The sequence below is a fragment of the Sus scrofa genome, chromosome 1 (genome assembly GCF_054392235.1).
Source record: "Sus scrofa isolate SSC_HxYL_T2T_F1_AM1 chromosome 1, Sscrofa_HxYL_maternal_Yorkshire_Landrace_v2.0, whole genome shotgun sequence".
NCBI lineage: Eukaryota > Metazoa > Chordata > Mammalia > Artiodactyla > Suidae > Sus > Sus scrofa.
The window spans coordinates 193,330,022-193,470,323 of NC_139383.1; the positions used below are offsets into that span (position 1 = coordinate 193,330,022).

The 140,302-nt window shown below is 40.0% G+C and overlaps 1 protein-coding gene and 1 long non-coding RNA gene across 17 annotated transcripts; both read right to left on the reverse strand.

Moving 5' to 3' along the window:
* Positions 1–3,787: 3,787 nt before the first annotated feature.
* On the reverse strand, positions 3,788–90,143 carry FERMT2 (FERM domain containing kindlin 2). 16 transcript variants are annotated; one of them, XM_021102060.2, is made up of 18 exons: positions 90,021–90,143; positions 88,902–89,067; positions 61,371–61,604; positions 49,624–49,758; positions 29,947–29,979; positions 29,399–29,624; positions 28,925–29,027; positions 26,799–26,906; positions 22,631–22,765; positions 20,819–20,868; positions 19,424–19,548; positions 11,639–11,745; positions 11,286–11,507; positions 9,206–9,229; positions 8,645–8,665; positions 7,434–7,558; positions 6,683–6,824; positions 3,788–5,062 (listed from the first exon to the last, which is right to left on the reverse strand). In XM_021102060.2, the coding sequence occupies exons 2-18, from the start codon at positions 89,056–89,058 to the stop codon at positions 4,889–4,891; spliced, it is 2,121 nt and encodes a 706-aa protein (XP_020957719.1). In that variant the 5' UTR covers positions 89,059–89,067; positions 90,021–90,143; the 3' UTR covers positions 3,788–4,888. The 16 variants fall into 16 exon arrangements, 14 of the variants coding, with proteins under 14 accessions (XP_020957719.1, XP_020957769.1, XP_020957739.1 ...); XM_021102110.2 differs by lacking the exon at positions 90,021–90,143 and adding an exon at positions 89,475–89,618; XM_021102080.2 differs by lacking the exon at positions 29,947–29,979.
* A 16,883-nt stretch (positions 90,144–107,026) lies between these two features.
* On the reverse strand, positions 107,027–130,759 carry LOC106509109 (uncharacterized). Its single transcript, XR_001306376.3, has 3 exons — positions 130,577–130,759; positions 115,092–115,227; positions 107,027–110,662 (listed from the first exon to the last, which is right to left on the reverse strand). It is a non-coding gene; the product is annotated as an uncharacterized LOC106509109 (long non-coding RNA).
* Positions 130,760–140,302: the final 9,543 nt, after the last annotated feature.

The window sequence follows — 140,302 nt, forward strand, 5'->3', positions numbered from 1 at the left end:
ATCTGACAGTAAATATGTTTACTTGAATTATAAAAAGTTCATCTAGATTTGAGGAGTTCCCATTGTGGCTCAGCAGAAACAAATCTGACTAGTATCCATGAGGACGCAGGTTGGATCCCTGGCCTTGCTGAGTGGGTTAAGGATCTGGCGTTGCTGTGAGCTGTGGTGTAGTTTGCAGATGCAGCTTGGATCCCGAGTTGCTGTGGCTATTGTGTAGGCCGGCACCTGTAGCTCTGATTCGATCCCTAGCCTGGGAACTGCCATATGCCACAAGTGCGGCCCTGAAAAGACCAAAAAAAAAAAAAAAAAAAAAAAAAAAATTTAGATTTGAGATGAAAATTTATGCTCAGAAAAAGTGGGTTTTTAAATTGTGCAGTATCTACAAACCATATTAATACAGGTAAGTTAACCCTGTCTGGTTGATTTTGCTGTTTTTAATCACAAATTTAATTAACATTGAATTTGGACCACTTCCCTGAGCAGTAATACAGATAATGTGGGACCAGTGAAGCCACATGAAACTGTAATTAGATCTCATGAAATAATGGTCTCAAATTATTTTAAGTGCTTGTAATTTTTAGTAATATGCAGGCCTCTGCACAGATATCAGAAGGGAAACTCAACTAGGGGCGTGTGGGTGTGTGCTGATAACTATTTACTAAGGGAATAAATAGAGAATCTTAATGTACACATTCAGCCTGGGAAACTTTGTATTGTTTATTAACAGAGAAAGCAAGAGAGGAATCTGCACAGTGGGAAATAAGGTCACCAGATAAGGCTTTTTTTGCTACTGTTTCCTGTTCTGGGTGGCTCTGCCCTCCACTCCGAGTTCCATTCCTCCTGCCCAGATTGACAGTTTCCCATTTCCTGTCACTCTTTACCGACTCCCCCATTCTTGAGCTGCCAAACCAAAGCAGTTCAAACAGATAAAGACATAGTTAATTTGCTGAAGAGCACAGAGCTTTCAGTAAACAGTTTCTTCCTGGATCTTAACTGTGTAGAGACGATAGGAACCTTATCAGCAGAGTAAGAATTGGTTCAACTTATTGTCTATTAGGTTTACACCCAGATGGCAAGTCAGCTCATCCTTGCCTTTCTTTGCAGCTGTATAGCTACAAAAAGGGGGAATAGTTATAGCAGCCACAAAAACGCTTTGGGAGAGGGTGGCAGGAATTTTTGGAATCAGCATCTCCATTTTTAGAATAAAGCGGAGCATAGACGGCAGCTGTGCAGGATCATGCATGTAGGAGAGGCATGTAGGAAGTATCAGTGATGATACTTTGTCACAAAGGGATGGAATTCAGAAAGCCCTGCTCTTATTTTCTAAATTATCAAAGTGGTGAAGATGTTACCATGTTCTGATTGATAGTCTAAGAACAGCAACAGCCCTTGTCAAATTGAATTATGGGGGGAGAAATAATTATGAAAGGCATGGGGATAGGGTTGCCGTCCAGAAGCTTAAAAAAGTTTGCGTTGAAAAAAACCTAACAGTTGGAGTTCCCTTGTGGTTCATTGGGTGAACAAAACTATAGCATACAAAATGAAACAAGCAGTCTGCCACACTGCTGCTTCCTGGCCTGTGTAAGAGCAGGTCAAAACTGAAGTCTTCTTTCCACAAAGCTTGTGTCTCTGGGGTGATGGGTGTGTTAATTAACTAGATGGTGGGAGTCCTTTCATAGTGCGTACCTACATCACATCACTGCAGTGCACACTTTTAAGTACCTTACAGTTTTGTCAATCACACCTCAGTAATGCCAGGGGAAAAAAAAAATAAGTTCATGCCTCTGGGTCTTTGACTTTTGAAGTTCAAGGTTATGTAAAAAAATTGTCCCCAGTGAAAATTATTAATTAACTCCATCAAGGGCTTCCAACTGATCTCTAACCTGCTGACGTTAGAGTTGGAAGGGAGGTTGGTTGGTCTCCTCTGCCCTGTGCCTTCATGGCCCAAGCAGATGAAGATGAGTCACCAAGCAGAAACCAGAAACTGCATCTCTGGAGGCCCAGTCAGTGTTCATCACATTGGGCTTCATTTAGAAAATGAGGAGGTCGGATTGCATCAATCTTTAGAAGAGATAATGTGGAGTTCCTGTCATGGCTCAGCAGAAACAAATCCGACTAAGATCCATGAGGACGCAGGTTTTATCCCTGGCCGTGCTCAGTGGGCTAAGGATCCAGTGTTGCCATGAGCTGTGGTGTAGGTCTCAGATGCAGCTGGAATCTGGCGTTGCTGTGGCTGCGGCGTAGGCCAGGGGCAACAGCTCTGAACCCCTAGCCTGGGAACTTCCATATGCTGAGGGTGCAGCCCTAAAAAGACAAAAAGAAGACATAATGTATATGAAAGCATTTAGCATGCCTCTTAATGCATAGTTGGTGTGCAAAAAGGTTTCTGTCATGTTAAACTATGCTGAGGCTGAAAAATACAAAATTATAATTTGTATTTATTTCTTTATTTCCAAAATAACCATCATTATACTCAATAAATACATAGTTACTGATCCTAGGTAGAAACCATGAGGCTCAGATCTGGTCCTCAAAGATGTAATAATTTATTAGAGGCAATAGGATATACTCAATCCTAATAAGGATGATTGCTCTTAAGTTCCAAAAAGGACCAAATTTAGTGGCAGTTCAGAGGAGAAAAAGAAAATGGTTACAAGGAAACTTGGAAGTATTTATGGAAGAAAGAACACTTAAGTTCTAACATTTCTAAAATGTTAGAAAGCTGAGATTTGGACAGGGGGCATCTAGAAGATTTGAGGATGAAGAGATCCCAGGTTTGCGGAGTGACGTGGAGAAAGGCAAGTACAAAGTGTGTCTGGAGAATGGGAGCCCACAGTTTGAGTGAATTGCCAGAGACTTTGGGAGATAAGAACACACAAAAAAAAAGTGAGCTGGAAACAGACCACCAAAGATCTCTGAGCACTTGGCTGGGGCTTTCAGCTTTTATGCTGTGCAACCAGGTGTTATTAGAGCTGAAATACAGCCAGTGCTGTGCTGGGGCTAAATTAATGTCAGAATTTCTGGGAGGGCAGCACGGCACACCAGAGCTGGGAAATCAGCACAGAGGCTCTTCTCCTGTGTGGGGTTCAGGTATGCCAGAGACTATACGTTAAGGCTTTTAGCAAATGAATGTACAAGTTGGTGACCTGTACTTAAGATGAGGAAAGGAAACACATCACATTTTCTTTCTAATGGAAAGGAGCTCTTAAAAAAGTTTCAGAGCGAGGCCTATTATGACCTGGCCTCAGAGTACGAAGAAGAGCCATGGAGAATGTGACACAGACCAGAGACCTGATTCAGGTGATGGTGAGGGCAAAGACAAAAGAGACACTGGGCTGCAGGAGGGAAATATCAACAGGGCTTGGCCTGATTAAATGCAAGCAGTAAAAGATAAAGTCCAGAACTGAAGCTTTGAGTCTGAATAATGATATGATAGCAGCAAAAATAGGGAGTAAGTTCATAAAAAAATGTGTTTCTTAAAAACCAAGTCATTTTGCTGTTTAAACCCAGTTCTGCCCAAGTCAACAACATCTGTTCATCTGTCATATTTCTGATTATAGCTACATTTCTAGCATATAAATATTTTACAGTTCATTCTCAAGCAGTAGGAAAAATAAATTCTCAATTTAAGTGGAAGAATCCATCTTAGAGATTAAGTATGTCTCTCTGGTGACACTCCAGAATAAAGTTCTCACAAGCTGCAGGTAGTACATTTCCAAAAGGTAAATGTTCATTTGAACAAAGTTAACACCATGCAACAGTAAAAACAAGAAGTACGAAAGAAACATTAAATAAAAGATTTTGCTTTTATTTAAAATAAAATGCATTTATACAGTCTTTAAACCTTGGCTTATTGGACAATACTGGTAATCCACCCCTCCCTGGCACCCTTTTGGGCTACGTGAGCTAGGAATTTTCTGACTAGCACCAATGCAGATTGTAACAGCGCGACAGACTAGAACACAGCCAGTCCAGGCATTAGTTAAGGACACTGTGGCAAATCACAACTATGATGAAGTCACTCTTAATTTAGCAGATATTAAAACTGCACATTAATTATATTTTAAGGAGCATTTAATTAATGCAAAGATGCTACATCTAAGCCATTTGCTAGTTGTGAGTAATTTTTAAAAAAACTGTACAATTTTATAAAATTTGTGTTTGTACATTAGTTACACAAAATGCATACTTCATAGACCTTTACTTCATATTGTAATGCAAAAGTTGCATATTTTAGGCAGACAGTGAATATGCTGGTGAATACTAAGTGTCATAATACAATACGGTGTAAAAATAAAAACACAAGACAATATACATACATGCTTATTCAAGGACAAAAACCAGGTGTAACGACTAATAACATTTTTCCTTCAAAATCAAACAATGACATTATTAAATATCAGGCATCTTTTGAGGCCTAATTTATTTTGGGATAGGGAGGACGGATGACAAATGGCTACTAGAAGTAGAATGTTTTTAAAATATAAGGTCAAATTAAAACATACATTAAAACACATGCATTAAACATGACAAATAGACTTCATATAGTTTAAGCCCTGGATAGCTTTAAAGTAGATGGCTTGAATTTCTTAAGTGTTTGGCTAGCTTGAACCAGTGATGTTTTGTTCCTCACTTGCCCACTACTTCAGTTTTCAATTTCATGGCCCCAAGGAACGTGTGCCATATTAAGTCCGTATATTGTATCATGATAGCAGATTAATAGTCGTGCTTGTTAGTGCACATATTAACTGATTTGGTAAGGCAAAAAAGTTTTCATGATAAAATAATAAATTTCAAGCTTACTTTATTAAGCAGCATATAACAAACAACAGCTTTTAAAGTTAAATAACTGTTATGGCCGTGGAGTTTCATTACACAGCATTTCTATTCACACCCAACCACTGGTAAGTTTGTAGAACATCTCTTCATCTAAACTCTCATTTTGGTCTTTTGCACGTGTCGAGAGAAATATGTAGCCACCAATGAATTCATGAACCACTTTGCAATCTACTTCAGTACAGATGAAGGACAATCGTACTTCATCTGCAAACTCTACAGTGACCTGGAACAAAGACAGAGAACTATCAGTCCCAGCAAAACTCCAGATGCTGTGCTATTTAAGGCCTGTCCTTGTCACAAAAGCTCAAATATTTTTTTAATCCCAAACTAATAATGCATTCAAGTCCAAAAGAGTAAGTAGAGTTTACTAGCCCCTCCTCTCTTCCTTTTTAGTTTCCTTGTTCTGAAAAGGAAGACTGAATGCAAGGGGCTTAGGTCATTAAGTTCCCAAATGGTCTCTGGTGATTTAATTAATGAGAATCTCTCTCTTCAAATCCTGGGAGAAAACCTACTTCCTGTGTTTAATTCAATATCTGCTTTAGATATTTAACCTTTAGGTCTCATGTTTGAGTGTTTCAGAAATACAAGATTTTATACAGTAACTGAAATTGATACAACAAACCCAGTGACCCTAAAACAAATGACTTATTAGTGAAATATTGTTTCTTTTTAAATGATATTCATATATTCCAAGGCTGGAAGTAGCATGATATATAGATGTGCCAGGCTTTAGAGACGTAAGGATCCAAGTCTGAATCCTGATTCTGTTGCTGAGTGTGTGGGCATGGACAAAGACGGCCCTCAGTCCAAGTTTTAGTGTCTTCATTTGTAAAGCAATAGGATAATCCATCTACCTGAGAGGGCTGAGGTGAGGTTTAGAAATGGGGTACAATTGTAAAACATCTAGTATCATGCCTGGCACACAGTAGGCATGCAATAAAGAAAAGCTGTTCTTAGTGGAAAGGATTTATTCAGTATAGAAAGACAACTTCAGAGATCAGGCAATATTATAATTAGTATGTTCTTAGGATTTATACCAGTTTCACGGTGTCTTGATTACCACAGCTTCGTAATATTGCCTGAATTCTGGGAGAGTGATGCCTCCTGCTTGGCTTTTTGTTCCTCAGGGTTGCTTTGGCAATTCTGGGTCTTTTATGGTTCCATAGAAATTTTTAGATTGTTTGTTCTAGTTCTGTGAAAAATGTCATGGGTAATTTGATAGGGATTGCACTGAATTTGTAGACTGCTTTGGGTAGTATGGCCATTTTAATTATATGAATTCTTCTAATCCAGAAGCATGGAGTATCTTTCTATTTCTTCGAATCCATGTTTTATAGTTCTCAGCATATAAACCTTTCACCTCCTTGGTCAGGTTTATTCCTAGGTCTTTTAATTTTTTGGGATGCAATTTTCAAAACTATATTTTTATATATTCTTAGAATATCTGGGCTAGTTATGAAATAGGCAAGTTTAAGTGGGAAATGAACAGAATAACCAACCATGTGTTTTGTTTTGTTTTTGTCTTTTTGCCATTTCTTGGGCCGTTCCCGTGGCATATGGAGGTTCCCAGGCTAGGGGTCTAATCAGAGCCATAGCCACTAGCCTACACCAGAGCCACAGCAACACGGGATCCGAGCCGCATCTGCAACCTACACCACAGCTCACGGCAATGCCGGATAGTTACCCCGCTGAGCAAGGGCAGGGATTGAACCCGCAACCTCATGGTTCCCAGTTGGATTCGTTAACCACTGCGCCACGACAGGAACTCCTATAGGCCTTTTTAATTCATTCGTTTTTATTAGACGGCCTATCTATGTGTTCAAACAGCACAGCCAAAGCTTACCATTTTTATTTCCCAGTTTACATTCCACTGTTTCATGTTACTAAAACGCCACGTTTTCATAGCATCTCCTGTGCTGGCATCCATCCTAATCAATCTGTTGTACGCAATTCCAATAAGTTCTTCTTTTTTGCCCCCTTGGAACCTACAGCATTAAAAACATAAATAAATGTTTTAAAACATGTTAGGGGTGGTTAAGGGGACATTTCGGTCTATTTTTCTTCTAAGATATGTGCTTTTTAATTCTAAAAAAAATAGTGCTACTCTTAAACGACTAAAAACAAAAATGCAATCATTTTGAATTTTTGATGAGAAAAATTTAAGTATATAAAATAACATTCCAACATCTAAACTTTACTTGTAATAGGTTAATGGATCTCAGTAGGTAGGTAGCATTAAATGCTTAATTTCTTCCTTTTTTTTTTTTTTTTTTTGGTCTTTTTTAGGGCTGTACCCACAGCATGTGCAAGTTCCCAGGCTAAGGGTCAAATCAGAGCTGTAGCTGCCAGCCTATGCCACATCAGATCTGAGCCATGTCTGTGACCTATACTGCAGCTTACAGAAACACCAGATCCTTAACCCACTGAGTGAGGCCAGGGATTGAACCAGCAACCTCACAGATACTAGTTGGATTCATTACCACTGAGCCACAACGTGAACTCTGTTAAATGCTTAATTTCTAATTATATGAAGTAGACTAAGTAAAAAGGCACAGGTTAAGGTTTACATATAGGTGATTAGTAGAACCACTGACCTTGCGATAAAATGTGTGATGCCAAATTCTGGTAATGACTGCCAAGCTTGAATAAATCTCATCTTGGCTTCAATTAGACTCATCTGAGCTACATTCTGATGGGCCTCCAAGATTCTTGCTGTTATCTAAACATGATTAAACATCATCTTTACCATTACATATTATTCTTTCATGGTACAATAAAGACAAAAAAGATTTTTAAAAATTGAATTACATGCCCCACCCCAAAATTACATGTTACAAGAGTTGGAATCAGGAAATATTTGAAGCTACATTCAAGAATTTTAATAAAATAATGAATTTCCAAAATTTAAACTTCAATTTTTTTTTAATTTGTTTTCATATATCAAGAAACAGTAAGTACTATTAGGAGTGGATAAGTGGCATTTTTTGAGAATATTCATGTACACATATATATGATACTGTCCTATAAAACCACATTTCTAATCTTCATATATATGACGGGTTTAAAATTCAGCACCAAGGTACATAATCAGAATGAATACCTAGAACACAAGTTTCTTTTCTTTTTTTTTCTTTTTTTGTCTTTTTGCCTTTTCTAGGGCCGCTCCCGCGGCATATGGAGGTTCCCAGGCTAGGGGTCCAATTGGAGCTGTAGCCGCTGGCCTACACCAGAGACACAGCAATGCGGGATCCGGGATCCGAGCCGCGTCTGTGACCTACACCACAGCTCATGGCAACGCCGAATCCTTAACCCACTGAGCAAGGCCAGGGATCGAACCTGCAACCTCATGGTTCCTAGTCAGATTCGCTGACCACTAAACCACGACGGGAACTCCACAAGTTTCCAACAGGAATATAAACAGCTTTAAAGGACTTGGAAATCACCATAATAATTTAAAATTTTTTCAAAAGGAATCATTAGAAAGGTTATTATTATTATTTTTTGCTGCACACATGGCATGTGGAAGTTCCCAGGCCAGGGAGGGACTGAACCTGCACCCTAGCAGTGACCCAAGCCACTGCAGTGACAACTCCAGATCCTTAACCACAAAGGAACTCCTGGAAAGGTTAATTTTTAATTTAAATTACACTCATTTTGGGGTGATTATTCCCTCAAAGAATAGAAGGAAATTAATCCATGAGGGGGAGATTGTAGCTAGGGCTATAAACACTTAAAATTTATTTCTTTTTCTCTCTCTTTTTTCTTCTTCTTTTTTTTTTTTTTTTTTTTAATATGGAGAACTTACCAAATCTCTTATATAGCCTGGCTGTAGATGGCAATGCGAGGAAAAGGAAAAGGAAGCAGAAAGAAAAAAAAAGGCAATCAGAAAAAACGGCAATGAAGCAAAGAAAAAGTTGCGGTAACCTGCAAACCAAAATTCCAGCCAAAAACCATGCAAAAAAATTGCTTTAGGTAGAAACCAAGCAAAGTAAATAAATGCAAGTATGAAAATGAAAATGAGAAAGGAGTAATTACTTTCCATTTAGAATACTGAGAAACACTCCACATTATTTTAGATTGTTATGTGTTACTAAAATTAAGGGTAGAAATTTATAGGGAGAAAATAAAAAGAACAAATTTTAATCTTTCCCCCCTCATGTACCAGTTCTTACTGGTTAGGGTAAAGCTAATTATTATTTTAGTAGCAAAATAAATATTAATATTCCAAAGCTTTTAATACTGTCTCATATTGAGTCAGATAATACAATCCATGCACTTCTTTCCAGAAATAAGTTGAAGGCATAAAATAAGTGCAGTGACCATACTGTTTCTTTGTTTACACAAGAAAAGCAAAGCCCTCAATTACCATCTGTTTTTTGCATCCTTTTTCCTGGAAGGGAAGATAAAAATATGCCATACACTAGGAGCAGTGGCTATAAATGTATTATTCCATTTCAATTTGGATTAACATGCATACAATGTAGAACAACTCTTTTCTTTAAAAAGTAAAAGTCCAGTTTGGGGGTTATATTTATGTAAAAAGTATCTAGAGAAAGTTTAATATATAGTGTTGAGGAATTAAAGTAAACTACGTATAACAAAGACTTTTTTACTTGCTGGATGGACCCAAGGACTTTAATCCCTGGTGGTGCAGTTGAATGACCCCAAGGCCTGCACATCTTAGACTGACCTAACTTTTGAGTGCCACTGGATTACAGAGGTTAGCAAACAATTACTGAGCACTGTGTCCAGTGACTAGTACAGCACCTGACATAACGGCAACCAAACTCCTGCCTATTAGCACCGACTAGGTGTCAGGGCAATACCTGGTCTCCGCCTTCTAGGAACAACCTCCAAGTCTAGCTAAGGAAAGGAGAATTAAAAAAGAGTGTACATTTGATAAGATGCCAATGTGGCAGACAAGGCTAGAAAGATCCTTCACGTCAGATTGCATACATACTGCTATCCTGCCTGTTAAAGACAGTCACACGTCCTTTGTCCTCAAGAGAATTTTCAGCTAGCCATCTAGTCAAGAATCGAGAGAAAAGTATCTTTTCAAAGGGAAAATGATCACTTTAAAGGCTTCTGAGAAAACAATTCAATACTTGTCTGACAGCTAAACCAACATTTGGCAATCTTCACAATTATACTTTAAGACCTTTTTTTCCTGATGGCTGACAGGGAAAGGAAAAGACTACTAAGATTTGAAACTATTTACTGCCTTTGAAGGCAAATAAATCCACTTTTAGAAACAAGTCTCATTACGAATAAATTTTAAATGAATTAACTAAGAATAAAAAATGTTAGTACTCGATTCACTTTCCCTCTTTAATTTAAGATCTACATTCCACAAAGCTCCCCAGGGCAGCACTGCCTCCATTCCTTACTACTCCCACGTCATACGACTGTGGGAGAAACAATTTCCATGGAGCTTACACAGCTCTGAGACTTAAGACAAGTACTTGGTGATTAAAACTTCTGAATATTTCTAACTAAGCGATTTCAGACCTATATGATAAACTTCACATTTATTGCCAAGAAAAAGTATTCTGGGTATGTCAAGACTGGGCCTTTTTAGTACTGTTTTGAAATTATTCCTTAACGAAGATACAAACGAAACTAGATTAAAACGAAATATTTACTTTAAAGGTCTTCTTCATCCTTGTCCCAAACCGAAGCCCTTTCCTTTTATGGCATTATGCTGGGTGTAGGGACTACTGGGGGCTATCCCAAGTGAAACTCCCCTGCAAAGAACCTTTTATGTTGTACTAAAGAACCATTTTTCTAAACAGCGATCCTTTTATGGTACTAATTTCCAAGAAAGGAATTCTAAAGAGTGAACAAAAGTAGTGAATTTAAAAGAAAATATACCAAACTCTGTCACTTGACACAAACCTTACTAGGTTTGGACTGCAAGTATTAAGTAAAGACAAAGTTAAATGTGGACTACTTATATTAATAAACTCTTGTAAAGTTTACTTCCAAAGCTGGAAAAGTCAATTTCGATAGCAAGAAGAATCATCACAGGTTTGGTTGGGAGATGCTGGCTGTGCTCTGTATCAGGCTTATTTTATATAAGGAATAAGCTGCATGAAGTAAGAAACACAAAGCAGTAAGACCACATTCACTTCCCTGAAAGAACATCCTGTTAGCAGGATGATTTCCTCTGGTTGTTTAGAATAAATATGCTCCCAACTATTCCACCTCCTTATCTGTCCTATTAAAATAAGTGTTTTTTTTTTTTTTAAATGACCAACTTAAAGTGACTAAAAGCTATTTATTTCTTCTTTTACATTTTAACCACCTGACATGAAATTAAGACTACCAATTAGGACTAAGAAGTTGGGGAAAACGAAAGTATATATAGAAAATTGTACAACAAGTTGTATAACAAATAACAAACAAACCAGTAGAAAATAGTAGATGAAGTAAAGTGAATCAAATACCTGCTTGTTCTTGTACTTTTTTAGATAGCGAGGGGACACCAAACATTCAGGATTTATATCAGTTGTGATCTGCTCTGGTATTAACTGAGGATCTGGATTTAAGTGTTGCATCTTCAGAAAGGAAAGAATATTTTGAACTTCTACATTATAAGAACTGTCCGCCATAGTCTTGCCTTTGGAAGCCAGCCTGCAGGCTGCCATCCAGTGCGCATATTGTTTTTCCTGTGAAAAGAAGTATCAAGGCTTGAGACCTATCACAAGATGGGTCCTATGAGTATAAAATATAAGAATGAATGGTCAACTCACTAAGGAATCAAAAAAGATTGGAATTTACTTTTAATCAGAAAACTCACATTGTCACAACGAAGCCAGATTTCATTCATGCCCTCTGCAACAGGAATGAGGAGTTTAATGTTAAATTTTTGGCCTGAAATGTTCACGTCTGGGGTAACTTCACACCCTGTAATTAAAAAAATTATTAAAATGGTCAAACTTACTGTTAAGAAATCCCAAGCCAATACAGGCAGACTTCATTTTATGGCATCTCAACATGCTGAATTTGCTGTCATGGAATCTATAAATCAAGGAATAAATTCTTTACGCTCAGTGATTTTGTTTGTGGTAGAGCAAAGAATGAGATCTAATATATGAGAAGTTAACTGCACAGAGTTTGTGGCCCTCACAATTCAGAGAACTTGTGAAGAGTTGGAAGAGAAGGAAAGGATCCTATTAAAAGGATATTTTACCAACATCACTTACAATATGATGTATCCCACAAGTTTTATACTTGTAGTTTTAGTATCATTCAGTTCCTCCCAATCTCACGTTATCTGGGATTTTTAAAACTTTCAAATGTAAAGGCGTTTTTAAATATCCTTCTATAGTTACATTCTAATTTAATTGTGTTTTGGTCAGAAGAAATGACTATTATGACGCCTTATAAAAAAAAAAAAAGTCTATGTGGGGGGGGATAGCCAGTTTGAGCTGAAGTCCTATATGAGGGCCTCCTCAGGATCCCACTGTTCCTAATTCAACTGTTCTCCCCTCTTATTCCTGTGCAGAAGGAGAAAGCCTAATGGCACTGGGGAGGTGGGGTGGCAGAGGGGGGTCGGGTAGAGAAGCAAGGCTCTCCTGATTCAACTGAATGCTCCTGGGCACAGGCGTCCTTCCAAAATTCCAGGGTATTGGCATACTAAACTAATAGTTCAATTCAGAGGGTGACCATCTGAACAAAAATCGTTTCTTAAAGCCATTTCTTTGTAGATATGACTCAATCCATTGATCAACCGTATGCACAATATTTTAGGAGTCCATCTGGTATAGAAGGTAACATAAACTTACATACTTTGGAAGTCAGTATGAAAATAACTGGCATTCAGAATTTCCATTTACTGGCAAGTTTTCAGTAACACATACATTTATGGATAACAAAAATCCATGTACTCAACTCTGTTAACCATTACCTGGTGGCTTTACAGAGGAGAACACAGATTTACTGAATGTATAGTCCGTTAAGTAATGGGGCAATGGTCAGCATAAATTAGTAACCAGTGAGGAAGAGCTCTTAATCAGGGATTTGGGTCCCAGACCTTGCTCAACCACTCATATCCAACTGATTTATGCCCAAATTTCCTGACCTTAAACTCTACCTCACTGATGCTGCAAGGATCATTAAGATGATGTACATGTCAAAGCTCCCTAAAGGGTATTCCAATCATTTCTGCTTTTAGTTCATGTGTCCCTCAGTATGTCTCATCGCCATCCAGCAGGCTCTATGAGGAAGGACGTAAACAGTTAGCAAGGCCTGCCACTGCCCTTTTCTCTTTGTACTGAAGCAACTTCTCCCAGCAGAGAGAGTATAAGGAACAAGAATAATAAACCTCTGTGTATCTACCATATAGAAAAAATGTTTAAATTGTCACTTTTCCCCCTTTACATAAATGTTACAAGTATCAAATTAAAGAAACAGAACATTTTGGATAAGGGATAGATAGGTCTGTCTCCTCTCCAAAATTAACTCCAGTCATGATTTTGGTGGACTCCCCCCCGCCACCCTTTTACTTTCTTTTAAAAATATTTACTGCACATAAGTAGCTGCCATAGTTGACTCCTTCTACACAATTACTAGAAGTGACCAGGAGTTGTGTGGCAGTGTGTTTAACCTATGAAGTTAAAACAAAGATGACTGGAGATAGACCATCTTTTCCATAAATTTCATTAATCATTCAAGTAGATTTAAAGTACACAAAACCAGAGTTCCCATTGTAGCTCAGTGGTTAACGAACCCGACTAGCATCCATGAGGATACGGGTTCAATCCCTGGCCTTGCTCAGTGAGTTAAGGATCTGGCGTTGCTGTGAGCTGTGGTGTAGGTCACAGACACAGCTCAGACCCCGAGTTGTTGTGGCATAGGCCAGCAGCTACAGCTCCAATTCGGCCCCTAGCCTGGGAACCTCCATACGCCGCTGCTGCCAGTGAGACCCTAAAAAAAGACAAAAAGACAAAAAATAAAAATAAAATTAAAAAAAATACAGTACACAAAACCAAAATAATTAGGTTTCTTTGTAAAGTAAAATACCAAGACAATTAAAAAGAGAGACAAAGTGGTAACTCAGGCTCATGTAGGCACAGAGGCACTCAGTGGCTACGCCTCCTTGCTTTCTCAGCTACCTGCTTCGGTGGTAACGTGCTGGACAACACTATAACCCAGTTACCAGCCTCTGAAATGTTAAATGCAAACAGCCCACTGTGATCACAGTCTTCAATCCTATATCTCAAATTCTTTGAGAGACCCAATCCGGTGAGCGCACAGCTTTCTCCCCACCCACTATATGTTCCCACCTTCCTTCCCTGCAGTCCAAGCTAGACACCACTTCACCAGATGTCACCTCCAGCTCTCCAGACTCATGGTCTTTCCATCACATACACTTAGCAAAACCTTAACTCTGGCTCAACCCAATCATCTACCGTTTACTTGCTTATGTTCTGGCTGCTGAGCACTCTAGAAGCGGGGAGGGAGTCACAAAACTGAGCAGGTAAGTTTCACTAGAAATTCATCAGTTTTCAACTTCAACCTGACCCATGACATTTACAACCTGTCTTTAGGACATTCTCAACAATGTTTATTTCAAATCTTAGACCTCCTCTGCCACTTGCTCTTAGGGGACAATTTCATCTGTTATTTTTCCAAGAACATGAAAGCCATCAGAAATGAGGTCCCCCACCTTTCTGCCACCACAGCAGAAAAAAACCTAGCTGCCCTCATGTCCACACAGTGAAATGGGGTCTAAGCCCCTAAGGCCCTCCTGTCTGAGTGGGCTGAGCTTTCTACCACCACCAGGAACCTTGCTCCACCACAGAGACCCACTCCTCCCACTTTCCCTCCTTTCTCTGCAAGGTGATGTTTCCATCAGCATTTAACCTCCCGAAGTCCTTCTCATCTTAAACTATAAAATGCCTCTCTCTTCTACTTGATACCTGTCTCTTCTATTACTGCTCTCTTTCCTCTTTCCCTGTCACAGATAAGGTTCATCAAAAACTATCTTTATTTCCTATTTACTTCTCAAAGACTATACTTTGGCTACCATACCCAAAAATCCATTGAAACCTGCTGAATCTGTTATTTAAAAAAAATTTTTATTATACCTAACTTAAAAATGTTGTCAATTTCTGCTGTACAATATCAAGTAACCCAGCTACGCACATATATATGTTCTTTTTCTCCTATTATCTTCCATCATGTTACATCACATGTGATTAGATATAGTTCCCTGACTGTACAGCATTACAGTCCCATTACTTATCCACTCCAAATGCAATAGTTTGCATCTATTAACCCCAAACTCCCAGTCCATCCCACTCACTACCCCTGCTGAATCTATTCTAAATCAAGGCCACTAACCACCTCCATGTGGCTAAATCCAATGGAAGCTTAATCTTTATTTTACTTTCCTGTAGCATTTGACACTATTGACTACTCTGTCCTTTTTAAAACACCTTTTACCTTAACTTGTATCATCCCTCATTTCCACAGTCTTCCTATGCATTTTTTTTTTTTTTTTTTTTTTTTTTTGCTTTTTAGGCGTACCCACGGCATATGGAGGTTCCCAGGTTAGGGGTCTAATTGGAGCTATAGCTGCCAGCCTACACCACAGCCACGGCCACTTCAGATCCGAGCCTCGTCTGCAACCTACACCACTAACGCTGGATCCTTAAATACACTTAGCGAGGCCAGGATTGAACCCGGAACTTCATGGTTCCTAGTTGGATTTGTTTCCACTGAACCATGATGGGAATTCCTCCCTATGCATTTTTCATTTTTGTTTCCCTTTCAAGTTCCTCTCCTCCAGTCTGCCCTATACCTTAAATATGGGTGCCCTGCAGGGTTCTGTTCTCATTAGCCTTTTCGTATTATAGACAACTATTTCAATGGCCACATATATTTTTAATACTAACTGCTACAACATCATTATGTGCAGCATGCATCTCTCCCATCTCCAAATAGATATCCCACTGGCACCTTAAATTTAAAATAATCCAATTAAATTAAGTTTATTTTTCTCCCCAAACTCACTTACTCTCAATCTTAATCTCACCCTACCCACCCAACCATACAAGCTAGAATCAAGTCTCTCCCCTAGCCTCTCGCAGGTCTGTCGACTGAACTTCCTCAGTATCTCCTGAAGGTGCACCCTTTTCTCTATCCATATGATGAACCTAACCTGAATCACTACCACTGCTCTGAAATCTCCCCGTTTTACTATAGCCAATATAAATATGATGGATCCTATCATTTTCATGTTAGGGTCTCAGTGTTACTTCATCGCTCCTGATTTTTTCCTTAACATTTTTATCCTCTGACAGCATTACCTCCCATGTTAGCAAGATATGGATATGGATATTCAACAGCTATTAAGGAAGGAGTCACCACCCCTGCCCCCACACCTTCCATTCCACATTCTAGCAGCACAACCCCCGCTACAGTTGCTGATGCTTTATTCCAAGCATGTTTACACACCAGTCTCTTTTACCAACTCTTTTCTTCCACGGATCACAATTTTCTCTTTTGGATGTTCACTCCAACATAATTTCCCCCATAAAGTCTCTCCTAATTCCCTCCACCATCACGGAAGAGTAACTGATAGAGCACCCTTACCTCTTTGCTCCTTTGACTTGCTAATTACTTTTTAAGGTACTATTTATTGCCCAAGTTATAACTGTTTATCTCCTAACATACCCTAAATATCCTGAAGGATAAGATTAATCCGTGCTTGCTCACATCTCCAGTGCCTGGCACAGTTTGTGGCACAAGAGATCAATCAGCATCTGTTGAACTGCATTTTTTAGAACTTTGCATTTTAGGAATCTTAGGGGCCCTAGAGAGCATCTAGTCCACAACTCACTACTCAGAGGAAGATGCTGAGGTCCAGATAGGCTATTTTTCCCAAAATCATAGGGCTTGTTTAGTGGCAGAGCAGAATCTAGGCCATTTGATTCTTGGGCTAGTGTTACCTTCAACCAGTGTGATGTGCTTAAAAAGCACTCCTTTGGGAGGACGGGAGAAGTGAGACCAGGACACCCTGTAAACTGTTCTCCATACCAGGACCTGACTCCTCACTTATACAGAGAGAAGATTAGGGATGTAACAGGGACAGATAAGACAGAGGCCAGAAGACAGCCTTGAAGGGAAGCAATATGAAAGCTGTGATGGGGAGTTCCCGTCGTGGCGCAGTGGTTAACAAATCTGACTAGGAACCATGAGGTTTCGGGTTTGATCCCTGCCCTTGCTTAGTGGGTTAAGGACCCGGCATTGTCGTGAGCTGTGGTGTAGGTTGCAGATGCGGCTCAGATCCCGTGTTGCTGTGGCTCTGGCGTAGGCCGGTGGCTACAGCTCCGATTGGACCCCTAGCCTGGGAACCTCCATATGCCGCAGGAGCGGCCCTAGAAAAGGCAAAAAGACAAAAAAAAAAAAAAAAAAAAAAAAGCTGTGATGGATTCTGACAGTAACAGGGGACTTCCTGCTGTGGCACAGTGGGTTAAGAATCTGACTGCAGGAGCTTTGGTCACTGCAGAGGCGTGGGTTCGATCCCCAGCCCAGCATAGTGGGTTAAAGGATCTGGCATTGCCACAGCTGTGGTGCAGGTCACAGCTTCAGGAACTTACATATGCCATGGGTGTGGCCATAAAAAGAAAAAATGATAGAGACCGAAAAGTTAGACTCCTGACCTAGAAAGGCAGTGAGACTAACTAAAAGCTTTATGAAAATTACAGAATTGCAATGCATGGGCATAGCAATCTTCTACCCAGGGCAGAGGTTTTTCTATTTTTTAAAATGTGCGTAACTATAAAGCAATAGTTTGGCTGACTACCAGGAGAATAGAGACAGGGTAGAGATTTGGATATCTTGTTGAAATATACTAAAAATATTCCAATGTACCAAGCAAAATTAAGAATAAGATCTAGAGATTTAACTCCAGAGCCCAGAAGCACCTAACTCCTTTCTGAACTGCCTCTCCAACCCCTTGACTCAGTTGGGAATTCAAGTCTCACAAGAATGCATCTGATTGGAATCTAAATCTCGCTGGAAATGAGTCTGGAAAATGTATTTTAGTCTTCTAGCTTTTGCTATAAGGGAATTCACAGTAAAAGGAGTGTGGAATAGTGAGGAACTGATCTACTGCATCCTCTGCCAAGCATGCTGGCTACCAAGAGTGCAGTGAGTGCTTTGTGAGCTGGTGAGAGAGCAGTTCTCAGGGGTACATCTTCCCAGAGGAAGTGGTATCTAAACTGGAAGTGAGCTGGGCAGTTTTAAATAACATCACCACAAGTGATGAGAGAGGATCTTGGACAGTCTGCAAAACCAGCTAAAGGCCGTGCAGAGAAAGAGGTGGCAGGATGTGCTCCAGCTGCAAAAGAACCAGACCAACCTGGAGAGGAAACTTTCCTACCACCTGAACCAGGGCATCTAACACATGAAAGTGGTGAAGGAATGGTGTGAAGAACTAATACAAGTAACTAAAACCGCAATGAAGCTCTAACTCCACAGATCTGAATGGGGGAAAAAAAAGACCAAACCCAGTAGCTCTGAGCCTTGGCCAGGCTCAGTCCAGGCCACAGGAAACAAGCCTGCCACAGCTGCCACAAGAAAGCAGAAACAGGTCTAGCTACATGTGCCTCAAATGCCAGCCCCTGTTCTGAGACAGCTTTATATTTGAAGAGACAAGAGGAAACCAATGAGATTCAGGATGGCAGCTAGAAGAGACAAGAGGAAACCAATGAGATTCAGGATGGCAACGAGGTTATCCTGGGACTGTCCCAGAAGCCATGATGAAAACAGTGTTAAAGATGACACTTTAACAGGGAAGAAGTGTTGGCAATAAGGAAGAACCTTGCCAAACCCTGCTGGTGTCAGCTAACCCACTGGTGAGCCAGAAAATCAAAAGTCTGGGGATCTGAGCTGGACTAGCTTGTCATCAGTAAAGGTCAGGAAGAGGAGTAGGATGCTGATGAGGAAGAGAGAAACCAGCAAAAACTGGGAGGTGATGACTACAGCACAGATGAAAATTAAGCAGAATCTGAAACAGGTAAGCAGGCAACTCCTGCAGAATGAGGAAAAATTCAATGTCCTGATGCTGAAGAATAGGAAAGAGATACCATAAATTTTCTTAGGATAAAAGTAGAGGAAGTTCCCGTTGTGGCTCAGTGGTAAAGAACCCGACTAGTATCCATGAGGATGCAGGTTTGATCCCTCACTCAGTGGATCAAGGATCCAGTGGATCAAGGATCCAGCATTGCCGTGAGCTGTGGTGTAGGTTGCAGACATAGCTTGGATGTTGCATGGCTGTGGCTGTGGCATAGGCCAACAGCTGAAGCTCTGATTCAACTCCTAGCCTGGAAACTTCCATTTGCCACACATGTGTCCCTAAAAAGCAAAACAAACAAACAAAGAACAGTAGAATCCCATACTTCAAGTGAGGACTGCAGAGAGACTACAACAAAATATTCATGTGAAATTGAATACATACCTAAAGGAGTAAAGGAGCTGCTAAAAAATTTCTCCCCTTAGCAAAATGAAATTTATGAGTGTTAGCTAATAGATATTCCACCATCAATACTGGTCATTGCAAGGCTTCCCTTACCTCTTAGGTTCATCTGATGAGCTGGTGTGCCACTGGATTCTTCTTTGCTCTTATAGCAGGAAATAGATGTATCTTTAAAGGTGCACCAATATTGCTTGTAACCTTTTAGAGTCAGCTTTTTTGGCCTATGTGTCAAATAGAATTAGGAGGAAAACACTTTTGAAATAACTTTACCAATGCTATGTTTTAGCAGCAAAGTTTCACAATGTTAAAAGCCTGAGACCAAGCTTTACATATGCTGAATTCGATTCCCTTTTGGCCATTATATTCAAAGTTGCTATTATTGGATTTGCCCCTTCTTTTTCAATCAATCTTCTCAGGAAGATCTTACAGTGAGTAGGCAGAGAAAGAGAGCAAGACCAATATTCCAGTACTTCTGTCAGTTGTAGCCATCTATATCACTAGCGGGTCACATAGGAAGGGCAGGAAAATAAAGGTGAAGTAAATGTCAATAATTGGAAGGTTCCCAGGTCCTGTAATTAACCTCATGGTGCCCGTGCAACTGCCTCTTGTTTATCTAGCAAGACTAAAGGTGAGGGAAGTGCCTATCTCTCAGGGATGTATTTCAGTGGTGACTTTAACTTACCACTTATGTCAAACTTGAAGCATGAAGAAGAGAGGATAAGGAAAAATATAGGTCAATGCCAAAGGTGTTTATAGGGAGAACAAAGTGAGGTTAGGAAGTGGCATGTGACGTTGGGCTATCAGCTCAGATGTGCTCCATATATGGAGCTGGTATAACACTTAGCTACAGTAAATGGTTTATTTCACAATGGCTTATATTCCATATCACCTCTTTTCCTCTTCCTGCCTTAATGCCTTGCTCTCTTGATTCTGTGCAATATGACTGATCAGATCAATTTTTTTTAGAAGTCTGGATAAGATACACTAAAACCTTGTTATAAATGTCTCATGAACAAATGAATAGAATTCAAAGATTCTGGGGCTCTGAACAAAGAAATAACTACTGACAACAGCAGCTCATTATCTACTGCTTTTCCCCAGATGGGATGCTTTACACTGATAAGCCACTATGTGGGTCAGAATCTGCATGATGCAATCCACCTAGGTTTCACAATCCCGCTCCCTCTGCCCCTCCCACACACCCCTCCCCCTGCCCCTCCCACACACCCCTCCCCAGGCTTAAGAACAATGTTTATCACATAAAACAACTTAATAAAATTAAAAAAAAACCCACAACTTGAATGAGTATTGTAATTTTAATTTGGTAAAGAAGGTTATTTTCTCTCATTTCAATTTAGTGTTCATCTAATTGGTAAATGTTCTTATAGATGCATTTGACAGTCATTTAACGGTAAATTTAAAAGATGTGACCATTGCTATAAAACTGATTTATTTATTAATATTTGGAATCTCTCCCCTTTCTGTACTTACTTGAAAACTTTAATATAGTCAGCAAGTTCAGGAATGGAAGTGATGTCACCCTAGGAAAAGAAATCATTAAAAAAAATTTTTTTTTTAATTTGAAATTCTAATGTTTAGTATTGACATCAAGAACCAGCTTATTCAGGAGTTCCTGTTGTGGCACAGAGGAAACAAATCTGACTAGAAACAATGAGGTTGTGGGTTCGACCCCTGGCCTCACTCAGTGGGTCAAGAATCTGGCGTTGCCATGAGCTGTGGTGTAGTTTGCAGACACGGCTCAGATCCTGAGTTGCTGTGGCTGTGGTGTAGGCCAGAAGCTACAGCTACGATTCGACCCCTAGCCTGGGAACCTCCATATGCCATGGGTACAGCCCTAAAAAGACTAAATAAATAAATAAATAAATAAATAAATAAAAGAACCAGCTTATTCAATAAATAATCAAAATTACTTATAATAGATATTACAAAGATTTTAAAGGCCAATCAATATTATACGGCCATATAGTACAATGGTATTTTTTTTTTCTTTTTAGGGCCACACCTGTGGCATACGGAGGTTCCCAGGTTAGGGGGTGGAATCAGAGCTGTAGTCGCCAGCTACTCCACAGCCACAGCAACGCAGGATCCGAGCCTCATGTGTGACCTACACCACAGCTCACGGCCACACCAGATCCTTAGCCCACTAGTGAGGCCAGGGATTGAATCTGTGTCCTCATGGATGTTAGTCAGATTTGTTAACCACTGAGCCATGCTGGGAACTCCTGGTATTTTCAAATGACATAAAAAGCTATTAAAAATTTTATCTGGAGTTCCCGTCGTGGCGCAGTGGTTAACGAACCCGACTAGGAACCATGAGGTTGCGGGTTCATTCCCTGCCCTTGCTCAGCGGGTTAACGATCCGGCGTTGCCATGAGCTGTGGTGTAGGTTGCAGATGCGGCTTGGATCCAGCCTTGCTGTGGCTCTGGCGTAGGCTGGTGGCTACAGCTCTGATTCAACCCCTAGCCTGGGAACCTCCATATGCCGCGGGAGCGGCCCAAAGAATTAGCAAAAAGATGAAAAAAAAAAAATTTTATCAAAATACCAACTTATACAACCCACAGGAATATATCATTGATTTCTAATATAGCTAAAACTATCTGTAGCTCCATATAGAAATTTTGTAAAAAATAAAAACACTGAGATAAGTATTTCTTATGTAAAAACTAATTCCTAAGCACTTAAAAATTTTCCAGAGACCTATTTTTTTCTTCTTCTATAATACTTCAAATTTGGAGAACTCTAAATGGATTTGACCATGACTTGAGATTAACATCTCTGCAGAAGGGGGAGGGAGTGGGAGGGATTGGGAGCTTGGGCTTATCAGATACAACTTAGAATAGATTTACAAGGAGATCCTGCTGAATAGCATTGAGAACTTTGTCTAGATACTCATGTTGCAACAGAAGAAAGGGTTGGGGAAAAAATGTAATTGTAATGTATACATGTAAGGATAACCTGACCCCCTTGCTGTACAGTGGGAAAATAAAAAAAATTATTAAAAAAAAAACAAAAAACAAAAAACAAACATCTCTGCAGAAATGTCCCCCCACTACTTGTTAAGAGAATGTGTAGTGTCAGAAGATCTACCTTTACTGTGTTGGAAGTACTAGACACTAGAACATTATTAAGAATTTTCCTGAAAGTTTCCAGAAAACCAACGTCTGTATTCTCTAAAGCAAAGATATTTCTCTATATCCCCCAAACACTTCCCAAATCCTAGTTCCACAAAAAGGTATAAGCATCAATTAAAATTAAATGAGAAGGTAAAAGATTCACCCTACCAAAATTGTGGATGTTTTTCCCCCTTCCAAAGTAATCTCCAGGTCTGAAAGGGCGGCATCAACTTCATCAACTTCTTTGTCACTGTTGTTCAAATGATTCTCTGATGTCATGATTGACAGCTTATTGATATGATACTGAAACCAAAAGTGATATTTCGTTTAAATGACTGTTCTAACTAGGAACTTTAAAAAAATGAGATTCTATCTGTACCTATACTGAATGCTTTTTATCACCTAATCTGAAAAGCTAAAAAGTCTCCAAGAATTAGAAGGATAGGAAAATAGGCATGGCACCTGAAATCAATATCCTAAATCTACTAATATTTACTCAAAAAAAATAGCATCTTTGGACAAATACAATTAAATTTGGTTTGGGAGTCCCTAGATTTAGAGAGTTAACATATTCTCCACCAAGCTCTATATGAGGAGAGACTTTTAACTGTCTTTTTTTTTTTTTGCACTGCAGTATTGCATATCCAGAATGCAACCAGAAACCAAGAGATAATGAACAGAACAGAATATGCATAAGGTCTTCTGTAGAAATGGATTAACAGTGATTATATTAGTACTATTATGTTGAAAACTAAAGTTTCACTTTCCTTTCATCCTCAATTCAATGTTGGAAACATGATCAGAGGGAGATGGCATTCATATTATCTCTCACACATTAGAATAAGATAGATTACGTTTATATGTGAACACACACACAACCCCGACACACACACAAATACCCACATTTACATATGAGTGTATGTATAATGAGTAGTGGTAACTACTCCTATAGGTAGACAGAAAAATCTTTGGGTACAGAGCAGCTAATCATAATCTTAAATACATTTAGGTAAGTGACTTAGAACAAATATTAATGATTAGATTTTGATGCTAAACTTTACAGAGGTTTTATACAAAATTAACCAGAACTTTTAAATGACTTAATCAGTTACTTTTCAAAGCACTAAGTAGCAATCCACATTTTTGATGGGTTCATTCACTGAACACAATCTAGTCATCGGAACATTTAGTGAGATAATCCTGAAGCCAATTATCAACATTCCTCTGTATTTTAAGATTTAGTAAATTAGTAATGACTAGTCTCTGGCTGTAACTTCACTTGTGCTGAAATGAATCCTTACAGTGGTAGAAGCTTCCATATTCACAAATCATGGAGAAAGAGGTAGATTGAGGCCCTCAGGCAGTAGCCTAAAACATCAGGGTATATTAAGAAACATACGGAAAGGTGGTTAAAAATAGAGATTCTCAGCTTTACCCCAGAGATTTTGATTCAGTAAATCTGGGGTCCAGTCTGGAACTTGCAATTTGACTAAGTGCCTTACATGATTCTGATATAAAGGGTCCTTATGAGTTAAACTGGAAAAGTCCTGACTATGAACGGGAGTGGTCCTAAAATCCAGATTTGCCTTCAAAAGTCACGGGTATCGGGAGTTCCCATCGTGGTGGTGCAGCAGAAACGAATCCAACTAGGAATCATGAGGTTGTGGGTTCAATCCCTGGCCACGCCTCGCTCAGTGGATTAAGGATCTGGCGTTGCTGTGAGCTATGAGGTCACAGACACAGCTTGGATCTGTTTGCTGTGGATGTGGCATAGGCAACAGCTCCGATTAGACCCCTAGCCTGGGAACCTCCATATGCCACCAGTGTGGCCCTAAAACACAAGATGAAACAAAAAAGTCATGGGTATCTATTAGATATTACAGTACATCACTGGACCGAAATGCTTGAAACACAGGGTTACTAACTTATTTTCCTTAATCCACAGTTTCTTACTTTGAATTATTTTATTTCTTTGAACTAGAAGCTTTAAGGAAGGGACAGTTCAGAGTACAGCCTGTATCTAAAATAAAAAATACTAGGCATCTCCTTGCCATACTTTCAGAGTTTCCACCTTCTTGTACTGGATGGCTTCCAAGAGGCTTTGGGTCAGTCACTGGGAAGGCTTCTGACAACTCATGGTATTTTTAGTCCAAAATTCTCTCAATGAATCTAGATTCCCCCCACACACACACACCCATGGCATGTGTAAATTCCTGGGCCAGGAATTGAACCTGCAACATGGCAGTGACAACACTGGATCCTTAGCCTGCTACGCCACAGAAAACTCCCGAATTTAGATTTTTAAATGGTCCAGGAAAGCTATTTTGGAGCATTCAGTTTCCATGAATTAAAATCCGTGGTTCTGAGGTGTTTTCTACTGCATCAAAATGGAACATCTAATGTTAGGTGAGGATGGGGATTGGGGAAAGCTGCAAAATAATCCCATTTCTGTGACTACACAACTGTGTGTATAGTCATTCAACAGTTATTTTTTTTTGAACACCCACTGTGTGCCAGGCACAGTATAATATATCTGTTGGCTTTAAAAAAAACATTATTTTTATAATAAAAAGGTAAGAAATACTATACCAAAAAACCTGTGGTTCTTCTGATGTATATTTTATATGTCTTATTATTCTGTCACCAGCAAAATTTCACTTGAAAATTACGAGCCTATATTCTAAGTGAGAAAGATATAGAGAGAACACCATAACCAAGTGAGGTACTTAATTTAATTCAAGTAATTCTTCAGATAGTCTGAATCATCCAGAAACACAATAACAGAGTCTTAACTAGTTGATTAAGCAAGACTTTAGAAAATAACTAGTTAAACTAATTCATCTATCGTTAAAGATTATCCCTGCCTGAGCTTCATTTTAATTCCCTTCTTCCAGTAATATAAACTATGGATAAATGAGCTGTTCTTCCTCTGTGAAGGACAACCTTTTTTTTTTTTTTTTTTTTTTTTTTGCCTTTTCTAGGGCTGCTCCTGCGGCATATGGAGATTCCCAGGCTAGGAGTCTAATCAGAGCCGTAGCCACCAGATCCTTAACCCACTGAGTAAGGCCAGGGATCTAACCCGCAACCTCGTGGTTCCTAGTCGGATTTGTTAACCACTGCACCACGATGAGAACTGCAAGGACAACTTTTTGAGTCTTAACTGAGAAGGCTTTCTGGGTACATAGAAGTATTTGGAAGACTGAAAGCATGTTTGTGTTCCAAAGAAAATATTAAATCATTATTACAATTAAAAGCTTTTCATAACTGAATGTCAGCCTTGCTTCCAGTACTTAAAAAACATCAATTTTATCAGAACTCTAGGTGAAAACAGAATTCCACTATAATCCGAAAATACTCATCAAAGCCTCACTCAGAGGCTTTGAAATGTAAGAAATATTAATCTAGGGGTCGAGGAGACCTCAGTGTCTCCAAGAATGCTGCTCTGTGGATGCCACCCTAATATGATTTTACCAGAGGGAATAACAGTAATGAAGCGGACAATTAATTTTTTTAGTAAGCCCTACTGTAATTTTGAAACAGGTGGTATGCAAGAACCACATTTAGAAAAATACTGGTTTAATATTAGCTGTCTAGTTCTTAAGGATTCTCATTCTAAAAACTTAGTTATGTTTAGTTTCACTAGTCTCTTAAAATTTTATAATCTTGAAAGTTATTCATTTCTGCCATAGCCCATTTTACAAATATTATCATGCCCAGTTATTTATTAAATTATGCAAAAAAGCTTCATTTCAGCAATCTGATTTTTACTATAGATTTTATTTCCAGGGGGAAAACTGGATAGTTTGAAGCTAGTATACATCTGGGGGTGGGAGGATATTTTTCTCCTACAGGATAAAGAAAAGTAACTATTAAGTATACCACTAAATTCTTACATAAGAAAATACTACACTAAATTCACATTTATTTTGCCTTCTACGTGTCTATTCACTTTAAGATTTTATTTTTTCTGTTAGAGTTGATTTACAATGTTCTGTCAATTTCTGCTGTATAAAAAAGTGACCCAGTCATACATACGTATATACATACACACACACACATTCTTTTTCTTACATTATCCTCCATCACAAGTGACTAGACATAGTTCCCTGTGCTACATATATAGCAGGATCTCATTGCTTATCCACTCTAAATGCAACAGTTTACATTTACTAACCCCAAACTCCCCCCTCTCTCCCCCTCCCTTCTATTCCCTTTCTACATAGGAAAAAGTAAAATGCTATCAAAATGTTACTGGAATTACTATGCCATTTCACCATTTAAATAATCCCCTAGCCTTTTCCCCTGCAAACTCCCATTAACCCATATTCTCCACTACCTGCAGGGCTGCAAACATCATCATTTCTTCTTCGGTGCATTCAATTTCTTCCAAGAGGATAGCCCATTTGGCCTGCTCATAAAGCTGATTGATTCTGATTGCATCATACTGCAACAAAAGACACACAATTCTTTTGTAATATATCACCTTTAACATTAACAATAAAGACAAAAAGCTATCTATTCAATATACATATATATACACACACCTAACTGTTCATTAAAAATGGCATTAAAAGATGCCAAAAGATTTTTATGTATTTGGTATTAGAAGTAGCTTTTGTCTATTTTTTTCCAGGGAAATAACCATTAGGTATCATAGCCCTTAACAAAAGGAACTTAACTTGAAGACATTAAAGTGAGGTAGAACTAACTCCTTTTCAATATTATTGTTGCAACTTACCACACTAACATGTCATAACCAGAGAGTAAATCAGTCATTTCAAGGAATATTTGCTCACTGTGGAAAAGCACACCCAGACAAAGTGGCAGGTCCACGGAAACTAACCATTTTAAGAATCCAGCAGTTCCCATTGTAGCTCAGCAGTAACGGATGCAACTAGTATCCATGAGGATGCAGGTTTGATCCCTGGCATCACTCAGTGGGTTAAGGATCTGGCATTGCTGTGAGCTGTGGTGTAAGTTGCAGACATGGCTGGGATCTGGCGTTGCTATGACTGTGGCATAGGCTGGCAGCTCTGATTCAACCCCTAGCCTGGGAACTTCCACATGCCATAGGTGTGGCCTTAAAAAGCCAAAAAAAAAAAAAGAAGAATCCAAAATAGAAGGTGTGAGTATGTGCGCGCATGCGCGCGCACACACACACACAGGAAATATTTACTTATACTGAATTATCCATTTAGTTATGTTAATAAAAATAAACAGTAATATCTTCACAATACTATCTTAGGATGGTAACAGAATACACAGCCCCCTCCCACTCCCTGCAAATGTAACTATATTCCCAGAACAGCTTTGACTTTACTAAAATTAGGTATGATATAACCTAAAAAGGAATTTAAATGACTTTTAATAATTCTACTATATATGTTTTGCTGTTGTATAATTATTTAAACACATAATTTGAAATGATACACACACATATATATACATTAAAATCTAGACTATAACCTAGACACAAAGGGATGAGAATCAGTCAAGAGAGGCCCCCTCCACCCACAAAATTCAAAATACAAACAAATGAAAAGCAAAAGATCCAAATCTCTGTGCTGTGTGTTTTCTTGGGCAGGGGGCTGGGGAGCAGTGGGGTTGAGGGGAAACATTCCAGATCTCTATAGCAAATTAAAATCTTAACAGAAAAGCAGAGTACTTCAGTAGTACAGATGATGCCAACCATCTGATGGTAAAAACATATTACAGTGTTTGGCTATTAAATTGGAAGACATGCAGACTATAAAAAAAATTTTTTTGAAGCAACATCTTCTGAGATATATAATTAGAAATCTGAAAGTAACTGAATAGGCTATCTTTCAGAAAACTTTTCTTTTACCTAAAGTACAACTGAAGAGAGATGTTAAAAAAAAAAAAAAAAAAAAAAAAACATTAACTTTACCAATTCTGTAGTACCAAGTGCCTTTATTTTTTTTTATTTTTTTATTTTTTTTGTCATTTCTTGGGCCACTCCCGCGCGGCACATGGAGGTTCCCAGGCGAGGGGTCGAATCGGAGCTGTAGCTGCCAGCCTAGGATAGGCTAGAGCCACAGCAACGCAGGATCCGAGCCGCGTCTGCGACCTACACCACAGCTCAGGTCACGGCAACGCCGGATCTTTAACCCACTGAGCAAGGCCAGGGATTGAACCCGCAACCTCATGGTTCCTAGTTGGATTCGTTAACCACTGCGCCACGACGGGAACTCCTGCCAGGTGCCTTTAAAATACAAATCAACTAAAAACTCAATTATCTTAACAAAAAAGAAAAGCATTTAGTTACGCTCCCAACGTAATAAAACAATAGACTTATTTAAAATACAGGTGCCTTTCTCCAAAGCTCTGAGTTTTTAATATTATTCAAGACTTGCTATATACAGCCAAACAATTCCTCACCCCAACAACCTCCAAAAAAAGCAAACAAAAAGAACAAAAGAGATCCCTCTAAACCCTCGATACCTTTGGATTCAAATCAAAAAAGCTGTAATACTTGAATCGGAGCAGCAAGGCCTCATTTTCCTTCACATCTTGTTCCATGAGAGATCTTGAGGAATCAAGCCACCTGGGGAAATTAACAAGAGCAGTGGAACATAAGCAAGACAGAATTAATATTTCTACCTCTATGTGGATAAAGATATTTATTTATTTATTTATTTTGCTTTTTACGGCCATACCCTGGGCATATGGAAGTACCCAGGCTAGGGGTCGAATTGGAGCTACAGCTGCCGGCCTGTATCACAGCCACAGCAACACAGGATCCAAGCCACATCTGCAACCTACACCACAGCTCATAGCAACAATGGATCCCCAACCCACTGAGCAAGGCCAGGGATCAAACCCACATCCTCATGAACACTAGTCAGATTTGTTTCTGTTGTGCCACAACAGGAACGCCAAGAAATTTTAAAATTATGTCTATACTTTAAAACTTACCCTTGGTTGATTTTTGCTTTGTCAAGAAGGGCTTGAGGCTTGAACATTTTCGCCAAGATTTCTGGTGATGTTATTGGTTGACTGACGGCAAGTATACCGGGGTTGCCTTCTGACAAAGCACTGTCACCGAACCAAGCAGAAGTCGGTGACAAGGGGCTTCCATCATGAGCATCGTAAGTGGGGGTCATTGTTTTACTATAAAGTCCTGGGCTTGAATATATACTTCCTAATAAATAACATGAAAAATAGGTAGTTAAGTATGAAGCATGGTATATTAGTTTTCAGTAACACATGCTATAATGATATAAAGCATACTCTGAAACAAAAACTTCATTCTGGAATGGAAAGCCACAGTACATTATTTTACCTGCCTTAAAAACATGAAATTAACTCTTTGTATTAAAAACACATAATAACAGGCTCAAAAAATATAATTAAATTGGTGGAAATTCTAGGGAAAAAATCAGTTTGAGAGTTAGAATATAAGTTAAGGATATTGCTGAAGCAGACAGACCAACATTTTTGTTTTTAATTGTGCCAAGGCTCACCTTTCAGAGGGCCAATGTAAAGAACATCAGTGCCTATAGGAAAGGAAAGAAAGGAATTCAGAAGGTAAAGGAAAAGCAATAACAGAAGACAGAAACAAAGAATGAAAATGAAAAGAAGGGAAAGGAAAAAACAGATTTTTTTTCCTAATTGTGAATCATAAACTGAAGTAAATATTTCCAGTGGATTTAAGAGTAAAGAACCTTAGAAGCTATAACCTATTAAGTTTTTGTCCAATTCAAAACAATGAGGTTGTGCTCTAGTCACATGTTTAGTGACAAATATGTTTACATTTATCCCCCTCTAAAATCACCACAGTTTTAAGACAGCTCAATGTAACTGAATAAATTCACATAAATTAAGAGAATAATTTTATGTTGATGTTTTCTCAATGAATAGCTCAACCCATTCCAAAAGATTTACAAATAAAGTATTAAAGCAAAGGGATGGGTAAAATTTTGTCTAGAAAGAGGCTAACAAAGAAAGGTACATTTTATAATTAAACCCCTCAAGGTAGAGATACTGTCTTTTTAATCTTTCCTGCCTCAGTGTTAAAGGGGTAGGCATACAGTAAAGGCTACGTTTTTTTTAAAAAAGTTGAATTAGTCCACTGATCATCTATTCTCTGTCATTTAAACTACAAAAATTGGAGTTCCTATCATTGCTCAGTGGTTAACGAATCTGACTAGGAACCATGAGGTTATGGGTTCAATCCCTGGCCTTGCTCAGTGGGTTAAGGATCCAGCGTTGCCATGAACTGCGGTGTGGGTTGTAGACGTGGCTCAGATCCAGCGTTGCTGTGGCCCAGGTGTAGGCCAGTGGCTACAGCACCGATTAGACCCCTAGCCTGAGACTCTCTATATGCCACAGGTGTGGCCCTAGAAAAAGACCAAAAAAAAAAAAAAAACCTACAAAAATTAAGGCGATTATATTAAGACTTAAAAAAAAATTCAGAATGACACTAAGAGCACCTCCCTTTCAAAGTCCTAACTCTGTTAATTATATTTTGTCCTGTAGTCATAGTTTTTAAAAAGAAAATGTGTAAATGTGTGCCACATTATTAATGAATGATGTTATTAAATGGAATGGCTGTTTTCCTTACCTAGTTTAGGAATATGCTTAAGAATTTCTCTCCTCTCTAAGGATACACTACCCCCAAATACACAATGATAGAAACAATTACCTATTTAAAAAAGTGGTGGTAATACTAGAGATTTTTGAAGTTGTAAAGACAGTCTAAGAAGAGAACACAAAGTGAGAAAAAGGAAAACAAAAAACAAAAAAAAAAAACCCAGCCTCTTACTAGCCACAGGGTATCTGATTTGATGTCCCTAAAAATGTGTTCTCTCAATGAATACTAAAGCAACTTGCAGAATGTGAACACTGTTAAATAAGCAACAAAGACAGCTGTGAATGATCCTTTTTGGCGTTCAAGGAAGAACACTGGGATATTTCGTTGTACCTTTAGAAGCAAGAACCGTAACTCCAAGGGCATTTTGTGATAAGGTTACTTATTAAAAGGGCTGAAAACATTACTCCAGCTCAGCTCGGCAAAAAAGAATTCTGCTATAGAGAGTATACATGTAAATAAGGTGTGGAAAAACATTAACTTCTAGGCAGAATCTTCTCATGGTTTATTTCAAAGATCTAGCAAACAAATCTTTTAAGAAACAATTAGAATATTGCCAATTCACTCCTGGTATGATGAATTATAGTTACTATTCTGAACTGAGTAGAGTAAGAATTAACAATTTTCTTTATGAAGTTTCTAAAACAAAGAATGTAGGGGAATTCTTGCTATATGGCACAATGGGTTAAGAATCTGACTGTAATGGCTCAGATCGCTGCAGAGGTGTTGGGTTCGATCCCCTGGCCTGGTGCAGTGGATTAAAGGATCTGGCGTTTAGATTTAAGATTTAAAAATAAAAACAAAAGATTTAAAAATAAAAACAGAAAAAGTAGAAAATACAGTCCCTTAAATTACGCAACATTTAATAGAATCAGCCACCCAATCACTTCCCTTCCCTCTTTCTTATACTTTGTATAATTTCCATTTCATATTTAGTTACTTCATTTTTCCCATTTATTCTTTTTTTGTTAAGCAATCTATAGTAAGAACTCATTTAGTGCTCCCAACAACCCTATTCTCATTTTAAAGGAGCCAGCTGAGGAACAAAGAAGTTAACATACTTGTCTAATGTCAAAAGCTATTAAGTTGGAGAGCCAAGCTGTAAGTCAGAAGACTGAAGCTGAACACACTGCCTCCCAGGTACCATAACTTATTTAAGCCATTCTCAACTGGGGTGCATTTACTTATTTTATGAGTTTTATTACTGATGTCACCACTGCTACTGCAAGCAATGCCTTCCAATAAACACTTGTACTTATTTCCCAATTCTAGCAGCATTGCTAGGTCAGAGGGTACTGAAATTTAAATTCCTTTTAAGTCTCAGTTCAATGATAATCCCAACTAGTCTGTATTCCTGATTGCCCAATTTAAACCACATTTGAAGTAGAAAACTAATACAGGATAAGATGAAGCATCATATGTACTCAGCAACAAAACAGGAGTTTGCTAAACAACATTGAGCAATAACTTAAAAACCATAAGGAGAAATAAATACTTCAATAAGCTCTATAGTCTTGGGCCACCTACTGTAACTATTAAAAAGCCAATGTAACCTAATTGCTCCTCAGAGTATTCCTATATTTTAATACAGTAGAATCTGCCTCATAACTTGGTTATTATATATTCATATATATCTTAAAAATACTAGAGTACTTAATATACTTAAGAAACTTTTCCATCAAAATATCTAGCTCATACTAAGAAAACATTTACACTTAATTTAAAAAATCAATGTTGATATTACAGATAAATTAAAATACATAAGTATAAGTATGAAATAACTATAAAAGTATTAAGAGGACATAGAGAAGACTTTCTATAATATTTGTGAGGATTTTCTTAAGAGTGAAAATCTAGAACTATAAAGTAAATAAGAGATTTGACGACATAAAAATGTACAACTTTAGTATAGTAAAAAAGACTACAAACAAAGATTTTTAAAATGCTAGTATGGGTAAAATATTTCTCACATTAAAAGATTAATATCACTAAAACAAAAATATAGATAAAAGAAAATGGGCAAAGTCCATGATTAGAAAATTAATAGAAGAAATAGGAATGCCTAATAAATATATGAAATATTACTCAACTATCATTCCCATTATTCACCAGGAAAATTAAAGTAATTCTGAGATTATTGTCATACTGGCAAACATCTGTAAAGATCTGCAACATTTAGTATTGGGCAGAATGTAGCAAAGGGGCATTTACATATACTGTTGATAGGAATGTAAAGCCATCACCTTTATACTTTTTGGAGTATTGTCAACCCTTGAATGTCACAGGTTTGAACCAGGTGAGTCCACTTATACATGAATTTTCTTCAACAGTAAATACTATTGTACTACATGATCCATGGTTGCTTGAATCCATGTATGCAGAACCTTGGATATGGAAAGCCAACTACAAATTATACAAAGATTTTTTTTTCCTTCCTTTTTAGGGCCTCACTTGCAGCATATGGAGTTCCCAGGCCAGGGGTCAAATCAGAGCTGCAGTTGCCGCCCTACACCATAGCCACGGCAATACAAGATTCAAGCCGCATCTGTGACAACACCAGATTCTTAACCCACTGAGTGAGGCCAGGGATCAAACCCGCAAGCTCATGGATACTAGTCAGGTTCTTAACCTGCTGAGCCCCAATGGGAACTCCTATACAAAGTCTTTTGATTACAAGGAAGGTGGACCCTCAAGCCCCACACTGTCCAAGGGTCAACTGTATGTTTCAATTTCGGGGAAAATTTTTGAATTATCTAACATAAAAATTAGATTCTACCTAGCTAGAGAAACAGTTAAATGTAGTTTCTCTACATGGAAAAATCTGATCCTATATACAGAAAGATAGGTACACCTACTCTGACACAGAAAAATTACCAAAACATACTATTTAATGAAAAAAAAACTCACATTGCAGAACAATATATAATTATTAGTCTCTCATTAATGTTATAAAAAATAAAACTAGACATGCTAATAGATATAAAACACAGAAAAGATACTGGCAAGTTGTATTCCAAATATTTACAACATAGTTACACACAGCAATCAAGAAATGGCTACTTCCTGACAGGGTTTAGCAAGAGGTAAACTGAAGTCAAATTTTCACCTTTGGTTTAGTACATTTCTGTATTACAGTACTTCAATTTTTATGAGACTGTATTAATGAATAACTTTTGTACTTAAAAAAATGGTATGATGTCCCTTACTATGTATCATTGAGCGAAAAACACAAATTACAAATGTGTGTATAACTCAGTCCCAGTTTCATCATTTAAAAACAAATACAGGAGTTCAGGTCATGGCGCAGTGGTTAACGAATCCGACTAGGAACCATCAGGTTGCGGGTTCGATCCCTGGCCTTGCTCAGTGGGTTATAACGATCCAGCGTTGCCGTGAGCTGTGGTGTAGGTCGCAGACGCAGCTCGGATCCCGAGTTGCTGTGGCTCTGGTGCAGGCTGGCTGCTACAGCTCTGATTAGACCCCTAGCCTGGGAACCTCCAGATGCCGCGGGAGCGGCCCAAGAAATGGTAAAAAGACCAAAAAAAAAAATAAAAAAAATAAAAACAAATACAGGAGCTTCCAGGTTGATGAACGCCTGGCAGCTCCAAGAAGGCAGGGAAGTTCGCACTCCTTCCGGGAGCCTTGCCTAAGCATCTTTCATCATAAACTGCTTCCCACTGACCACAAAACTCAGCCCACATGTGAACACTGGGAGGAAGTTGGTGTCCATCTGCCATGATGCATCAACTTGACTCTTTGGCCACTTGTTCACGCAAAGTTACTGAGGGAAGAGACAAGACGGTGGAATAGAAGGACTCGAGCCCACTTCCTCTCATGAAAACACCAAAATCAAAACTAACTGCTGAACAACCATTGACAGAAAACACTGGAACCTACCAAAAAAGATATTCTATAACCAAAGACAAAGAAGAAGCCACAAGATGGTAGGAGGGGGGCTTTCACTATATAATCAAATCTCATACCTGCCAGGTGGGCAACTCATAACTGGAAAATAATTATATTGCAGAGTTTCTCCCACACGAGTAACCATTCTGAGCCCCGTGTCAAGCTCCCCTGCCTGGGGGCTCTGGCATCAGGAAGAAGAGCCTCCCCCCTGCCCACCGCCCCAAGCATTTGGTATTGAAGGCCAGTGGGGCTTGAGTGCAGGAGCTCCATAGAACTGGTGAAAACAGAGACTCTACTCTTGAAGTGAGCACACAAGGTTTCATGTGCAGTGGGACCCAGAGCAAAGCAGTGACTCCAAAGGAGCCTGGGCCAGAGCCTACCTGCAGGTCTTGGAAGGTCTCCTAGGGAGGCAGGGGTTGGCTGTGGCTCACTGTGGGGACAAGAATACCAGGGATGGAGGCACCAGGAAATATTTATCAACATGAGCTCTGTTGGAGGTCACCATTTTGGCATCAAGACCTGGCCCAACTCAATAGCCTGCAGGCTCCACTGCTGGGATGCCTCAGGCCAAATGACCGTCAGCAGAAAGGCTACCTAAAGTCACCCTGAGCCCATAGCCTGCTCTGAACATACCCCTTGACACAGCCTTGCCCACCAAAAGGACAAGACCCAGCTCCATCCATCAGTGGGCAGGCATCAGTACCTCTCATCAGAAAGCCTGCACAAGCCCCTGAACCAACCTTACCACAAATAAACCCAGTTAATCTATGACAAAGGAGGCAAGAATACACAATATAGAAAAGATAGTCTCTTCAATAGTGGTGCTGGGAAAACTGGATAGCTAACATGTAAAAGAATGAAATGAGAACATTCTTTAACACCATACATAAAAATAAACTCAAAATGGATTAAAGACCTAAATGTGATAATATAAAACTCTTAGAGGAAATCATCAGCTGAACACTCTGGCATAAACTGCAGCAATATCTTTTTGGATCTACTTCCTAGAGAAATGAAAATAAAAATATAAATAAACCAATGGGACCTAATTAAACTTGAAAGCTTTTGCACAGCAAAGGAAACCATAAACAGAACAAAAAGACAAACCAAAGAGTGGCAGAAAATATTTGCAAACAATCCCAACATGGGATTTCTCTCCAAAACACACAAACTGGGAGTTGCCTGGCAGTCTAGTGGTTAGTACCCACCGCTTTCACCACTGGTCTGAGAACTAAGACCCCACATCAAGCTGCTGAATACTGCAGCCAAAAAAGAGAAACAAACAAATAAAATATGCAAACAGCTGATGCAGCTCAATATAAAAAATATAAACAACCCAATCAAAAACAGGCAAAAGATGTAGACATTTCTCCAAAGACAGAGAGATGGCCAAAAAGCACATGAAAAGATGCTCAACATAACTAATTATTAGAGAAATGCAATCAAAATTACAATGACACAAAAATAAAAATAATACACTGTCTCCCATGAAAAGATGCTCAATAATTATTAATTATTAGAGAAAGCAAATCGAAGTACAATGCTGTTTGACCTCACACGGGTCATAACAACCATCATCAAAAAGACTACAAATAATAAATGCTGCAAAGGATATGGTGAAAAAGGAACCCTCCTACACTGTTACAATAGTGGTTGTAAACTGGTACAACCACTATTGAGAACAGTATGGTGGTTCCTTAAAAAACTAAATATAGAATTGCCGTACAATCCAGCAATCCTACTCCTGGGCATATATCCATAAAAAAAAACATTATTTGAAAAGATACAGGAGTTCCCGTCATGGCTCAGTGGTTAACAAACCTGACTAGGAACCATGAGGTTTCGGGTTTGATCCCTGGCCTTGCTCAGTGGGTTAGGAATCTAGCATTGCCATGAGCTGTGGTATAGATCACAGATGCAGCTCAGATCCCATGTGGCTGTGGCTGTGGCATAGGCCAGCAGCTACAGCTCCAATTAGACCCTTAGCCTGGGAATCTCCATATGCTGTGGCAGTGGCCCTAGAAAAGACAAACAAAACAACAATAATAAAATAAAATAGAAAAGATACACGCACCCCAATGCTCACTGCAGGACTATTTATAGCAGCCAAGACATGGAAGCAACCTATATGTCCATCAGAGGAATGAATAAAGAAGACGGGGTACATATAGACAGTGGAATATTACTCAGCCATAAAAAGGAATGAAATAATGCCATTTGCAGCAACATGTATGGACCTAGAGATCAACATACTAAGTGAACTAAGTCAGAGAGAGACCAAACATCCTATGATATCACTTATATGTAGAATCTTAAAAAGAAGTGATACAAATGAACTTGTTTACAAAACAGAAACAGATTCACAGACTTCAAATTTCTGGTTACCAAAGGGCAAAGGCGTAGGAGGGGCATAAATTAGTAGTTTGGGATTAACATATACACACCACACTACTATATATAAAGTAGATAATTAACAAGAACCTCCTGAATAGCACAAAGAACTCTATCCAATATTCTCTAATAACCTATATGGGAAAAAGAATATGAAAATGGATATATGCATATGCATAAATGAATCACTTGCTGTACACCTGAAACTAATACACTGTAAATCAACTTAATATAAAATAAAAAATTTTTAAAGTATAAAAAATATTTTTAAAAATCAAATACATATCTCTGTTGTAATATGTGAATTTTTGCTGTGAGCATGCATTATTTTTACAATTGAAGAATAGATTTAAAAAAAATGTTTGGATGTTTAAAATGACAAATTCCAACTGGAAAAATGGCATCCTATATGTTGATTTTCCTTACAATACCAAGTAACTGAATTATTGATTACTTTCTGTATTACCTTAGGACCCAGACATTTCCTTTGTCTGGCTGCTTTAAGATTTCTTACAAGTTTCTAACAAGGTAATTTTCTAGTTCTATTACACAATAAATCCCAAAATTAGTAATTTGTAAGTCAGCACTATACAGTAATTTTTTACTTGGAAAAACTGTTTCCCACAGACATGGGATCAAACCACTTCATCTGGTTCCCTACTCATAGGTTCTTAAAGATTAGATATTTACCCAGCTATGGCTAGTAAGCGTCAATATATTCTAGAGCATAGCCCATAAAAATAACAGAATTTTATAATTCTGATTAAGAATTTAACTAAAGTCTGAGAATCATTCATTCACTCATGATCCTTTACCTCTTAAAACATTACTTTTTTTAAAAAAGGCTTTTTTGACGTATAATTTATACACCAATATTTTATCTAACATTCCTGTTAGAATTCAAGATATATATATTTTTTAATGGCCACAACTGCGGCATGTGTAAGTTCCCAGGCTAGGGGGTCGAATGGGAGCTGCAGCTGAGGGCTCTACCACAAACACAGCAATACTGGATCTGAGCCACATTTCTGACCTATGCCACAACTTGTGGCAATGCTGGATCCTTAACCCACTGAGCAAGGCCAGGGATTGAACCTGTTTCCTTATGGACACAATGTTGCGAGTCTTAACCTGCTGAGCCACAATGGGAACTCCAGAATTCACAAAATATTTAAATATTGTACCTGGAGAGATGATACTATATAATGGTTAGAAACATGCATGCTAGAGCCAGACAAACCTGGTTTTGAATCCTAGCTGTGTCCTAATTAGCTCTGTGACCTTAGGCAAGTTAAAATTACTTAATCCTTTTAATGTTCTCGCCTTGTATGTAAAATGGGGATAATGCCACCAAAATCACTGGTGTTGAGAGAGGATCAAATAAAAGATTATGTATTAAGTTATCATTATTAAGTTATCATTTATTGAATATATATATGTGTGTGTATGTATATAAAATACATATAAAAGTGTTAACCATGCTCACACTGAGCATATATATAAAAGTGTTAACTATGATCACACTGAGAAGGTCACAATTCAAGAAGCACATGGGAACTGAACACTGAACCTGTTTCCTCCTCAGTAAAAATGAAGATTATGCCTACTCATTACCACAACCTGTAGTACAGGAACATTTGTGAAGCACTGAGCACAGTGTCTAACATCCCAAAGATGTCATAAATTGAGATATATGGACATTTTGCTAATAATTATGGACAAAACACACAACTGATCGCATTTCTCAGTAGTTGGTCGGTCTAAATAATTGACTAACATGACTCACAAATCATAAAAGCAGGCAAACCAGATTATTTAACATTTCTTTTAAAAATTAATCATGGGGAGTTCCCACTGTGGTGCAGCAGAAACAAATCTGACTAGTATCCATGAGGATGTGAATTTGATCCCTGGCCTCGCTCAGTGGGTTGGGGATCCAGCACTACCATGAACTGTGGTGTAGATCGCAGACGTGGCTCAGATCCCAGGTTGCTGTGGGTGTGGGGTAGGCCAGCAACTACAGCTCCAATTCTACCCCTAGCTTGGGAATGGCCCTAAAAAGCAAAAAATAAAAAATAAAAAATTAATCATGGGAGTTCTCATTGTGGCACAGTGGGTTAGGAATTCAGCTCCAATAGTTCAGGTCACTGTGAGGCAGCAGGTTCAATCCCTGGCTTGGTGGAGAGGGTTGAAGGATCTGGCATTACCCCAGCTGTGCTGTAGTCACAGCTGCAGCTCAGAGTCAATCACTAGCCTGGAGACTTCCTCATGTTGTGGGTGTGGCCATAAATTAATCACATGTTTATAGGATTAAGATGGTGGAACAGAAGGACTGGAGCTCACCTTCTCTCATAAAAAGCAACAAAATCACAAGCAACTGCTGAACAACCGTCAACCAAACAGACTACAAACTATTAAAGATATCCTAATCCAGAAGACAAAGAGGAGGCCACAATAAGATGGCAGAAGGGGCAATTACATGATAAAAGGAACCTCATACCACAGAATGGAAAGTAACCGTATCACAGACACTCACCTATGGGAGTAAGAGTTTTGAGCCTTATGTCAGGTCCCCACGCCTGGAGCTCTGGCATTGGGAGAAGGAGCCCCCGGAGCATTTGGCACTAAAGGTCAGTGATGATTGTGTGCAGGAGCTCCACGGAACTGGGGGAAATGGAGACCTATTCTTGTTTTTTTGTTTTGTTTTGGGTTTTTTTTTTTTTTGCTGTTTTAAGGCTGCACCTGCAGCATATGGAAGTTTCCAGGCTAGGGGGTCAAATCGGAGCTGTAGCTGCCAGCATACACCACAGCAACTCAGGATCCGAGCCACGTCTGTGACCTACACCACAGCTCACAGCAACGCCAGATCCTTAATCCACTGAGCAAGACCAGGGATCGAACCCACATACACATGGATACTAGTTGGGTTCAGTAACCACTAAGCCACGAAGGGAACTCCTTTTTTTTGGGTTGTTTTTGTGCTTTGTTTAGACTCTTTTCTTGAAAGATACACACAGACTTTCATGTGAACTGGGTCCCAGGGCAAAGCAGAGACTCCCTAAGAATCGGGATCAGGCCTGCCTACAGTTCTTGGAGGATTTCCTGGGAAAACATGGGGTGACTGTGGCTCATTGTGGGGGAAGGACATCGGAGGCAAAGGTCTCAGGAATAATCATCAGTGTGTTCCTCTTGAGGTGGCCATTTTGCAAAAATCTGGCCCCACCTGTCAGGGCTGAGAAGACCCAGGCCAAACAATAATCCAAGGGGATCTAAGCAAACAGACTGCCCAGGCTGGCTAAAGACTCCCCAGGCACACAGCAGCCTCTAATCCCACCCAGAGACAAAGCCTCACCCACCAGAAGGATAAGAATCAGCTCCACCTACCAGTGGGCAGGCACCAGTCCCTCCAATCAGAAAGCCTACAGCAAGCCCCCATACCAATTTCAGCCACAAGGGAGGTGGGCATCAGAAGCAAGAGAGGCTACAACTCTACTGTCTGCAAAACGGAGACCACACCAAAAATCTATACAAAATGAAAAGGCAGAGAATTATGACTCAGATAAGGAAACAAAAAAAAAAACCCAGAAAAACAGCTAAGTGATCTGGAGATTATCAACCTCCATGAAAAAGACTTTAGACAGTGAAGATGATTCAAGACATTAGAAATCAAAAAAAAAAAAAAGACATTAGAAATAAACTGGAGGCAAAGATTGATAAATTACAAGAAACACTGAGCCAAGAAATACAAGATGTAAGCATTAAGCAAGCAGAGATGCAAAATACAATAAATGAAATAAAAAATTCATTAGAAGCAACCAAAAGCAGAATACAGGAGGCAGAATGAATAAGCAAGGTGGAGGACGGACTAGTGGAAATCACTGACATGGAACAGAAAAGAGAAAAAAGACTGAAAAGAAATGAAGACAGTCTAAGAAAATTCTGGGACAATGTTAAAGGCACCAACATCCGTATTATAGGGGTGCCAGAAGGAACAGATAAAAAGAAAGGAACAGAGAAAATATCTGAGGAGATAAGAGCCGAAAATTTCCCTAACATGGGAAGGAATCACTCACTCAAATCCGGGAAGCACAACGAGTACCATAGAAAAGAAACCCAAGGAGGGACAACCAAAGACGTATATTAATCAAACTGACCAAAATTAAAGATAAAGAGAAAATACTGAAAGCAGCTAGGGAAAAGAAGCAAATAACATACAAGAGAACCCTGATAAAGTCATGGGCAGATTTTTCAGCAGAAACTCTGCAAGCCAGGAAGGAGCACAATATACCTCAAGTGATGAAAGGAAATAACACCGACCAAGATTACTCTAACACAGCAAGGCTCTCATTCAGATTTGAAGGAGAAATAAAAAGCTTTACAGACAAGCAAAAGCTAAGAGAATTCAGCACCACTAAACCAGCTCAACAACAAATACTAAAGGAACTTCTCTAGGTGGAAAAGAAAAGGCCACAACCAGAAACAAAAACATTACAAATGTCAAGGCTCACCAGTAAAGGCATATATATAGTAAAGGTAGGAAATCATCCACACACAAATGTGCTACCAAAATCAGAATTCGTGAGAAGAGGAGGGTACAAATGCAGGAAAATGGAGATGCAATTAAGAGACCAACAACTTAAAACAATATTGTGTGTGTGTGTGTGTATATAGACTCCTATATCAAAACTTCAGGGTAACTGCAAACCAAAAATCTATGATAGATACACTAACAAGAAAAACAACTCAAAATACAACACTAAAGATAGTCATCAAGCCACAGAGGAGAACAAGAAGGGAAGAAAAAAGCCCAACAAAAACAAATTCAAAACAGTTAATAAAATAGCAATGAGAACATACATCAATAATTACCTAAAACGTAAATGGACTAAATGCCAACCAAAAGACATAGACTGGCTGAATGGATACAAAAACAAGACCCATATATATGCTGTCTTCAAGAGACCCACACGAACTGAAAGTGAGAAGATGGAAGAAAATATTCCATGCAAACAGGAATCAAAAGAAAGCTGGAGTAGTAATACTCATATCAGACAAAATGGACCTTAAAGAATATTATAAGAGACAAAGAAGGATATTACATAATGATCAAAGGATCAATCCAGGAAGAAGATTTAACAATTGTAAGTATATATGCACAGGATCACCTCAACATATAATGCAACTGCTAACAACTTTAAAAGGAGAAGTTGACAGTAACACACCCCACTTACAGCAATGGACAGATAAACCAGAGAGAAGATCAACAAGGAAACACAAGCCCTAAAATGACACATTAGACCAGATGGACTTAATAGATATTTCGAGAACATTCCATCCAAAACAGCAGAATACACAATCTTCTCAAGTGCACACAGAACATTCTTTAGGACTGATCATATTCTGGGACACCAATCAAGCCTTGGTAACTTTAAGAAAATTAAATCATATCAAGCATCTTTTCCAAACACACTGCTATACAACTGGAAATCAACGACAAGAAAAAAACTGCAAAAAACACATGGAGACTAAACAATATACTACTAAACAAACAATGGATCACTGAAGAAATCAAAAAGGAAATTAAAAAATACCTAGAAGCAAATGACAACAAAGACACAATAATCAAAAACCTACAGGATGCAGCAAAAGCAGTTCTAAGAAGGAATTTTATACCAATACAAGCCTACTTCAGGAAACAAGAAAAAGCTCAAATAAACAAGCTAACTTTACATCTAAAGCAACTAAAGAGAGAAGAACAGACAAGGCCTAAAGTTAGCAAAAGGAAAGAAATCATAAATATCAGAGGAGAAATCAATGAAATAGAAATGAAGAAAACCACAGAAAAAGATCAATGAAACTAAAAGCTGGTTCTTTGAAAATATACACCTTAGATTCATCAAGAAAAAGAGTACTCAAATCAATAAAATTAGAAATGAAAAAGGAAAAGTTACAGTAGACTTCACGGAAATACAAAGGATCATAAGAGACTACTAAAAGCACCTATATGCCAATAAAACAGACAACCTAAGAGAAATGGACAAATTCTTAGAAAAGTACAATCTTCAAAGACTAAACCAAGACAAAATAGAAAAGATGAATGGATCAATCACAAGTATTGAAATTGAAACTGTGATTAAAAAACTTCCAACAAACAAAAGTCCAGGACCAGATGGTTTCACAGGCAGTCTATGAGACATTTCGACAAGTTAACACCTACCCTTCTGAAACTATTCCAAAAAATTGCAGAAAAAGGAATACTCCCAAACTCATTCCATGAGGCCACCATCACCTTGATACCAAAACCAGACAAAGATACCACAAAAAAAAAGAAAATTATAGGCCAATATCACTCATGAACATAGATGCAAAAACTCTCAACAAAATACTAGCAAACCAAATTCAGCAATACATTAAATGGATTGTACACCATGATCAAGCGGGATTTATCCCAGGGATGCAAGGACTCTTCAATATCCATAAATCAATCAGTGTGATACACACCATTAACAAAATGAGGAATAAAAACCATATGATCCTCTCGATGCATGCAAAAAAAGCTTTTGACAAAATCCAACACCAATTTCTGATAAAAAACCCTCCAGAAAGTTTTTTACCTACCACAACATGATAAAGGCCATCTTTGACAAACCCAGAGCTAACATCATTCTCAATAGTGAAAAGCTGAAAGAACTTCCACTGTGATCAGGAACAAAACAAGGATGTCCTCTCACCACTACTATTCAACATAATTTTGGAAGTCCTAGCAACAACAGTCAGAGAAGAAAAAGAAATAAAAGGAAACCAAATTGGAAAGGAAGAAGTAAAACTATCACTATTTGCAGATGACATGATACTATATACCTAGAAAATCCTAATGATGTTACCAGGAAACTGTTAAGAGCCCATTAATGAATTTGGTAAAGCTGAAGGATACACAGAAATTGTTAAACATACTAACAATGCAAAATCAGAAAGAGAAGTTAGAGAAACAAACCCATTTGCCAACGCATGAAAAAGAATAAAATACTTAGGACTAAAGCTACCTAGAGACAAAAAACGCTGATGAAAGAAATCAACGGCAACACAGACAGACAGAAAGACATACCATGCTCTTGGATTGGAAGAATTGACATGGTCAAAATGACTATACTACCCAAGGCAAACTAAGATTCAATGCAATCCCTATAAAATTACCAATGACATTTTTCAGAGAACTAGAACAAAATATTTTAAAGTTTGTTTGGAAGCACAAAAGACTCAGAATAGCCAAAGCCATCCTGAGAAAGAAAAAGAGCCGGAGGAATCAGGCTCCCTAGCTTTAGACTATACTACAAAGCTATAGTCATCAAAACTGTATGGTATTGGCACACACACACACACACACACACACACACACATACACACACACACACAAAACAAAAAAAAAACAGAAAGAGATCAGTGGAACAGGATAGAAAGCCCAGAATTAAGCCCATGCACCTACAGTCAAATAATCTATGACAAAGGAGGCAAGGCTATACAATGGAGAAAAGACAGCCCCTTCAATAAGTGTTGCTGGGAAAACTGGACAGCCACATGGAAAAGAATGAAATTAAAACACTTCCTAACACCATACACAAAAATAAACTCAAAATGGATTAAAGACCTAAATATACGAGCAGATACTATAAAACTCTTTTAAGAAGAAAACATGAGCCAAACAGTCTCTGACATAAACCACAGCAATATCTTCTCAGAGACACCTCCTAGAGTATTGACAATAAAAACAAACAAGTGGGACCTAATTAAACTTGAAAGTTTCTGCAAAGCAAAGGAAACCCTAAACAAATGAAAAGACAACCCACAGAATGGGAGAAAACATTTGCAAATGAAGCAATTGAAAAGGGATTAATCTTCAAAATTTATAAACACCTCCTGCAGCTTGATACCCAAAAAACAAACAACTCCATTAAAAAACTGGCAGAAGAACTCAACAGACAGTCTCCAAAGAAGGCATATAGATGGCCAAAAAACACATGAAAAGATGTTCAACATCACTAATTACTAGAGAAATGCAAATCGAACCTGTTATGAGGTACCACCTTACACTGGCCCAAATGGCAATCAGTCATCAAAAGGTCTACAAACAGGAATTCCTCAATGGTCGTCATCAAAAAGTCTACAAACAGGAGTTCCCATTGTGGCACAGTGGAAACAAATCTGACTAGGAAACATGAGGTTGCAGGTTCAATCCCTGGCCTCGATCAGTGGGTTAAGGATCTGGCATTGCAGTGAGCCACGGTGTAGGTTCCAGACGTGGCTTGGATCTGGCGTTGCTGTGGCATAGGCCGGCAGCTGTAGCTCCGATTAGATGCCTAACCTGGGAACCTCCATATGCCATAGGTGCAGCCCTAAATATACAAAACCCACACACAAAGTCTACAAACAAGAAATGCTGGAGAGGGTGTGGAGAAAAGGAAACGTCTTGCACTGTTGATAGGAAAGTAAATTGGAGCAACCACTGAGGAGAACAGTATGGAGATGCATCAGAAAACTAAAAATAGCATTACCATGTGATCCAGCAATCCCACTCCTAGGCATCAATCCAGAGAAAACCATTACTCAAAAGATACATGTACCCCAGTGTTCACTGCAGTGCTATATATAATAGCCAAGACATGGAATCAACCTAAATGTCCATCAACAGAGGAGTGGATAAAGATGTGGTACATACTACAATGGAATATTACTCAGCCATTAAAAGGAAAGAAATAATGGCATTTGCAGCAACATGGTCAGACCTAGAAATTATCATGCTAAGTGAAGTCAGTCAATGAGACACCAACATCAAATGCTCTCACTTACATGTGGAATCTAAAAAAAGGACCCAATGAACTTCTTTGCAGAATAGATACTGACTCACAGACTTTGAAAAACATGGTTTCCAAAGGAGACAGGTTGAGGGGCTGGGGGGATAGGCTGGGGGTTTGGGATGGAATGCTACAGAATTGGGTTGTGATGATCACTGACAAATATAAACGTAATAAAATTCACTGAGTTAAAAATAAAAAAAACCATGTTACTTTTCACATGCATATAGGATTTTTCTGTATAGATAATCAGTCTTTGTGATCATCTATCTTCGTATACTTTCTCAGCATTTTACATCAACTCCTCAAATATTTTTAACTATACTGCTTGAGTGTAGAAGTGTTTTTCATCAAACTCCTTGGGTGTAGACACTAAAACCCACTATTTTTCTTTTTGCCTATAATATTTTTTAAAATTTATTGTCATATATTTGACTTACAAAATTAAAACCTCTTTTAAAAAAAAAAAATCCTTCACTCAAAACACTGTCATTTCACAGACACAAGGGAGCACAAAAGTGCATGGTTCCATTCATATGAGGTTCAAGAACAGACAACACTATTCTGTGCTGAGAGAGGCAAAAAGTGGTCATTAGGGAAAAGACATGCAAGAGGCCTTCTGGGTTTTCGGTATCATGCTATATGCCAGATCATGTTTCTGGATGGTTACAAGGTGTATACATCTGTAAACATTCATCAGTAATTTAATATCTGTTCATTTTATTGTTTGTAAAACACACACAAAAAACAACTCAATTTAAAAGAAAAAGTTACTTACTCTAAAAGATCTGTCATTTTCCCTCATCTTAATTCATCATCCTTTGTCTTCAAATTGTCTTTTCTTCCCCCCCCCCTTTTTTTTTTTTGACAGGCTAGGGTTTGAATCATAGTTGCAGCTACTGGCCTATGCTACAGCCTCAGCAACACCAGATCAAAGCGGAATCTGCAAGGTACATTGAAGTTTGCAGGAACGCCAGATCTTTAACCCACTGAACAAGGCCAGAGGTTGAACCCATAATTCTCATGGACACTATGTTGGGTTCTTAACCCACTGAGCCACAACAGCAACTCCCAAATTGTCTTTTCTTAAAGCACTATATAACAGCTCTCATTTGCAGTTCTAAAACCAATCCTACTAGATTTTAACCACTCCAAAATAATCCCATAAATATACTTCTCCATGCGGTTCTTTGAGGATTAAATGAATTTCCATTTAAACTAAAAAAGATAACTGCAGGTAGGGGCTATGTCTAATGTCAGATGCTTTCATCTATATAAATCAAGTTTACATCAGGGTTTAAAATTAACATTCTAATGACAGACACAATCTTTTGTTCTCTTTTACCTCCTTCATCTGTCGACTTCTACCACAACTCAAAACCCTTTCCTCTCATTCCCTCCTCCACACTTCACTGGAATTAAACTTGATACTCTTTCCAAAAATTCCTTCGTTTTGTAACATATTTAGAAACCAATGACTCTACAATGCACTAAATTCCTTGGCCTGAAGCTCCTTGGAGGTCTCTCGCCCATGAATTGGCTCAAATGGCTTATTTACACATCTTGTTCTTTTCTTTTGCCAGGATGTCCTTTGTTAATATCATTCTTTCTGCTTGGATGGCCTTTTCTTCTCATGAAAATCCCAGTCACTGGAATCCTAGCTAATTCACAACTTACTAACCCAAACCATAAACTGAATATACCCTATTTGGAATTGTTTTGTCTTCTGAATTCCTATAACATTATTTTCTACAACATTCATTTAACTTTTGTGTATTACTTCCTTAAATACAGTAACTGTGTTTTTCAACTAGCCTATAAATTACTTAAGAGTGAGGATTCTCTTATTTCTTGGTACCTCTCAAATGTAATCAGTACATGAGTAGTGACATAAAAGTTACAAGGTATGTGACTTTAGACATTCCTAACTTTACTGTACCATAATATCTTCACCCATATATGTGAGAAATAACATAATCCACTTCAGTGGGTTGTAATGAGAATTAAATGGATTTCCATAGGTAAAGTGTGTGAAATATTTCTGGGCATGCATAAACTCTATGTTTACGGTTTACTTTCATTACCATCATCATCACCCCAGAATTTAAAAAACAAGGAGTGAACTGAATTAGTAAAATCAGCTTACCGATTTGCTTCAGGGTTTTATGCTAAGAAATGGATTTGTAAATGTGTGGCCAATGGGAACATGGGAAACTGTAATGTCCCAGGACTAGAGAACTGTGTAATATAGTTAATTAGTCATATCACTTCCCCAAAGACACTACCTATGTTCCTACTGAATGCCATATGCTGAGTTTGGTCCTGGTAACAAAAAGGTGAGAAACAGTCTCTTCATACAGGGCGCTCACAATTATTAGGGGAGAACATAATAGTGTAATACAAACACATAAAGTCTGGTGACTTATGACTTAAGGGTACCTAATTCAGGTTGGGGAGTAATGGAAGGAAGGAAATCTGAGAAAGCTTCTTTTTTTTTTTGTCTTTTTGCCATTTCTTGGGCAGCTCCCACGGCATATGGAGGTTCCCAGGCTAGGGGTCTAATCGGAGCCGTAGCCACTGGCCTACGCCAGAGCCACAGCAACGTGGGATCCGAGCAGCATCTGTGACCCACACCACAGCTCACGGCAACGCTGGATCATTAACCCACTGAGCAAGGGCAGGGATCAAACCCGCAACCTCACGGTTCCTAGTCGGATTCGTTAACCACTGCACCACGACGGGAACTCCTCAGAAAGCTTCTTAAAGGAGCAACACCTTAAAGGAAAGGGTAGGGAGGCACTAAGAGACCAGCATATGCAGAGCACAGAGAAAGATTTCAGTAACCTGAAAAAAGGAATAATGTCTTAACTAAATAGTGGTGGTTTTCATAAAATACCAAAAAAAAAAATGGAACTAAATACTGAAAAAAAAACTACCCAATTTCCACAAAGCAGAGAACTGAGCCCAGTTAAGCTACTGTCCCCTTTTGACTTTTCCTGAGCAGAGAACCAGCTTTTCTTTTTATTGATGCAGCTGTTAACACTTGACATGATGATCTGTACATGACAGACTGGCGATTTCAAGACTGAAAAAAAGATGCTGAAGGTGAGTGTTCTTCAAATTGACCACTCTCCTGAGCTACAGTCTGTTCATTCCACTGTCAAAACACATAGGCAGATCTACCATATATCACAAGGAACTATACTCAGTATCTTATAATAATCTATAAGGAAAAAAAATCTGAAAAAGATTATATATGTGTAACTGAATCACTGTGCACTATGCTTATACCTGAAACCAACATGATACTGTAAATCAACTATACTTCAACTAAGAAAAAAAACAACACAAAGGCACACAGTCCGTGGTTCTGACATGCGGCCAGTGCTTAGTCAAAGCCTTACCTGGTCCAGGGGTGATAAGAGGCCCCTCTAATTCAAGTGCCTCATCCTCAGACTGGTCATCTAGCTTTTTCTTTTTTTTCTTTGTTGGATCTCTCGGTTTTTTCAAGAGAGAAAGCTCTTCAGGGTGTCTGATATCTGTTAAAATAAGAAAACATTATTTTACTAGAATAATGGAAAATTCAAACATTTAACACTTGGTAAATCTATTAATCCATTTCAAGATAAGAATTTGTAATTTCCTTCTATGTATGTGTTTGTGTTTTGCCAGATACTAAAGCCATGCAAAAGACTGAAGTATGACACTTTTAAAAACAATATACCAAAGCAGTCTTAATTCATTACTATCCAATAAATGTAGTTACCTCAAAGTGGAAAGATAATCATCCACTAGGGTATAGAAAAAAATATTAGAACTCACTTTTTTAAAAATCCAAAACTCTAAGAAGTTAAAGGTTTGTATTGTATGGTAGCCCTCATTGATTCTGTATGCCATAAGTTACACCAGATACATCAAGTAGGAAGTTCCTGTGTGGTGCACAGGTTAAGGATCTAGCATTGCCATAGCTACAGCACAGGTTCAACCCCTGGCCTGGGAACTTCCATATAGCACAGGTGTGGCCAAAAACAAAACAAAACAAAACAGGCATGTCAAAATACAATGCTACCTTTCCTTTATGCTAAATTTTATATTCAGTAATAAAGATATACCAGAATTATGAGCCAGGATCTATTTATAATAAACTACATAGCAATAAAATTTAATGTTCAAAATCAATATAATGTTATCAAGTAGAATACAAATCTAGTGGAAGATTAGACTACATGAACTATACATATAATTACATGCTATATAAATATAATACAATATGTGTCTCAAAAACTATGGGGCTGAAGTAGTGGGAAACTTAGGAGAAAGGTTCTCAGGTGAAAAAAAAATCAGATTTTAGTTTAAAAATGAAATTTTCTTGACGTTTCCATCGTGGGTCATCAGTAACAAACCCAACTAGTATCCATGAGGACTCAGATTCGATCCCTGGTCTCGCTCAGTGGGTTAAGGATCCAGCGTTGCCATTAGCCATGGTGTAGGTTGCAGACATGGCTCAGAACCCAAGCTGCTATGGCTGTGGCTGGCAGCTGCAGCTCTGATTCAACCCCTAGCCTGGGAAGTTCCATATGCCACAGGTGGGGCCCTAAAAAGAAAACAAACAAACAAATAGAAATTTTCTTTAGTTTCTGGTTAAACATGTATGTTGAGTCTGTGCATTATTTTCACTCCTTTCCAAAAATCATACCAAAATGTAAAGAAAACATGAACCTAAAAGGACAAAAATAACTGGAGAAAAATAACAGATAAGCAACAGCAGAAAAATGCTGAGACAAAAGCCAGATGGCACATGACTTAGCCAAGTAGACAAATAGAAAATCAAGGTGTTTGTAGGAGATACCAATGGGAAACACACAGACTCACCATGCCAAACATGAAGCATAATCAAGTACTGAAAACAGAGAGACAAGAAAAAGGAATCCTGTCCCATATTGGACTAAACCTACCCCTTAGATACACACTACACACTCCTTAGAGGAGAATTCCTTAGAGGAGAATCTCAATAGCCCTAGGGAAAAGATCTTTTAGATACAGATATTTGAAAAAGCTTGCTTAACATCTAAATCTACAGAGGGATGACAAGCTAAACACCATTCAACTGGAGCTTCCCATTAGGTAACTGTATGAATGGACAATCAATGACTGACAAACATTAGAGAAAGGACTCTGTGGCAAGTAGCATTCTAGAGATAACTCCTGAAAATTCCTGTCCCTGGTTATACAATCATACACTAATCTAGGGACTGCTGTGAAGACACTTTGCAAATGGAATTAAGTGACCAACTGATTTCAGGGAGATTATCCTGGATTCTCTCATTGGATCCAGTGCAATGAACAAGGAGCCTGCCTAAGAGAAGAGAAAGGCAAAAGAAAGCAGAGGAAAGATTAAGAGAGGAGAGGTCATATAGATTCAAGGAGTTTGAAGAACTGGACTTGCTATTGCTGGCTTTGAAGAAGGAAGTGAACCACAAGTCAAGGAATTTGAGAGGCTTCTAGAAGCTGGTAGACAAGCCAGGGGAGCTTCAGTCCCACAACCACATGGAACCCAATTCTACCATGCAGAATTTTTCTCCTAACCTTTGAGAAGGAATAGAGCCCTGCTGACACCTTGATTTTGGCCTTCTAAAATTCTAAGCAGAGGACTCAGCTGAGCCATGCCATGCTCAGATATTCCACCTACAGAAACTGTGAGATAATAAATATATGTTGTGTTAGGCAGCTAAGTATATGGCAGCAATGGAAAACTCATAGACCTTGTACTATGAAAGAGACCACATGAAAAGCAAAAGGACAACTTGGGGAGACAGATAATCCAAAGAACAGAACAAAACCAAACCAAAAACATTTAATTACAAATCTCAGAAAAATAAGACAATGACATCCATGAGAGATGAAGAGGATGTTAAAGAATAACCAGAAATGAGACGGCGATCTTGGCCATTAACAAGGGGAAGGGGAAGGTCTTAAGTCCACAACTCCTTTTTTTTTTTCTTGGTGTTTTTAGGGCCATACCCATAGCAATATGGAGGTTCCCAAGCTAGGGGTCAAAGTGGAGCTGTAGCTGCTGGTCTACAACACAGCTACAGCAAAGCAGGATCAGAGCTGGGTCTGTGGTGCACACCACAACTCACTGCAATGCCAGATCCTTAACCCAATGAGTGAGGCCAGGGATTGAACCTGCATCCTTGTGGAAACTAGTCAGATTCGTTTCTGCTGAGCCAGACAAGAACTCCTTAAGTCCACAACTCTTAAATGTGTTTGTGAATACCTGGGTAATGAACATCCAGAGAGAAATATAAACCACTGAAAATTAAAATTTGATACCCACAATAAAAAATCCAACAGAAGATGTAAGTCAGGTTAAGAGGATCAATCCAAGAATAATGTCTGACTAATCACTAGCAACAAAGAGAAGAAAGAAGACATGGGAGGAATAAAGACACGTTACCATGAAATCTCACAAGGGCAAAGGAAAAAAAATCCTAAAACATTCCAGACAGAAGCAGCAATCTACAAAGAAAGGATGAAAATAAAAAAATTAAGAACACTATCAGGACTATAAACAGCAATATTGGAAACTAAAACAACTCAACAATGATTTCCCAATTCTGAGAGAAAATATTTTCAACACAACATTCTATCAAAGTGCAAAATAAAGACATTTTCAAATTTAACAACTCAAAAATTTATATCCCATTCACTGCTGATGATGGAAAATACAGTCCACCACAAAGGATTAATCTCTAAAATATACAAACAATTTATACAACTCAACAGCCAAAAAGCCAACAAACCAACTGAAAAATGGGCAAAAGACCTGAATAGACATTTCTCCAAAGAAGATATACAGATGGCCAATAAGCACATGAAAAATTGCTCGACATCACTGATTATTAGAGAAACGCAAATCAAAGCTACTTTGAGGTACCACCTCACATCAGTCAGAATGGCCATCATTAATAAGCCCACAAATAACAAATGCTAGAAAGGGTATGGAGAAAAGGGTACTCTCCTGCACTGTTGGTGGGAATGTAACTTGGTATAATCACTACAGAAAACAGTATGGAGGTACCTTAGAAAACTAAATACAAAACTACCATATTACCCAGAAATCCTACTCTTGGGCATATATTCGGACAAAACTTTCCTAGAAAAAGACACATGCACCCACCTTTTATATTCATGGCAGCACTATTCACAAAAGCCAAGACATGGAAACAACCTAAATGTCCATCAACAGATAAATGAATTAAGAAGATGTGGAATATATACACAATGGAATACTACTCAGCCATAAAAAAGAGCAAAATAATGCCATGTGCAGCAACGTGGACGGAACTAGAGACTCTCATACTAAGTGAAGTAAGTCAGAAAAAGAAAGACAAGTACCATATGATATCACTTATATCTGGAGTCTAATATATGGCATAAATGAACCTTTCCACAGAAAAGAAAATCATGGACATGGAGAACAGACTTGTGGTTGCCCAGGGGGAGGGAAGGGAGTAGGATGGACTGGGAATTTGGGGTTAATAGACACAAACTATTGCCTTTGGAATAGATAAGCAATGAGATCCTGCTGTATAGCACTGGGAACTGTATCTAGTCACTTATGATGGAGCATGATAATGTGAGAAAAAGGAATGTATATGTGTATGTGTGACTGGGTCACCTTGCTGTACAATAGGAAATTGATTGAACACTGTAAACCAGCTATTATGGAAAAAAATAAAAATCATTAAATAAAGAAAATACAGTCCACCAAAATAAAAGCACAAATCAACACTGAGGAAAATGCAAGGATCATTTGCCTTTTTTTTTTTTTTTTTTAAGGGCTGCGCTCGCAGCATATGGAGGTTCCCAGGCTAGGGGTTGAATCAGAGCTACAGCTGCCAGCCTACACCACAGTCACAACAATGCCAGATCGGAACCACGTCTTTGACCTACACCAAAGCTCACAGCAACAGCGGATCCTTAACCCACTGAGCGAGGCCAGGGATTGAACCCATAACCTCATGGTTCCTAGTCAGATTCATTTCCGCTGAGCCACAACAGGAACTCCTCATTTGCATTTCTGCACGTGCATTGAGACAGAAGGCATTTTCTTTGGACATTGGTGAAGGGAAGTTTTGGGGCTATGATTGTATACTTTGACCTGGAAGCAATGTATTTCAGATTGGGGCAGGAGTATGGAGAGACTTCAGAGTGTGTTTAGGAAGAAAAAAAAAAGGAGGGAGGGAAGAGATTATCATCAGATAATGCATTTGATCATGAAAATTAGAGAATCAAGAAGGTAGAAGAATCAGCAACAGAGCAGGTTAAAAATTAGACAAATGAAATAAGGAATATAAGATAGGAAACATAAAAGTATACACTTTTCATTTAGCAGGTAAAAATATTTACCTTGTTAAAATAACATAAACAATGATACCAATTTAGTAAAAAACTGTAACAGTTATAATAAAGAGGAAAAGAAAACGTTGAATAAAAACAAGTAAACAGATATCTAAAATAGATAAACCAAGAAATAACAGTATAAGCACATATTTAAATTATGGAACTAAAAGTCTGAAACAGTAAAAAGTAGAAAGTGGTAGGGTTGTGTATAGGGGCTAGGGAGAAATAGGGCAGAAAAGTGGTTTTATGTTATATGCTTTTTGAACTCCATATCTATGACTTTAATTAAAAAGTAATTCTAAAATCTTTCTGCTTATTGCATAAAGAATGAATTGGAAGGAATAATAATAGATAAAGGAGACCATTTAAGAAGCTGCTGGAACAACCTAGGAGAGAGATGGTGGTGGTGTGGACTATTAGAGCAGTAAGGATGGCAGAAATGGAAAGATGTGAAAAGATTCAAGATCTTGAAGGCAAAATTAACACTTTTAGGTGACTAATGAAATGTGTACTAAGGAAGACAATGGTGCTAAAGATGACTCCTAAGTTTCTGGCATGTCTATCTGGGACAGTGCCTTCATGATATGGAGACTTACTTCTGAGGAGCAGAGTGGGGAAGAGGAAACACAGGTTTGGAAAGGAATGCCTTGAGATCAGTCTCGAACATGTTCAATTTGAAATTTCTGTGAAAAAAATGGTTTTGTTATAAATAATGTTTCAATGAGCAAATGATGGCTTTCTAGAAAAAATAGATGGCTAGGAAAAAAAAAAGAGGATAAATTAAGAACAGTCTCAACAAGAATCTGATTTATGCACCCCCCACCCCCACTTTAAACAGTAAGAAAGTAAAAGAAAAAGGTTTTCAGATGTTAGACAACAAGAAGCACAGGAGATTAGAGAAACAACAGAATGAGCCCTTTGAATACAGCAGGTTACTGTCCAGCAGTAGTTCAGGGTAGGGAGGGAACAAACAGAGTCAGGTCTTGCTGAGCTGAGATATCTGAGATTGAATCCAGGGAGGCCCAGATAGCTATAATTTGTAGGTCACAGTACCAGGGAGAAGAGAGTTCCAGGGAAAGAGAGAGAGGGAGTGCTCTGGAGATCTGAGGCTATCTGCTGGGGTCTGGCTGAATACTGGTCTGTGCATTACTGAAAGGAAAGTCTAATATACAGGGTATTAAGAATGCCCAAAAGGAAATTAGCCCATGGCTAATGGTGGCTCCTAACATGCTCTAATGAAGCTTAAAAGCAGGTATCAAAAAGATCCCATTCTAAGTAATTTGACTGTTGACCCAAGGGGGAAAAAAAAAGCCAACACTACTTAAAAAAATACAAAAAGAAATCCAGTTACCAACAATGTAAAATTAATAGACTCCTCTAGGAATTCCTATCGTGGCTCATCAACAATGAACCCAACTAGTATCCATGAGGATGCAGGTTCGATCCCTGGCCTCGCTCAGCAGGTTAAGGATCCTGTGTTGCCGTGAGCTGTAGTGTACATCACAGATGTAGATCCTGTGTTGCTGTGGCTGTGGCATAGGCCAGCGGCTACAGCTCTGATTTGACCCCTAGCCTGGAAATTTCATATACCATGCTGCGGACCCTTAAAAAAAAAAAAAAAGACTGAAAAATAAAATCAAATGAATAGACTCTAACATTCAATCAAAAATTACCAGACATAAAAGAGGCAGGAAAATATGACCTATCACCAGGAGAAAGCAGTTAAAAAAAAAAAAAAAACAAAAGCAGAAATAACTACAATGATATAATCAGTAACCAAACATATTAAAAAAGCTATTAAAATGCACTCTAAATGTTTAAGAAAGGGGAGTTCCCGTCGTGGCGCAGTGGTTAACGAATCCGACTAGGAACCATGAGGTTGCGGGTTCCGTCCCTGCCCTTGCTCAGTGGGTTGACGATCCGGCGTTATCGTGAGCTGTGGTGTAGGTTGCAGACGCGACTCGGATCCCGCATTGCTGTGGCTCTGGCATAGGCTGGCAGCTGCAGCTCCGATTAGACCCCTAGCCTGGGAACCTCCATATGCCGCGGGAGTGGCCCAAGAAATAGCAAAAAGACCAAAAAAAAAAAAAAAAAAAAAAAAAAAAATGTTTAAGAAAGGATAAAGAAGCATACAAATAATGAAGAAAAAATTAAAAGTTTTATGGGGTTTTTTTGTTTTGTTTTTTGGTTGTCTTTTTAGGGCTGAGCCCACGGCACATAGAAGTTCCCAATCTGCCAAAACTCACAAAAGAAATAGACAATCTGAATAGGCCTATATCTGTTAAAGAAATTGAATCAACAAATAATAATGTTTAAAAACAGAAATGGCCAGATGGGTTCACCGGTGAATTCCACCAAACTTTTTTTTTTAGTTTTATTGAGGTATAACTGACATATAACACTTTAAATTTAAGGTGTATAGATAGCATAATGACTTGATTTATATTGTGAAATGATTACCACATTGATTTTAGTTAACATCCATTATCTCATAAAGATATCAAAAAAATTATTTTCCTTGTGTTAAGAATTCTTGGAGTTCTCCTGTGGTGCAGCAGGTTAAAGATCCAGCATTGTCACTGTAATGGCTCAAGTCGAAGTTCCTGGCCCGGGAACTTCCACATGCCACAAATGCAGCCAAATCTGCAACCTACAGTGCAGCTTTTGGCAACAGTCATATCCTTAATCCAGTGAGCAAGGCCAGGAATTAAATTCACATCCTCACAGAGGCAACATCAAGGTCTTAACCTGCTGAGCCACAACGGGAACTCCAAGGATGTCCTTTCTTATCACTGCTTTTCATTACTGTACTAGAAGTCCTAGCTTATGCAATAAAAAGAGAAAAAGAAAAGGTGTACAGATTGGGAAGGAAGAAAACTGTCTTTGTTTACAGATAACATGACCATCTCTGTAGAAAATCCAAATGAACTGACAAACACTCCTAAAACAATTATAGCAAGGTTTTAGGACACAAGGTTAATATAGAAAAAGAAATTGCTTTCTAGCAGTGAACATGTGGAATTTGAAATGTAAAACACAATACTACTTACATTAGCACCAAAAAGTGAAATACTTAGGTGTAAATATAACAAAGTAGGCGCAATATATAAGGAGAACTACAAAACTGTGATGAAAGAAATCAAAGAAAGAAATAAGTGGAGAAGGAATTCACTGCTGGTCTAGTGGTTAGGATTCAGCACTTTCATCTCTGTGGCAGAGGTTCAATCCCTGGACTGGGAACAGAGATCCTACAGTAAGCCATTAAATGGGATGAAAAAAAAAAAATCCAGATTCTGTATAAATCCCTTATAACATTTAAGAATAATATTTAAAATATTAGACATGTGAAGCAGAAAAATGAGACCCATAATCAAGAAAAGGAAAAGTCAATAAAAGCAGAATTCACAAAGTCTCAAATATTGGAATTAGAATGTAAGGTCCTTAAAACAGCTATAGTAAATATATTTAAAGATGCATGGGATAACATTAATATATTGAGTAAACACATGCGGGAGTTATCAGCAAAGAAATACACTACCTAGATATATCAGAAATAAAAAGTATGTATCTGGGAGTTCCCTTCATGGCTCAGCGGTTAACAAACCCGACTAGGATCCATGAGGACAGGAGTTGGATCCCTGGCCTCACTCAGTGGGTTAAGGATCCAGCATTGCTGTGGCTGTGGTGTAGGCTGGCACCTGTAGCTCCAAATAGACCCCTAGCCTGGAAACTTCCATATGTCGAGAGTGCAGCCCTAAAAAGCAAAAAATAAAATTTTAAAAAATAAAAAATAAATAAAAAGTATGTATCTGAAATTAATATATAGGTATAATTTGAGTCCTAGTAGTGGAGAAGGAAGAGTATGGAGTAGAATAAAATCTGAAGAAACAGGAGTTCCATTGCGTCTTAGTGGGTTAAAGACCCAACATTGTCTCTATGAGGATACAGGTTCAACCCCTGGCCTTGTTCAGTGGGTTAAGGATCCTGTGCTGCTGCAAGGTGTGGCACAGGTTGCAGATGTGGCTTGGATCCAGTGCTGCTGTGGCTATGGCATAGGCCTCAGCTGCAGCTCCAGTTCAGCCCCAGTCCAGGAACTTCTGTATGCCACAGGTGTGACTGTTAAAAAGAAAACTAAAGAAACAATGGTTGGAAATTCTTCTAGTTTGGTGGAAAACATAAGCGCCTACAGATTGTAGAATCCATGAAATCCAGCTAGAATAAATAGAAAGAAGGAAAGGAAAGGAAAGGAAAGAAAAGTGAAGAGATGCTCCATGTTGAATGACAGGAAGACCTGATCTGTCAGGATTTCAGTTCACCACAACTATAGATTCAATGCAATCCCGATCAAAACCTCAGCAAATTATTTCATAGGTATTGACAAATTAATTCTAAAGTTTATACAGAAAGGCAAAAGACCCAGAATACCCAAAACAATACTGAAGAACAAGAGCAAATTTGGAGGACTGATACTAAGTGACTTCAACTCTTACTGCAAAAAGCTATAGTAATCAAGACAAGGTGGCATTAACAGATAACAGCAAATAGATCAATGGAACAGAATACAGAGCCCAGAAAGAGATCTACATAAATACAGTCAACTGGTCTTTGACAAAGAAGCACAGGCAACACAATGGAGAAAAGATAATTTTTTAATAAACTGTGCTGTAACAACTGGACATCCACAGCAAAAAAATGAATCAAGATCATACATCCTTCACAAAAATTAATTCAAAATGGATCACATATAGTCACGGAAATTCAGATTATATACCACTACACATCTATCAGAATGGCCACTATCTAGAGCACTGACAACACCAAATGCTGTGAGGACCTAGAGCAATAGGAATTCTCAGTCACTGCTGGATGTGAATGCAAAGGGGTATTAGGCACTTTGGAAGACAGTTCAGTAGTTTCCTACAAAACTAAGCATATTCTTACTGTATGATCCAACAATCATACTCCTTAGTATTTACTCAAAGGAGTAAAAATGTATGTTCACCAAAAAACCTGCACATGAATGTTTATAGCAGCTTTATTTATATAAGTGCAAAACTTGGAAACAACTAAGACATCTGTCAGCAGGTGTGGAAAATAAACAGTGGCATATACAGTCAATGGGATATTATTCAACACTAAAAAGAAACGAGCTGAAAAGACATGAAGGAAATTTAAATGCATATTGCTAAGTGAAAGACAACAATCTAAAAAGACTACATATAGTATAATTCCAATTGTATGACATTCTATAAAAGACCAAACTATGGAGACAGTAAAGGGTACCTTCTGCTCAGTTTTGCTGTGAACCTAAAAGTGCTCTAAAAAGGTTATTAATTTTAAAAATTGATAAAGGATAAAACAAGCAATGCAAAAAAGAAACTGAAATGGCCATTAAAGACATACAAACATAGTTATCTTATAAATCAAAATGAAATACTGTTTTTTTTTTTCACTCAGAGAAGCAAACACTAAAAACTGACAACATTCAGGTGTTCGTGACAACTTGGGGCAATGGGTTTTCACACTGCCAGCTGGAATGTAAACTGGTATAACCACCTGGGAGAGCAATTTGACAGTATCTGAAGTGAATTATGTGTATACTTAGAACACAGCACTTTTACTCTCTACTTCTACATAAACCTGAAATAGAAATTCCTCCACATATGTATAAAATGTCATAAGCAGATAGCCATACAGCAATTGCAGTAACATGCTTTGTTTGGGGATATTTATACTCACAGACATGGATACATGTGTGTACAAGTACATATATGTGTGTTTATGCATTTTCAAATGTACTGGAAAGATACAACTAACCTTACAATATTAGTTGCTTTGTGAAGGGAAATTGGAGGAGAATTTGAATCAAAAACTTTACCTATATGATTCTGACATAAAAAAAAATTTAGCAAAATGATACAATACTGGTCACTCTGCTTGTACAGCAGAGACTGACAGAACTATTAATCAACTATATTTTTTAAAATGATAAAATATCAGCTATCAATTCTACATAATAGGATTTAGGTAACTGCTATATATATTCTTTTTATTTTTCTTAAAAATTCCATTAAACATAAAAACCTTATAATTTCAGTCATTATATCAAAAGAGTAAGGTCCTGTATCTTTCCCAAATCTATGGTACAATAGTTACATACTGATGATAATGCCAATGGTTCACATTTTCTCTGATGGTCGAATACTTCCTGTCACATGACAAAACTGGGTCAGCCAAAAGTAATCCACACCTCACTTCAGAAAACATAAACAGAACTGCCAAAAGAATGTTCAAATTGCAGACTGGTTAAGGAAGACAACACTCAAAGTCATTTCCTTAGGAACTGTGTCAGGCCTTTGCTAAAGGAAGTGACACAGTTTGCCTGAATTATTAAAATCGAATACTGACTTACATGAAGGAAATGCTACGAAACTACATTCCTCTGAAAATAATGCCTGCTCTCTTTCCTTCCCATGAAAACAGTCATCAGAATGAGGTATTAAATAATAATAAATATATGATATACTTCTAGTAAGGAAAGACCTCTACTAGTTTCCTCCCGTTCCACCTTAACTTTATCTTAACGTAATATAAAAACTTTAAGGAATAAAGTAACAGTTTCACATACACACAAACATAGATAGCTCACTCCAATCTCTACTCCTTGAGATAAACCAAATGTCAGTCATGAGTTTACACACATCACACAACTCAAAATTTTGTGAAGACTTTATCTAATACTTACTGAAAGTCTTACAGATGTCAGAAACAGCTTTGAAGACTCTATCAGAGAAATTCACTTTCACCTTCACATACTTCATGTTGGGAAGTTGCAGGCGGAGCAGTTTGTGCTGGGGCGTGAACTGAAGCTTAGCATCTGCCTGAATGCCATACTTATCCAAGGTCCAATGTGTCTTGAGAAGCCATGTTCTCTTCTTTTCCCACCACAGAGCGTGGTCAGACCAATCTTTTTTTACATCTATTAAAAAAACAAACAAAACACTTAAAAATCACCAAGATTTGGAGTTCCCATTGTGGCCCAGTGGTTAACGAATCCAACTAGGAACCATGAGGTTGTGGGTTCAATCCTTAGCTGCGCTCAGTGGGTTAAGGATCCAGCGTTGCCACGAGCTGTGGTGTAGGTCGCAGACGCGGCTCGGATCTGGCATTGCTGTGGCTGTGGCGTAGGCAGGCAGCTCCAGCTCCAATTGGACCTCCAGCCTGGGAACCTCCATGTGCTGCGGGTGCGGCCATCAAAAGACCAAAAAAAAAAAAAAAAAAAAAAATCAAGATTACATTGAGAGAAATTCTAAGCAGAAAACCAAATAACTAGGTACTTAATATAAACAATTAGTTAAATACTAAGTGCCTGTTATGTGTCAGGTACAAAAGAAATACTAAACTGCAGAGAAAACACACTCTGTCCTTGAAAACTGGTAGCTAAGGCAAAATACACACAGTAACTAATGATACTTATGGTAGACTCAAAAGTGAAAGCACTCACAGAGTAAGCACTCTGTGTGGGCATTCAGAGATCAAACACAACCCTGGGGACTGGAATCAGAAGGATCAGTAATGAGGTGGAGTTGGGGGTTCTGAGGAAGGCTTGATGAATGGGCAATATTCTGATGATAAAGTAGGTGTGAAGGCTGAAGTACACAGGGCTGTGGATGCATGTGGAGGTTAAGAAGCAGTGAAAAGTAAGGTAGAACCAAAGTGAACAAAAACCAATATCCTAGGTGAAGAAGAGACTGGAAAAGAGAACATCCATGAGTTACACTTAATAACTTAAAAGAAAACAAAAACAAAAAACCTACATCCCAACCACACACCCAAATACATTCCAAGAAAAAATGACTTACAAGTCATACTGTCCAACATTTTTCCCCAATATATATTTCAGTATAAGTATAAAAGAAAGCATTAATATCTGTTAAACTATTTAACATCCTTATGCAATTAAATTAAATGGACTCAAATAAGGAAGAGTGTAATTTACACAGGATTTGGCTGCCCCCAAATATGGCAGATCAAACAATAAACTTACAAATAAAATTAATTTCAGCTAATTCTTAAAGTAACAATAGAAGTAAAGACTTTTTGGATCAATTATTGTTAAATTAAGAACCAAAAAAGGGGATATATTTATTAAAAAAAAAAAAAAACAAAACATACAACAGCCAAACAAAACAAAGCCTTCCAGGGGAAGAAAGTGAAAATGGAAATTATGATCATCATTCAGATATAAATCTCATTTTAACATAGCTTTAAAAACAGTTGGTCAACTTTAAGAAGGTAAATTTAAAAGTATATACTAACCTGAAATGTTTTTTAGCACTACTTGTCTACCTGAAAGCCTCAGGGAGTAAAAAATCAAATCATCACATTGATTATGAGCCTAGAAACATCTTCTGTAATGGTGACATTTACCTGATATAATTAACTTCTCCTCTTTATGGAAGAAAACACACCACAAGGTGGAAAAAGACCTACAGTTCTCCTGACATTACAACAGTATTTTAGGAGTTTCTGCTGTAGAAGGGTGGGTTAAGAATCTGACTGCAGTAGCTTGGATCACTGCAGAGGTAAGGGTTTGAATCTGAGCCTGGTGCAGTGGGCTAAAGTATCCAGTGATGCTGCAGCTACAGCATAGGTCCCAGCTGTGGCTCAGATTCAGTCCCTGGCCTGGCAACTTCCATGTGCCATGGGTGTGGCCATTAAAAAAAAAAAAAAAAAAAAAAAAAAAAAGATCTAACCTTTCCCATCAACTCCACCTTGGTTTTCTATACCACAGGAATAGCCCCTCCTGCATCCAGCAAGAATAAACAAGGGCAAGAAGAACATATAATCCAAAGATTATGTACTAGAAACCTTATGAATTAGTTTGTTTCCCCATAGAAAGAAAATCTCCTACTGACTGGCAGCACTGGTAAGATCAGTCTTTTTTACCCACAAAAAATAGTGGATAAATAACAGTATAGGGAGGGAAATTTATGCTCAATAAAAGCAAAAACAGGACACCAGAAAAGATCTTCAGTGTCGATAGTGCACATGCCAAGAGACAAAAGAGAGAAAAGCAGGCATTCTGACAGCAAAAATAGTTGTCAGTATCAGAAGATGGAATTGTTGGCCTATGGGAGCCTGTGACACGTTCAAGTAGCTTAATTTTTTGAAGCATGCTTTTTTTTTTTTTTTTTGGTGTTTTCAGGGCCACATCTGTGGCATATGGAGGTTTCCAAGCTAGGGGGGTTGACTGTAGCTACAGCTGTGGCCTGTACCATAGCCACAGCAACGCAAGATCCCAGCCACATCTGAAACCTACACCACAGCTCATGGCAATGCCGGCTCTTTAACCCACTGAGGGAGGCCAGGGATTGAACTCACATCCTCATGGACACTAGTCAGATTCATTTCTGCTGAGCCACAACAGGAACTCCTGAAGCACTCTTGAAGACCCCAAATGCCAGCAACCTAATCAGCATCAATTACAAGATAATTACTAACGCAGAGGAAGAACAAACAGCATCTATAAAATATTAATTCCACAAATAGCTGCTGAACATTTCCTACATGCCAGAAGGCACAGTTCTAGTGGTAGAGATACAGTGATAAGAACAAAGTTCCACCGTCTTTGAAGAAGGCCAGTACAACCAGAGTAGAGAAACAGAAGCATCAGAGAGCTAGGCAGGAGCTTACGTTCATGATTTTTAAATCCAGCCAAACCTTCTGCTTAGAGCACCAGCAGACTCTACATTCTACCGCATTCTACCCCATATCTATACCTGGGTGTCTCACAGGCATCTCAAACTTATATATCCAAAATTCAATCCAATTTTCTCCTAGCCTTACTGTTACTAAATAGCCCTAACCATCAACCTAGTTGCTCTAAACAGGAATCTAAAAAGTAATGAATTCTTCTCTTTCCCCTACTCCTCTATCAGCAAGCCCTTTAGTTCCACTTCCCAAAATCTCCACTGGCAGAACCCTTTTCCAGGTCACCATTATCACTCATACTAACTACTAATTCTAGCACACTGCACAGGTGACTGGCATATATTTGATAAATGAATCCTCAATACTGAAAATTTTAAAGATCCTTCATTACTTCACAAAAACATTAATCCTGGATTTCCCACCATGGTGCAGCAGGTTAAGAACCTGACTGCAGCAGCTTGGGTTGCTGCAGATGCGTGGGTTCAATTCCCCTAGACGTGAGAAATCTAACCCTATCAACTTTTTCTTCGTTCACTGAAGACAATTCCTATTGTATAAAATGATTGTTTCAAAAGTCCATTTGTAAGTCTTAGCACTTAGATTTGCCACAAAGAAACATTATAAATAGGTCCCAAATCAGACTATGCTATTCAAATCTAAAACAGCCCAAAGTATACTACTAGCAATCTTACACTAAACTGATTATCATAAGGCTTTTTGTGGAATATGGTTGATGTTGAACTAGAGATATAAAGAAAACTGGTAAGTGGCACCTGCACAGTGAGTTAGAGGGAGGGGAGAAAAAGACTGTTGTTGGTATGTTGTGAAGGAAACAGGAATTCCTGCTAAAGTAGGGCACTTGGCCACCCTCTTGTCATCTTTCTTCCATAAACCCCAGAAATTAACTGGCCTCCTTCCTTTTACCCAGCTACAATCTGTTGTCTCAGGCCAAGGTTTCTTTCCTTTACTAAAGCTCCTCGTAATAGAAGAGCTTTAGCTTCTGTTTTCCTCTCCAATCCCTGAAATATACAACTACTCTAATGCTCCAAATGAGGTTATTGCCAATAATGTGTAAGGACAGAGTCTAAAAGTTAAATGAATGCTTAAAGTTTTTAAAATGATCTCTATAATAATGGTATCCCTAATGTTTATTGAAATTTCAAGAATATTAAATATTAATTTTATGTTTCAATCACATAATCTTTTGTTCTTAAGAAATCCTTACTCTCTTCTAGGTCTCTCACCTCCCAAACTCCTTTTAATTTCAAAGCTGAGGGGGCTAAGGGTACCCCTCCGTTGCTTTTGGGATGTGCCCTTTTGTTCTTATCTTTCTAATCAACTCAGATCCTCAAAAAAGGAAAGAGGCAAAAAGGACTAAGTATTGCTCTTCAGGTACACAATCAATAAATGAATAAACATTTTCCAAGGATCTACCATATGCCAGACACTAAGCTAGGCCATGGGAATATAAAGTTAGTTACATATGAATTCCCATTCTAGATGTGCTTATAGTCCAAGTGAGGGACATAGACAAATACAATGAGCTAAAAAGATAAAAGAACAAAATGCAACAGGAGCAAAAAACTTTAAATGTGAAAGAATGATTAGGCTCTGAAGAAGAGGTGACATTTTACCTGGGTCTTAATAATGTGGGAGTTGGAGTTCCCAACATGGCTCAGCGGAAACGAATCTGACTAGCATCCATGAGGATGGCAGGTTCAATCCCTGGCCTTGCTCAGTGGGTTAAGGATTCAGTGTTGCCATGAGCTATAGTGTAGGTTGCAGATGCACCTTGGATCTTGTGTTGCCGTGGCTGTGGTGTAGGCCAGTGGCTATAGCTCCAATTCGACCCCTAGCCTGGGAACTACAAACAAAACAAAACAAAACAAAACAAAACAAAACAAAACAAAAAAAAACCCCACAATGTGGGAGTTCTAACATGTACGAAGAGTAACTGACCTACAGATAACAGAGACTCTCAATCAGATGGTTTGATGAAGGTAATTATGATGGGATTATGGAAAATAAATCAGAAAAAGGAAGAATTTGGCAGCAAGAAATTTACTGCAGTATTCTGGGATTAGGACCTGACTTCAAGCAGAAGCTAAAGAGAAGGAGCCAAATTCAAGGGACACATCTAAACTAGAATCACAGGCATCAATGATACTGATGAGAGGACAACTGGAAGATGATGATGAAAGCTAGAAAGTGTCTGGCTTGAAAATCAAATGGACAATAACAATAGCACTGATATTTGTTTACTGAACATTTAGTATGTACAGTAGCACTTAACATACTCTCATTTAATTCTCACAAAAATGTTAAGTGGTAAATGCTAATATAATCCCTGTTTTAGAGATGAGAAATCCAAAGGACAGAGGAGTCATATAACTTGAACAAAGGTCAACAGGCTAGCATACTCAGAAGTCAGGATCTGAATCCAGTGAGTTCCAAAGTGGCATTCTTAAATAACTCTCCATTAACAAAGAAAGTTATTCAGAAGAGAAGCATGTTTGGACACACCAAATTTGGGAATAAAGAATGCATTTATAGTTCAGAGTAAAAGCCTGATGATTATCCTGCACATTTCTTGTAGGAAATAGGTATTTAGGAGTGAGAAAGATGACAGACTGGACATCTATAAGGAAGTCAAGAGATTATTACATAAAGTGGGAAGGGGTCTTGCCAGAGAGACAAGTGAGCAATGAGAAGTGAAATGTGGGACTGGACAAAAAAAAAAAAAAAAAAAAAGAGTTCCCCCCATGGCCTAGTAGTAATGAACCCAACCAGTATCCATGAGGACAAGGGTTCGATCCCTGGCCTTACTCAGTGGGTTAGGGATCCAGCGTTGCTGTGAGCTGTGGTGTAGGTAGCAGATATGGTGTTGGTAGCAGATGTGGCTCGGATCCTGAGTTCCTGTGGCTGTGGTGCAGGCCGGCAGCTGTAGTTCTGATATGACCCCTAGCCCAGAAACTTCCATATGCCGCGTGCGGCCCTAAAAAAAGGCCTGCTCTTCTTTACCTTGGCACCTGCTTTTCCTACCTCAGAGCTGAGTGGCCTGCCCTGGGAGGAGGACTACTGTAAGGTAGATTTCTAGCAATCTTGAAGTCAAAGAGCTGTGGCAGAATAAAATTCTGGAGAGAGTTTCCACAATCTTTCCACAAGTCTGACATAGCTTGTGCTTTTCCCCTGCCCGTATCACAGGGGTGCTTACAAGGCCCACATAAACTGGGAATTGAAAAAATCCTCAGAAATCAATCCAATCTAAATTCTTCCTATAGATAAGGCAACCAGGTCCAGTGGAGTTGGTGACTTGAGGCCCCACAATTCCTCAGCGACAGAGAGATCAGAATCAGTTCTAAGAGATATCTCATGTGTCAACTGAAAGTCAGCATGAAAAAAATGGGTTCACAGACTAAATTTATGTTCACTCAGCTCTTTCCAAGGTAAACAAACATGACCTTCCAGGCACAGAGAAACCTTGTCATCAGAGACTGCTATTTCATTAGGGGCTCAAGGAGCTATGGTTAAATAGTCACTCAAACCACTCCATTTCTCTTCTCCGATACTACCCATACACTAGAAATGTCAATTTATTTATATACAATGGACACTAGTTCTCACATACACCAAGAAACTAATCAGTTCTAGGTATACCCTAAGAAAGATTAAGTACTACACCAGATAATTAAGGACTGGACCATGGTAACTGTAATACAATTGAGAGTTGGTTTCAACAGGCCCTGCCTAGAACTGACCAACACTACAAAGTCTCTCATTAGTTCACTCTCAAAACACCTTATGTGAAGGTGTATTTGTAATAGTCATATGTTTGACTGATTTAATAATGGCAACTACAGGATTTCCCACCATGGCACAGTGGGTTAAGAATCTGGCTGCAGCAGCTCGGATCGCTACAGAGGCGTGGATTCAATCCCTTGCCTCAAAACCTCCATGTGCCACAGGTGCAGCAATAAAATAATAATGATGATGATGATGATGCTGATGGTGGCAGCTACAGACAATAAAACTCAAAAATATTATGGTTAGTACCCATTTAACTACTTGAATGCATATACTACTACACAAAATTAAACTGAGGTTAAAACAAGTGAAGAACATGAATATCAACTGCAAAGAAGCATATTAGAAAATAAACCATTTTTGATTTTATATCAGAAATTAAAAGTATAAAATGAATACTTTATCATAATCTAAAAATAACTGAATTACCTTCCAAGTCATTTCTCTCTTAAGACTGTTCTAGAGAGACCAGAAGTAAATTACTCAATTACTTTTAATCTTATTTTAGAAGAGCAACCTTCCCCTTCCAGAACTACCCTTTATTCTGGAGGAATAATCCCCAAAGGATTCTCAGCAGTGCAACACTACCTACAACTTAACTAAAGTTACTATAATAGAATTATTTGTATACTAGAAAGAAGTATATTCCTGATTTTCCAAGCTATGAAAAGAAGAAACAGATCACTTTAAAAAGTCCCAGAGCTGGAGTTCCCGTCGTGGCTCAGTGGTTAATGAATCCCACTAGGAACCATGAGGTTGAGGATTCGATCCCTGGCCTCGCTCAGTGGGTTAAGGCTCTGGCATTGCCATGAGCCGTGGTGTAAGTAACAGCCGAGGCTCGGATCCTGCGTTGCTGTGGCTGTGGTGTAGGCTGGCGGCTACAGCTCCGATTAGATCCCTAGCCTGGGAACCTCTATATGCACAGGAGCGGCCCTAGAAAAGGCAAAAAGACAAAAAAAAATTTTTTTAATTAAAAAAAAACTAAAAAGTCCCAGAGCTAACTCAGCTAACATATACCTTTGTTAATGAATAAAATGAAAAAAGAAACATTGCCAATAAAGCATGTAAATATTCCATAATTCAGTAATTGTCCCTCGCTCATCCCATCTAGTCGACAAGGGAAAACTATACTAAGATCATTTATTAACCTAATCTTTTAATCTTTAAAATTAACTATATTTCTCCAAGGCCTAGTTTACTTCTTCTCCCTCAGTTTTTCTTTCTATCCACATACTATGTAATTAACTTCCCAAACTGCCGTTGTATCTGTCCCTTCCTTTCTTTATACACTGCTCTAGTTCAAGTCCTCAAGAACTCTTACCTACTATAATCCCATTTTTAAAAATAAAACTCGGGAGTTCCCGTCGTGGCTCAGTGGTTAACGAATCCGACTAGGAACCATGAGGTTGAGGGTTCGATCCCTGGCCTCGCTCAGTGGTTTAAGGATCCAGCGTTGCCGTGAGCTGTGGTGTAGGTCGCAGATAAGGCTGGGATCCCGAGTTGCTGTGGCTCTGGCATAGGCTGGCAGCTACAGCTCCAATTAGACCCCTAGCCTGGGAACCTTATCCATATGCCCTAGAAAGACAATAAATAAACAAATAAAATGAAAATAAAACTATCTGAGCTATCTTTTAAAACGCAAATTTGGCAATTTTGCTTCTGTATTTAACTTTCCAAGTCTGTCTGTTGCTTATAACCTCTTAATAGGTTATACAAATCCTAACCACCATACCCACACTACTTAGCTATCCCCAGGCACAGCTCATGCTCTGGCATAATTTCTGAAACAACCTGGTGTCTTGTGCCTCTTTGATTGGATGCCTTCCAGGATGCTATCCTGGTCCTACTCATCAAGATGACAAAATTCTAAACAAAACTCAAATATTACCATCTCCTGGAGTTCCTGTCGTGGCTCAGTGGTTAACGAATCTGACTAGGAACCATGAGGTTGCAGGTTCGATCCCTGGCCTTGCTCAGTGGGTTAAAGATCCGGCACTGCCGTGAGCTATGGTGTAGGTTGCAGACTTGGCTTGGATCCTGCATTGCTGTAGCTGTGGCTTAGGGGCGGCTACAGCTCCGAATGACCCCTAGACTGGCAATCTCCATATGCTGCAGGAACGGCCCTAGAAATGGCAAAAAGACAAAAAAAAAAAATTTACCATCTCCAGTCTTCACTGACCTTCCTGTCAAAACAGGTACATCTTAGCACACTGAATAATATATCGCCCTTGATTATAATTAATCTTGTGTGATTCATTTTATGTAACTAACTTCCTCCTCTTAATTAAGGGTCTTTGATCTTATTTATCTTGTATCTTAAAGGCAGAGCCCAGGGCCAGGCACATAGAATTAAACCAATAAATACCTGTAATATGCAGTTAATATGCAAAGATATTTTATTTTTTTAATTTTAGTGTTTTTTTTTTTTTTGTTTTTTGTTTTCTTTTCTTTTTAGGGCCGCACCCACGGCATACAGAGGTTCCCAGGCTAAGGGTCTAATCAGAGCTACAGCTGCCAGCCACAGCAACACGGGATCCACGCTGCATCTGCAATCAACACCACAGCTCACGGCAACGCCAGAACCATAACCCACTGAGTGAGGCCAGGGATCGAACCCACAACCTCATGGTTCCTAGTTGGATTCTTTTCCACTGTGTCACGACGAAAACTCTGTTATTTTAATAATTAATGTGGAAAATTATAATTACTCATGACATTGGAGTTCCCATTGAAAACTTACAATTCTTTGTAAAAATTTGTCAAGTATAGTTAAAATACTACTTTTCTATGCATTGGCAAATTGTCATATTCCTTTCTAAGTTTGGATCAATTCCTAACATTTTATATTGTGTACTTTCAATATCATGAAATATCTCTTAAGAGTTCCTTTAATTGGCAGTATTTTGCTTGTCTCTTCCTCCAAAACAGCTTCATCTTTTGTCATATCACTTTTCTCATTTATCTCGATAAGTTTGCCTTCACTAAATTCCTTTGGTTGTGTACCTAGAGTCTCTCAAATGGTGACAGCACCCACATTCCCATGGTGAACTGTTTCTTCTATAACTCCATTTATGTGTGATTCAAATTTCACTTCTGGCATCATCAGTTTTTGGTTTTTTTGCTGCATATTTACCTTTGTTGGCCAATTCCCTCTTTCAATTATCCATTTAAAAAAACAAACAAACCTCATGAGTTTATCAATAGGAGACAAAGAGACACAAGTACACACTTCGCTGCCTATGCATGAATATCAATATATAATGACCAGGCTTCGAAATAAGTGACTTGACCAGTCACTGATCATGATACACATAGGCTACTGACATTGTCTACAGTTCACTGTAGACTGAAGAGCCAGAAGCCAAGTTGGTACTTTATGCACTTACTCAAAGTATGGTGGTAACTAAAATGTGAACCATGTTGTTGGATAACTGGTATTAACTAACCATGATGACTGAAACCTGTGCATATTAAAACTGTGCAGGATACTGATTTTTCCAAAAATCTGCCTGATTCGTTCTATTCTATTCTCTCTCTCTCTCTCTTTTTTTTTTTTTTTTTTTTTTTTTCGGTTGTGCCTGCAGCATACAGAAGTTCTAGGGCCAGGTTTCAAATCTGCACCACAGCAGCGGCCTGTGCCACAGCAGAGACAATGCTGGATCCTTAACTCAGTGAGCCACCACGGAACTCCGGATATGTCCCATTCTTAAAAAAATGTTCTAAATCTATAGGAGAAGTGGTAAACTGCTTCAAAGTTTACATAGTATTCAAAATGTCAACATATTTCAATTAAAGTACCCAATTTAGTTTTAGCATAAGCAAATTACTGCTGTACATTCAATGACTAAAGAAAACGGATTGGCCAGTTACCAAAAAAATTTAGAAATTGCAGTTCCCTGGTATTGGCACTGCTGTGGCTTGGGTTCAGTCCCTGGCCTGGGAATTTTCCTCATGCCATATGTACGGCCAAAAAAAAAATTTAGAAAATTAAAATTTTTTTTTCTTTTTTGGCTGCCCCAGAGGTATTTGGAAATTCCTCGGCCAGGGACTAAATCTGGGCTGGAGCTGTGACCTACACCACAGCTGTAGCAATACTAGATCTTTAATCCACTGTGCTAGGCCGAGGATGGAACTGGAGCCTACAGGGACAAGCTGGATCCTTAACCCCCTGAGCCACAGCAGGAACTCCAGAGAAACAAAGTAAACTTCTGATAAAAAGTAATAAATTGGTGTTTCTTAGACAAGGCTAACTTGATTGAAAATTTAGGAAATCACTCATCAAAACAAAATAAAATCAACTAAGTTTACAGATCGCCTTTTGAAGTTACAAACCCAAAATAATATTTATTAATTTCAAAATCAATTATTTGCTATCACGAAATATACTAACTCAAAGTAGATGAGAAATTACCAGATCTCATAAACCATGCATGCAGTTATAGAGTGCACACAAACAGAAGGCAAGCTCATTATTCATTTCCAGAGGGTGGATAACTTTCTATCCAATCCTGAAGGCTTACTACTAATTTGGTTCAACTTGGCTTAGTTCCTAGAAGACTGGACTCAGTCCATGCAATGTCAACATCTGACAAATTCTGAGAGAGTAACATCAAGGCTGAATTTATCAATTAGTGTTTGACTCACACAAGTACTACAGTTAGTATTTGACTCATAGAAGAACTAACGATTTGTCTTTTTTTCTTTATGGCTCCACCCACGGCATATGGAAGTCCCCAGCCAGGGATTAAATCCAAGCTGCAGCTTTGGTCTACGTGGCAGCTATGGCAACACTACCTCCTTTAACCCACTGTGCCATGGATCAAACCCGAGCCTCCACAGCAACCCAAGGTGCTGGAGTCAAATTCTTAACCCACTAGGCCCCAGCAGAAACTCCTGGATTTGTTTGTCTTTTAAAGTTGGTCAAAGACATTAGCTTTTCTATAGTTCAAAAAAGAAGTAACTTGGAATTTTTATTGCCTTTGACATTTAAAATTTATCCCAGAAACAAATTCTAACACAAGATTGGAGTGTAGACTAACTGAAAAAAATATGTCTTGGACTCCAAGAGGCCTCTTTCTGCTTGTATCTTATGTTACTGGCATATACATACATGATGAACTTCAAATTTCATTTTTTTATTTTTTATTTTTTTATTATAGTTGATTTACAATGTTCTGTCAATTTCTGCTGTACAGCAAAGTGACCCAGTTATACATATACATATATACCATTCTCTTCTCACATTATCCTCCATCATGTTTCATCACAAGTGACGGAACTTCCAAGTTTTAAAGATATGATGTCTCTTCCACTTTAAAAGCTTTTATTGGCATCTCGCAGCTCTTAGTATAACACTAAACCTTTTTTTTTTTTTTTTTGCTGCACCCACTGCATGCAGAAATTTCCAAGCCAGGCTCTGAATCTGAGCCGCAGTTATAATCAGAGCCATAGCAGCAGTGACAACACCAAATCCTTAACCACTAGGTCACCAGGGAACTCCAATACTAAATCTTTAAACCTGGTTTACAATGCGCTTTAAGCACTTGCTGCTGCTTCTCTCTTTTTTTTTCAGTGCCACACCTGTGGCATATGGAAGTTCCCAGGCTAGGGGTCCAATCAGAGCTACAGCTGCTGGCCTACACCACAGCCACAGCCACGCCAGATCTGAGCCACATCTGTGACCTACACCACAGCTCATAGCAACGCCGGATCCCCAACCCACTGGGCGAGGCCAGGGATCAAACCAGCAACCTCATGGTTCCTAGTTGGACTCATTTCCACTGTGCCATGACAGGAACTCCCTCACTTGCTTATTTCTTAAGCCTGTCAAGTCACTGATTCCCCAGGACCACTGCTCCATCATCCCTAGACTTGTTTTTTGTTTTGTTTTGTTTTTAGTTTTTTTTATTATAATCACTAGATGTCTTTCGGTTCCTCAATGGCAGCCCTCCTTTGCTCCCATGCTCTCATGCAGGGACTTATCTTCTCCCAACCTATTGTTCTTTTATCCCATGCCCTCACGCTAAGACCCTCTGCCTCTCTTCTGGCTAATTTCTACTCCATTATCAGCCCTCAATTTAAAAGTAATTTCCTCCAAAAATCCTTCCCTACATACTACATCAGGTTCCCTGGTTCACACTCCCATAACTATTTCAATTATCATTACACTCATCACATTATCGGAACAACTTACTTAAAAACTCTCTCACCCCTAAGACTGCAAGTTGAGTGACTGTAAAGAATAAACTGTTTGTTTACTTCTTGTCTCTCTCATTCATAGTTCAGCTTCTAGCATTAAGTTCTCAGTTAAAACAGCTAAGCGGGTAAGTGAAGGAATAAGAGAACAGACTATCATTTCCTCACTTAACTATATCTCTCCTCTCTATAGTCTTACCTTCTGCTTCTCTAAGCTAGTCTCCAATACACCATAAACACTGCAATCCTCAATCTGGAATGCCTTTCTTTTCACCCTGGCTCTTTTCAAATAAAGCCAGATTCACTCATGCTTCTAAACCTTCACCATTTTCCTATACCTCTTATTTGGCACTTTACAATCAGACTGTCAACTCAAAGCAATCTTGTTTTCATTTTGGTACTAGAAAGCTGCTCATATTTTGATTGGGGAGTTATATTCCACTGCCTAATATAATGCTTGGCCCTCCAGAAATATTTGCTTACTTCTACTACTGATGAGGTCAAGTTCATGTACTTTCTTCAATCACCACAAAAGCTTCATGCTATAGGAGTTCCTGCTATAGTTCAGTGGGTTAAGAACCTGCCTAGTATCCATGAGGATGCAGGTTTGATCCCTGGACTTGCTCAGTGGGTTAAGGATCCAGTGTTGCAACAAGCTGCAACACAGGCCGCAGATGTGACCCAGATCTGGTGTTGCTGTGGCTGTGATGCAGGCCAACAGCTGCAGCTCCCATTTGACCCCCATTATGTATTCATTTAATCCTCACAACAACCCTATGAAGTAAATATATTATTATCCCCGTTTTACTTGTAAGAAAACCAAGTCATAGCAATGCTGGATAACTTGACAGAATGACACAAAGCTTATGCAGAGTGAAACTCACCCTCAAACCCAGGCAATATGGTTTCAGGGAACATACTCAGAGTTCAGAACCATTAAATAAAATTTACAAAAGCAAGAAATGAGAAGTGGTTTCTGGTTAAATACTACATAAATACAATGAAAACAAATTAGGCTACTTCAACCCACAGTTTGTTTTAGGTTTACATTGTATTTGAAGGATAACCAAGGATAACATTTTATCATCTCTTTATACGGGCATTCTACTAATTACCAGGGATTCTGTTAACACTTTTTTTTTTTAGGGCCACGCCTGCAGCATATGAAGTTCCTAGGCTAGGGGTCGAATCAGAGCTATAGTTGCCGGCCTACACCACACCCACAGCAACGCCAGATCCAAGCCTCATCTGCAACCTACACCACAGCTCACAGCAACACAGGATCCTCAACCCACCGAGCAAGGCCAGGCATCAAACCTGTGGCCTCATGGATCCTAGTCAGATTCACTTCCCCTAAGCCACAACAGCACCTCCAACACTTTTAACATCATTCTTAGTTCTTACATTAATTCCAAGTAACAGAGAAGTAAAGTAAGGTTAAGTGAGATTAATAATCAGGAGAAGTTAAAAGAACATGCCAAGGTCATATATAACTCCAGGTGGCCATGTCTTAAACTTATGTTCTTTTTTTTTTCCCTTTTCTCGGGCTACACCCATGGCATATGGGGGTTCCCAGGCTAGGGGTCTAATTGGAGCTGTAGCTACCCGACCTACACCACAGCCACAGCAATGCCAAATCCAAGCTGCGTCTGCGACAAGCTGCGTCTGCGACCTACACCACAGTTCACAGCAACGCCGGATCCTTAACCCACTGAGCAAGGCCAGGGATCGAACCCACAACCTCACAGTTCCTAGTCAGATTGGTTAACCACTGCGCCACGACGGAACTCCAAGACTTATATTCATAAACACTAATGAAGTTCACCTTTTAAAGAAGGCATCTGCCTAATCGAGGATATTAAATTTACTGAAAATACCCTCCATTTTAGCAAAATTTACCTGTAATTTTTTATATATTGGAACAGAAAACCTACTGTTTCTAAAACATCTTGGTCACTTTTTAAAATTTTTTATGGCCACACCAGCAGGATATGGGTTTCCAGGCCAGGGATCAAATCCAAGTTGCATCTGTGACCTATGCCACAGCTGCAGAAACACCAGATCCTTAACCCACTGCGCTGGGCTGAGGATAGAACCAGCAATGCCACAAAGACAAGCCAGATTGTTAATCCACTGCTACACAACAGGAACTCCTGTCATACTTTTAAAAAATAATACGACCCAGAGTGATGCAAGGTTACATAATAAAGTTAAAATACATTCCTAATATGGTAGAGAATAAGTCAGCACTCTTTGGCTTACCTTTATAAATGATACATTCTCAATCTTTTATAAAATATTATTTCTCTAGCTCAGTAAAAGAGAAAATTTAACACAGCTACATTTCAGTCATCAACATAGCTACATTTACAGGAGTTTGGGGTTAGCAGATGCAAACCATTACATTTAGAATGGATAAACAACAAGGTCCTACTCAATAGCATAGTATATCCAATCTCCTGGGATAAACCATGACGGAAATATATATATATAAAAAAGAATGTATAAACAGGTATCACTGAGTACAGCAGAAATGGGCACATTGTAAATCAACTGTACTTTAATAAACAAACATACAGAACTACATGCACAGAGGCTATTCTAAAAACACTTAATGTATATTTACTAGCTTAATCCTTACAATTATCCTAGGATAAAGGTACTGTTATTATTCCCATCTTACAGATGAGCAACCAGAGGCACAGACAGGTAAGTCACACAGTACAAGGCTGCACAGCTAGAATATGGTAAAGTTAGGAGTTCCCACTGTGGCTCAGTGGAAACAAATCTGATTAGCATCCATGAGGACACAGGTTCAATCCCTGGCCTTGCTCAGTTGGTTGAAGATCCAGCATTGCCATGAGCTGTGGTGTAGGCCGCAGATGCGGCTCGGATCTGGCATTGCTATGGCTCTGGCATAGGCTGGCAGCTACAGCTCCGATTGGACTCCTAGCCTGGGAACCTCCATGTGCCACAAGTGCGGCCCTAAAAAAAAAAAGAGAAAGAATATGGTAAAGTTAGCACTATGACACAATTAGGAGGCCCTCCCACAGTCTATGTTCCACAACTAGAGCTTTCTATCATAGCAACACCTTGCATAAAACTTCGCATAAAACTTCACAGAACACCTTGCATAAAACTTTAAAATGATACAGCAACTGCTTGCTTTTTTCAAGTTACTTTTCATTTCAAAGGTTATGAAATTTAGGAACTACATTAAAGAATATTAAGCTAGGAGACACTTACCCAACAGACATCATCATCTACAATCAATAATGCTGGCACTTAATTGGTGTTTTATTTATAACCTTGAGTGTTCCATAAAGAAAAAGATATCAAAACCATCATTAACACTGATGCTTTAAAATTACAATTGATCTTTAAAATACCTGATGTAGTTTTTAGTTACAGCATAATATAAAAATAAGATAGGTAAATATCCGGAAAAAGAGGCACTACAGATTCCAAAGCAAATGTCACCTTCTCTGGGCTCCATAACCTTAAAAACTGTATAAAGGTGGCCCAAGAATGCACTGAAGCTGGATGGTCCTTATACAAGTAAATAGTAAATAATGGAGTCTGAAAACTGAATTGTGAAAGGAAGGGAAATCCAAATGTAAACTTCACATTTCAATCATTTATTGCTTATCTTCTTAAGTACACTAATTCTCTCAGAAGCAGAATTATTGAAACTGAAAGAAAATATCAGAAAATAATTTGCAAAACATTTTACCACATAACTCTGAGTCACTCTGAATAAATAGTATAATATCTTTTTTTTTTTTTTTTTTTTTTGTGCCTGTAGCATGTGAAAGTCCCATGCCAGGATCAAACCCACTCTACTGCAGTGACCCCAGCTGCTGCAATGACAATGCCGTATTCTTAACCTGCTGTGACACAAGGGAACTCAAATAATTTTCTTTTTTTTTGTTGTTGTTCTTTTTTTTGTTCTTTTAGGACCACACCCACAGCATATGGAGGTTCCCAGGCTAGGAGCCAAATCAGAGCTGTAGCTGCAAGCCTATGCCACAGCCATAGCAACACAGGATCCGAGCAGCATCTGTGACCTACACCACAGCTCACAGCAACACCAGATCTTTAACCTACTGAGCGAGGCGAGGAATCAAACCCATGTCCTCATGGATGCTAGTCAGGTTCATTACCCGCTGAGCCACTATGGGAACTCCTCAAACAATATTCTTTTTTTTTTAATTTTTTTTAATTTATTTTATTATTATTTTGTTGTTGTTGTTGTCTTTTTTTTTGCTATTTCTTGGGCCGCTCCCGCGGCATATGGAGGTTCCCAGGCTAGGGGTCTAATCGGAGCTGTAGTCTCCGGCCTACGCCAGAGCCACAGCAACGGGGGATCCGAGCCGCGTCTGCAACCTACACCACAGCTCATGGCAACGCCGGATCATCAACCCACTGAGCAAGAGCAAGGACCGAACCCGCAACCTCATGGTTCCTAGTCGGATTCGTTAACCACTGCGCCACGATGGGAACTCCTCAAATAATATTCTTAATGAAAGAAAATAGACCAGGATTTAAATAATGACCCTTTGTACACAACAGTACTGTTGCAGTTTATCTTCTAGCTTAGAGATATCATATTTGAAAAGCAATTTTCAAAGAACTCAAGTAACATTACAAAGGTAAGGGAACAAACATAAATGAAGACATATTCTGTATTTATCTATATTGTACAGATAAGGAAACTGAGATCTTAACATGAAAACTCTGACTTAAAAAAAATAAAATCACACAGCTATTAAATGGGATGGTCAGGACTAGAATCTAAACTTAATTCTTTCCATAATATTTCTATAATATTATACCCTGAAACTTTAATCAAAGATGATTCACTACAGATCTATTTTCACGACAAAAGTTCTTAAAAATCTAAGTTTCCTAGTAGACTGATGATATATCAGCTTTTATTGGACTGTTATTTTACATCTTGCATTCTACCATATTAAAGTTGTAATTAATTATTTTAAATTGGTACGATGTAATACTTCCTTGCCGATATATTACAACTATACCTCATATATCCCTCCTTTAACATATAAAAATAAACAGAAGCTATACAACTTATAGAACAAAAATCATGCAACCTTGATTAGGCAATTTTCTTACATAAGACAAGTATTTAAAAGTTCAATCCTGGAGTTCCCGTTGTGGCGCAGTGGTTAACGAATCCTACTAGGAACCATGAGGTTGCGGGTTCGATCCCTGCCCTTGCTCAGTGGGTTAACGATCCGGTGTTGCCATGAGCTGTGGTGTAGGTTGCAGACGCGGCTCGGATCCCGCATTGCTGTGGCTCTGGCGTAGGCCGGTGGCTACAGCTCCGATTCGACCCCTAGCCTGGGAACCTCCATATGCCGCGGGAGTGGCCCAAGAAATAGCAAAAAGACAAAAAAATAAAATAAAATAAAGTTCAATCCAGAAAAAAAAAAGGTAAAATGAACTTTCTCCAAATTAAACACTTGCCTCTTTGAGAATGATACTTTTAAAATAAGAAGATAAGCCACAGACTGGGAGAAAATACTACAAAACATGTATCTGATAAAGGACCTGTATCTAAAATATAGAAAGAATTCTTAAAACTCAATAAGAAAACAAACACAACTTAAAGAAAAAAAAAAAAAACAGGCAAAAAATATGAAGACTGATGGCATATAAGCAAGTGAAAAGCTTCCCATCATTGATCATTAGGGAAAACTGAATTAAAATTGTAAGATACCACTACATACTTTATTAGACTGACTAAAATTGAACAAACAAAAAAACATCCACAATACTAAATTAGGGAAGACTGAGAGCAATTGGAACACTCTTAAAAATTTTTTTTCAATTCCTATACCCTGATAGTCATGCAAAATGATGTGGTCACTTTGGAAAAGTTTACCAGTTTCTTACAAAAATTTAAGTATATACTTGGGATACTATCCAGCAATCCCCCTCCATGGTAATTATCCGTGAGAAATGAAAATACATGTTTATGGAAAAGTTTACAGCAGCTCTATTCATAATCTCTCCTAACTGGAAACAACACTGGTAAACTAGAAACACTGGAAATAACTGGTAGATGGATAAACTGTGGTACACATCCAAACAATAGACTGTAACTCAACAATAAAGAAAACTGATACACATGAATCTAAAATGTATTAAGCTAAAAAATTTTAAATAAAATGCATTAAACTAAGTGAAGGAAACTACACTCGATATTACATGTTTTCATTTACATGACATGCTAGAGAAGGCAAACTATCAGTAGTTTTCAGGAGCTGAGGTTGAAAAGTTGGGCTGATTATAAAGGACACAAAGACATTTTTTGGAGTGTGGGGAAAGATCTTTTTTTTTTTTCATTTTAGGGTCATACCTGCGGCATATGGAGATTCCCAGGCTAGAGGTCGAATCCTACACAACCACAGCTACATGGGATCTGAACCCTGTCTGAGACCTACACCACAGCTCACAGCAACACTGGATCCTTAACCTACTAAGTGAGGTCAGGGATCAAACCCATGTTCTCATGGATACTAGTTGAGTTTGCTATCACTGAGCTACAACAGAATTCCCAGAAAAGCTCTAAATCTCAACTCGTTGTTTTACAGAACTGCATACAATTGTCAAAACTCAGCACATTATACTAAAATGTATGAATTTTATTATATGTAAATTATATCTCAGGAAGCTTGACATTAAAAATTAACAAGCAAAAAATGCAACAATTACGCAAAATTTTGTTACAAGTGAATTAGAATGGAGATGAATTTGTAATCACAAACCCAAGTGTAGAATGAACAATTAAAAAAATTATTTTAAGAGTTCCCTTGCATTGCAGTGGCTCTGGACACTATTGTGGCACAGGTTTGATCCCTGGCTCAGGAACTTCCACATGCTGCAGACATGGCCAAAAAAAATTATTTTATGATATTCTTTTAGAATATTTGTTTACCTTACGCTGGACATATATACCCATTTTGTAATGTATCACAGCATTAGCATTATAAATTTTTATTTCAGTAAGATAATTACAGAAATAAAAATACTGTATACATTAGCTTTTTTCTTAAACTACTTTCATTAGTTCCTGAATAGACTCAATGTTTTCATATGCCAAGACATGATTCTATATCATTTATTTGTTATAACTGAATAAAAAACATACTCCTGAGGCCTCCATGGTTATAAATTTTTCGAATCTCTGGAATACCACCGTCCACTTATTGGTCCACTCCATTTCAGAAATCTCATGAAAACAGTAAATAGTTCTTCGCCACATTACAAAGGCAGGTGTGTTTGGAAGTGAGCAAAAGGGTGGAATGATAGCTATTTTCCTTGCTGTTTAGGGGGTGAGAGCACAAAGCAGTCCCAAACCAAGCTCCTTTTGAGGAGTAGACTTCTCCATGATTAAAGGTGGAACCTATTAAACAATCTAGATAACATTTTAACTTCTTTTCAAAGGAGTTCCCTTCCCCCCTCTCCAGTTCAGTATACTCAGGGACTCTAAATGCCACTGAGAGGAGTTCCCATCGTGTCTCAGTGGTAACGAACCCAACTAGGATCCATGAGGAGGCAGGTTTGGTCCCTGGCCTCACTCACTGGGTTAAGTAAGGATCCAGGGTGCCATGAGCTGTGTTGTAGGTTTCAGACATGGCTCGGATCCCTTGTTGCTGTGGGTGTGGCTATGGTGTAGGCCAGCAGCTGCAGTTCCCATCAGACCCCTAGACTTGAAAGTTCCATATGCTGAGCATCCGGCCCTAAAAAGTAAAATAAATAAATAAATGAATAAATAAATGCCATTGAGAAAATAGCCACTCTCATTTGTATAGCACAAATAGTCCACACAATGCATCTTTTACCCGTAAGATCTCTTCTCAGCAAGACCTATGACAAAGGCATTTTTAATTTGCATTTTACAAATGTCAAAACCCACTCAGCAGGTTATATCAGCTGTCCAAAGATGACCCAAGCCAATATGTGGCAGAGCTAGAATACTGTTTATTATTCTATGTATACATTAGCATCTACTACAGTCTAAAGACAACCGACATTATGGGAAATCTATACCCAGTGATATCTAAAAATACTATCTCTACCTTATCTGATAGATAAGAAAACTGAACTTTAAATATTAAAGTATATGAAAAAGGACCTATAAAAATATTCTGGAGTGAAATTCACAGATAAAGAATCTCATCATTGAAAAAAAGTTAAAATAATGTATTGAAAAGACAAAGGCTAAGGAACTGGTCCATAGGGTGGCTATGAAGTCTGGAAACAAGTACTATTACTATACATGCATCTTAACATAATTTTTTTTCTTTTTTGGCTTTTTAGGGCTGCACCCACAGTATACGGAGGTCCCCAGGGTAGGGGTCAAATCAGAGCTACAGCTGCCAGCTTACGCCACAGCCACAGCCAGGCGGGATCCTCGCCTCATCTGCAACCTACACCACAGCTCACAGCAACACCAGATCCTTAACCCACTGAGTGAGTCCAGGAATCGAACATGCAACCTCATGGTTCCTAGTTGGATTCGTTTCTGCTGTACCACGATGGGAACTCCTTAATGTTATATATATATTTTTTTTTCTTTCTTTTTTTTTTTGTCTTTTTTGCTATTTCTTTGGGCCACTCCCGCGGCATATGGAGGTTCCCAGGCTAGGGGTCTAATCAGAGCTGTAGCCACCAGCCTACACCAGAGCCACATCAACGTGGGATCATTAACCCACTGAGCAAGGGCAGGGACTGAACCCACAACCTCATGGTTCCTAGTCAGATTCGTTAACCACTGCACCACTTCGGGAACTCCTCCTTGATGTAATATTAATAAAGCACATATTACCTACTCTCCTACAGTTCTAAACTTGGTAGCCATTGTGTATATTAAAGTAGACTAAGTAAAGACATAAACATAGTGACAACTAATTGTTGAATGAGACACTGGATGTAAAAAAACAAAGGCCAATACTAGAACAACTGGAAAATGTGAATATGCATGCATGTTGGACAATAGTATTGAATCAGTGTTAAACTTTCTGAATTGGTAACTGTAATGTAATGCATAAGAGAAAGGCTTTGTTCTTAGGTGATTACATATTTTAAGTATTTAGACATGAAGGGTTATGATGTATGCAACTTCCTTAAATGGTTCCCAAAAATATCTGTGTATAGTATACAGAGACACCAAATGGCAAAATGCTAACCAATGATCTAGATGAAGATTATAGTATTCACAGTTATTATTCTTGAACTTATAAGTTTGAAATTTCAAAAGATGAAGAGTTGAGGAGTTCCTACTGTAGCACAGTGGGGGTGTTGAGATTCCGACTGTAGCAGCTCGGGTCATGGAGGAGGCACAGGTTCAATCCTCGCCCGACATAGTGGGTCGACACAGTGGGTCGAACGATGTGGTGTTGCTGCAACTGTGACATGGACTGCAGCTAAGGCGCAGATTCAATCCCTGCCCTGGGAACCTCCATGAGTGCAGCCAAAAAAAAAAAAGAGAGAGAGAGAGTTGAAGATAAAAGGCAAAATATTAAGTTTTCTTTTAGCTTTTTTCAACAGCTAATAGACATTTCCAACAAGATCTTTTCTAAGAAATTGAACTAAAAATAGATATATTCTTTTTAGTGCCTCTATAAAAAAAGTTAACTTTAGTTAGAATCAGAGTATTTTGTTGATTTTTTTAAAATATGGTATAAAACGTGGCAACAAACAACGGAATAGCTTATACTTTATCAGGTTCTATGAGAATTTTAGCAAAATTTACATACTGTCCTTTATTTTTAAGGAGCTTCAAAAGTGCTAAAAACAGACAAAATTCAATGTCCAGTCCTGTGGATCATTAACAGCACTCTAAGCCCTGAGTAAACTTGCTATCAGATAGTACATATTTAACTAAAATTCAACTCACTCTAATATATTTGATTTCCCATTAAAGTGTTTCTCCCACCCCACTCCAAAAGATTTTCAAAATTTTTTATCTTAATATTAGGAATGCAGTGAGGCTGCATCAGAGACATTTTATTTCCATTAATTCAACCATAAGGCGGGGTGGGGTGGGGGGGGGCACAGGATTTCAACAGCAGACACACCATTCAACTAAATAAGTATGCCTTCCCCCAAGGAACATGAAGCAGGAGTCTAAGAAGGGAGCTGTCCAGTAACATATGCACTTCTCCCTATGACCTCATGCCAAGCTCTGATCCTAGTATTTAAAGAATTTTTGTGTAACAAAGCCCCTAATGCAAGCCAGTTTTTTCATCCGGTGTGCACCTAAAGAAATTTATTTTTGGAGATTCTGAAGGAAAAACTGAATATTCTGTACTTCTTTGGGATGGAATGAATGTATGAAAACCATACTTCATGACCCCTTTAAGGGATTTTTAAGGTAATTTGAACCAAAATCTTTTTTTTTTTTTTTTTGTGGGAGGGGTTTGTCATGTGTGCTAAATTCACAATTTAACTCAATCCTAACATGCAACTCCAACATCAATGTTCTCTATTTCATTATTATGGCAAGAACATGACACACTTTACGTCAAAGCAAGGATGACGTCTTTCCAAAGGGTACAGCCAGAAACATATTCCTCAAATTTTCTAAGTCAACACCATACATTTCTTGTTAGTTACTCCTGAGCCTGCCAATTTTCATTTACATTTTTCCACTGGATTATTATTTAATCTGAACAACTTCTACATTTTTTCTACTCATAGAATCAGAACTAGAAGAAACTAAGAAATCACATAGCCTACTCCTCCCTCCAATCTCACAGAGCTGTTAGCTGGAGACTTCCGTTCCCTGAGCTCCATGTTATAAAAAATTCCTTACTCTCCAACTAACATTAATTTTTATAAAAAGGTAAAAATTTAATTGCACAGTTTTAAAAAGACAATTTTTATAAAGTGATACTAAAACAAAGTGAAACAAAGCATTGAATCCTCAACATTTACTAAGCTCTGAATCCTACTGAGTAAGTTTTAATACTTCTCAGTGATCCTCAGAGGAACATCAGAGAACCCCCTAAAACTTGGCTCCTTCCTTTTAACACTTATTTTAAAATACATTATTTTATTTTTATTCTGATGTCTTATTTTTATAATCCTTAACCCTGATGTTTTATATTTTAACTCTTTTCTTAAAAAAAAAAAAACTATCGGCTTTGAAAATTGTTTTTAACAAAAAGTACAATAAGTTTTAAAAATTCTACTTAAAGCTTTCAGTCTAGATTTTTTTTTTTAAGTGAAATAACTTCACTTTCAGAATGAGGTATAAACATTGGGGGGACTGATGTGGAGATTATTTGCCTAGCATCAACCTACAATAAAGTCACAAATGTAAAGTTTCTGTGACATCAGGATATAATTCCCTAAAGCCCACTTTTTCATGGTGTGCACTCTTTACTTTCTTTCAAAAGATTAGTGCAGAATAACAAATGCATTATATACTAAAATTTAAGAAACAGTTCAGATCTTTGAATTAAAGTCACAAACCTAAGCATCATGGTGGAAAGACCTTACCTGAAGCTCACAGGTTCTTTACAAAATTCTAACTAAATATAAAGATGTTGCTGACATAGTAAGGAAACATTATTTATTTTCAGCTTGCTTAATTAAAGTGCCTAAATCTGGGATGAACACTATACCTTCAAAATAAGCCTGACCAACAAGGGCCAAACCTTACAGTTGCGTCATAACCTTTTTTTTTTTTTTTTTTTAACCAGAGACCTCTTTGAGAAACTAACAAAAGCTAAGAATCCTCTTCCCAGAAAATTTCATATGTCCACATACACACAAAATTTTAAGGCAGTGTTGAGGGGAGGGAGGAGTCACACAGACTCCACCAATCACAGAGAAATAACTGCTACTACTGATTATATGGAAGACAGCCTTAAGACATAATGTTTTGGTATTCGTACACACTCTGCTGATGAGAATAAGGGTATCCAACAGGCATCTGGAGTTTGAATGCTGTCTGTGGTACCATAACTGTTCCAAGGCTAAAGGAACCTGGTTCTGCTAAATGTGTCCACCACTGCTCTTCAATCCCTGACACGGGAGACCCTGTACCCTCTCATCCCTACCAGGATCTCCACCTCTTATTATCCAGACTTGAGACTGGCAAGCTGCTTTGATCTACTTTAGCTGCTGACAAGTAACCATCCAGCATGCCCTTTAATATCTTCAGTAACACAACTTAGGGCTCCAGAAGGCAGGCCCACTCCAGTTTTAGGCAACCCTGAAGAATTATAAGGTAATTTTCTAATTTGATTAGCCTGGTTTGTAAGTTTTAAATCCTGTTCTGAATTTCTCCTCTATTTACCTGACAATGGGTAACAAAACAGCTTGCTACTCACAGTATCCAGTCCTAAAACCAGGAGCAAACAAATAATTTAGCTCTACTTTGACCAAACAGGAAAGTCAGAATTACGCTGAAAAACACTTTCTATTTCAAAGTCAAAATCTAAAATAATTGGTATTGGTTCAGTTTAAGAACCATGTAAGGCTTTCATGTACACATTTCCTACCTTGTTGGGCTTCTTTTCACAGCAAAAAATTTTTTTAATGAATTAAATTAAAAGATTAAAATTATAGTCACTGAAAATTAACATCAGTTCTATGTACAAATAGTTTATTCTCTGTATTTCTATTTATGCCTGTGATTCTGTAATAAAACAGCTCTAATCAATGCAACATAAATATAGATGTCATTATTTATTCATGAGGTAAAGCCTGGCTTTCAAGAACTATAAGTTGTCTCAGTCACCTTCAACAGCTCCTTTTTCACAATAACAAGCATCTCTTATTGAAACCAGTTATTAATAAAGCAATCTCTGAAGCAAATGCTTGTTTCCTTTGAAAACAAAGGAAATATAAGCAATAATATTTGATATTTTCTTCCTTAAGTAATTCCACCCTAGTGTTTAAGAAGAAAGGTTCAGAAATACTTTACAAACAGTAACTGATTTAGTCAAATAAGATAAGAACAATGCTAACCAACAGTTAAGTGGATAAACATAGAGCAAAATCTCATTTTAAAAGGGCTACCCAGGGGGCTCCTTCCTGGGCTGTGTCTCAGAAAGCCAAACAATGCACACAATCCTAAGGAAGAGGCTACCTTGTAAGGAGCTTCTTTACAGTCCTTCAATAATTAAACCTCCTGCAGGGCTCCAAAGGTCCACCAAAATGAATTTTGTCGTATTCTGCAAACTTCACAGAGGCACTACTTCGGTAAGTTTATATGATAGCTATACACTAATCCCTTGGTAAGAAATACACTTCCTGACAACTAACCACTTCTCTACTTTTCCAGAGTGCTTGTAGAAGGAATGCTGTGTTTTAAGACACACCCACAAAGCCTAAAAAGACAATGCCACACATATCCACTTATCAAAACTTGTATTACAAACAAAAGGCACATTAAAGCTCAAGAAGAGAGTCCTCTAAGCACTCTCTTGTAATAAAATCATCTACTGAATCAATTTGGTTGATTCTTTCAGATGAAAATGGTTTCATCCATCACAAACATGATATGAAAAATTTTCTTACACTTCACATTGTTGGATATTCCATTATTTAAGGTCAGTTTTAAATCAGTGTATTTGTACCCAAGAAAATATTGTCTATCTCGAATCAGTTCAAGAATGTCTGTTTTTTTAAAACAAAATTCTTTCACTAGCTTGGTGTTTTTTGGGTTTTTTTTTTTTAGGGATGCACATGTGGCATATGAAGCTCCCAGGCTAGGAGTCGAATAAGAGCTACATTACAGCCACAGCAACCTGGGATCAGAGCCAGCTCTGCGACCTACACCATAGTTCACGACAATGCCGGATCCTTAAACCACTGAGCGAGACCAGGGATTGAACCCTCGTCCTCATGGATACTAGTCAGGTTTCTTACCCCTGAGCCACAGAGAAAATTCCTCACTAGCTTGTTATTTACTTACATAAAACCGCTCAAAATAGCTTAAAGACTAGACTACAGATAGTCAAAAAATGCCCCACCCCTGAAAGAGTGGATGACTGGAACATTTTAATATACTCCATCACGTAGCAGTACAGCTACAAAACCATCATACTGGCGCCAGAAGTTGCACATTTTCCGGCAGAATTTGTTCTTAAATAGATTTTACATCATCCTCAGAACCAAATGTCACCAACATTCAGGTACACTGATGATAGTAATCGATAACCACAAACCCTGTGATATAATCTTCTCAATATTCACTTGCCCACTTTTCTCATTTCTTTTAATGTGAAATCGCTAAATGTAAAGAATTAGGAGTTTTCTTAGGTAATTAAGTTTATTAACTGGGAGGCTGGAATTACCACGTTATGAAAACTTCAAAGAATAACAATACAAAACAAGATTCAAAGGGAAAACGCTCTAAATACTGAAAGATGTTACACTTTTTTAAAAACAGTATTTTCGGGATGCCAAGGAAGATTTCCAAAACTCACCCCTCCTCCCGCCTTAAGTTCCCCCACCCGCCGCCCGCCGCCTCTAGTCTGGTAAGTCGTTACTCTGACGCGGCTGGGATGCTACTTACCGAGTTTTTCCACCAACTTGAGCATCACCCCTCCAATGTGCACCTCCCCGGTCACTCTTAGGGTGACATCGCGGTTCAGGTCCGTCACATGAACGCTCAGTTCCCACGTCCCATCCGCATAGCAGCCATCTGGCATCCTTATCCCGTCCAGAGCCATGGCTCCTTCCTGCGAGCACGGAGGAAATGGCTCTCGTCAGCGTCACTCCCCCAAAGGAAGGCAAATCCCACCGAATTCGCAGAGTCGGCCGCGGGGTGGGAGAAGGTGGAAGACACGAGGGTTTCCGCACCAACTCGGGAGAGCGGCCGCAGGCCCTGCTGCGGGCAGGATTCTGCGCCCCGCGCCGCTTCCCGGCGGCCGCTCCACGCTCCCGCCCCGCCGCGGCCCTTGGCGGACGCGGCGCAGCCCGCCCGCCAGCCCCGCGCGGCCTCAGGCTAGCGGCCCTCGCCTAGCGGACCGCGGCGGGCTTCACCTGCCTGCCGGCCGCACCCAGGGCGGGAGACGCCGCCCGCGGACTGCACAGTCCGCTCCCCCACCCGCCCTCCTCCTCAGTCCCCGCCGGCCCGGCCCCTCACCGCGCGTTCCTCCAGCTCCTCGCGCTCCCAAGCCCGGGCTCGCGCTGCAACAGGCGCGGGGGCGGCGGCTCGCCGAGCGGCGGCGTCGGGTCCCCACCTCAGCAGGCAAGCGCTGCCTCCCGGCCGGAGCGACTAATGGAGTCCGCTCTTCACGGCCCCTCGCCTCTCCCTCCGTGCTCCACCCCTCTCTCCCCGCCCCCTCAATCCCAGTCCAGCTCAGGCCGGGCGCGCCAGCTCCCTCCTCCCCGCCCCGCGGAGCTGCCCGCAGCGGGTCCAGCCGCCTCGCCCCTCCCCCACAGTCCCCAGCGGCCCCGCTGGGGGCCAGAGCCGCTTGGACTCCCGGGTGGGGGGCGGGGCGGCGCACGGCGGGGGAGCGAGCTGTGCGGGGGAGGCGGGGGGCGCCCGCGGTGGCAGCAATCTCGGCCCCGCCGATCCGCTGCCCTTTTATGGAAATGAAGGACCCGGCGTAGGGATTGAGTCCAACATCCGGGCTCTCGCCGGCGGGACCTGAGGAGGGGGAGCTCGGGGAACGCAGAAGCCTCCTACCCAGCGCGGGTGGGCGCTGGGCGCTCCTTGCAGCGCTCGGGTCTCAGGCTCGGCGAGCGCCCGCGGCGGCGGGTGTCTTGGCTTCCAGCTGGATGAGGGGGCCGGTCCGTGAGAAATGGTTACAGGAAATTCCCAGGACAAGGTCGTTTTCAGGGAACAAAGTCCCCCGCCCCCTCCCCACGTCTGGAGCGAGCCCAAAAGTCTCGGGGCGATGAGAGGTGCCGCTCTCCGGGAGCTGGAACTGGGGGTTGGGGACATAAAAACTTTTAAAAAGTAAATGCCCAAGCCAGCTCCGTGAACATCCGACAAAAGAATGAAAAAACCCAAAGGGAGTTGAACCACAAAAATTGCTTTGCAAGCAATGTCCGGCACAACCAGCAACTCCTACTGGACTCCTAAGAGTTTGCTTGCGCTCTTAACCCATTAGGAAGCTCCAACCAGAAGTGAGTCACATAGGTTCTACGATGCTCGTATGGGGGGGGAGTGCAAATCAGGGAAGTGAGTTTTATTCGAAAACTGTTTCTGCAGCCTCTTCAACTCTGTACGTATTTGTATGTTTTTAAATATGCAATTTAGAACTAACAGTCTACTAAGGCGTTTAGATCGATATACATCCTCTACCCCACCCTCAGCCACACCTTGAAGGAATTTTAATAGCTCCGGACCGGGGCCAGCAGGTACTGGAAGAAATAAAGAGCTTTACCTGTTGACGCTGACCAGTGATGGAGAACGGTCCTCCTGCTCCCAATTTTCTTCCACTTCCCCCTTTTACTGCCACACTCTGGGGAGAGGGAGCCAGTCAGAAGCAGCTAGCGGGGGAAAGTGCCTCGCTGGCAAAAGCATGGCTCAACAAATTTAAGTCAGGGAGACTCGGATAAAATGTCCCAGATTCCATAAAAGACCCCAGTTTTTAAAAGTCTCAAAGTCTTCTTGAACCTGTGTCAGTCTCTTCGAAGAGGACCTCCCCCTCCCCGCAAACAACGATGTGTTCAGCAACACAATTGGGAAACGAGGTTAGAGGCCTCAAGAAAGGGGTGGAACCCATAAAAGAATGAAAGAGAAGCAGCGAAATTTAGTCAGATGCCAGAGGTTTGGCACCAAAAATAGGGTAAAACACTACAGTATTTTCAGCTACTCATCATGGAGAAATTGATGCCTCGAGTCTGTAGTCTCTAATCTCTATTTCTACTCATGGATGTTCCAAATCATTCACTTGGAAGCAGTATGGACAACCAGAGAGGAGGGAACGTCTATGTAAATTGCGGTGTTGAAAATATCGAGGAAAATGTTTTTTAATAAAGTAGAGAAAAACTTGTTAGGGTTAAAAAATATGTACATGTAGTTGTAAAATCACGAGCATATTTTGTCTTAAATATTCAGAGCAGAGAAAAAAGACTGAAAGGAAATACACCAAAATATTAAGAAGCTCTCTGGTGTTGAGATAATAAGAGTTTTTTTTTGTTGTTGTTTTGTTTTTCCCTCTTCTTCATTTTCATTCAGGCTTTGCATTCAAGACTTGTCTGTTACTGCCTTGAATTACATTCAGCATATCAATTTCCATGGACATGCCATTACATTCAAAACGATAGACACAACTGATAGAGTAGCTATTGGACACCTGGACAGGACTTTTGGGGGTTTCCTTATGTGTTTTTTAAAATCCCCCAGTAAATTATAAGTTCTTGGATAGCAGGGACTTCAGATTCTTTGCACTGCACAAAGAAAATGGAAAACATGCTGGTATCAAATTAACACAGATGTCCAGGACACACTAGTTCTGCCCCATGGAGATATTTCAGTACCGGGGAAGTCCTGACTTGTAAATCTACATATTTATTTCTACACTTTATCCCCGCAGGGATGTGTGGCAATGTATAAGGATACATAAACTTTGAGATAGCATACATGGCACAAAACAAGGAGGAAAAAAAGGACAGGAAGCAAGGGTTCGAGATTTAAAATGGAGCCGGGAATGAAGATAAGAATTGTACCTTAAGACCTTTGCAAGTGCTCCCATAAGCTCCGAATAACTATGGTTTCTCAAACATGCCTTTCAGAACCAAAAATATGCACATCCTTTCCTTCCGACAAATTTGTCGAAGTCAACTGTCGTCTAAGAAACCATTTTACTACTCAGTTTCCACATTCTGGTTCTTGCCTCACTCTTCAGTGAGTTACTTTCTGAACAATCTCCCACCACCTCGCCGACTTCTCTGACTGCTGCCCACTTCTCTGAGTGTTTCCTAAAGGAGAGGGAGCAGGGGGTGGGATAACATTGCATATAACAGCCCCATTTCTTAGCATTTGAAACAGCTTAATTATTGCTTTATAAGAGACTTTACTAGTTTAGAAAATCAGCAGTTTGTGTCTGAGCCGTATAAAGCACAGGAAGCCAAGGACCTTCGAAAGAACCATTGGAGCAATAGATTGAGAAGGATGCAGCTGGTCTCTTTAGCCTTCTTTTTGAGTATTTCAAGCTGTTTCTTGCTTTGAAGATTAAAGAGGAGTCAGACTTGAATCTCTGAAACTGGGGATTTTTTTTCCTAGATTGTCAAGTGAGACCTTCAAATGCATTTCTTAAATGTTACTTCCACCTAATGTTTCCTAGTGTGTTCAGATGTGGAATCTTATCTGAAATCCCCTACTAGAACCTCTAAGACAGTGCAATACTTGTGGTACTTACATCATACTGAAAAGTAGCCGAGAACTCCAGTGTTTGGAAGAACGGCTCAAGCATTGAAAGCAGCAATATCCAAATAAGGTCCCAAGCACTGGGCTTAGGTTTAGACCAAATGATACCTCGCAGATCTGCCGTCAAATGCAGCCCTCGGGTTTAGTAATCCGCAGGTTGACTTCAGCTTCTTCTCTGAGTCTACTTAAATTGTGCTTTACATTCTTAAACGGTTAATACAAAATATAACCACTGAGTTTGGGGTTAGGAGAAAATAAGGGAAAGAGAGCTTGGGGTTAGGAGAAAATAAGGGAAGGTTTGTATGAATGTGAATGGGTAAGGGTTAGTTTAAAATGCATTTAAAAATGCCATTCAAGGCCAGCAAGATGAAATGTAATGAATTATTCCTGTCAAATAACCAGGTGAGCAGAATTCTCTCTTTGTCTCAGGGACTGCCAAAACTGGTAAAGCTACTAAGGAGGTAGAAATCAAGGGGCATGGAATGCGAACTAAGAATGGGAAAGAAGATTGCAGGGGCTACTTTTCTTTTGATAGAAGTGGGCCTTCACTGGAAACGTCAAGAAAAGGATTGCCAAACTGAGCAACAAGGATGATTTGCTGAGGAGACACAGACCTAAAGAAAGCCTCTGAGATAACAACGAAATCACTACTTCAAGGGGAAGGAAAGGTACTGTTGGAATTTCTGCTCCAGATTATAAAAAGCTTTTTGTAGAAAACCATGCTGAGTGATACTTAGGAAAAAAAAAAAGCTTGAACTTCACATCACCTTGTGAAATGTTCTGCCTCTGAAAAAAATATGAAATGTTCGTATATATACTCACACAAACAGCGTAGCTAATGGTGTGCTTAGCACAGTGCAGGGCACTGAGACAGACATGTAGATATATATCATATGCCACAACCTCTTAAGAAACACCAATCTAATATAGGAGACATTTAAAACACCAGAAAGGGAGTTCCTGCTGTGGTGCAGTTGGTTAAGGATCTGGCACTGTCACATAGGTCACAGCTATGGCTCTGATTCAATCCCTGGCCCAGGAACTTCACATGCCACTGATGTGGCCAAAAAAAAAAAACAAACAAAAACACCAGAAAGGATATCCATATGCAAAAAGAATGAAGTCATACCACTGCCTTATACAAAAATTATATACAAAAATTAACTCAAAATGGATCATAGACCTAAATGTAAGGTCTAAACTTTAAAATTTTTAGGAGAAAATGTAGGAGTAAACCTTTGTGACCTTAGATTAAACAGTGCCTTCTTAGATAGGACATCAAAGCAAAAAGGACAAAAGAAAAACTAAGCTGGATTTTATCAAGATCAAAAATACCTTTTTTCCCAAAGTGTAGCATCAAAAATGTGAAAAGACCCACAGAATAGGAAAAAATATTTGCAAATCATTTATCTTTTAAGGGACCTATATCTAGAATACATAAAGAGCTATTACAACTCAACAATAAGAAGAAAAACAGCCCAGAGTTCCCATGTGGCTCAGCAGCTTAAGAACCCAACATAATATACATAAGGATGTGAGTTTGATCCCTGGCCTCATTCAGTGGGTTAAGGATTTGGTATTGCCACAAGTTGCGGCATAGGTCTGCAGCTGCAATTCGGTCCCTAGCCTGGGAACTTCCATATGCCACAGGTACAGCCCCAAAATTTAAAAAAAAGAAGGAGAAGAAGAAGAGGAAGAAAAATAACCTGATTAAAAATGGGCAAATGAGGAGTTCCTGCTGTGGTACAGTGGGTTAAGAATCAAACTGCAGTGGCTCGGGTCACTGCCAAGGCCCATGTTTGATCCCTGACCCAGTGCAGTGGGTTAAAGGATCCTGCACTGCCACAACTGCAGCTTGAATTCAGTCCCTGGCCCAGGTACTTCCATATGCTTTGGGTATGGTGACTAAAAAAAGGGGAGGCAAATGATCTAAATAGATAGATAGTTCTCCAAAAAAAGATGTGCAAATGGCCAATAAGCACATAATAAGATGCTCAACATCACTAGGCATCAGGGAAATGCAAATCAAAGCTTCAATGAGATACCACTTTTACACCCACTAGAATCATATAATACAAAAGATGACAGCCACAGATGCTGCTCGGATCCTGCATTGCTGTGGCTGTGGCTGTGGCCGGCAGCTGTAACTCCAATTGGATCCCTAGCCTGGGAACCTCCTCCATACGCCACGGGTGCTGCCCTAAAGAGCAAAAAAAAAAAAAAAGACAGGAAGAAGTACTGGCTTCGATGTGGAGAAATTATAACCCTCAGACATTGCTTGTGGGAATGAAAAATGGTCAGCTGTTTTGAAAAACAATTTGGCAGTTCCTTAGAACATTAAACATAGAGTTACCATATAACGTAGCAATTCTATTCTTAAGTATATACCCAAGAGAATTGAAAGCATATGTCCACACAAATACATATATGCAATTCTTTTTTTTTTTTTCTTTCCTTTTTAGGGCTACACCCATGGCATGCAGAAACTCCCAGGCTAAGGGGTCAAACTGGAGCTGCAGCTGCTGGCCTAAGCACCACAGCCATAGCAATACCAGATCTCAGCCGCTTCTGCAACCTATACTGCAGCTCACTACAGCACTGGATCCTTAATCGACTGAGGAGGCCAGGGATTGAACCTACATCCTCATGGATACTATTCAGGTTCATTACTGCTGAGCCACAATGGGAACTCCTATGTATACAAATATTACCAATAGCCAAAAGATGAAGACAACCCAAATGTATTTCAAATGAGGCATGAAAGACACTTGGGTTATTTCCATCTTTTGACTATTATTAAATTCATTTAGAGATATTTTTTAAATGATTCATTAAAAAATTAGAAGGGAGAAAAATTCTATTACTCTAAAGACTAAGATGTGAAATACAGGCCCCCTTTGAAGACTGTGACAACCTAGCCCCTGAAAGAAATTCATCAATGCAGCCAGAGAATGTTTTATGAAAATAAATCTAAGCAGATCTGAAGGAATAGGCAGAATTTGGCCTTTCGAGAGGAGTGGTATATGAAATCATGAGGTAAGTGAGCATGGTGTGTTCACCAGCCAGGGAGAGAAAGGAAGAAATGCCAAGGAGATGCTCTGGGAAAGAGCGAGCATAGAGCGAGGCTGACTAGGGAGGATAGACGTTTAGAGTCCAAGATAGGAAATGGGGAGCCATTGAAAAGCTGGTGCACAGGAGTAACATCATGAAAGCAACGTTCAAATGAGAGTAACTCAAGAAGAATATGCATGATGGATTGGAAGAGCAAGGGACTAGACTGGAATCTGTTCATAACTTTGATGTAAGAAAGAGTTTTGGCTGGTAAGGTAAATCATAGGGGGTAGGAGATAGAGGAAATTTCAAAAAATTCTTCTATTGTTAAAAGTTTTTAGGGCGTTCCCGTTGTGGCTCAGTGGAAACAAACACAGCTAGTATCCATGAGGATGTGAGTTCAATCCCTGGCCTCATTCAGTGGGTTAAGGATCCAGCATTGCAGTGGGCTGTGGTGTAGACGGGCAGCTGCAGCTCTGATTTGACCCCAGACTGGGAACTTCCATATGCCGCAGGCAAGGCCCTGAAAAGAAAAAAAATAAAAAGGCTTATAGGAGTTCCTGTGTGACTCAGTCGGTTAGGTACTCAGTGGCTTGGGTCACTGCTGTGACACGAGTTCAATCCCTAGTCCAGGAACTTCTGAGTGCCACAGGTGCTGCCCCCTCCCCAAAAAAAAGCTTTTGTGTATTTTTGATGTTCTAAGTGCTGTGACTTACATGTTCTTCACAACACCACGAAGTTTTATTATTATCCTTATTTGATGTGAATTAACCAAGAACCAGACTTATTATCTGGTTATATAACTCACTCTAGAACACATGGCTGGTATATGGAAGAACTGGGATTAAAACCGAGGTCTGAAAACATAAGGTCATAAATGCTTCCAAGTGTTTACGTTTGAGTGACTAGTAAAAAACAATGGAGTTACTGATCTGGGAAAGGGAAGTTGGGAGGAGCTGATTTCAGGGACCATGGGAAAGACAAGGCTTTAAAAAAAAAAAAAAAGAAAGAAATATTGAATTTAGGATGAAAGCCGTTTATCCCAGTGGAAACAGAGGACAATTAGATAAATAAGCTAGGCATCTTTCGAGAGGACCAGGTCACACAGAGTAAAATCATTACCATAGAGGTGAGCCTTCATGGATGGCTCAACTCCCTAGATGAGATTGATTCTTGAGGGACTGCTCCCTAAGGGCAGAAGCAGGAAGAAGAGGCATCTAAGGTGACAGAGAAGAAAAGGATCAGAGGCTGGAAAAAAATCAGGTTAGTCCAGGGTCAGGAAAGCCAAAACAAAGAAAGAAACCATTTCAAGAAGGAGAGGTGGTCAGTAGTATCAGATGATGCTGAGAAGTCCAGAAGAATAGAGTGCTAGAAGAACACGAGGCTGGGGAAAATCATTGTTCACCCTGCAGAGACCACTTTAGAGCTGACCCAGGACAGATTGCAGAGAGCTAAGGAAGAAAGGGGAAGTTTATCAATGAAAGGAAAGCAAGAAATAGGAGGTGCCACGGGAGCAAAGATGCTTTTCAAAACAAAGGAGACCCGAGCATTTGTAAAGGCTATGGAAGATATAAGGGGGAAATTGTTGCTTAATACTAAAACCAAGATCCCTCTAGGATTGTCTGGGATAATGCCAAAGATTCAGGGGGGAACAGAAGCAGCCTTTGCCAAGACAGAATTAAAACATGACATGTCGCAAGAATAGAATTGGGTTATTGGAAGCCTCTAGCCATCTTATAAAAGTGGAAAAGCATAGCAGGATACAGCAAATCGGTGCAAAAACATATTTAAATAATGATGTTAATATTAGTCAACAAGAGGGTGGAGCTGGCTGGGTTATTGTGCTGCTCAGATGGACACCCTCCCAGGAGGTCAGGTTGGGGCCGGGATGTAAGAAAGGAAGGATGTGATTAAGAGATTATTTCAGTACAAAAAGGGCAGATTCAGAGGCTCATAAGGGAAAACCAGTGGTAACAGCACAGATGCCAACTCGCCTGGCCCAGAGGTATGGCTGGGGGTCAGCTGGCCTGGGGACAGTACGGCCATCATTATAAGTCACTGAAAGGCCACAGGCCAAGAGGTCAACCCCCAAAGCTGCCTTCATGCAGTCAATTCCTGCAACACAATAGAAATTTCCACTGATCAATATTTTCTTGTTAATGAACATGCTAGCCTCCTCCCTGATTTTCAGCATTATTTATTGTCTAGCCAGTTCCTTCTTATTTTCAAGGCAGGTAAAGGGCTGACTCCCAACCCCCATTCTGAGAAAGGATCCCTACCCTTTGTGCTTTGTATCACAATGTCCTCTTCAAATGCATAAACCCCCTATTCTTCCCAAACCTGGAGTTCCAGTTCCACTAAAAGAGCCAAACCAGAAAGTCACCTACATTTCCAGTTGCCCAAGGGCCAACTCAGTCCAACTCCAGAAGGACAAAAGTGATTTTGTCCACTTGCTCATAAGTAGGTGCTCAAGTGACAGAAAATTGACCGCAGCTGAACATCACCACCTGGTGCCTGGGAGGTGTCACTGCAAACCTTTTCTCTCCCTTGAACTAAATCCAACAACAATTTCATTAAGAACTTGGCAAATGGCTGGAGTTCCCGTCGTGGCGCAGTGGTTAACGAATCCGACTAGGAACCATGAGGTTGCAGGTTCGGTCCCTGCCCTTGCTCAGTGGGTTAAGGATCCGGCGTTGCCGTGAGCTATGGTGTAGGTTGCAGACGCGGCTTGGATCCCACGTTGCTGTGGCTCTGGCGTAGGCCGGTGGCTACAGCTCCGATTCAGCCCCTAGCCTGGGAACCTCCATATGCAGCGGGAGCGGCCCAAGAAATAGCAACAATAACAACAACAACAACAACAAAAAAGACAAAAAAAAAAAAAAAACAAAAAACTTGGCAAATGGGGAAAAAACGCACCTGTTAAAAGATAAACTCTTCACTTTTGGATCCCATCCTTTCTTTAGGATTGGGCTTTTGAAAGTATCCACCCTATTCCTGCATCAGCAATTTTCCCTTGTTTCTAGGTCATTGACTATTACCATATAAACAAACTCTGTCATCTCCCATTTAAAGAAAGAAAAAGGAATTTCTTGATGACATGTACCCCTCCACTGCCCATTACTGCTACAGTTCCCTTGAACACAAAACCACACAAATGAGATACCTATATGCAGCATCTCTACTTCCTCAAGTCTAAATTACTTTTAAACTCACCCCCAAATTCGTCTGTTTCTGCCGCTCCACTGAAACTAATGACCTCTATGCTGCAAAGCACACAGTGCCTTTTCCATCCTCCTCTCACTTAACCTCTCAGCAGCATTAGATGCTGTTTGCTCTTTCTAAATTCTCGCTCCCCTTAGACTCCAGAAATTGCCATCTCTTTATTTTTCTTCTGCCTCCCTGTCCTCTTTTTTCAGTTGCCCTGCTGGCTCATTTGCCCCTAGTCAATCTCTAAATTCAGCATGGTAGGTGTGGGATGCAGCCTGTGACCCCTTTTCTTCTCTGTGTGCATTCTCTCTCTAGCTGAGCTCCTCCTACCTCGAGACTTAAAATACTGTCTCTAGATTGATGATTCCCAGTCTCTAGCTCAGAAGTCCTTGGGACGCCACACTTGGAGACTCATGCGTAACAGACATTTCAAACTAACCTGTGCAATATGAGACTGACTTTTCTCCAACATCTAGTTCTGCTCCAGTGTGTTCCATCTCTGTGACACCACCCATTTATCCCTTTAACTGGGTGTCACCTTTGACTTCCCACATTCCTTTACCATTCCTCTTCCAATTAACTAACTTCACCTAAGTCTGTCTGTAAAATAGATCCCCAATTCATCCACATCTCTACCTCTCCACTGTCACCACTCTAGTCCTGGCCACTTCTCACTTGCGTTACTTATTCTATAGCTTTTCTTCCTTCCTTCCTTCCTTCCTTCCTTCCTTCCTTCCTTCCTTCCTTCCTTCCTTTCTTTCTTTCTTTTTTTGTAGCTGAGTCCAGGGCATGAGAAAGTTCCTGAGCCACAGCAGTGACATCAACAGATCCTTAACCCCCTGGGCCATCAGGGAACACCTCAATAGCCTTTTTCTTTTTTCTTTTTTTTTTTTTTTTTTTGTCTTTTTGTCTTTTGTCTTTGTTGTTGTTGTTGCTATTTCTTGGGCCGCTCCCGCGGCATATGGAGGTTCCCAGGCTAGGGGCTGAATCGGAGCTGTAGCCACCGGCCTACGCCAGAGCCACAGCAACGCGGGATCCGAGCCGCGTCTGCAACCTACACCACAGCTCACAGCAACGCCGGATCGTTAACCCACTGAGCAAGGGCAGGGACCGAACCTGCAACCTCATGGTTCCTAGTCGGATTCGTTAACCACTGCGCCACGACGGGAACTCCTCAATAGCCTTTTAAGTGTTCTCTCTGCTCTTTCTTTCTCCAGCCCTTTTACTACACAATACCTAGAGTAATCCTTTAAATATGTAAACCACAACATTTACTCTTCTCTTGGAAATGTCAATAGCTTTCCATCGTGCTTAGGATAAAGTCCAAACTCCTCACAAAGGTTTAAAAAGCTTCCCTGGACCCACCTGCCTCACTGACCACTCACTACTTCCAGTCATCAGGCCTCCTTACTCTTCCATGCCGTCATCTCCCATTTCCCACTGAACATTGACGCCAAGGGTAGAATTTCCTTGGCTCCCACCCTCAGCCTGCCTGCCTCTGCACAAGGGGTCCTCTCCTCCTTTCTGCCATTAGGCAGAAGAGGCATCCATGTTCTGATCAAAGGTTAATCCATCTGTCCTGCATCCCATTTCCTCCTATTCTTGATTCATCAATTCTCAATTCTTCCTCTCCAGGGTCTTCAAACACTCGCCTTGATCAATGGGTCAGGGATCCAGCATTGCTGTGAGCTGTGGTGTAGGCCAGCGGCTACAGCTCTGATTCGAACCCCCGCCTGGGAACCTCCATATGCCATGGTGCAGCCCTAAAAATGTAAAAAAATAAACTGCTTTTGAGAAGTTTTGCTATCTATGAGGGGAGGATGGCAACCAAGGAGACAGTGAGGTCCAGGGAGGGCTTCCTGACCAGTCCTCCACCTGCCTTTTAAATGTTGGGAAAGACATGAGCACATATAAATGCTGATAAGAAGTCTCTGGGTTAAGGCGAGTGTTTGAAGACCCTGGAGAGGAAGAATTGAGAACCTGTGTCCTCATGGATACTAGTCGGTTTTGTTCCTGCTGAGCCACAATGGGAACTCCTCTAGATGCCCTTCATTCATAACTTGCTGAAGGGCTAGCAGAGCAATTCACAGGCTTCCTGCCATCTACATTTCAACATTTTTTTCTTTTATATTCCTCCTAGTCTCCTTCTCTTTCCTTTCATAAAATTCAATTTTTTCATTTCATGTTTAAGACAATGACCTTCTCCACATAATACTCTGACTCTCCCTTAGTTTGGTCTGAGTTTATCTTTTAAAGTATTTCCTTTCCAACCAAAATGTCTGTCCTCCTATTCTAACTATAGAAATGACTCCTTCCATAACAGGCACTTTCATTTTCAAACCACAGTATTCCTGGACGTCCATTCTCAAAGCTTATAAAGGCTTCTACTTGCAGGCTAACCTGGACTCTCACACTTCTACAGGAGGTGAACAGATGAATACATTTTACATAATTTTTCACTCCTGAGAATTAATCAGCCCTCATATCAATTTATTTTTGTGTGTGAGAAAATGTGGAAAGGACACATTCCCCTTTTCCCCACATCTTTAGGTCTTTGCCCACCTCTGTTGCCTGCATGAACCAAGGGGAGAGTTGTTAATTCATAGTTCAGAGTCCAGGTTATTATCTGGGACAGTTCTGTTAACAGGCAAGATCACTGTACGTTAAGTTGGAACCCATCTCCAGCATCTTTGAGGTAGTAGGTCTCCTCCAGATGGGGCAGCTCAATGCCTCCTGTCTTTCATTCCATGTGACTTCCAGAGACTCCTTCCCTTCTATTGGGGAGAAAGAAATGAGACCTCACTTAGACCATAAGCAGAAGCCACATTCTCCAATTCAACCAGAGACTTCCTCCTTCCCTATGGGAGCATGAAATGCTTGCTCAGGTAGTAATGAAGTAGAACTTTTTTTGCATTTGGCTCTTTGTTTTCATGTGGTTGAGCCAACGGATGCTGGGCAGTGCAGGCCCTGGGCATGCCTGGGTCTCTAGTTTAATACACCCAGAATAGGACTCAAACCTTACCTCCAACCTCTATTAAAATATTAATTTTTTTTCAGGAACTCTGAATAGCAATTTCAGAGCTTAGGCCTGAAATTGAGCATACGGATTTTGCTTCTTGGCAGAATCTTTAAAATAAATAATAGAAAAGCCCCAACAAGTCTTCCCGTCTGTCTCCCCCAAACCAGAACAGGATCATTTCCTACATTAGGCCTGTCTAATGTTTTATCTGATTTAATTTTTAATATTTTGGATGATGACTTTCACAATTTCCCTGAGGAGACCATTTCATAATTCAATAGTTATCTCTGAGACAGGGAGTGTTTCCAGTAATCAACCCAAATTTTTAAATTTCATCTTCTTCTCTTGGAGATTACTTCCTCTCTGTGAAAAGATAAAATCTGCAAATATGGTATAAGTATACCAAAAATTTCCCTGTAGGCATTCTATTTCTTTAGCCTCATCAATGAAATTAATACCCCTAACCATTTGCTTTTATTGTTTTTCTGAACATCATTTTTTTTCTATCCTTTTCTCATCTATATGAAGTGCTTTTTGTTTTGTTTTGTTTTGTTTGCTTTTTAGGGCTACATCTCAGCATATGGAGGTTCCGAGGCTAGGGGTCCAATCAGAGCTGGCCTACACCACAGCAATGTGGGATCCGAGCCGCATCTGTGACCTACACCACAGCTTACGGCAATGCCAGATCCTTAACCCACTGAGCGAGGCCAGGGATCGAACCCGAAACTTTATGGTTCCTAGTTGGGTTTGTTTCCACTGCACCACGACAGGAACTCCTGTATGAACTTATTTTTACTTGTCTCATTCTTTTTTAAAAATTTGACTATTTTAAGTTATGGCTTTTTGGTGGTAAAATGTACATAATATACATTTACATTTTAGCAGTTTTTAAGTGTACAGTTTAATAGCATTAGGTACATTCACTTTGTCATGCAACCATCATCACCATCCATCTCCAGAAACTTCTCATCTTACCAAACTGAAACTCTACCTATTAAGCACTAATTTACCATCCCCCCATGCTCAGTCCCTGGTAACTGTTTTACTTTCTGTCTCAATGAATTTTACTACTGTAAGTGCTTCATATAAGTTCATTCTTATTCTACTTTACCAAATTAAAACAATTATTTTATTGAGGCATAATTTAAAAAAAATTTTATTAAAGGATAGTTGATTTACAATGTTCCTTCAATTTCTGCTGGACGGCAAAGTGACCCAGCCACCCATACACACTCATTTGTTTTTTTCCATTTTCCTTCAGGTTCTTACCCAAAAAACTGGATTCAGTCTCCTCACTGCACAGCAGGACATTCTTGTTTTTTAAAGGAACTAACACCTCTAAACTCTAACAAGCCATGATTTTAATTGATGTCAAAAATAACAATAATCTTATTACAGTTGTAGTAGTTCAAGGGTGATATTCAAAATATATAACAACTGTCATGGCAGAGGCACTGGGCAATGAGAACAAAGCTCAGCCCAGACAGAGTGGATGATGGATGCAGAGAATAGCACAGCCTGACGACCAGTTACTACAGCTGCACGGCAACTTTGTCTCACAGACCTCACTCTAATGTGGCTATTTGCCTTGTGTTTTTAGATATTTTATTTTCATGAATATAATTGTGCAGCTAATTTTATTGGATTCCTGGATTTTTTTTTTTTTTTTTTTTTTTTTTTTTTTTTGGTCGGGGGAGTTGGAGTTGCAGGTCCCCTGAAGTACAGGGGGGAATGTGTAATTTCAAGGAGAATGCTGTCAGTTGAAACCACAGAAAACTCCATCAGAGTTGTCCCTTGAAAGACAGGGGTGAGGCTTGGCATAAAAGAATATTCTGACCTATAAATTCTTTTTTTTTTTGTCTTTCTAGGGCTGTACCCATGATATATGGAAGTTCCCAGGCTAGGGGTTGGATCAGAGCTGAAGCTGTCAGCCTACACCACAGCCACAGAAACACTAAATCTGAGCCGTGTCTGTGACCTGTGCCACAGCTTGCAGCAACTCTGGATCCTTAACCCACTGAACAAGGCCAGGGATCAAACCTGCAACCTCATGGATACTAACTGGGCTCGTTACCACTGAGCCACAACAGGAACTCCATGACTTACAAATTCTAAGAAGAAAATTTATGGTGATAAGCAAAAGGAACACATTTTTTTTTTTCTTTTTTGGCCAAACTTGTGGACATGGAAGTTCCCAGGTCAGAGATCAAATCTGAGCTGTAACAGTGACCTATGCTGCAGCTGCAACCTCCCCTACAGCTTTGGCAACACCTGATCCTTAACCCACAGCACCACAGCAGGAACTCCAGGAACACATCTTTTTTTTTTTTTTTTTTAAACAAAAGATACTAGGACATAGCAATCTAGGGGAGGTCACAATATAATTTTCAAAAACATGACTTTCCTATAAATATGTAATAAGCACATGTCAAAAATTTGTTTACCTTATTAGTAAATGAAATAGTAAGATGGTGAAATCGATACAAAGAGGATGTAGGAAGCTGATATATAGGATTGATGTAAAAAAGAATGCTGGAATAAGACGCCAGAATTAGATACAAAATTGGTAAATGTTTTAAGGACAATAAAGCCATAACCTTTGAGGTTGTCTTATTGACTGGACAAAACTCATGATCAATTTTCTATGATAATATTTAACTTTAGAGAGTCTGGGTTCTAATCAACAGTAAATGGTCAACCAAACAAAGTTACATTTCCTAAACAGTCAGGCTTGTTAGGTGATCTTGTTAGAGATGATGCTCTAGGAGAATACTGAAAGGGCACATAGTACTTTCTGTTTTATTTGTAAGTTTCAGGTACTTTTTCTTTACAATGATGCACAGAGAGCAAGTCTTATCAAATCTCCCATTGTCCTTCTAAAGGCCCATCTAAGGGTTGGTGGGAAGTCCTTTCTGCCCGAAAAGACAATTTGGGAGGAGACCTGAATGCGGATTCACCAAGTTTTTTGTAACACCCCCCACCCCCGATCTAATTACATCACCATGAAGCTCTATCATAATGACCTTAGAGGGTTATAAAATGTGTCTTTAACAAATCATGTCACTCAGTTCTAACATTTGGGTTCCAAATATGACCTCTTATACTATGTCAACAGTGCCACAGAAAAATCCTAAGAACAATGCTATGAATACCCATGTATCTTCTGCTTAGATTCTCTCATTGTTACCATTTTGTACATTTGTGTTCTCTCTTCCCCTTTCTCAGATTCCCACAGATATATTTTCTGGAACCATTTGAAAGTTAATTGTACATATTATGAAATTTCACTTCTAATACTATGAAATGAAGTCCTAAAAATAAGATTTCTGGGAGGTCTTTTTGTCTTTTTCTAGGGCTGCTCCCTCGGCATTTGGAGATTCCCAGGCTAGGGGTCTAATCGGAGCTGTAGCTGCCCGCCTATGCCAGAGCCACAGCAACTTGGGATCTGAGCCGTATATGTGACCTACACCACAGCTCATGGCAGTGCCAGATCCTTAACCCACTGAGCAAGGCCAGGGATTGAACCCACAACCTCGTGGTTCCTAGACGGATTCATTAACCACTGAGCCACGACAGGAACTCTTTTTTTGTTGTTGTTGTTAATTGTGGATCCTGTGATGCTTTACCCAGATCCTCCTTCAGGGATGAAGAACTTCCTCCCCTCCCCCCCCCACCACCCACCACCGTTTGGGGAGTGCCCTTGGCAGGGAGCCCTTAGCTGTTGGCCTTCCTTCTCTGGAAATTGTCTTGGCTGGCGTGACCATGAAGTCCAAGGTCACACCCTCCCCAGGGCCACGTACATCCTGAGACTGATTGATGTGGAGGTATAAAGGCCTGGACGCCTTCCTGATTCAGGACAACTCGGAAGGGCCATTCCAGCTTCAGCTCCCCAAGGGTCATGAGGCCTTAGCTGAGACTGCACTGCAACCTGAACTTTCTGCTCATTTCTGCTTTTTTCTCTTCTTCTCTTCTCTTCTGTAGGTGTTGATTCTAAGAGTACTTCGTAGTGAAATCCCTGCATACTAATCTCCATATCAGAGCTGGCTTCTCAGGAACCTCAGCCTGTGCATATATGTTGCCAGTGGTGGCTTGAGAGAGCTGAAATTAATATTATCAGTTTTAGTGACTCATTCCAGAATTTTATCATCATGGCAGCTAAAAAGTACTTTCTTATGTTCGACTTAAAAACTCTCCTGTTTTGGAGATCTGTGGCGCACAGGGTGTTAAGGATATGGTGTTGTCACTGAAGTGACTTTGATTGCTGCTTTGGGACAGGTTTGATCCCTGGCCTGGGAATTTCCACATGCCACGGCCATGCCCGAAACAAACAAATAAACATAACTCTTCTATTTCAACAGTCTCCAAGACATATTAATTGAAAAAAAAGTAAGATACAGAAGGTTGTGTATTGTGAGCATCTATTAGTGAAAGACAAAGAGAAAGGGAGAATGCATTTACATACAGGCTTACATGTGCATAGAATATATCTGTAAGGAAATAGAAGAGATCTATAATAGAGGTTGCCTCAGAGGAAAAAGATCATTGGTCTGGGCAGGGGGCTTACTTTTACTGCAAGCTCTTATATATTACTCTTCTTTCTTTCTTTCCTTTTTTTTTTTTTTTTTTTTGCTTTTTTTTTGCTTTTTAAGGGTTGCACCTGTGGCATATGGAAGTTTCTAGGTTAGGGGTGGAATCAGAGCTGCAGCTGCAGCCTATGCCACTGCCACAGCAACACCAGATCTGAGCCATATCTTCAACCTACATCGTAGCTGCAGCAATGCTGGATCTTTTAACCCACTGGGCAAGGCCAGGGATCAAACCTGCATCCTCATGGATACTAGTTGGGTTTTTAACTCACTAAGCCACAAAGGGAACTCTGATATTACTCTAATTTCCATTATGTACTATATAGATTTCTCTTTTTTTAAGGCTGGAAGCAAAATAAGACAAACTGGTAATTGTTGATAATTCTGAATGGTAGGAATATGGGTTTGTATTGCATTGGCTGCAGTTTTCTCTAGTTTTAAAAATTAAAAAATTTCTTTCTTTTTTTTTTTTTTTTTTTTTGTCTTTTTTGGGCTGCACCCACAGCATATGGAGATTCCCAGGCTAGGGGTCCAATGGAGCTGTAGTCCGCCAGCCTACGCTACAGCCACAGAAACTCAGGATCTGAGCCACATCTGTGACCTACCCCACAGCTCACGGCAATACCAGATCCTTAACCCACTGAGAAAGGCCAGGGATCAAACCCACATCCTCATGGATGCTAGTGGGGTTCATAAGCAGCTGAGCCACGACAGGAACTCCTAAAAATTAAAAAATTTCTTAACCCCAAAAATCCATCTGTTTAAATCGATTTCTTCTTGTGGACATAGAGACCATCCTATTTACGGAAACACTGCATTTATTTGAATGTGTTCTGCGAATGAATAAATGACAGTTCTTCTTCACCTCTTATTCTACAAACAGGGAAATGTGCTATCATTTGAAACAGGGCCACTAAAACCAGGCCCCCTGCCAGGCACACAAACATGAAATGTCCTGAAGTGCTAGTTAAAGCGGGCTGGATCCTCTCCCTTCTACTTCCTGTTTGCCCAAGTGTGCACAGGGCAGGGCCCGATGAACTCCTCTGCTGATAGAAGGCCGGACAGCAAACTACAGAAAGGGAAGACCCAGCACAGCTTTGCCCAGTAGATACTCAGTCTCTGTTTTTGACTCACTAATGACCACTTGGCCATGATCAATGCCTTCGTCTCTGGGAGGGGCCTGATGTTTTGCCTCCTGGGACTTCACGGTGAGTAAAGCTCACTGTGGTGCTGCTTTGCTCGCAGCAGCTCCTGAGGACTCATCCATCCCTGCAAACTGGAAACAGACCAGCTTCCTGTCTTTCTGAATGCAGGAGAAAAGGGATGACCTTGAAAAGTATTAACCTTGCAGCAATACCCTGAAAAGTAGTGCAATAAATCAGCCAAATATCAATTTAGAAACTCTGAGAAGAGAACAATGCATAAGGTATGGTTTTATAACAACTGATGCTTGTCTCACTCATCTAATTTCCTTCTAGGTGGAGGGATAAGCCTGGTTGAAGGAAAAGAAACAATAAATTACACAATTTTTTAACCTATTGAAATTTTTCATTTTTGCCTTGTACAACAAATTAAAATGAGAACAACACATTCTAGACAGATCTATTGGTAGGGTGATTAAAATCTCAGACGAATCATTGTCAATCATACAACAAATGTGTTCCAAAGGGATTTCAAAGGGATTGTGCAGATATTGGCTCTGCATTCATTTTAAGCAAGACATGTTTATCGAACACTTAGTATTTTCCAGGCACTCTTCGAGATACTAGGGATACAGCATTGATCAAAACAGACTAAAATTCTTGGCCCCATGGAGCTTACATCTTAGGGGAAAGAGAATATACACAAATTCTATGTTAGATAATGTTAACAATTAAAAAGAAAAAAAAAAAGTAGCAGGGATGAGGAACTAAGAAGTGTAGTGTACATTTTTAAATAAAATGGCAATTGGAGTTCCCGTCGTGGTTCAGTGGTTAATGAATCCGACTAGGAACCATGAGGTTGCGGGCTTGATCCCTGGTCTCACTCAGTGGGTTAAGGATCAGGTGTTGCCGTGGGCTTTGGTGTAGGTTGCAGACGTGGTTCAGATCCTGCATTCCTGTGGCTGTGGCGTAGGCCAGCGACTGCAGCTCTTATTGGACCCCTAGCCTGGGAAACTTCATGTGCTGTAGGTGCAGCCCTAGAAAAAGGCAAAAAAAAAAAAGAGAAATAAATAAATAAATAGAATGGCATTAAAAGGCCTTATGAGAGTGTGATGTTTGTGTAAAGATTTGATTAAGGTGGGAAGGCATCTTGCAGATATTTGGAGAACACTTTAGATGTGAAAATGGCATGTACAAAGGCCCTGAGGCAGGAGTGTGCATGGTGTTTTGCACTGAGCCTGCAGCAGAGTGAATAGGTGTGGAGGTCACAGAAGTAGCAGGAGCTGGTCGGACAATTTACTATTGTCAGTAATGACTACTAGATGTTCAGTACTAGGTACTGAACTCTTTGTATCTGGGGTACACCCCATCATGTAAGTCTAGGTAAGAGGCAGAATACCCTCAGCCACAACCATTGACCTGGAAGGAAGCATCTCCCCTCTTCCTGGTCAATGAAGAAACATACAGATTGTCAATGGATTGTTCCTACTCAGGACTGGGAGCCACAGAGGAAGAATCAAAGCCTGGGGCACAGGCACAATGGCAGTGAGAGCCCCATGGCAGCAGTCTACTGTGCAGTGTGTACAGCACCAGCAGCAGTGTCCCGCCCAGAGTGTCACAGAAGGGTCAACATGGCTATGCCTTCCACCAAGCCTTCCTTACGTTTCGTCCATATTCTGAATCTAGTTCTCCAACTTTCCTATCTTCCATCAATTAACTGGTGAACCAACAAAAACTCCCTCTGTTTAAGCTAGCCAGAATCACCTCTTGTGCCGTGGTAGAGAAAATACTGACAGATAATGATGGAACTCAGGATTATAGTTCAAAATATCCTTTATAGCTGAGGTACTAATTAGTAAAAAGCAGAAAGACACACAGAGAGAAAATGAATAAATTAATCCTACATTCGTTACTACTAACCACAGCTGGGGTGACAGTGAGTCACCAACTAACATAAAACAGGTCTGTACAGTAGTTCATGCTCCCAAAGATGACTGGCTGCAATGATGTCTTCTCTCCCACATGCACATTTGCATTGTGACCTTGCCATTCCCCCAACAAGAGGTGGCCTATGTTTCCTCTTCCTTTGAATCTACGCTGGCTCTGGGACCTATTTTGACCAATAAAATGTGGCAGAAGTGATGTGTAATTTCCAAGGCTGGTCTTCCGTCTTGGAAGTCAGCTGTCCTGTAAGAAGGCCCCCTGCTGTGCTGGAGAGAGACCAGTGGAGAGAGGCTTGAAGATACCTTGAACACTCCAGCCTTGACCAAATTCCTACCAATGCAGCCCCATAAGTAATGTCATTTGAAGTAGGACCACCCAGCTGAGCCTAGCCCAAATTCCTGATCCACCCAGTCCTGAGCAAATAAAATGGCTGTTTTAAGCCACTATGTTATGGGGCTGTTTGTTACACGGCAACAGATAAGTGAAACATACAAATATTTTCACACGATATTAATTAAGCACTTAATTGCATGAGGTTTACAAAGACAGGTGTGTGTGTATGTGTGTGTGTGGTGGAGGAAGGTCAAGGTGATGTTTGGGAAAATTGAAGGAGGAGAAAGAAGAAAAAAACAGTTAACAGAAGGGCTTAACAGAAGGGCTCACCTTTCTCTCAGGGCCATATCTGAACTTGAGAAGCACTGGAAATCAGTTTATTAAACTGACCTGTGTTCAACTATTGATCATACAAAACCATTCATGTACCACCCCATCCTTCAGTGGAGAAATTGGTAGACATGACTTCATTGATTTTGCTCGTGGATGCATCCCCAGGTGACTGGAATGGGAACTGGGAAGTGCAGGAAATAAACACACATGGAATCCTCAATATAATTTAACGCTTTTACCTAGTAAGTGTCAGAAATGTAATGCAGGTTTTCCAAACTGATGACTGGTGAGATGGGAAGAGGTGGAATGAGTTAATTGAGGAACAGTTCCAGAAACCTATAAAATAGATATAATACTATTACCAGAAACTCAGAAAAGGTTAGAAAGGCTAATCATCAAAATAACACCAAGGTTTGTGAAAACTATTCCTCAAAAGGCTTTAAACCTGCATTCTTCAGCAATAGTTCCAATTTAGACTTCTGATTTTACCTCCATCTTTTTCTTTTCTTTCATTTTCTTAAGTCAGAAGACCTTCACTCTGGAAAGTATAAAATATACATGTAAAGAGATAAAGGAAATGGAGCCCCTCGCTGCTTTGGAGGAGTGTGGTCTCAAGGCCCCATGAACAAGGTTTGACAGAGGGTGGCATGGCCTCACTGAGGGTCCTCAGAGGGCCTGGAGGTCCAGCCTTCCTGAGGGGAGATGTGTCTGGTTTTACGGTTTGGTCTAAATGCCAGACACTGTTTAGGCTGAACAGCTTCATCAGATCCATTGCTCTGCTTTGAAGAAACGAGCTCTGACAAGCCTTTAGTAAGTTCTGGTCTTATTGATTGGCCCTTTCCTGCCCCTCACTGCCCTCCTGCTGATGATGGAGCTGTGCCGTCCCCAAAAGCTCTCCTTTCTCGTCAACCCTGCCAACCAGCCACAAAGGATGGGGCACCTGGATGGAACTCCCTGTGGCCAAAGGGGACGCTGGCCTGTACAGCAGCAGACATGTAGAGGACACATATCCGGGATCCCACGCATGTCTGTTCTGTACTGGGGAGCTGACAAGGAACCCCCAGGTGACCTCTCAGCCTCTGGAAGGAGCATGGTCTTGACCCTGATGCATTATGCCTTCCTCCAAAGTCCCACAGGGCTCTGGATGTGGACGGACACTCTGACTCCTTCCTCTTTTTTTAAACCTCGGCTGAATACAGCACATTAGCATCTCAAGCAATATCAAAGTATTTGATCGTCAAAAGTGCCAAAATGACTGAGTTTTTTCCCAAGGGGAACCCCAGCATGCTGCTTTGTCCAAATGACCTTGGCAAAAACTGCAAAGTTTACACATACGCCTGCTCCACTGAAATGAACTCATACTCTACTATATCGTCCAACATTCTTATGGATAAATGCCCAGAAGTGAACTCATAAAGCTGAATAATTTTTCATAAAATTAAATAACTTTTTCAGGTCATTGATTTGTGGTCAAACCTTAATTTATCCTTTAGCAAATGTCAGGTATTGATTAACCCACAGATGAAAAGTTTTTTTGAAATAAAGTATAAAGTCAAAATGTTAAAAGAATTATACATTGAATCATATAGCATCATATCAAGATTGTACATCATTATCATAAAAAACAAACTTATGGTTACCAAAGGGGAGGGGGGAGGGACAAATTGGGAATATGGGATTAACAGATGCTCACAACCATATATAAAATAAACAACAAGAATTCACTCATTAAATATCTTATAATGGAAAAGAATTTTTTAAAATAACGAAGCCGACTAGTATTCATGAGGACACAGGTTCAATTCCTGTCCTTGCTCAGTGGGTTAAGGATCTGGTATTGCCATAAGCTGTGGTATAAGTCGCAGAAGAAGTTCAGATCCCACATTGCTGTGGCTGGGAACCTCCATATGCCTTGGGTGCAGTCCTAAAAAGACATTATATGTATATACACACACACACACATATATATAATGGAAAAGAGTATTTTCTTTTTTTGTCGTTTTGCCTTTTCTAGGGCCACACCAGCGGCATATGGAGGTTCCCAGGCTAGGGGTCTAATCGGAGCTGTAACCGCTGGCCTACACCACAGCCACAGCAATGCAGGATCTGAATCATGTCTGCAACCTACACCACAGCTCACAGTAGTGCTGGATCCTTAAACCCGCTGAGCAAGGCCATGGATTGAACCCGCAACCTCATGGTTCCTAGTCAAATTCATTAACCACTGAGCCATGACAAGAACTCCAGAAAAGAATTTTTTTAAATGTAGATATATATAACCAAATCACTTTGCTGTGCTCTTGAAACTAATACAATATTGTAAATCAACCATACTTCAATTAAAAAAAAGAAAAAATTTCGATATGCACCATTATAGGCATTACTGACAACAAAGATTAGAAGCAACTCAAATGTCTCTAAATGAAAGTTTAGTTAAGTAAATTATGATACATCTATTTATTGAAATACTGTACAGCTGTGCCAAAGAATGAGGAATCAAGTTATGAACAGGTAAGGAAAGTTTCCTCAAACATGGTAGCTTTAAAAAAGTGTTACACTTTAGTCGAGAGAAGTATAAGCATGTATTGAAATGTGCTTGTCTGTGCATCAGACAACTCTAGAATTTCATATATGTAAGAAATTAAGAAGAGTGGTTATAAATGAAGGGTAGGACCTGGGTTAATGGGAACATGGATTGGATGAGGGGAGACCACATAACTTTTTATGCATTTTGGTTTTGGCCTATGAAATGCATTACCTATTCAGAAAACTAAATTTTAAAAGAAGACTAAAGGTGTATAATGCAAAACTTGAGTAACTCAGATCCTATGCATCGGGAGTTTGTGGTGAGTTGAACTTATTAAAGGAAGGGGTGGTGAGTTCCATCTTCGTTCCACAGGGAAAGGGGAAGGCCAGAGACTCTGGGAGAGAAACAGACTCTCCTCCAAGCCTCTAGCTCTTGCAGAGGAGACACAGGGAGGAAACACGCCCCTATCCTGGTCCCAGCTTTACTCAGGTCCCCTACAGAAAGTCCAGTGCAGGTGCAAGTTTTGAACAAAAGCCTAAAACCACTGGAGGTGTGCATTCAACAAACATTTATTAAGTACCTTCTGTGGGACACAGACAATAACAGTCAACTCCAGTCCTTAAGAGAATCATGATCCAGGAGTGTGGGCCGGAGGCAGGTAAGGAAAGTGGTGTGAGACAGTGTGACAGGTGCGCCTCCAGCCTGGGAAGGTTTGCATGTCAATACATGGGGAGGGCTGTGGCTGTGGGGTCGGGACTCCCCTAGTAGGAGAGAGAAAGCTGAGTTTTAAGACTTCCAGGTGTGAAGTGAAAAGGAAGACAGGAGGGGATTCAAGGAGAGGGCATGTGATGAGCAGAGTCACAGACACATGATTCTTCCAGCTCCTGGCATGGGGGTGGGGGTGGGTGTAGGGGTGGGGGGCGAGGGGGAAGACAATGGCAATGATAATGCTGGAGAGGAGACGGAGAACAGATGAGGAAGGGCCAGGCTAAGTGCTCAAATTCTGCCATAAAGGCTAAGGGGACTTACACACTAGGTTGGGGTTGTGGGGAGAGCTCCACCACCACTGAAGAGGGAGAGGGCATACTTTGCCTGTGAATTACTGCTTGTGACTGTTATTGCCCTAAATGTACAACTGCCTTGCTAGGTTCTGGTAATATGTACCGTGTTTGTTACTATTATTTTTGAGAGCTAAGACAAAGCAATATTATCTCAGTCGGAGTGCTAACAGGAAACAGATGGCATGTTCAAAGTGGGTTGATTCTAGGTAGGGTTATTTACAGAGGGACAATACACAGGTGTGGGTGAAAGGTAGGTGTGGGCAGGGATGCTATAGGGACCCAGGTCTCACAGCAGCCTGGTGGACAGTACACGCCTAAGCCAGTTGGGACTGAAGGTCTGTGACTCCCCTACCCTCCATGCTTATGTTGAAGCCCCTCAACCCCCATGTGATGGTATTAAGAGGCGGGGCCTTTGAGAGGTAATTAGGTTTAGATGAGGTTAGCAGGAGGGGTCACTATGATGAGATCACCACTTCTATGAGGAGACCAGAGTGCTTGCCCCCGCCCCCCCACCACCCCCGGCCCTTGCCCCCGCCACTCCCGTGAGAGAACAGAACAAGAAGGCAGCTGTCTGAAAGCCAGAACAGGAAGTGGGCTTCCACCAGAAGTAGACCATGCTGACATCCTGATCTCAGGCTTCCCGGCCTCCAGATCTATGAGAAACAAATTTCTCCTGTTGAAGCCACACAGTCTATGGTATTTGTCATGGCAGCCGAGGCTGACTAAGCCAGGCTGACTAAGACAAAGCCCACAGGGACGAAGGCGGGAACAGCTACTTGAATGCGGAAGCAGTGAGAGAGCCATGCCTGATTGAGAGGGGCGGTGAACTTGGGTTAGGACCTCACAGGGAGCAAACCAGTGCACGGAATATCCTGACTTCCCCCTTTCCCTCCCACTCATCTCCCAGGCACTCCGAGGGCTGAGAGGGCCAGAGATATGGGTCAGTCTCCAGGGACTGAAAGCAGGGGCCGGAAGGATGGAGCATGGGTTTAAGGAGCAAATGCCAGAGGCTCAGCACAAACATGATAATTCAATTGCCCTCACCTTGTCCTTTCCTGTGTTTCTCCTGCCTCCCCTGAAAAAGTAAGACAGAGGACCTTTGCTAGGCAAAGGCACGACTTAGAAAAGGCCAGCTACTGTAACAAATTGACTCTAAAATATATAATGGCTCAAATACCGTAGAGTTACTTCTTGTTCACAGAATAGGACCCAGTGAACTGCATGGTCAGTAGGGCTCCTTCCTGGGCAGCTGGGCTGAAGGAGGCTTTGCTGGCTTCCAAGGTGGTCGTGGGGGTCATCTGCATTCCAGCCAGCTGCAGAGGGCAAAGAGCAAGAAGGGTCAAGAACGGGGATTTAATGGGCCAGGCCTGGTGGTGACACACACCACCAGGCTCCTCCCATTGGCTGGGATTCAGTCGCAGGGCTGCTCCTGTCTGCAAGAGGGGAGCTGCCACATGTGGTCTGGCCACGTGCCCAGGAAGAAGAGGAGAAGCAGCCAACTTCTCTGCCACAGGCTGGAAACGATGGCCTTTAGCAAAACTGGTTTGTACTAAGCTTGTGCTAAAATATGCTTTAATTGAAAAGAATTTTTTTTATTTTAAAATTTAAAAATCAAGACTGAACTCTTGATAGAACCACACCACTCCAAATGGTTTTCTAAAGTTAAAGTTCAGCTCCCACAGTGAGAACTGTAAAGTGTTGTGCAGTGTGTGGACCAAATCACTAAAATTCTGAATTAGCCAAGAATGTCAAATTTGAATTGCAAAATGTCTAGCTCCTTCATTTAACTTTCCTTACAGAGAAAGGTCTCTCTGCTTCCAGTTTATATCTTTTGTTTGATGGCCATCATTCTCCCACAATGTATGTGAATGAGCCCGATGAAGTCTTTGAAATTTGCTAAGAGCACATCAGGAATATACACGGCCAAGGATCACAGATGTTCATGATGTGAGAAGAAAAAAGCAATTCTGTTTAGATGGCTTGGTAATTAGTTGGAGTATTATAATATAGTCCGTCATGGGTCCATTAAGAAAATTAATCTATGATTTTTTACTGTAGGAGCTCTCCTCTTGAAGCTCCTCCACGGTCCCTGGCATGGCAATTCACTGCTTTCATGTGGGCTGCTGTGTGCTATTTCCATGCCCATCATAGTGAATCATACATTCTCGGTTATAAGCCTGTTGCCATCTTGAGAGCAGATTCCCTGCCTTATTGTTTTTATCTTTAGCCTCTAACATATTATAAGGACATGAAGCCAATGCACTTGATTGAAAGAAAGAATATGAATACCAATGAGTGCAGTTTTATTTTGGGTCTCCCAAAATACTTATTGAGAGACACAATAATCAATATCCTTAAATTTAACATTCACACAGAAGCCTGCCTCAGCTTGCTATTGGAAAAAACAAACAAACAAAAAAAGGGCCTATATTCTAAGGTCACTGTCTTTGCTTTTTTGAAGAGTCTACTGGTAAGTACCATGCCAGCGTGCCCTCACTCTTACTCACTCTTACTGTGGAAGGTGCAAACATACCCTAACAATCCACAGTTATAGCAAAGAAATTAAACAAATGGAGGAAGACAGATTTGATCTGCAAACAGATTTCAGGCAACAGCAATATAACAAAGGACTGAAATCTCACAACTGTGTGACAAACATTTTTAGCAGTATCACTCTCCTTTTCTTTCTTTCTGGCTGAGTGCTTGTCATGTGGAAGTTCCCTGGGGCCGGGGATGGAACACGAGCCACAGCAGTGACTCCAGCTGCTGCAGTGGCAACACCAGCTCTTTAACTCACTCGCTGTGCCCACCACAAGGGAACTCCCTATCACTGTCCTTTAAAAAAAATGTTTTTAAATTGAGGTATGCTTGGTATACAAAAAAAGTTGTACATATTTGCAGTATACACCTTGATGAGTTTAGAAAGTAAGTATACAACCTTGAAACTCTCACCACAACAAACACTACTGTAAACTTAACTATCACCTCTGAACATTCCCTTCTTCCCTTTTGTGATTAAAAACATTTAGTACAAGACCTAAATTCTAACTTCTGTTTTTTTTTTTTCTGGTCTTTTGTCTTTTTAGGGCCGTACTCACGGCATATGGAGGCTTCCAGGCTAGGGGTCTAATTGGAGCTGTGGCTGTCAACCTACACCACAGACATAGCAACACAGGATCCTTAACCCACCGAACAAGGCCAGGGATGGAAACCATCACCTCGTGATTCCTAGTCGGATTCATTTCCACTGTGCCATGATGGGAACCCTAAGACCTAACTTCTTAACAAGTTTTGGAATATGCAGAACAGTAGGAGTTCCCATTTGTGGTGAAGCAGTAACAACCCAACTAGCATCCATCAGGACACAGGTTCCATCCCTGGCCTCACTCAGTGGGTAAGGATCCAGAGTTGCCATGAGCTGTGCTGTAGGTTGCAGACTCGGCTCAGATCCCGAATTGATTTGACAGCTCTGATTTGACCCCTAGCCTGGGAACCTCCATATGTTGCAGGTGTGGCCCTGAAAAGACAAAAACAAAAACAAAAACTTGCACAACAGTATTATTAACTATGTGCACTCTCTTGTAGGGCAGGTCACTAGAACTTACTCATCTTGCATAACTGAAACTGTGTACCCTTTGGCCAGCACCTCCTGATTCCCCCTACTTTCTGCCCCTGGTAACCACTATTCTATTCTCGGCTTGTATTGCTGTTCTTTATGTAAACAAATGAATCGTTTGATAGATGTTTGTTTTTGATTAAGCAATTGTTGGCTAAAAGGTGCTCTTACGTAACTGAAAACTATATCACAGTTTATAGAAGCAACAGGAATATTATGTTACTTTTTTCTTATTTGTGCACTTGTGTGTTAAGGAAGGCACAAGAAAAACCTCAAGTAGCACAAAAGCATGTATATACTTCAAAATGACTCCCTCCCCCCTTTGTTTCTCCAACCTTTACCCCCTTCAGCAGAGGCATCAAATGAAGCCGTTTCTTGGAGTTCCCACTGTGGTGCAGTGGAAATGAATCCACCTAGTGTCTGTAAGGATGACGGTTCCATCTTTGGCCTCACTCAGTGGGTTAAGGATCTGGAGTTGCCATGAGCTGTAGTAAAGTTCGCAGATGTGGCTTGGATCCAGCATTTCTATGGCTGTGATGTAGGCTGGCAGCTGTAGCTCTGATTCAACCTCTAGGCTGGGAACTGCCATATGCTGTGAATGCAGCCCTAAAAAAAAAAAAAAAAAAAAAAAAGATACCCTTTCATGCATATCCTGAATTGAGAAAGTCTAAACACATTCAAGCAAGCTGTTTTTTTTTCCTAAAGTTACGTATGTAGTTAGCAATATGATTTTTAAAATGTTTTATTTGGCATGTACATTATGAAAAATGATCTGAGTCTTGAATTTTTATGTAAGTCGTGGAGATGCTCCTTCTTAATCACTTATAATCAGAGGCCCAAAGGACAGGGTCTCAGAGAAGTGCTTAAATCCTGTGTTAGTTTCCTAGGGCTGCCATAGCAAATGACCTTACACTGGCTGGCTTGAAACAATAGAAATGTCTTCTTCTACAGGTCTGAAGTCTGAAATCAAGGTGTTAGCAGGAAAATCTGGCCTTTCTCCCTCTGGCTTCTGGTAGCCTTAGGTCCTGGTTTACAGCAGCATAAATCCAGTCTCTGGCTTCACCTTCACTTGGCCTTCTTCTCTCTGTGTCTCTGAGTTTCGAATCTCCCTCTCCTTTTATCAAGACACCAGCTATTGAATTTAGGGCCCATCCTAAATCCAGGATGATCTTGAGATCTTTAATGTGATTGCATCTGTAGAGACCTTATTTTCAAAGAGAGTCACATTCACAGGTACTAGGGGTTAGGGCTTGGACATATATTTTTTGGTGACACAATTCAACCCACCACAAATCCTCATGTACAGAAAAGCCACAGATTCCTTTCTGGTCTTCCATCTGGCACCAGGGATTCCTCCAGATCCAAGGGGCTGGGTCACCAGAGCCACATGACTCTTGATATGAGCCAAGTCTTTACCTGGCAGACACTAAGGATGGGGGCTCCTTTTCTGGGGTGTCCTTTTCCCCTCTCTCCTCTTTCCCTACAAGTATTTACATTCAGTGCTTATCACACCTCTAGGAGACTACGGATTTAACAGCCAGTAAAGCAAAGTTCCTACCTTTATCAAGCTAATATTCCAGGGGAAGACAAATTATAAACAAATAAAACCTAATATGTCAGATGATAAGGGCTATAAAGAGAAAAACCAGAGGAAGGGGACAAGGAATGATGCTACCCTTAGACAGGAAAGTCATGGGAAGCCTCTCTGGTAAGCAGAGACCTGAATGAGAGGAGGAGTCAGCCATGCAGTGACCCCTTGCAGATGGAATGGCTGCAAAGATTTTGTGATGGTTATAGAAAAATATGTCCAAGGAATTCCCATGTACCACAGTGGGTTAAGGACCTGGTGGTGTCACCATAGTGGCTCAGGTTGCTTCTGTGGCATGGCTTTGATCTCTGGCCCAGGAACTTTCACAGGCTGAGGGTGCAGCCAAAATAAAAATAAAAATATGTCTAAGAATGCTTGGTGCTCTTAAAGAGGTGGAGCTTGACCCCTCCGCTGGAGTGTGAGCTAAATTTGAAATAAATAGAATACAGCAGAACTGATGGGATGTTACTTCTAAGATCAGGTTTTAGAAAGATCACAGCTTCTTCCTTTTTTTTTTTTTTTTGTCTTCTTGTCTTTTTGCCATTTCTTGGGCCGCTCCCTCAGTATATGGAGGTTCCCAGGCTAGGGGTCTAATTGGAGCTGTAGCTGCCAGCCTACGCCAGAGCCACAGCAACGCAGGATCCGAGCTGCGTCTGCAACCTATACCACAGCTCACGGTAACGCTGGATCCTTTAACCCACCGAGCAAGGGCAGGGACCAAACCTGCAACCTCATGGTTCCTAGTTGGATTCATTAACCACTGCGCCATGATGGGAACTCCAGAAAGATTACAGCTTCTACTCTGGTGTAATCTCAGACCATTTTCCCTGGGGAAGTGAGCTGCCCTCTGCTCCATAGAGAGGCTCATGTGGTAAGAAATTGAGGGCCATGCCTGGCCAGTGGCCAGGGAGAAAAGGAGGCCCTCAGTCCCAAATCCATGAGGACCTGAAGCTGCCCACAACCTCATGAGTGAGCTTAGACCCTCCCCCAGTGGAGCCTTCAGATGACACCGTAACCATAGCCGAAAGCTTGACTGCAACCTCATCAGAGACCTTGAGTCAGGAGTCCCCCAGTTTAGCCACTCCCAGCTTTCTGACCCTCAAACACTGATAAATAATAAAGCTTAATTATTTCAAGATGCCAAGTGTTGGGATAACTTATTATGCAGCAAAGCATAATTTATCAAGACCCTGAGGCTGCAGCTTGCTTGCCAACTTGAAATGTGGCTAGAACAAAGTGAGTAGGAGGGAGCAGGGTAGGTGATGAGGTCAGAGAGCAAAAAAGGAGCCTGCTCCTGTGGAGTCTTGTGGTCAACAGTAAGGACTCTGGCTTTTGCTTCTTCTTCCTTTTTCTTTTCTTTTCTTTTTTTTTTTTTGATTATGCCTGGGGCATGTGGATCAAACCTGAGCCCCAGCAGCAACAACGATGGATCCTTAACTCCCTGAGCCACCAGGGAACTTCAGGAATATGGCTTCTAATCTGAATGAGGTGAGGTCCTGAGTGCAAAGTTCTGAGTAGAGGGAAGGCGTGATGAAAAGACAGATTTGATGGGACAGGGAGCTTCCTTAGTGGCTCAGTGGTTAACGAACCTGACTAGGATCCATGAGGATGTGTGTTCGATCCCTGGCCTTGCGCAGTGGGTTAAGGATCTGGCATTGCTGTGAGCTGCAGTATAGGTTGCAGACTCAGCTTGGATCCCAGGTTGCTGTGGCTGTGGTGTAAGGCCGGCAGCTATAGCTCTGATTCAACCCCCTAGCCTGGGAACTTCCATATGCTGCTGGTGCAGCCCTAAAAAGCAAAAAAAAAAAAAAAAAGATTTGATGGGACATACTGAATCAGGGAGGGTTGAATGTGGGAAGACCAACTGAACAGCTACTGCCACAGGTGACTGCTTGGACTGGAAAAGAGCACTTGGGATATAGAGGCAGAGGTAGTGGTAACGGTGCTGAGAGGGGACAGGGTTCCAGATGGATTCTGGTGGTGAGACCAGTCATAAAGGAAAGAAGGGCACATTTCTGAAGAGGCTGGCCTGTTGGCTAGAATTAAGATCATTTTATGAAAATTCAGGGAAAAAGATGAAGTAATAAAATTGATTTCCAAAGCATCTGGAAGCCCTCTTCTCTGGATTTTGGCTTCTTGGGAAGACTTTTGTTTTACATGTATCTTCATGTTCTTTTTCCTCCCCCTTTTCTATCTGCTAAAATCTCTCCCGGGGAATAGTACATGGAACTTGTCCCCTGTAAAGTATATATAATCAATGAGACAAAAATTGACAGCATTTTTTAATACTAGCGATAAGCAGCTAGAAAATATAGAATAGGAAAAATAATATATATTTCCACATTGGCAACAAAAACTATTAGGATACCTGGGAATTGGCAAAGAATATATTAAAGTTCTATAAGAAAAAATTTAAACCCTATTAAAGGGTGTAAAAGAATATCTGAATAGGAGTTTCCGTCATGGCTCAGCAGGCTAAGAACCTGACTAATATCCATGAGGACGAGGGTTTGATCCCCTGCCTCACTCAGTGGATTAAGGATCTGGTGTGCTGTGAGCTGTGATGTAGGTCATAGATGTGGCTCAGATCTGGCATTGCTGTGGCTGTGGCATAGCTGGCAGTTGCAGCTCCAACTTGACCTGTCATCTGGGAACTTCCATATGCCAGAGGTGCAGCACTAAAAAAAAAAAAAGATCTGAATTAACGAAGAGATATTTCATGCTTATGAACAGAATGACATAAAATGAAAATGCAGATTCTAAATTATCTATAAATTAAATTCAATTCTATCAAAATGGCAGGGTCTGACTGTTTTTTGAGAAACACTGAAAATTTATCCTAAAATTTATTGGGAAACATGAGTTCATGATTTAGCTAAGTCTACTTTGAGAAAGAAAGGCAAAGGGAATATTTGAAAGTCACTGAGCCATGGAAATTCAAACGTTATGGTATTCATATAAGAACAGACAAAATGGACAACTGGAACAGAAAAACAGAACTCAGAGAAGGATTGAAACTGGGTCCCCACATGTAAGTGTGAGAAAGGATAAACTGTTTACTAGCTGGGAAAACTAGTTCAATATATTCAGATAAATTAAACTGAATATCTATTGAATTAACCAATGTTGGCTTCAAGTGGGTTAAAGACTTATTTTCAAAGCTGTCATGAAGTTAATAGAAAAAAAAAAATGTAGATCTTTGTGACCTATGTGTGGGGAAAGATTTCTTGAAATCACAAACCGTGAGATGAAACAAGATTGGCAATGCTAAGGCTGCCCTTTCTATTCGCTGCTGCTGTTGAGTGCTGGGCCTCCAGGGTCACCCATGCAGACATTTTGATATGAGCCAACTTGGTGGCTCTTCAGTCCTCTCTGCCGACGGGTGAACTCACCCCCAGAGACACAGGCAGCCCCTCCTGCCCTTGTCTGAGACGCTGTGCAAGTGGAGTCCCATCTTTGTCACTTCCAGGAAACCTGTAAAAGCTGCCTCTTTCCACCTTTCCTCTATCCCATCCTCCCCTGGACTCAAATCTGTCCTCCAGGCTGGGCTTGAAGTACAAAAATTCTTTATTTTTCTCTGGGAGAAGAAGAGTAGTAAGGACCACTCAGGCATTTAGAAAAAAATATACAACAAACTCAGCTCATGCAACACAATGAGTAATTGAGGGAGGGAAACCCTGAGGTAACACTTGCTACTGCCCTCCATAGCAATGGGTTTTGAAAATTCAGAGAAGACTTTACTCCATGTAACACCTGCTTATTGACTCAGAATGTCATTATGATTTCAATTTTTAGACCTCGAGCAACTTAAGGGCCTGTGGAATTACTCTGAGATTTGGAAATGAACATCAAAGGGTTTTATGCCTGGCACATTCTTAAGTTGCAGAACCTATACTAAGACACTGGACAAAGAGAACCCAGCCCCTGTCTCAAGCACCTCACAACCCCCCAGGTGGTGGATGACTGACATGTCAAGACAGAAATATGGTGGGAAGTAGTGTGTCTAAGGAGGCTGGTACACATGTAATGCTGTGGATGCCCCCGGCTTCCTTGAGTCTGACAGTTAACTGCAAGGCTGAGCTTTCTCAGGTAGTGCTATTCAGTGTTCTGAAACTAATCATAACTTTTTTTTTTTTTGGCCATGCCCACAGCATGTGGAAGTTCCTGGACCAGGGATTGAACCCACGCCACAGTTGTGATCTGTGCCACAGTTGTGGCAATTCTGGACCCTTAACCTGCTGCGCCACAAGGGAACATCTTACTCATACATCTTGATAGTTTAAAATTCTGCTTGAACTAGTAGAGTTCATGAAGGAAATCTGAATAACTGGTTAGTTTTGAACATCCTCAAAATTAAGTGAAAAAGCTAAAATAATAAAAAATACAAGATACATCTTTGACCAAACTAGGCAACTTTTAAAATTCTGTACTAATTAGGGAGCTTTTGACAGCAAGTAACAGAAAGTCTGACTCAGGCAGGCTTAAAATATAAAGAAATGTATTAAGTCATATAATAGGAACTCCAAAGATATGGCAGGCTCACAACGACATTAGTCACTGAGATTTTTTTCTGCCTTTCTTCGCTGTTGTCCATAGGATTCATCTGAAGACTGATTGCCCTTGTGTTTCTATTGTGGCTGCCAATTTCCTGGCTCACATCCTCTGAGAAAGCCAGTAAAAGTCCTGATGGGCCAACTTGGTTCACAGGCCTGCCTCTGGACCAATAACAGTAACCAAAGAGATTGCCATGCGCTGTTTGGCTCAAACCTCAGTTACTGAACCAAACACAGGTGAATGAGGGAAAAGGATGACTGAAATTGGCCCAGGCCACTACAGCCCAGTCATTGACTGAGAATAGAGGGGATGGAGTCATCTTTCCCCTAAATCTCCTGGGTTGTGTGGGGGTGTTAGATGCCCGAAAAAGTTGGGGTTCTATTAGAAGGAGGGAAGAGGGAATGGTACCGAGTAGATGACTGAAAGTGACAATGCCAAGCCCTCATCTACAATAACGAGGAAGTGCTGCCAGGGGCAGCGAGGATCCATGAGGGCTGGTGAAGGTGCCCAGAGGCTGGACATGTGGGATCCATACAGATTCCCCCAATGGTATGCCTGGGCTGTGAGGGAGAATTCTTCACTCCCCTGTCAGAAAGGGATGCGAACAGGCTGGCTTAGGCTGGCTGCAGGAATTTCCAGGCGGCACCGAGGAGTGGCTGGGGAGGGCGGAGTAAAAGAAGAAACATGCTCCCTTGCTATATTTGCTGGCAGCCATCTGTCTGTGAAGCAGGGTAGGAAAAAATAGCTATGAATTGTGAACAGCCTACAGAGTGCTGCTTACTGGGGAGCAGAAAGGGCTAAAGCATCACATGTACATGCATAAAACTTGAGAACAACTTGAGAATGTGGAAAAGTTTTTACCAGCTGACAACCCTAGTGTAGTTCCTCCTGTACTCAAACCTACAAACTGCTCTTCCAAAAATACTCACCTCATGTCTGACCCTGCCACTTACTACCTGCATGCTCTTGGACTTCATTTTGCTCTTAGTAAAATAAGAACAATAGTACCTACCCTCGTCGAGTTGTGAGCGTTAAACAAGTAGGAGATGTACTTAGAAAAGTACTTGGAGTTGTAAGCACAGTGTAAGTGATGATGATGAGGGTGGTGGTGATTAAAAGAAGAGTAACAAGGGAGCTCCCCTCATGGTTCAGTGGTAACAAACCTGACTAGGATCCATGAGGACGCAGGTTCAATCCCTGGGGTAAGGATCGCTCAGTGGATAAGGATCCCGTGTTGCTCTGAGCTGCGGTGTAGGTTGCAGATGTGGCTTGGATCCTGTATTGCTGTGGCGTAGGCTGGCAGCAATGGCTCTGATTCAACCCCTAGCCTGGGAACTTCCATACGCCACGGATGTAGCCCTAAAAAAAAAAAAGACAAAAAAAGAAATAAAAAAAAATAATAAAAGTAGTAAAAAAAGAAACTATATTTATAAAGAGGAACAGGAAAGAACAGATGCACAGCATAAAATAATATTGCTATGGAGCTATGGAAAGTCTGAACAAACCCAAGTCTGTAAATTTCTTTGGACAGTGACGTCTTTGCACCTCCCATTTTCTCCCTTTTTGAGTGGGAGTGGCTCCAGCTGCCATCCTTGGCCTGTGCCACCATTGTTTGCTGGGTATATGGGCAGATGGCTTGTCTCAGTCTCACAGGTTCACAGAGAGGAGTTGTGCTCTGGGGGGGGGCCTGGACTTAATGAACAACACCTGAGAAGCCTCAACCCCATCTGGGACTGATTTAGATGCTGAGGTACTGAACCTCAAAGTGAGACTGTAATGGGATGAGACTTCTGGAGAAATTCAGAGGTGGGTGGTTGTTTTGTTCTTTTGGTTTTGAAGGGCCGTGTCCATGGCATATGGAAGTTCCCAGGCTAAGGGTTGAATCAGAGTTGTGGCTGCCAGCCTACACCCCAGCCACAGTAACACGGGATCCTTAATCCACTGATTGAGGCCAGGGATCGAACCTGCATCCTCATGGATACTACTCGGGTTCTTAACCCTCTGAGCCATAACAGGAACTCCCTAGAGGTGGGTGCATTTTGCCTTTGGGAGGGACACCAATCGCTGGGGCCCAGAGGGCAGACAGACTCTAGGATGGCACCCAGTTAATCCTGTGTGTAATCTTTTCTCCTTGAGTGTGAATAGCGCCTGTGCTTTGCTTCTAACTGGTAGGTTAGGGCATAGGTGATGGAAGGTCGCTTCTGTACATTGTACTTCCATCAGGCTGGCAGACTCTGTTGACTCTCTCCCTTGCTGGCCTTGATGAACTGAGCTGCCATGGGAGAGGCCCACATGGCAAGAAACTTAAGAGTGGCCTCTGCCACCCAGCCAGCGAGAAGCTGAGGCCCTCAATCTAACATCCTACAGGGGACTGAATCCTGCCAACAGCAATGTGAGTTTGAAAGCTAATCCTTCATCAGGCCAGCCTCAGATGAGATCCCAGCTTTGGCTGACACTTTATAGCTTTGTGAACGGCTGTGAAGTAGAGGAAGGACACAGCAAATCTGTGCCTGGATTCCTGACCCACAGAAACTCTGAGATACTAAATGTTATTTTGTCCTTATGTTTCTGGTGATGTGTAGCAATGAAAAACTTCTACACACATGTATATTCAAACTTAGCTTCTGATAGAGGTAGCAGCTTAATGGATAAGGATTGGATTTTTTAGGAAATGGTGTTAGAACAACACCGTCTGGAGAGCGATATAGATGGAGCCCTACTTATCCTGCTACTACAGTAAATTCTGGCTGGATTAGATTAAAATGCTGGACACAAAATAACAATTTTTTTTCTTTTTAGGGCTACACCTGTGGCATATGGAAGTTCCCAGGCTAGGCGATGATTCGGAGTTGCAGCTGCCAGCCTACGTCACAGCCACAGCCACACCAGATCCAAGCCACGTCTGTGACATACACCATAGCTCATGGCAGCACAGGATCCTTAACCCACTGAGTGAGGCCAGGGATTGAACCTGCATCCTCATGGATACTAGTCGGGTTCATTACTGCTGAGCCACAACAAAAACTCCCACAAAGAAACAAATCTTTGAGGAAATCATATGGGGGGAAATTTTGTAATTTTAGGGAAAATATAATTTAAATGCTAAATACTCTGGATGACTAGAATGAAAAGATAATGACAACATAAAGCCAAAGTTCATAAAACCAGAGTTCTGTATGAAAGAAGCATTCTAAGTTCAGAGAGAAGAGAAACACCAAGTGGAAAAAAATGTCCTATATACACATCAACAAAGGGCTATTTTCTTAATTTGTAGAGTTCAATGAATCAGAACAAACAATGCCGTAGAGATGGGCAGAGAATGTAGTTCACAGAACGCAAATGCCAGGAGCTCTCAAACATAGGTAAAGACACTCAACTTCATTTGTAATAAGAAATTAAATTAAAATTATGAGACAAAATTTTTAACCTACCAATTGTCCAAAGTAAAAAAGTTGGTGATCCTGTGCTGAGGAACAGGGGAAACTCTCACAGATGTGAGTATACATTTGTATAGTCTCTATGGAGGGAAGTTTGTCAAAATATCAATGGAGTTCCCATGGTGGCGCAGTGGTTAACGAATCCAACTAGGAACCAAGAGGTTTCAGGTTTGATCCCTGGCCTCAATCAATGGGTTAAGGATCCAGCGTTGCCATGAGCTGTGCTATAGGTCACAGATGTGGCTCGGATCCCGAGTTGCTGTGACTCTGGGTAGGCTGGCAGCTACAGCTCCAATTAGACCCCTGGCCTGGTAACCTCCATGTACCACGGGAGTGGCCCTAGAAAAGGCAAAAAGACAAAAATAAAATAAAATAAAATAAAACTATCAAAATGTCAAAATATGGCATAGCAACCCCACCTCTAGAAATCTGACCTCAAATACCTGCACATGATATCTGTTCACAGATAATCACTGAAGCACAGCTTTGAATAGGGAAATATTGAAAATAACCATGCATATTAATAGGCTACTGTTTAATTATCTAGTTAAAAGCAACAGATGACAGAGGGACTTCTATTTGTACTGATATGAAACAATTTTCCAAGGTTGTTAAAAAGAACGGAACTTTGTGTAATGTATGCGATTTGTATAAAAGTTTACATATACCAGACATGCTTGTACATGCAAGGAACACTTTTGGAAAAATACGCCAGAAATAAATAACAGTGCTTGCTTCCAAGATGGAGAGTTAGGTGGTTGGGGTGGACAGAAAGGAGACAGACCATACTTCTTATTTTATAGTTTTTCAAATATTTTGGATGAATATTATGAATGTATTCTCTATTCTTAGTTATTAATAAAATTTTTTTTAAAAGAGGGTAGTATTTTGACACCAAATGCTGTCTCCAGGACTTTAAAAGGAAGGAGTGCTTTCAGGCAGTAAGAAAAAGCCAGTGAATGCCCCCTCTGTTGGTGTAAAAGGAGAGAACGCCCACTGCATTTTTAAAGAGCATCTTAAAATAGTGTTCTGCAAAGCTCCGTGGGCTCAGCTCTTTATGGTTGTTGGTTGGAGGACTGTCAGGGATTGTTTTCAGCAGCCAACCTGCAATCCTCTATATTCCAGGTTGTTATTTCTGTGAAAATGTTTAAGACTTAGCAGATGTGGCTAGAGGAGCTGAGGGCTCTATGCAAGCGGGTGGGGACGCTGCAGAGGAGTGGTCCCCATACAGTTTTCTCCGCATAGTTCTCTTTCCTCATTGCAGCCAGTGCTGTCGCTCCTCTTTCCCTGGTCCAGCCTTTGACACAAGCTCTGCAGCTGCTGCCACTGACCCCTCCTCCCTCCTTCCCTCTGGTCTGGAACAGCCCCTGCTGGCACGTCTGCAGCTGTGAGTCATTGCAAATGCTTTGCATTCCGGGATGTTCTGCAGGGTTTGGGTCTCCCCTGTGGCTTGAAGCACTAGGGAAGTTGAAAGGGAGGAGAGAAAGAGGCACCACAGCTGCCAAAACATTGCAAGGATGAGGGGAAAAATTGTTAGGAAAACTAAAAAGGTTTTGTGCTGCCAGGACCCTGGCCAGCCACACCCTGGCGTGGGCTTCTTGGTTGCTTGAGCAGGCCAAGGGGAGGTTGGGGAGGCCAAGTCGGGGGCTTGTCCAAGCCCCAGGGAGACCCAATCACACATCCAGAAGCACCACAGGCCATCTGGAGACCATCTCCATCTGTCCAAGAAGGACTGGGTTGAAGCCATTCTGGAAAGCAGAAATGTGTGTCTCATACAGACATATTTCCTTCAAATATCAGTTTACCTTTGATTCACTGGAATTACTTTGTTAGCTTATTCCTCTTACCCACCATCTACACAATTTATGTTTATATTCGGATCAACTGCTATCTCTAAACAGTAGCATTCTTTTTTTTTTTCCCCCTTCCTTAAAGCTATGGAACCCTATGTGGAAGTCTTTGTGTAAAAGAATAAATGTCCAAATGCCCTGGTTAATTAAATAGACATGAGTGGGAGTTGGGGGAGGGGAAAGCCATTGACCTTTACTTTCATTTCTCCCCTGATTTTTAATGCAAACTCCAGTGCACTAATCCAAACTTAAATGCATAATTAAGAAAATCTTTTAAATAAACTTTATCAAAGTAAAATTACATACCATAAAATACACCCATTTTAAGTGCAGAGTTTGATGCGTTTCATAATTTGAAACCACTGGCTTAGTGGATATGGAACACAATGAAATCAATGTACATTTTAAAGGGGGATCAACAGTATTTAATACTTACCTGTATTGTCCTAATCCCATGGGTGTGACATTGTCACATGTAAAAGCTCCTTTACCATCAAACAAATAATAGTTTGTTTCAATTTAATAATAGTTTGTTTCAATAGTTTCAATTTACTTTCGCTAGGATTTCATTGAAGAAAACAACATGGATTTTATAGAAAACAGAATTGAAGTGGAAAGAATTGCTAAATTTCCAATAATGTTTTCTTCTTTATAAGAAATATTAACTCCTAAAAGATGTCTTTAAGATTAGGAAGAGTTTTGGAAGTCACTAAGCCTATTTGAGTTGTGTTTCTATTTCATATACTGATTGACCCCTTCTATGAAAGATGGGTCACATGGTCTCGCATCGTCATACTCTCTCTCCCACAACTTTTATTATTTCTATATGTTTCTAACATTAACATTGTCTTTGGTACCAGTTCAAGAGTTTGTATTGGTCTATATTTAAATGGATTTGGTGTTCACCAACCCTTTATATGGCTTCCCTGTCCCTTCCTTCCTTCTTTCCTTCCTTTTTGAGCTGCACCTGTGGCTTATGGAAGTTCCCAGGCTAGGGTTCAAATCAATGATACAGCTGCCAACCTGCACCATAGCCAGATAGCAATGGCAGATCTGAGCTACATTAGCGACCTATGCCGCAGCTTGCGACAATGCCAGATACTTAACCCATTGAGTGAGGCCAGGAAACTCCTTGGATGTGGAGATATATATATATATATATTTTTTTTTTCCTTTTTAGGGCCGCATCTGCGGCATATGGAAGTTCCCAGGCTAGAGGTCAAATTGGAGCTTCAGCAGCAGGCCTACACCACAGCCACAGCAATGCCAGATCCGAGCCATGTCTGTGACCTACACCACAGCTCACAGTAACACCAGATCCTTAACCCACTGAGCGAGGCCAGGGATCGCACCCACAACCTCATGGTTCTTAGTCGGATTCATTTCTGCTGCACCATGTCGGGAACTCCTGGATATATAATTTGCATACTTCTTCTAACTTCTGTGTGGAATGTAAGAATTGAAATCTTTGAGGTTGTTTTGCATTTGTGAGAAATAAAAATGTCTGAAGTCAATTAAACTCTTTTGCTAGCTTTTGTGTAAACTAGTTCTACCACTCTCAGGAGCCACTGGCATCAAGAATTGAGAAAAGCTGTGGGGAAAGGAAGGCCTCCTCACCTTTGGCTTTCCTTGGCAGAACAGGGAGGACCAAGGCTTCTCGGGGGAAATACAATCTGGGAAATCCATACCAGCAGGATTCAGAGAGTCAAACAAGAGCTTCATTCAGGCTCCTGAGGGTTGCTACAAGCGATACTGCTGTGAGGATCCTTCTGACTACTGAGCATGCATGTTAATCTGCTTAACTTTTGTTCCTTGTTTTTACAATTATGGCAAATGATCTGGGTTAAGCAATCTTTTCTCCCTGTCCTGTCTTGTGGCACATATTTTGGCAAAGTCTGAGTGCGGCTTAAAGAACAATCTGTACCAAACAGAACAGGCTGTGAGCTCCTTGGGGTGGGAATGCGAAGGTGTGGAGAGAGCTCACTGCATTTTTTCTCTCTTGCACCTAAAGACAGTCAGCAAGCACATAGTAAAGGACAGTTGGATTGAACTGAAGTGAAAGGAGTGGCCCATAATATCAAAATCACACACAAACAAGGTATACTTACTAAGTAGCTAAGCAATTAAACTAATAGATAAAGCAACTTTTCGGCAGGAAGAGAAACTGGAAATGTATTTTTCTTTGAACTTCATATTATAGCTTGACATTGTATAATTATTTAATAAGAAATAAGGGCCATTTTAAAGAAAGTCAATAAGTAAAAAGTCATCTTTTTTTTTACTCCTATTGTTATATTAGGTTTGTTGCTTAGGAAACAATTCCAAAATCAAACATCAAAAGATAGTTAAATTTATAATTATATTTACTTAAAGGAAAAAAATTAAGGACTTTATTCCATTTCTTCTCACTAAAATTTCATTCTCTTTTAAAATTTCTCATAGGGAGGACAATAGAAATGATATACAATTTACAAAATGCTACATTAGGCATGAACTGGCATTACTGCATCTAATACAGTAAAAGGAAGAAATGTATAAAGATAAAAGTAGATATTAAAGAATTAGAAAATAGGAGTTCCTGCTGTGGCACATTGGGTTAAGAATCCAAGTGGCAGTGGATCAGGTCATTGTGGAGGCACAGGTTCGATTCCCGGCCCAGCACAGTGGGTTAAAAGGATCCAGCTTTGCTGCAACTGTGGCGTAGGTTGCAGCTGTAGCTCAGATTTAATTCCTGGCCCAGGAACTTATATATGCAGTGAGTTTAAGCAATTAAAAAAAAAATAGGATACAGAAAAATTGTAGTATTAATAAATCCAAAAACCAACAAAATTAATACATTATTTTTTTAAAAGGAGAAAGCACACATACTTAAAATAGGCAATGGAAATAAATGAATAACCACAGACATAGGGGAAATGAAAAGACTTCTATTTTTTTTGTCTTTTTTTTTTCCTTTTTCTAGGGCTGCTCCCGCAGCATATGGTGGTTCCCAGACTAGGGGTCTAATCGGAGCTGTAGCTGCCTGCCTATGCCAGAGCCACAGCAACGCGGGTTCTGAGCTGCGTCTGCGACCTACACGACAGCTCACAGCAATGCCAGATCCTTAACGCACTGAGCAAGGCCAGGGATTGAACCCGCAACCTCATGGTTCCTAGTCGGATTTATTAACCACTGAGCCACAACAGGAACTCCTGAAAAGACTTCTAAAAGCTGATTTTGCTCAGCTCTATGCAAATAAAAAAATTTTAATGCACAAGAGAGATTATTTTCTAGTAAAATATTAATTGCCAATGTTGTCTCCAAAAGACATAGACAATCAAAACATAACAATTGCTGTGAGAGATATGTGAAAAGTCGTCAAATTCCCTACCAAAAACAAATAAAGAATGCCCTAGTCACAAGTGATTTTACTAGTAAATTTTACCATCTTTTTTTTTTCCTGGCCATGCCCATGTCATGTGGAAGTTCCTATGCCAGGAATCCAGCCCACGCCACAGCAGGGACCTGAGCTGCTGCAGTGACAATGCCACATCCTTAACCTATTACACCATGAAGGAACTCCAAATTCTAGGAACTTTTTTGTTTTATTACTCAATGAATTTTATTACATTTATAGTTGTACAATGATCATCATGACCTGATTTTATAGCATTTCCATCCCAAACCCCCATCTTCCAACTTCTAAGTAACATATGACACCAAATGTTCTAGAGTATGCAGGAAAGATGTAAAACCTCTAGACACTCGTGATGAAGCCAATCTAAAACTGATACTAGAGTTCCCGTTGTGGCTCAGTGGAAACGAATCTGACTAGTATCCATGAGGATGCAGGTTCAATCCCTGGCCTTGCTCAGTGTGTTAAGGATTTGGCGTTTGCCATGAGCTGTGGCGTAGGTGCAGATGTGGCTCAGATCTGGCATTGCTGTGGCCAGGGATTCGACCCCTAGCCCAGGAACTTCCATATGCCATGGATATTAAACACCCTATTAGTGTTTAAGAAAAGAATATGATTGTCTCCATAAATGCTAAGATAGTATTTAAAAAATTGCAATAATTCTTGATTAAAATGCTTAATAAAATAGGAATAATCATGTTATATCATTCTCATATATATATATTTCTCAACCAGAAAGCCTAGGCTCTACAGGGAAATACTAGGATGTCTACCCTCACTGTTACCAACCTAGGCTCTTGGACTCTTTAATCAATAGAAGTTGATAAACAGGGCAGATTAGAAATTCAGGCAAGGCTTTATTGGAACTCTAGCTGCAGCAAGACAGAGTGACAAATAACAGGTTCCTTTGCTTACTCTGAGGTGGGGGCCAAGCTGGTCCCTTAAACAGGGTGGGCTTGGGGGTGGCTTGGGTGGTCTGCCCATCCATTTGGTGGTGCTGTATGCAGGGATCGTGCACTTTGCTCCTTACGTCTCATAAGTAGCAATTGTGTTTTTAGTCTTTTTGTATCCTGTTCATAATTTGCCCTGCTGCACATATTTGCAGTTATTTTAGTCTCTTATAGTTTCTTTGTATTCTATTGCTCAAGGAGACTTTTGTCCATGTGCAAGCATTGCAAAAAAGGATCTCAGGTTTCAGGTCCCAGCCTGTCTCACCACAATTATAACCAACCACCATCATTCTGGAGGAAATAGCCTACATAATTAGACAACAGAAATAAATAAGAGGTAGAAAAACTGGATTGTAAAGATAGAGTTAACATTAATCATTATTATTAGATAATATAATTACATACCTGAAAAACTCAAAAAAAGAAAATCACCAGAAAAAGTATGACAAGCAACATGAGTATTCACTAAGGTAATTAGGAACAAAGTAAATATAAAAAATCATTAGCCCCCCTGTTAGGAAATCTATATGAAATCGCCAGTGTTTCACTTTTTTAGACTTAACTAAAATGGCAATTCCATATGGCTCAACCTAACATGTATAATAACCACTGAGAAAACATAATGGGTAAGAGGCCATTTATAATGGCCACAAAAAAAGACAAAATAATTTGGTATGGGATAAAATCAGGAAATGTTCACATTCAGGGAGTCCCCTGGTGGTCTAGTGGTTAGGACTTGGTGATTTTGCTGCTGTGGCCCAGGGTTCAATCCCTGGTCCGGTTCAATCATGATGTGGGAACTGAGATCCCACGTCAAGCCACTGCACGCTGTGGCCAGAAAAAAATATGTTCACAATGCAGTCAAAGGAAACTTAAGCTCTAAGAGACTCAAAATAAAATTTGAGTGGAAAAGTACTTCCTTTTCTGAGATACAAGGTTTCAATGTCAATATGATGTCTGCTTCATCCCAGTTAATCTAGAAATATAACACAATGTCAATGAAAATAACAGAATCTCATCAAAATGATTTTTTAAATAGAAACACTGATTTTAAAGTTCTTATGGGGAAAAAACAAACCCAAAGTAATAGCCAAGAACTTTCTGTAAAAAAAAAAAAAAAAAAAAAAGGAGGGAATAATGAAGGAAAACCAGCCTTACAAGATAGTATGACATAAAAATCAGTGATTTAAAGAGTGTGCTTTGTGAATCAGGTCAACAGAATGATTCCAGAATACAGAAAGAGACTTATACCTGAAGAATTTTAGCATAATAAAAGTGACATTTTAATTAAATAGGGTAAGGATTTATTTTTCAATTAAAAACCTTTGGACAATTAATTGAGAAGAACCCTGTAGGTCCACTCCTCCCCCCGAGTACAAAACCAAGCAGTTAATGATTAAGACAAATAGAGACACAGACTCAGTGTCTGATGCACATTCCTGAGTTGTTTTACAGATACCATAACTGGCAACACAGGGGAAAAAGGCTAACTGAATGATGACCAGACTGTAGCCATGACATAGCTATTCCAACTTGAGCAGTACTGAATCTGTGGTAAGCACAATGCCAAGAATTGGCCTCAAGAGAATGGGATTAACATTATCATGTGTAATTATGTACATCTTTGTAGGTTTCAAAATAATTATAGCCTGCTCTGCCCCATATGTAAGCGGGCAACTAAAATTGTCAGCAGAGATGCTCCAAACCCACCTTGACATCTTCCACTCTGAGAACATGGCGTTCTATGTCAGCATGAAGAAGTTACAGAAGATAGCCCTTGGCCCCCAACCCCATAGAGATGGAATGAGGTTCAGACAAGCAGGGATTTTTAAGCGGCTCTTCGCAGGAAACTGCCCTCAGGAGGAAGCCCCTTTTCTCCTCACTTTAGCAAAGCTGTGTTGTAACTAACTTTTAACCAGGCATCTACTCATCTCCATCCAAAGCACACCTTTCTCATCTTTTAATCACACAATACCTTGCCTAACTTGTTGGTTCTCTCCATAGATCAAAGAAGTAAAGGATAAGCAATTAACAGGTGACCAGATCTCTTCTCTAGCTTCCCTTCAGTAATCTCATGAACAAACTGTGTGACCAAGATAACATCTAGAGGAAGAGGATGAGATGGCCACCAGCCTGCACACAGTGGGGGATGATGAAGACTCTGACCCCCATCTCAATGACCCACTGAGATTACTTCCTTCATTCCCTTTAAAACTTTCAAGGCCAGGCAAAATCTTTGGAGGTGGTTTTTGGGAGATGGTTAGTCCACAATCTCCTCAGATTGCCAGCATTCTGATTAAAGTCATATTTCCTTTCTACCCACATTTCTGAGCATGTAATTGATTTTGTAAGCGGAGAGCAGCAGAACTCCCATTTAATAACAACCATGTGAAAAGCAATACTTCACCTATATACCAAGATAAATTTGAAATAGATCAATAGACTTAAATGTAAACAAACTAAGAGAAAAAAACACGGAGAGATTTTTATGAGATTCTAAATTCTTGGGGAGTTTTCAGAGGAGGCGAGTACTTTAAAAATCTCAGGAGAAATGAGAAGTTTTAAGAAGACCCATTTCCTGACCAGCAGTTGGAAACTGGGTTGGTGTAAACTACTGAAAGTTTACTCTTGAAGGTAGGAGTGAGGAATTCCAAGCACTTCCTTTGTGCCTGCTTAATGCTGTTGATATTAAGGCACTGCCTATTTCACAATGCCACTGAGCAGGTCCTCAGTGGAGGGAGGGAGAACACGGAAGTCAGGTGAATTACTTTGTCCTTCGAAATTCAAAGAGAATTAGTTTGGCTCTTTTGTGCTTCCTCAAGGAAATCTGGGTAGTTTCTGCATTTTCCAATCACATAAGGATTTGGGTTATTAATTTTATTTATCCACCGTTCTGCATTGCTTTGTCCCAAGTGAGGACCATCAGCCCCTTTTCCCTCAACCCCACCCTTACATTATCATTCATTAAGGCATTTGTGTATGGAGCAAACTTTACTGGTTGCTTGGTTTCCCTTTTCCTTTGAGACACTTTTCGCACCTTCCTACCTTAAACTTACCTGGGCTCTAGGGTTCTCTAGTTATCAGCACAATTCTTTTTATATGCAGAACTATTTTGATCTTTTCCAGGCCTGCCTTTGCATATCCCCAAATTCGTTAGTGTTTCCCTCATCCAAGGGAATGTGAACCTTGGGACTCAGGGAGAAGCACTGGCCAAGACTTTTCTTCTTGGCCTCTGTGTAAGGTAGGAAGCAGATATTTCACTCAGGTATGAATTACTGTTCTACTGTCCTTACAAGGTGTAAGAGGCTAGAGTGGGTTTTGGTCTTACACAGTTTGCTTCTTCTCCATCATATAAAGGACCAGATTTCATAGCCTCTGAGTTACGTTTTTCCTCCTTGCCTAATACCATTCACTACATAAAAGAAAAAAGAAAAAGGTAAAACAAAACAAAGCAAGCAACTCATTGTGGAGTTCCTAGGTCCTATGAGAAAATGCTAATCTAAATCCTGTTGAGCATATGTTGGTACTCTTCCAAAATATTTGGATCACTCAAAGGCTAGGATTCACCCTAAGTAACTAAAAGTTACTTAGTAATTTATCAGGCTTGAAGGCATGTCTGGGCCAACACCTGAGTTAGTTCTTTCAGAATCCTGGAACAAATCATTCTACTTTTATTTTTTATTTTTTTTGTCTTTTTGCTATTTCTTGGGCTGCTCCCGCGGCATATGGAGGTTCCCAGGCTAGGGGTCTAATCGGAGCTGTGGCCGCCAGCCTACGCCAGAGCCACAGCAATGCAGAATCCGAGCCGTGTCTGCAATCTACACCACAGCTCATAGCAACGCCGGATCGTTAACCCACTGAGCAAGGGCAGGGACCGAACCCACAACCTCATGGTTCCTAGTCGGATTCGTTAACCACTGCGCCATGACGGGAACTCCTCATTCTGCTTTTAAAGATTCTGGTCTTCTATTCTTTTAAATGTTTAGGTAAAACATGTCTTTCTTATTTCCAACATTCTACAATCTCCCAATATCTTCTCTGGGTTAACAATAATATTTATATTGCTCAATATTCTCAAAGAATAAGAGACATTTGCATCCTATAGAGTTTAGACTGTGGTGTGTAAATGTATGTCAGATTGTTCTTCACATTATTGTATTTCTGTTATGTGTTATATTCTTTGTTTCTTAAAAAAACCCATAACTTCCCAAAACAGGTAACTCATACATACAATTAAAAATTCAAAAGGCATGAAAGACTATACACCTAAAAGTGAGTCTCCCTCCTACTCCTGTCCTTCATTTAATTCTCTTTTGCAGAGGAAACCACTAGGACTAGTTTCTTATTTTTCTGAGGCATTTTACACCTCCAACCCTCTTCACAATAGATTATATTCTATATGCTCTTACATTCTATACACACTGCCCTGCACTTTGGTTTTCACTTAACCACATAGCTTAGGGGTTATTTTATATCTGCACATCCAAGACTGCCTTATCTTTAATTTTTTAAAGCTTTAAACTTCACACTGTTCCATTTTATGTAGGCACCATCATTTATTTAAACAATCCCAATCAATGGACATTTATATTGGGTTCTAGTCTTTTGCTATTACTAACAATTCTGCAAATAATTACTTTATATGTAGGTCGTTTTGCATGTGTAAGAACACTTGAAGGATGCATTTGTAGAAGTAGAATGGCTAAGTTTAAAAGTCTGGGCATTTTTTAGTAGAGACATGAAAAGATGCTGATCATTGCTAATTATTAGAAAAACACAAATAGAAACTACAATGAGGTACCACCTCATGTCAGTCAGAATGGCCATCATTAAGTCCACAAATAACAAATGCTGGAGAGAGTATGGCGAAAAGGGAACTCTCCTACGCTGTTGGTGGGAATGAATTGGTACAACCACTGTGGAAAACAGTATGGAGGTTTCTCAGAAAACTAAATATAGAACTACCATATGACCCAGAATTCCCACTCCTGGGCATATATGACGAGGCCTGCATTGCCACAGAAATAAGAAGAAAGAGACACAGAAATAGAGTGGGGATCAGGGGGCTACCGCCTTCAAGAGGCAATAGCAACCCTCTGAGCCAACTCATGGTTTTTATTTACTATTTTCTACTTCCTTGTACATGCAGGGGATACACTGGTATTTTACTTCAAACAGATTGGAAGCAAGATACACTAGGACAAGCATTCCTAAGCACATAAAGTAATCATAAATGTTTTAGCCCTCCCAGGCCTTAATTTGTTATTTGCTTCAAGCCATCTATGGCCTCTCCCAAAAATCCCCCAAGGCTCCAGTCCTGAGAATGTCAGAGCTGATGGTTTTCCATTAGCAACATCAATACTTCAGCTATCTTGTTTTCAAGATACCATTCTTTGATGCTGTTCCCATTCGTTTTGCCTCAAGGGTCATGAGAGAGTCACAAGACTTTGTATAGACTGACCTTCTACAGCCACTCTATGGCGCCAATCTTTTCTTTCCATTCTTTGTCATGTCACATATTCATGTCTCCAAAACATACCCTGACAAAACTATAATTCAAAAAGATACACGCATCCAGTGTTCATTATAGCACTATTTATAATAGCCAAAGGGTGAACAAACTAAATATCCATCAATAGAGGAATGGATAAAGAAGATGTGGTACATATATATAACAGAATACTACTCAGCCATAAAAAATGAAATAATGACATTTGCAGCAACATGGATGGACCTAGAGATTATCATACTAAGTGAAATATGTCAGAAAAAGAAATACAAATACCATATGATATCAATTATATGTGGAATCTAAAATGTGACACAGATGAATTTATCTATGAAACAGAAACAGATTCATAGAGATAGAGAATAGACCTGTTGTTGCCAATGGGGAGGTGGTTGAGGGAGGGATAGATTGGGAATTTGAGATCAGCAGATGGAAACTGTTATATATAGAGTGGATAAACAACAAAATCTGACTGTATAGCACAGGGAACTATATTCAATACCCTATAATAAACCATAATGAAAGAGAATATGAAAAAAATATATGTGTAAAACTGAGTCACTTTGCTGTAGAGCACAAATTAATACAACGTTGCAAATCAGCCATATGTCAATACAATCAATTTTTTAAAAAAGGCATGGGCATTTTCAATTTTGATAGCTACTGCTGAATTTCCCACCAAGGGGTTGTACCTATTCCTGTTTCCACTAAGAAACATTTGAGAGTATCTCTCCCCTAGACCCTGACCAACAGAGCATTTTATCAAGCTTTTGAACTTGGTCAATTTTTTTTTCTTTTTTTTAGGGCCCACCTGTGGCTTATGGAATTTCCCAGGCTAGGGGTCTAATTGGAGCTGTAGCTGCTGGCCTACACCACAGCCACAGCAATGCTGGTGTCCAAGCCACATCTGTGACCTACACCACAGCTCAGAGCAATGCTGGATCCCCAACCCACTGAGCAAGGCCAGGGATCTAACCCATGTCCTCATGGATACTAGTTGGATTTGCTTCTGTTGTGCCACAAAGGGAACTCCTGAACTTTGTCAATCTTATAGGTGAAAAGTAGTATCTTTTTTTTTTTTTTTTTGGTCTTTTTGTCTTTTTAGGGCAGCACCCAAGCATAAGGAGGCTCCCAGGCTAGGGGTCTAACTGGAGGTGCAGCTGTAGGCCTATGCCACAGTCATAGCAATGTGGGATCTACAGTCATAGCAATGTGGGATCTAAGCCACATCTGTGACCTACCCCACAGCTCACGGCAACACCAGATCCTTAACCCACTAAGCAAGGCCAGAGACGGAACCTGCGTCCTCATGGATCATAGTCTGGTTTGTTAACCACTGAGTCACGATGAGAACTCCAATATCTCATATTTTAATTAAAATAATTAATTAATTAATTTTTTGTCTTTTTGTCCTTTTAGGGCTGCACCCACGGCATATGGAGGTTCCCAGGCTAGAGGTCTAATCGGAACTATAGCCACAGGCCTACATC

Excerpts from the sequence above, each read along its gene's own strand:
- FERMT2 (XM_021102060.2), bottom strand. The coding sequence starts at position 89,058 with ATGGCTCTGGACGGGATAAGGATGCCAGATGGCTGCTATGCGGATGGG. Across the intron at positions 61,605-88,901 it reads CAAGTTGGTGGAAAAACTCG|ATGTAAAAAAAGATTGGTCT; the intron begins GTAAGTAGCATC and ends TTTTTTTAATAG. Across the intron at positions 7,559-8,644 it reads CAGGCTATATAAGAGATTTG|ATAACAGCAAGAATCTTGGA; the intron begins GTAAGTTCTCCA and ends AATCATGTTTAG.